This window comes from Gopherus evgoodei, chromosome 1 (assembly GCF_007399415.2).
Source record: "Gopherus evgoodei ecotype Sinaloan lineage chromosome 1, rGopEvg1_v1.p, whole genome shotgun sequence".
Classification (NCBI taxonomy): domain Eukaryota; kingdom Metazoa; phylum Chordata; order Testudines; family Testudinidae; genus Gopherus; species Gopherus evgoodei.
Window position 1 is genome coordinate 269,194,097 of NC_044322.1, and position 141,634 is coordinate 269,335,730.

At 51.6% G+C, this 141,634-nt stretch overlaps 3 protein-coding genes and 1 long non-coding RNA gene across 7 annotated transcripts; 2 read left to right on the forward strand and 2 right to left on the reverse strand.

Moving 5' to 3' along the window:
- Nucleotides 1-218: 218 nt before the first annotated feature.
- Nucleotides 219-5,979, reverse strand: SSTR3 (somatostatin receptor 3). The gene is made up of 2 exons (XM_030553630.1): nt 5,516-5,979; nt 219-2,208 (listed from the first exon to the last, which is right to left on the reverse strand). Exon 2 carries the CDS (start codon nt 2,169-2,171, stop codon nt 948-950), a length of 1,224 nt encoding a protein of 407 aa, XP_030409490.1. The 5' UTR covers nt 2,172-2,208; nt 5,516-5,979; the 3' UTR covers nt 219-947.
- A 3,527-nt stretch (nt 5,980-9,506) lies between these two features.
- On the reverse strand, nt 9,507-19,226 carry RAC2 (Rac family small GTPase 2). Of its 2 annotated transcripts, none has more exons than XM_030545745.1 (7): nt 19,018-19,226; nt 15,983-16,054; nt 14,076-14,193; nt 12,789-12,851; nt 11,833-11,992; nt 10,452-10,584; nt 9,507-10,348 (listed from the first exon to the last, which is right to left on the reverse strand). In XM_030545745.1, exons 1-6 carry the CDS (start codon nt 19,050-19,052, stop codon nt 10,454-10,456), a joined length of 579 nt encoding a protein of 192 aa, XP_030401605.1. In that variant the 5' UTR covers nt 19,053-19,226; the 3' UTR covers nt 9,507-10,348; nt 10,452-10,453. The 2 variants fall into 2 exon arrangements, with proteins under 2 accessions (XP_030401605.1, XP_030401596.1); XM_030545736.1 differs by having other exon boundaries at nt 9,507-9,756; nt 19,018-19,225.
- A 9,563-nt stretch (nt 19,227-28,789) lies between these two features.
- CYTH4 (cytohesin 4) lies at nt 28,790-54,778 on the forward strand. Of its 3 annotated transcripts, none has more exons than XM_030545760.1 (13): nt 28,790-28,932; nt 36,654-36,736; nt 40,626-40,690; nt 41,194-41,260; nt 43,403-43,521; nt 44,034-44,114; nt 45,100-45,212; nt 46,237-46,385; nt 50,868-50,979; nt 51,306-51,382; nt 51,772-51,843; nt 54,008-54,162; nt 54,706-54,778. In XM_030545760.1, the coding sequence occupies exons 1-13, from the start codon at nt 28,914-28,916 to the stop codon at nt 54,776-54,778; spliced, it is 1,185 nt and encodes a 394-aa protein (XP_030401620.1). In that variant the 5' UTR covers nt 28,790-28,913. The 3 variants fall into 3 exon arrangements, with proteins under 3 accessions (XP_030401620.1, XP_030401629.1, XP_030401633.1); XM_030545769.1 differs by lacking the exon at nt 28,790-28,932 and adding an exon at nt 29,652-29,800; XM_030545773.1 differs by lacking the exon at nt 28,790-28,932 and adding an exon at nt 36,329-36,389.
- A 23,448-nt stretch (nt 54,779-78,226) lies between these two features.
- Nucleotides 78,227-88,004, forward strand: LOC115647031. Its single transcript, XR_003999195.1, has 3 exons — nt 78,227-78,337; nt 87,680-87,683; nt 87,992-88,004. It is a non-coding gene; the product is annotated as an uncharacterized LOC115647031 (long non-coding RNA).
- The last annotated feature ends 53,630 nt before the right edge of the window (nt 88,005-141,634 follow it).

Genomic DNA, 141,634 nt, shown 5'->3' on the forward strand with positions numbered 1-141,634 from the left:
ACCCCTTTTGACCCCTTTTGACCTGACTTTCCAGTCAAAAACCAGACAACCCTAACTCCCACATAGCTGCCCCGGCCCACAGACACCCCCATTTTTCACACCTGCACCCTCATCCTCCCAGCACAATCGTACTCACACACAGACTGATCCTTTGACATTGTTCACAGAGTCCTAAATCTTTATGTTTATTCATGATAAGATGGAGGAGGGCAGTGGAAATTACAGCTTGCAGAAAGCCCTGCCCCTAGCCCATGGTGTTTTGGTCTTCTTCAGTCACCCACCAGGTACCCACCAATACCACCATGAAACCCTGGGATTTAGAGGTGAGGAAGGGTGTGTCTCATACTCTGTCCCACTGTCCTGAACCAGCCCTATGAGACCAGTCTGCAGGTGGGACATGAGAACCCTTTAAAGGATCAGGGCATTCCATGCAGTTGAGATAATATCGGGTGGCACAGGAGGTGGGGAGCTGTCCCCAAGAGACACTAGAGCAGCTGGAGGTGTGGCGAGAACAGCCCTAGGGGCAGGCTGTATGTGTTTGTTGGTGGCGGGGGGGAAATGTCCCCATGATCCTGCCCCAGAGTGTCTGGTTCCCATGGACACTGGGACAGCTTGGGCACCTGACGAGGGCACTAGAGTAATTAGCAACCACTCATAATACTGTTTGTCGGTTGTAGGGAGATTCAGTGCTGGACTCCTTTCTGCATCTCTGCACCCCCTCTGCCCTTATCCAGTTCCCCTTCCGAGCCCAACCCAGATACTGTCGCCCAGCCCTTCCCACAGGATTGCTGAAGTCACAGGAGGTGCTCTGCCCTTCCAGACACTCCTCGAACTCGCCCATCTCCAAGTGGAGCCTTGGACCTGGCTGCCTTGCAGTCCACAACCCCCCATAGATACAGACTGTAGTGTCCAGGAGATAGTGGGACAGCGCCTCCCCCTTCCATTCACTACAAATAACTGATGTGCAGTGCATTGGGTTTATCACAGCTCCCGGGATCCTCTGGGAGCGGCTTCTGCTCACTGCCTCCTGCAGCTCCACTGGTCAGGGCACACTCCTGTCGACCATTGCCATTCTGGGCAATCTTGCTGACCCCGCTGTCCTCCGCTTCCTCCTCCTCCTCTTCCTCCTCTTCAGTCTTCTCTGGGGGACGTGCCACCACATCCTGGCTCTGCACCCGGCGGGATGGCCTCAGGATGGCCCTGCGGAAGCCCTGCTTGAACCGGTAGGAGAGGAAGCCATAGATGATGGGGTTGGCGCAGCTGTTGGCATAGGGGAGCACCACGACGAGGAAGTAGACCCCAAAGAGAGATGGCTCATTGGGCAACGGGCAGACCACATTGACGATGTTGAGCACGTAGAAGGGAAGCCAGCAGAGCACGAAGACGGCCACCACAGCCACCACCATGCGCGTGACCCTGCGCTCTGACCGCTTGCGCTTGGACGAAAGGGCCCGCACCCTCCGGCCGGAAGAGCGGACCTTGACAACGATGAGCAGGTAGCAGAGGCAGATCACCAGCAGAGGCCCAAAGAAGCCCAGGGTGGCCGTGTAGATGATAAAGCCAGCTCTCCACATGGAGGCTGGCTCGGGCCACTGGATGTGGCAGGTGCTCATTCCCAGGGGGACATTAGAGAACACCACTACTGGCAGCACCACCACTGACGACAGCACCCACACCGTGGCGCTAACAGCCTTGGCCACGCGGGCCGTCCGCCACTTTGACGATTTCCCTGGGTGCACCACAGCCAGGTAGCGGTCGACGCTCATCACAGTCAGGCAGAAGATGCTGGTGAACTGGTTTATGGAATCCACGGCCATCACCAGGCGGCACATGAAGGAGCCGAAGGGCCAGTAGGAGAGTGCGTTCTGTGCAGCCAGGAAGGGCAGCCCCAGCATGAACAGCTCATCTGCCAGCGCCAGGTTGAGGATATAGACATTGGTCACCGATTCGCTCACCGAGTGGCGCAGGACCACGTAGATGACCAGGGAGTTCCCAACCAGCCCAACCACGCAGACAATGAGGTAGACCAGGGGGATGAGGACTCCACTGACATCCATGCCTGGGCTGGCAGTTGTGGATAGGTTCCCCAGGATGGAACTTGCCCAGCTGGTGGAGATGTTCCCCTCCTCCGAAGCCACAGGAGTGGGGGAGGTGAAAGCAGGAGAGTCCATGGCAAAGGAAGGATGGGGCGATCTCCCACTGGATCAGCTGGAGAGTTGGAGGCAGGAGGAGAGGAAGAAGAAAAGTATTTACACTTTAAAAGTCAGAGCCGAACAAGCCACACATAAAATAGCAGGCATAAGAACATGTGGGCACAGACAAAGGTGAGAAGGAGAGGGGGATTAGGATGCCGGAGTCGCTGGAGCACATGGGAGAATGTCAGATGTGATCAGCTGTTTAAGAACCACTATTGGGCGATTGAGACCAGCGGGAAAATGGCCTGGTATACAGCCAAGGGACTTTCCAGGGGAAAGATCCCAAGGGAGCAACCACAGGCCTCCATTTCCTATTGAAAATGGCTCCGGGGCTGGTGAAGTTAATTTCCGGGGCCCTGATTCTCATGTACGCTGAAGTCTCTATACATTGGACGGGATCCTGCTGTAAGTCACCAGGGCGTTATTGTCCACCCACCTCCCCTCGCCCACTATCGAGGCTGAGAAATCCCCTTGAAGTCCAGAGCAAATGTCAGAAGCTTGGCTTAGTGCCCTGGAAGAAGGAGAGGCAGGTTTGCACCATCCCTGCACATGAATAAAGGAGGAGCTGGAGTATTTATAACATTCTCACTGGAGGCAGATGGAGTTATACATCCAGCTACCACCCGCTCTCACTCTCTCTGACCCCAGCAGCAGCTCTGAGCCTTCTCGAATCCAGGTTGCTAATGGAAGGGGAAGTTCCTGCCTTACCACTCCACAGCACCAAAACAAACGTCAAGCCCTCTTAATCTTCTGATGCCCAATTGCCCGTCACATCAAGATTTGGCAAGGAAACGCTCAGAGTGAACCCTGTACAAACTAGCAGCTTATGTGTGTGCCAGCTCTTCACTGACAATGGCAGAGATTGAACATGGGACGGGAGGGATGGGATTCTTGTCCGTCGCCTCTTTGGGGCAGGGCTGGGGCCCTGTGGGAGCTGTAGCTCAGCACAGGGCAAGACGTGGAGACACAGCCTCTTGCCCCAAGCTATGCCGGGGGAGTCTATGGTGGCATGTCGGCAATGCTCTTGGATTATCAGAGGTCTGGAAGAGACCCTCCGAGATTTCAAATGGCAGCCCCTTGCCTTTGTCATCCCTTGGTGTATTGACCCCACTGCTTGATTAGCTCCTCAAATAGCCATATTGTAAGTGGGGAGGACTTGCATGGAAGGGGATGGATGCTTAGCCCCAGGAATAGATGGCACCTTCCCCACCCCAGTCTCACCTCAGGGTTTGGGCCAGGATACCCCTAAATGTTTCAAAGCTTATCCCAGCTTTTCCCTAGTAACGAGGGCTCGGAATCTCAAAGGACACGATTTCCAGTCCTACCCACCTCCAGCAGCTCAGAAACATGCTGAGAATTATTTTCCCTCATGGTGTTTTTCAAACCATACAAAACCAGGGCAGGCAAAGATTTGATATTAAAAACCTAAAAAAAACCCCAAATATTAATCAAACTTCTGGAAGCCTCAGGCAAAGTCTGAGGTTTGGGCTGGTTCTTATAATATCGGAATGTGTTATGAGGAGCCCTACAGAAATACTTCCTCTGGTCGCCACCGCGCCTCCCATTTCACACCTTCTACTTCTGCCCACATTCCAGTGGGCTCCCTCTGCCCTGGTTCTCTACCAAACACAGCTAGGACATCGTCACGTTATCCTTGTTATCTGTGTTGAATGAGCTATTGGTTTATGATGGGGGGGAGGGGAAATGCCCAGAGAGGGAGCTGAACTGTTTAGAGAAGTCCAAGGCGGGTGTCCTGGAATGAAGTTGAACAATAGGAAGCTCAGGCTGAATATCAGGAAAGGTTTCCTGACAGTGAAGTCCATTGGGCTGTGGAATAACCTTTGCGATGGAAGCCCCACCACTTGGGCCATTTAATACGAGGCAGGCAAAGCCCTGAGAATACATAGTAAGGGACTGCCCTGCACTGGCCAGGAAACATGGACTGAATAGAAAGCATATCCTGCATCTTGGTAGGAGGTTAGACTAGATGACCCCTGCGGTCCCTTCTAACTCTCTGGTTCTATGATTCAAAATTCTTTGAACTCTTCCAGAGCCTTCTCAGTGATGTACATAGGTGTTAATTTTTTCAGGGGAGTGGCAGGCATGGGGGTCAGGTACAGTGATAGAGGGTATGTCCCCACTGCACAGTAAAGCTCAGGTCTGTGAGACCTGGGCTTGGGGACTCAGTGTTTGCAAGCCCACACTTGAGCATCCACACTGCATTGTAAGCCTGGGTTTACAATTGCTGGCCCCAAGTCTCACAGCTGTGCTAACATGTCCATACTGCGCTTTGCAGATCTTCTGACTCAGGTCTGTGACTTGACCTGCCTCCTCACTGCAAAATGACAAGGCTTGGACCTGAGTCTCAGCTGGACTCAGGCTCTGACCCACCCAGGCCCTAAATGCTTGCTGACTCAGGCAGGCTGATTTGTGTGTGGACAGAAGGGGGCTTGGACTCAAACCTGAGTCAGAGCCCAGACATAGTGTGCCGCGTAGACATACCTAGAGAATAGGAATAGACTGGTGGCAGGAAGTAAGGAGTGGTGAAATCTAAGTCCCATAAAGAGCAGCAGGTAGAGGCAAGGGATCTCAGTGAGCACTCTGACTGCAGGCATGGGGCCTCCTAGGAATATTGATGTGGTTAGACCTCTGGGAGTGGGGTGCAGATGTGGTGGACCCAATGGGGTGGAGGAAACTATTGGGAGATGCCTGGGGTATAGGATCAAGAACCTGGTTACTTAGCTTATAAGCTCTTTGGGGCCGGGACTTTTTGTATTGGGGCACCTGATGGGGCCTCTAGGTGCTCAAGTAATGCAAATAAGCAATAACAACAGTACAAGTGTGTTTGTGCCTAGGGGCTGGGGTCCCAGCCAGGTGGGGGTTTGTGAGTTAAATGCCAATTTCTATCTTTATCCAAGAAATCCAAAGTCTTTAGGAATAAGAACCCACATTGTCAGTGGGAAACGAGGGATAAGAGGGAGAAATTGTGGTGGGGGGAGCAGAAAGGGGAATCACCGATGCATAGATTAGCTTTGTAAATGATGGGAAACCCACCTAGAATTCCCTAAAGCAAGGTACATAGCCTCTCTCTCGAATCCTGCACCTTCTCCATCCCTCCTGCCTTGACTTGCACCCATTCATTCCTATTCCAGTTCATGACTCTCTCACCTTCTGGCCATCACCAGCCATCAGTCTGTGGGGACAAAGCGAGGCAGGGGAGGCAGCAGGTTCCATTTGGGGGAACTGCAGAACCAACTTTTGCACATCAGAGCGCCTGGAGGAGAGGGTGGAAAGAGGAGGCAGATCTGCCTGGTACTTACACGTCAATGGGATTTATATGTTCCTCCACACACCAGGAGAATGTGTCATATTGTTTCTTCCCCTTTAAAAAAAATTTCCCAATGAAATCTCCATGTGGTTTCAGTCCTTAAGAGGCTGGAATTGCTTGTCACACTTCTCCAGAGGTGTCTGCTGCCCTCACCTCTTCTGCTGCTCCAGAGGTGGTGGGACTTTTCTGCCTTCCTCCAGCACTGCCACATCTGCCTGGTCAGACTCTCTCATCTGGTCTCTAGGGCTTGCCTGCTGCAGGGACCAGACCCAGCTCCCAGCACTGCTCAGTGGAGCCAGGACTCCCCTCTCCAGCTCTCCATCCGCTGAAGTGGAGGCTTGGCGGACAGAGTTAGGTAGATCAAGCGCGTCAGTTACTCCCGGGAATGATCCCACCAGCCAATCAGCATAGACTGGGGGTGGGGGGAAGAGCGAGCATGAGAGAGAGAAAGAGAGAGAGAGAATGAATGGTAGCAGAGGGAGAATGGGGAGAAGGAAAAGAGGGGAGTGCCAGAGTGATTGTGATGGAAAGAGAGAGAGGGAAGGAGAAAGGAAGGCGGGGAGTGAGAGAGAGAACGAGAATGAGGGGGTGGTTGTGACAGATGGTGACTGAAGGGCAAGCCAGAGAGGGAGAAGGAATGAGGGGGAGTGGAGGAGAGTGAAAGCAGGAAAGGGGAGATGAAGAGAGTGGCTGGGTACAGTGAGAATGCAGTGCAGGAGAGACAGGCTGGATGGAGCAGGTGGCTGAGCCCTGCTCTCCAGGGGAGTTTTTTTATAGGGCTGCAGGTGGGGTGAGGGGTTACGGATGCACAGGAGAGATGTTCTCTGCCCCAAGCAGTTTACAGTCTAGGCAGGCACAATTGGAGCCCCCAGGGCTTCATCATGATCACAACGCATTGGTATTTATAGGGGTCTGGGGGGGCATGAATTCCAGCTTCCACTGCACCCTTCTCCTCTCCTCTGTCCACAAACATCTCCAATAGGACAAGGGAGAGTGAATAGAGGAGTAAGGATTTTTCTCTCTCTACCACCTATCTATCTGAGGCCATTTCCCTGCTGGAGCTCTCCTGAGGAATGAGATCCCCCCCTCCCCCTGCTGATTGCCTCACCTCTGCAAACAGGTGATCTGATCTGGGACACAGAAAGGGATTGGCTCCAAGGGGAGAAATCCAGTCCGCTCTGCAAACACGTCCCTCTGGATAAAAACAATAACTCCACATTGCCAAGCATTGTTCCTGCTGCGGTCCTCCTACCAACTGCTTTTGTTTCCTATTCCTCTCTGACAGTGCGTTTCCCTCTCACTCAGCCTCTGAGATCCGGCTGATTGCCACTTCCCACCTTCCGTATTTGAGCTTCTAGGGCCAAATTCAGACCTAATACGAAGGGGTGCAAGTGCAGCTCCATTGGCTGAACATACACTCACAGAAATGTAGGGCTGGAGGCAGGGCCGGTTCCAGGAACCAGCGCAGCAAGCAGGTTCTTGGAGCAGCCAATGGAAAGGGGCGGCACCTCCGGCTCTTCGGCGACAGGTCCCTCAGTCCCTCTACCGCTGCCGAAAAATGAAGCGGCAGAAGTAGAGCTGAAGTGCCGCTGATCACGGCTTTTTTTTCTGTTTTCTGCTGCTTGAGGTGGCAAAACTCTGGAGCCACCCCGGGCTGGAGAGGACCTTGAGACGTCATCAACTCCAGCCCCTTGTGCTGAGGAAGGGCCAAGTAAACCCAGAGCATCCCCAAAAGGCATTTGTCCAGCCTGCTCTTAAAAACCTCCAGTGATGGGGATTCCACAACCTCCCTTGGAAGCCTGTTCCAGAGCCCAACAACCCTTGTAGTTAGCAAGTTTTTCCAGCTATCTAACCTAAATCTCCCTTGCCTAAACCTATCCTCTTTGTTGCTCTCCTCTGGACACTCTCCAATTTGTCCACATCTTTCCAAAAGTGTGGTGCCCAGAACTGGACGCAGTTCTCCAGGTGAGGCCTCACCTGTGCAGAATGGAGCAGGAAATTACCTCTCATGTTTTAACGTACAGCATTCCTGTTAATACACCCCCGAGTAATATTAGCCTTTTTTTGCAACTGCATCACACTGCTGACTCCCATTTAATTTGTGATCCGCTATAACCCCAGATCCTTTTCTGCAGTACTACCACCTAGCCCGTTAATCCCCATTTTGTAACTGTGCATTTGATTTTCCCTTCCTATGTGTAGTACTTTGCACTTGTCTTCATTGAATTTCAGCTTTTTTTCAGACCAAATCTCCAGTTTGTCAAGGGCATTTTGAATTTGAATCCTATTCTGCAAAGTGCTTGCAACCCTTCTCGCCTTGCTTGCAGCCTACAGGCTGGGATACCAGTTCTGGGCTCTGCTGGAACCTTTTTGTGTCAGCTGAGCTGCAAGAAAAGGACTGCAATGCTGGCTTAGGCCTGGTTTACACTTAAAATGTAGATCAACACAGTTATGTCACTCAGGCGGCTGAAAAAGGCATTGTTTAATTTATCGATTAGTTCCCAAACCTCTTCTGTCAACACCTCAGTCTGGGGCAGGTCCTCAGATTTTAAGCCACTCTCTTGATTTTGGGGAGCCTGACTCATGAGTTTTGAAAGCTTGAGGTTGGCGACAGATTCTGGCATTTACACCCCCCCATACATATGCGCGTGTAGGGAACCTGAGACCAGACTCCACTGTGTTGTGCCTACAGCGGTCACACGAGCTGTGAATTGGGCCCAGGCACCTCATCTCACAATGCAAGTATCTGGCAGAACCCACCACCACAGAATGTTATGAGAGGTTAATGCATGAAACATCGTGCCACAGGCTGTCTCTGAAGTGAGCCTTGCCTCTCTGAGCTACCCCTGAAATTAACCTGTGGAACTCATCACCACCAGGGTCTAACCCATGGAATTTTCTGTTACAGGCCCCAGCCGACATTAACCTGTGAAACTCTTTGAAGCAAGGTAGAACCTGTGGAGCTCAGACGCAGGCTGGCTGCAGAGTGGAAAGCTGGTTCAATCCAGTCCCCTGCCCTTTCCTGTTACTGCCTCTGGATTTTTCTTTACCATTTGCTTTGTCCTGAACCCTCCTCCAACTTGTAAGGCTCCTGATAGTGGGGGTGGGGAGAAGGGAAGCCTGGGTGAGCCTGGATCTGCAGTACTCGGGAGAAGTATGCTGTGGCATCTGCCCTAACAGCCATCACATAACGTTGCTTTCCCTATTCTTAGCAGCAGTCAAGGCTCCTGGCGCCCCTGCAGTGAATCAGTCACCCAGGTGCCAGCAGCTGCAGATTCCATGCTCTGCTGCTGGGGCAGCTCTCATCTGTTTGATTTCAGCAGATCCGTGGGCTATTTGCCTTGGTTGGTGACTCATTCCTGCTTACCTCTCTGTGTGTTTGGCTATGTAAGTAAGTGCCAATGTATGTATAGGTGTGTGTATGGGTGCAGGCATAAATGACAGTGTGTACAGGTTCCTTGGGGAAAGTATGCAAGCTCTGACAGACTATATTAGCAGGCACTCTAGAAGATCCATAAGTTCAGGTTGTCCTAAGCTCCCTTCCTGTGCCCCTCGCAACAGACTTGCTGGCCTTACCTTTCCACTGCCTTTGGGGAAGAGGCTTGTCTGGGTTCTGTCAGGCAAGGCCCTTTGGCTGGTAGGTCCCTGAGGAGAGGAGACTTTCTCCCACAGACACAGGCAGATCTGAAGGAAGGTAAGCAATAGCTAAATGCAGGCACCTACCAGCTCAGCCTGAGATAGCAGGCCGCTCGCTTTCAGCTGACACTGCCTTCAGAACCCCCCGCCACCGTCCCCAGCTTGAATCTCAGCTGCGGTGACGCCCAGTCAGTTTCATGGCTGCTGGAGGGATTCAGCTGGTTGGCTGCGGTCCCTCCGATTGGAGTGGCCAGAGATGCCACAGCCAGCATGGCGCAGCCACAGCATCAAACCCAGACAGCCAAACTTGCAGCCAAGTGCCAGAGAAGGGACACAAGGCACTGATGTCAGGAAGGTACAATTGGTTTATTGACTCTCATTCCCTATACAGAAATTGACAGGAGGAGGGAGGGAGGTTGTGCAAATGGACAAACGAGTGCTATAGATCCATACTGGTCCTTCTAGGCAGCAGAAACAAACAAGCGCTGTGACCACCAAGAGGTACCAAGGTCCAAGACGCTGAAACCTTCAACCCCTGTTGCATCGGCAGAGCCTGGTGTCGGGAGCGAGCTGAGGGCTGGGGCTGGAATCTGTGTCCTGAACAAGAGGAGAGGTTGTGAAGCCAGCTCGTATCCTTCCACCCTCCTTCCCCACCTCATCCATCCTTCTTCCCATTCCAGCCCAGCTGTGGTAAGAGGAGAGAAGAGAGCCTTTTCTCTCCCTCACCTGGCCCTGATCAGCTGTCTCCTGTCCCTGGCCAGTCTGTGCCTCTCTCCTGCCTCCCTGCGGCCTTATGCGGAAGGCCGGGGAAGAGCAGAGGGAGCAAGGTAAAGGGGGAGGAGAGGCAGCGGCTGCCTGGTAATGGGCCCTAGTAAGCAGTCCCTAGTGGCCAAGCGGAAAATGCAGGGGGAGGGGCTTTTTTGCAGTTTTCTGTATATGGTGAGTCAATTATTAAGGGGAGGGGCTTAAGCTCCACAACCCCCACAACAGGTTGCCCCTGCCTCCAAGGAAGCGCTGAGGTCCCAGGTCAGAGGCAGGTTTTGGGATCCCATTGGGGGAAGCGGGTGACAGCAGCTTCTCTTCAGGGTAGAGTCAGGAAGTCCAGGAGGAGAGTGGTGCGGCAGGAAGGGGAGTCCTGCGAGGGGTCTTTCTTCAGGGCAGAGGGCTCCCCCCAGGAAGAATCAGGGTCCTTTCAAGAGAGAGAAGGGGTGAGGGGGTTTATCAACGGAGACAAATCCCCTTAGTGCTGATAGACTGGGGTCTGGAGGGGAGGGGAGCCCTTTCTCACCTACCCCTAGAGGAGGCTGCACCCCCGTTTTTTCGGTCTGGTGGGCTGGGGGCAGAGAACCGCTCGGATTGCCTCGTCAAACACCGTTTTCAGGCCACGTTGTGTCAGCGCCGAGCACTCGAGGTATTTCACAGAATCTGCCAGGAGAAAAGACAGCACCATCACTAGGAGGAAATGGGAGTGAATTCAAGAGTCCCCATCCCAGCCCTGCAACTGTGAAGGAAGATAAGAAGAGACGCCAATGAAGAAATCTCAGGGGCCAATGTCAGCCAGAACAGATGCATCCATCTGTCTCTCTGTCTGTCTGCTCCGGCCCCCAACACTGCTCTGGCTGAGCATCTCGCAGTCAGTAACATATTGATCCTCACAACACCCCTGTGAAGTAGGCCAGTGCTATTACCCCCATTTCACAGTTGGGGAACTGAGGCTCAGAGAGACTGACTTGGCCCCAGCCCTGCCAAAATGGCTTCACAGCCATAGGAGACAGATTTGATGGATCCCCAACCCCGGTCAGGCTGTCAAGATATGTGGTCAGGCTGGTGGAGCAGAGAGCACCCTCGCTCTGAGAGGGGAGGATGTGGTTGCTCTGTGGAAATGGGAGGTAGGTTGGGGGCATGTGCTTGTGATTCATCCCTAGGGGAACAGCTGTGCTTCACTGACTAGCCCCCTCTTCTCTGAAATCCCAGCTGAAAACACCTCATTTCTCCCTACCCTGTGCCTCTGCGTCTCCCACTCTCCTCTCACCTAGCTGCGGCTTGGGTTTAGCGGCCACATGAGACAAGGAAGTGCTGTACTGTACGGCAGAGCAGGGGAAAGAGAGAGACACAGATGAACAAAAAAGGGCGGGGCAGAGCTACCATCTTCCCCTAGTCACTCGCACAAACCCCAGATCACGGGGACAGGAAGAGGAAGCAGCGGTTGGGTCTCTCTGAGACAAGTTAAAGACCTCATTGTCCCTCCTATTTCCGGACTTGGGGAGGAGGGTTCTGCCAACAGAGCAGCTGTGGCTTTCACAGCAAAGACTGACCAGCTAGAAGAGGCCAGGGAGAGATAGCTGGTGGGGGATGGGTTGGCAAAAGATCCTCGCCAGAAAAGGGGCAGAAGACAGGGCGCTGAGGGGTGGGACTCCCTCACAAAGGGTGTCACAAAAAGAAAAGGACAAGCCTGCCCTTCCTGAGCCCTCAATACCCTGTTCCTTCACACACCCCTTGGCATTTCTTCCAGGTGCCCAGTAGCAGCTCCCACTTAGCGTCATGGGATGCTGCCCATGTTCCCCATCCCCTGCCAAGGAAGCACATGCCAGACTGGTGGAGAGCACACGCACACACACCCCCGTCCTCTTCCCCTGCGGCCTCAGCATATTGCCAGTATGACCTTCTACCTACCGATCTCCTTGGCCAGCGCGAGGCCCTGCGGGTATGTGATGGGCGACAACTTCTTCTCCTTCAGCTTCTCGATCGTGTCCTTGTCGTCACGGAGATCCAGCTTGGTGCCCACGAGGATGATGGGGGTGCTGGGGCAGTGGTGTCGGACCTCAGGGAACCACTAGTGGGAGGTCGAGAAGGGGCCAGGAGGAGAGAGAGAGAAAGACACACACCCACACACCAAATAAAATCCAGCTGCCACTGTTTCCTGCACTGTCCTGTGGGTGGAGTAAAGAGGCAAAGCCCCTGACAAGGGAGCCCAAAGTGGGACTTCCCTGCCCCAGGAACTGAGACACGGAGCAGCGGAAGGGAGAGAGCTATGCAACAGCTTCAGGCTGCCCCCCTCTCCCCTTTAGGTGGGAGCTGAAAGTTGGGGGGAAATACATTGTTGGTCCCCCCTCCCCTGGCTGAATGTTGGGAGAATATATCCCCATGCCCCATAAATTACCCACGCATAAGAGCTGTGCTGAGCTGGTCTTGATTGAAAGTTGCCCTCTGAATGTGCAGGCTGCAGCAGTGAAAGCTGCTGGAGCCAGCGCAGTGAAGGGGCAGGAGTGGGAGGTGGGTGCTAAGGAAGCACCCAGGTGAGAACGGGGAACAGCGTGTTGCCCACTCTTGTGTCCTGGAGCAGCACAGTTGGTGGGCCCTAGAATCTAGCCTGGTTTGTTCGTTAATCTCTTTTGGACAACCCAGAGGCTGTGGGAGACCAATATTCTAGCTACTCCTGAGAGAGACACAAAGGAAAATAGCTCTCAGGATCCAGATAATTCATCAACTGTTACCACCCACGCTCACTGCATGAGCATTCCTTTTTCAAGGCCAGTGCCTGTTCGTGCGGCTCTCGCTGGCTTCTTGAGCTGCACGTGGCAAGTTAGTGCATACCTCTGCTCTCTGCACACCAGCCACGATGCGCTTACCTTGGCGCGAACGTTTTCATAAGAGGCCGGGCTGACCAGAGAGAAGCAGATCAGGAAGACGTCCTGTAAGAACACGACAGCATTCGGGGATTAGGCAGAGGGGGACCCCTCCCAGCACCATGCTGGAGCATTCTGTCCAGCATAGGAGAGGGGTGGGCCGGTGAAAGGTGCTGGATTGATAGCCCTGGAGACTCAAGCTCTCTTGTTATCCCCCCCCAAAAAAGGTACAGCACTGTGCATCTTCCCTCCATCCCTCCCAATCTGTGCCACTCAGTCCTGACATTTGTGAGCCACCTGGAAGGGAGAGACGTTTGTTCAGTCTCCTGGCCCAGCCAGCCCTTGGTAACAGCTGATGCCGCTACTGAGGGAATCTATCATTGCTAAGTGTGGCGGTGCAGTTTTCGTGATGTGGACTCCTGTCCTGCTCGGGAAATGGACTGACACACCCTCACTCATTTCCCACAGATCATCAACCAATCATCAGATGGGGACGGTTTTGGTTTCTGCCAAAGTGGGGCCAGATTCAAACCAGTCACAATAAATGCAGGAGTGAGACCTAGCTGGTACTTGGGTACTCAGAAAAATACTTCTCTGGTGGCCCCATCACTGCAGAATTTAAGCTTTAGCTTAAAAAAACCCAAACTCTGAGCCTATGTTTCTAGCCCTTCCAAGTTGTGAAGGAAACCCGTTAAATGTGAACTGACACAGGGTTGCCTTCCTGAATCTGCAACCAGACTGCTTGGGGGAATAGCACTGATGTGTGTTGACTCTGAATCCTACTGATGACCATATCAACACAATTAACTATTTCACTGCTGATTGTTTTAGCAGACTGTGAATGGAGCTTGAATAAAGTATCACCATTCTCTCCCCCGCTCCCCGCCCATCAGACCCTGTTTAAACTTAAGAAGCTCTGTTTCGTGGACTCAGAAACCTCCAATCTCACAATCAGGGCACAAGAAGACATGAAAGTCTCCGTACCTCATTTGCAAATCCCCAGAGTCATTCAAATCCTGTGAGAGACACCTTTAGTGCTGAATGATACCGTATGATATTTAGATGGCTCTCCAAAATATTCCCCATAATCCTTTCACCCTTTTGGACTCCCAGATGCATAGCATATACAAAAACGGCGATGGGGTCTTCGGGGGCTGGTGAGCTCTCAGAGAGGGGAAAATTAAGAGAGGAACTCTAGCGCCATCTCAGGCCAATAGTAAGTCCGACTTCTCCGGGAATGCGCCTTGGGTGCAATGAGTGGGGAGCAGGGCACAGTGAGGAATGACCCACCGTCTGCGGATAGGAGAGGGGCCTCAATCGGTCATAATCCTCCTGCCCAGCTGTATCCCACAGTCCCAGGTTTACGGGCTTGCTGTCAACCATCACGTTGGCAGAATAGTTATCGAACCTGCAACGCAAAGAGAGAGAGAGAGAGAGAGTCGGTTCCTCAAACTAGAGAGAAGAGCACGCAGGGGGCACCTCTTTCTCGCGAACCCGGGGCAGGGAAAGAGACACCCTCCTGCAGTGCTTCAGTGCTGCTGGTTCACCAAATACCTGCAACTGTCCCACCGCAACCTACCTCCCCATAGCCTAGCTGTGCCAAATTCCTTCCGGGCTCCAGCATCTCCCACTGCCTTTGGGGCTCCATCCTGACTGCGAAGCCCCAATCTGTTACTTCCCCTCAAGTTCCCCTTGCCAAGCCCTCCCCACTCCCCGCTCCAGCTCTGCGCTCTCTAAGCCTTCATCTGCACCCTTTTGTTTTAGAAGCCAGATTGCCCTCTTAAACGGTTTCACTCCATCCGCCTTCTCTGTACCACTCAGGACCGTGCTTCCTGCCAAGCGCCCCGCTGGAATTGGGTCAGGATGCCATGATTTGCACCCCTACTTGTACAAAACATGCTGTGGTATCTCTAATGCCTATAGCCAGTGAGGCTTTCCTGTCTTGGGGCAGAGCATCCCCTGGCACCGTGCTGGGACACAAGGTCACTGGCAGCTCAGAGAACAGTTGCCATCCACGCAGGTGCTCCTTTTAGGTCTCCCATCCTGAACCCATTTGTTATATTTTTCCCTATGCAGAGAGTAACCACAAGCTTTCAATCTAAAGTGAAGGAAAAGAGCAACAAGAAAGAACCAAAGTAAAGTCCCCATGAGGGAGCACACCCTGTGCATGTCTCCTCTGTTACAGGCTGCCCCAACTCAGAGAACAAAATGGCTGCCTCTCTCTGCACACAGAGCAGGGGTCCTAGATATGAATGGGCGTGGTGCATAGCAAGTAGAAGGCGTTGCACAGCTACACACACCACACCGTTTGGCACACAGTATCGCAGCACAATCTGGCCACCAAGAAGAGGCGGCTTCTTGCAGCCAAAAGCTCGGCTCAAATTGACCATGCCAAAGGATGAGGATTTCAGGTGCTTCCAGCCCTGTCTGCACAGTGATTTATATGCAGCTTCCCAGGATGCTTTGCTTTGCTACTGTGGTATAACAGCAACAAACACCTGTCTCTTCCAGGGAGCTGGAACCCTAAGGGCCAGATTCTGACACCCTTACCCCCACATACATGGAGTGACTTCAGTGGGACTTCTTGTGCAGTAAGGCGCTATTCATTGAGAACAAGGGATGTGCTCACATACATGCCAATAGTGGTGAAGGGACAGTGGAATGTCAGCTTGTACCATCCCTGATCAAGAGCTGCTAGTAGCCTGCACTTGGGACCATCCTAAATTGCATCCCTGTTTCAGTGACCCCTATAGGAGTTTGCAGTGGTGCAGATCGGTCCCGGCCTTGCACCTTGCTGCCTGGACACGCTCCTTGCATCCTTTACCCCGTCCCCCACAGCTAGGGTTCCCCCCCGAGCCAGCAGAGAGTTGGCTCTGCACCAGGTATGAAGGCTCCTCGTGCCAAGGCTTCTGTCTTCCTTGTGGTCCCTTTAGGTCAGGCTCCCTGGTGCAAAGGAGTCACAGGGCAATGATGAATTAGGGCCCTTGTCCATTTCACAGCTGGTGAACTAAAGGCTGGGACTATCCAGATACCAGACAGCCCCACAGCCTACAAATGAACAGCTTTCTGGTATCGAGAGTTGACCCAGTACTGACTTATGGGTACAGAGAGCTAGTACTCCCCATGCTCAGGACCCCCTCTGCCCTCCTGCTTGCCCTCTGCCTGGACCCCCAGCCTCCCATCTGCTAGATACTCACACAGTGGGGATGTATTCGCCTGGGAAGGCATTGGTGGTGTAGCTGATGAGGAGACAGGTTTTACCCACAGCTCTGAAAGAGACAGAAAATACACCCAGGACCTGTTACTGTGATTCCTGCTGGGGGGTATCATGCCTTCTCCGACCAGAAAGCCAAACGTAGCAGAGGGCTAGAGGAGAAGAACAGAGAATCCAGATTCCCAGCCCTAAGCACTGCACAAGCAGGGTTAGAGTGTTAGAGGGAAAGGGAAGGAGTGAGGATGTTACATTGTGCTAGTGTCTTCTCGCCTGAAAGTTGAGGCATTTCACAGACCTTACACAGGGATCACTCAGCTGAAATGCAGTCACTCTGGGGTGGAGCACAGCAGCTGATTATCAGTGCACAACAACAAAGAATTTCTGACAGGAAACGGAGGAGTATATGTATCCGTTTGATACAGCAGAGACAACGTAGAGTAACCGAATGCAATTGCCTAGATGGCACCCCCCACAGGACAGCACTCTCTAATGCCATGATGGGACATGGCGCCAGTAGCAAGGAAAGGACATCTCACGCTATATGAGCACGGCACCATATTGGCTTTCCTGAGGCTACCTATCAAGCATCATCACACGCACCTTCCAGCTGACATGGCACTCATGAGCCGGGCTACCAGCAGTGAAGCTGCTCTTGGGGCTTCTGAGCAAGCAGCCAAAGCTTCCTCCCCCCTCCTCCTCTCATAGAGTCATAAGGTTTAAAGCCAGAAGGGGTCATCAGATCATCTAGTCTGACTTCCTGTATAACACAGCAACTAGACACCTGCAGCTGGCCTGTTCCCGCCGACACAGGCTCATGGAGTAGGGCTATTTCTTTGCTGTGTAGACTTCTGGGCTCGGGCTGGAGCACAGCGGGAGGGTCCAGAGCCCAGGATCCAGCCCGAGGCCAGAGGTCTACACAGCAATGAAACAGCCCTGTGAGCCAGTGTCGGCTGGCACGGACAGCCAGCGGTTTTTCTTTGCTGTGCAGTCCTACCCTTGCAGGCCACCAGCACCACCCAGCTTTCAGTGGAGCATGGTGGAGAACTAGGTGGCCAGAGCTGAAATGCAGTCCAACCCCAGAAGAGGGCGCTAGTTGGAGAAAGCCCAGGCCAAAGGGACTTCAAAGAAATGCAGGGAGAGCAGGGACTTGAACCTATGTCCCACACAGCCTGAGTGCTCAGACCACTAGGCAATGGGATTTTTGGGGAAAACAGACTCTCTTTGTGTCCAGAAATTCCATCCTGGACCTGAGACACCATTCCAATGAATTGGCATTTTCTGTCACACAAAAAAAGGTTCCACGGAAAAATTTCAAACCATCTCTAATGAAGGGCAAGGGAGCCAACTGTGAAGGCAAATAGATTACAGAGAGGGAAAGGAATCGCAGCCAAGACAAATGGGGAGGATGGCCTAGTGGCTAATGGACTGGCCTTTCCCAGCTCTGCCTCGCTGGGTGACCTTGGGAAAGTCATATCACCTTACTGTGCCTCCAACTCCCCATCTATAAAATGGAGATAACACCACTGACCTGCTTCCCAGGTGGGTGGCAGCATCTTAAAGCAATGGAATTAGCAGAGGAGGGTTTTCGGGTTACTGTGCTGGAGGCTGGTTATGGGGATGGAGCTGTTGAGCTGAAGGAGGGATATGAGGTGGCAGAGCTATGGGAGAGGGTTATGGGATTACTGTGTTGGACGGCTGTGATGGGGTCAGTGGGGAGGGATATGGGGCTAGCAGAGTTAAAGGGTTTAAGGGGTTATCAGTTATGGAGCAGGCTCTGGGGCTGGTAGACTTAGGGGGCAGAGTACTGGTGTTGTGTTGGGGGAGGGTTGGGGGGTTAGCAAAATTCTGGGGATAGGTTGTGAGGTGGCTGGGGGTTAGTCTCAGGGTGTTTCCTGTGCAGGTGGTTTCAGGGACAGCTCTGTAGCCCTTAGTTTCTGGTCTTTACGGTACTTTCCTGGCAGGTACCACCATTTGTTTGGGATTTGCTCTATATTTCTTTGTCCCTCCCCCACCCTCTCGCCTGCCCCTGCCTCCAAGGTGGTTTCTATAATTTGATCGTTTGTTTGCAAACTTCCTCCTGGGGCCAGTTGAAAGGAGGAAGTGACTGCGAGGTGCAGGGTCTCTGCAAATGTCACTTCATCTGCTACTGATAGCTGCCCCAGATAACAGCATCACCAGCTCCTAGCCTGGAAGTGGCTTAACCCTCACAGTGCCAGATACTACTCTCACCTCACAGCTCTCTTGGGCCCTGGCTGCTTGTCTCCCAGTGCCCTGGCAGGCAGCAGCCTACTGGGGCCCACCTTGAGGAAGCTCCTGCTCTTGAAGGCCTTGGCTGGGCCATATCCACTGACAGCAGGGTGCACACTGGCCAAGTGGTGGATAAGCCAAGCAATGGTTATGCTGGGCTCAGATGCCCAGGGTTTCATTGCCTCACATACCTAAGGCAGACGGACGGCATCGCGCATCTCAGGGGCGAAGGGGAAAGGAACATCTCCTCCCTGCTGCATCCATGGGAGTCCCACTGACTGATCTCCTGGACAACTCATGGAGAGCGCGTGGGTTCTGAGATCCACAGAAGAGGACCCACAGTGCTATCCATGCACGACTGCCATGTGTCAGTCACCGCCTCCCCCCACCCCCATGGCTTGTGGCGTGACCCAGTAGAAGGGAAACCACAATCTCCCCCACTGTGTGTTAAACCTGACTCCAGTTCTACCAGCAATAGCTGCAGCGGGGGAGGCACTGTAGAGGGTCCAGTGCCTCCTTCATCTAGGGGAGCTCGGCCAACCTACAAATAGTTCGTCCTTCAGAGGGCCTTTTACACCTTCCCCGGAAAATGCACGTCCCGCATCCCGACATAACGCACAACCTCCATTGCAGACTGCCCCCTGCACACCCTGCCTGGCAGAGAAAGAGAGCGAAAGCAGTTCAGAGGAAGTCAAAAGCAAAGATGAAATGTCACCATGAAAAAACCTTTCCCCTTCTCTGCCCCTCCCTCCAAAATAGAAGGGTACGTACCCATCTCCCACCACCACACACTTGATGGCCTGCATTTCTCTGGCCTCAGGGAGGAGGGCGGCTCCTGGGGCAGGAGGAGTCAGGCACAGATAAGGCTCTCAGGTGACCAGAGGAAAGACCTGTACAAATGTAATGTCAAATCTAGCGTTGAAGGGAGCAGCAGATCGTGGGGAGGGAGGAAGTGGAAGAGAGAATGTTACTTAACCCTCCCTTTCCCGTCAGTCCCTCCCCCCTGGTAGTCCAGGCTACTGGCTGAAGGCGGGGCATGTACAAACATGCAATTTGAAAGACAGTTTCATGCGCCAGATGACTCAAGTAATTTCTTTTCTATGCTTCCTGTCCCCCAGCTTTGAGCAGCAGGGGGTGCTGTGCTGCATCCAGCCAGGCGTTAAATTAAGGAGGAGAAAGGGAGAACACCGTTCCCTCCCCTTTGCAGAGAGCAGAGGGAGGGGTTCCCCTTTTCTTCCTTGCTTCCCCAGAGCTCCCTTTCCTCTCGGGCAAGTGCAGTGAGGACTCACCAGTCAGAGTAATCTGCTGTGGGTGCTGGAGGAGAAGCCAGCTCCTGACTGAGAAGTTTCAGGGTCTCCCAGCCTTCCTGTTGTCAAGTGAGAGTGGTAAAGAATCACAGAGAAAGCTGAACAAGGAACTTTACTAGAATCAGGAAAGCAGCATTATCCCTACTGCTACTCTGCCTCTCCCTCTGCTTCACTGCTCAGCTTCTGCCTAGAACCTTCCCCGCTCGCTTCCCCTCCTGCTCCGCTTGCTACTGTGAAGAAACAGGACTCACCCCTAGGTGAAGCTGCAGTAGCAGCTCCTGATGGAGGAAGAAGAGGTGTCCCAGCCTGGACAAGTCTCCTATCCATCTCCTTTCTCCTAAAGGAAGATCTATCTGTCCCAGGTAAATTCTTATACTGTGTCTGTCACTGTAGTATCTAAGTGCCTCCTTGGCTAGCTTCATGCTATATGGAGATCCAGTCCATCTTAAACAGGAGACTTTTATTAAACAAGTCAGCTACAACTACAGCAAAACCAGGCTTCCCTGCAGCTTGAGCCCCAGCTTTGTCTCCTTTGTTTACCAGGAACCACTTCCCTGCCTGGAAAGCTATACAATCCACAGAGACATCTAGTGGCTGAACAGCATAACTGCAAGTGAACATTTCATTTCAGACCCCCTTCCAGCCACTTTGCCCTGTGCGCCTGAGCAGATGGTCTCCCTTCTATCCAATCTGCTCGCATTATTTTTAAACAAGGGACCCTCAGCTGGCTGGAAGGGATATGATTATACAACAAAAGGGGAAATTAGCTTCTGTGAAACACCGGCATGCATCCAGGAGGGCCAGACTGTGAGCCATTCAGTGAAAATACAACAAACCAAATAATGCAGGGGTTGCTATAGCTATAGGAGCATCTCAGACATCCTGCCATTGTCCCAGCCAGTATCACATGCCCTAACCTCCTGCCCAGCAGGGCAGACCCTTGGATGCTGGGTCTCAGATGGTGCTGTGTGTGTCTCTCTCAGAGGGCCCAAGGACTCCTTCCTGGTAGTCTGTACAATGCAGCATCTTGAGAACCAAGCCGCATGGGGGCAGGGACTGCAGTGTTACCAACTCTACCAGCCAGCCTTGCCACCCGTATTGGAATTTCAGCCTGGGATGGGTGGTAGAGCCCCCTCTGATTGGCTGCTTCTGGGAAAAAACAGCCAATCACAACTGCTGCAGTAAACAGGCAGAGCTTTCCCTCTACTCCAAGGGAGATTTGGGGTAGGGGAATGGTGAGAGGGATTAGCCAACACCATTCTCACAGCAGGGGAGGAGGGACTAGAAAGCATCTAGCAGCTCAGGGCAGTTCTTCACTTCCCTCCCTCCCCTCCTGTGAACAATGGGTCAGTCTGCTCTCTGATCCTCCTCCCCCGCTCCCATTCCCAGGCCTGGAAGGGGGCATAGGATGTCTGGAGCTGCAGAGGGAATAGTGGTTTACTGAGGGGTAAGGGGCAGGTCTGGGACTTGGGGGCACAGAATTAATTAATTATAATTTTGGAGCACCATCAGGCAGCCAGAGGTAGCCCTGTGGTAGGGACAAAGGCCATCTTAGTATATACATTTACTGCACCCCATGCCCCCCGCATCCACCCACCCACACTACACTGGGGCTGGGCCAGGAGAGTTCAAAAACCAGCAGACAGACCAAAACCACAATATTAGTTATAAAATAATCTCCTGATTTTAGGGCTAATCTCCTGATTTGAGGGGCATCTGTCTCACAATTTGAACTTTTGGGGTTAGCAAGACTGGGCTTGAGAGAGAACGGAGGTCCTTGGGAAGGTTGTTCTCCAGTGTCCTGCCTCCAACAGCGGCTAGTCGCTGATCTTTCCGAGGGAGGTGCAAGAATCCCAGCAGGTAGGCAGTCAGGAGATAACCTGCCTCCAGGGGAAGTTTCTCCAGTTGCTAGAGGTTGGCATTAGTGCTGAAGCATGAAGGTGTACAACCCTTCCACAACTCCTGGTTACTTATTCTAGGTGGAGCTACCAGCTGTGGCTATGTCTATACTGGAGCTGGCTGGTGTCATTCCCAGCTCAGGCAGACATACACATTGGAGATAGCAGATGTATATTCAGTGGGCTAGCCCAGCCGCTGCATTGCTATTTTTAACACACTAGCTTGAGCAAAGCTAGCTAGGGTGAACAGATGTCCCAATTTTACAGGGACAGTCCTGGTATCTGGAGGTTTTTTTTAATATGGGCTCCTATAACCCCCCACCCTCTGTCCCAATTTTTCACACTTGCTGTCTGGGGAATTGGTGCAGTAGAGATTGAACATAACAGCATTGAGGAACAAGGACGGAGAGACAGTAATTGACAGAGCAGGGATGAAGATGGTCTGCAAGAACTTCTATACAGAACTGTTCAAATCAAGAATCAGCATCCCTCTCCCAATGCTCTAAGAGTCAGAAGAACGCGTCCCCTTAATAATCATTAGCGAAGTCCGAAGCACACTACACCAGATGAAGAAGGAAAAAGCTCCGGGCAAAGATGGAATAACATCAGAAATGATTTCCACAGGAGGCAAAAAACTTTGGAAGGCTCTCGCTTTAAGATTCAGTTGATATCTCGAAGAAGGAAAAATACCATCAAGCTGGAAGAAGTCGAATACCATCTTGCTGTACAAGAAGGGGAATCGAGAAAATCTTAAGAACTATCACCCTATATGCCTGCTGTCTCATATCTATAAACTCTTTATAAAGGTGATAACGAACTGACTCTCGCGGAGTCTGGATGAACAACAGACAAGAGAGCAGGCAGGGTTTCAAAGAAATTTCAGCACGATCAATCATATATTTACCCTTAGCCAGCTCCTAGAAAGAGCTGTGGATTGCTTTCGTCGACTATGAAAAGGCCTTTGATAGCATTGAGTTCAGCGCAACATTAAAGGCGCTCGCAGAGCAGAACATTAACACGGAATACATCAGTTAGTTGAAGGAAGCGAATATTGGATGTACAACAGACATTACTCTCCTCGAAACTCCCCTCTGCACCCCAATCGAGAAAGGCATAAAGCAAGGAGATATGATTTCACCAAAACTATTTACCACCTGCCTTGACGTGGTTATGAACAAGATCAATTGGAGGAGTGGTGTTAATATAAATGAACGATGTTAATATAAAAGAACGATTATCTCATCTCAGATTCGTGGACAACATTGTATTAATTGCCGAAAGCACCAACCAACTACACAGTATGCTACAAAGACAAGAAAAGCAGTCAGGTCAGTCTGAAAATGAACCACTGCCAAACGAAATACATGCGATCAGATGTCTTACAAAAAGCCCGAATAACGGTAACAGGAGAAGAAATTGAAGAAGTGGAACAGTACATGTATTTGGACCAAGAAGTTAATATGCGCCAAGACATGAACGGAGAACTCTCGTGAAGGATTCAGGCAGGATGGTGTGCGTTTAATTCCATCAAGGACATCCTCAAAGGAAAAATCGACAAGACCACATGTACAAATATCTTCAGTTCAACATGCTGCCAGCCATGCTGTATGGCAGTGAAACGTGGGCACTGACGAAGAGAGAAGAACAGCGGCTGTCAGTAGCTGAAAGGGCAATGGAACGAGCTGTGTTGGGAATTTCCCTTCTGGATCGTATCCCAAATGAAATTATTAGAGAATGCAGTGGTGTGAAAGATATTGTTGTGGAAAGCAGATATAATAAGATACAATGAGCAGGCCACATAGCACGGTTCATGGACAATAGGTGGACAGCAATCATTACTGAGTAGTACCTGCAAGAACAGAAAAGACCAAGAAGTCTCCAAGAAGATGGGAAGATGACATTGTTAAACGTTTCGGATGAATGTGGAGAAGAAAGGCAAGAATGTGAGAAGAATGGCAGACATGTTGTGATTGGCGCAGTCTTAACGACAGCCGAAGACCAATCGATCCAGGTGATCTAGGTGAGGCTATCTGGTCACCCTAAAGCTAGCACATATGTGTAGGGTGACCAGATGTCCCGATATCATATGGACAGTCCTGATATGCGGGGATTTTTCTTATATAAATGCCTATTACTCCACTTCATCCCCATCCTGATTGTTCACATCTGCTGTCTCGTCACCCTACATATATGTCTACCTGAGCTGGAAATTGCACCTCCCAGCTGCAGCGTGCATGAACCCTGTGGCTCCAGGCACAGGAGCTGAGAGCAGGGCCACAGTGCTCCCTCTGCTGGCACCAAGGCAGGATGGAGGAGAAGAAGGAAGCTGCCTGTCTCAGGGTACGTCTTCACTACCCGCTGTATTGGCGGGTAGCAATCAATTGCTCAGGGATCGATATATCACATCTCATCTAGACATGATATATCGATCCCCAAACGCGCTTATATCGATTCCATAACTCCACCAACCCGAACGGAGTTGCGGAATCGACAGGGGGAGCTGCGGACATCGATCCCGCGCCGTGAGGACGGTGAGTAATTCGATCTTAGATACTTCGACGTTATTCACGTAGCTGAAGTTGCGTATCTAAGATAGATTTTCCCGCGTAGTGTAGACCAGCCCTCAAATACAAGGGAGCGTGGTGGGAGGTAGGAGCAGAAGTAGAGAGGGACAGATGAGGGGGATAGGAGCAAGGGGGGGGGGGCAGGAACCAAGGATGGGGGAGGGTAAAAGCATGGCAGAGGAGGACAAGAGCCATGGAAATGGGAGTATAAGAGTGGGACGGGGTGGGGAAGATGTGCAGAAGCTGGGGACAAGGACAGGAGTGGGAGGATGGGGCAAGGATAGGAGCCAGGGGATGACTGGAATGGGGGGACAGGGACAGGAGTTGGACAGAGAGAGAGCAAGCAGCCGAGGGGATAGCAACAAAGGAGAGGATGGGACAGGAATGGGGATAAGGATAAAAGGAGACAGGGAGGGGCTGGGGAAAAAATATCTGTAACCACTAAAGCACACTCCCCTACAGAACCTGAAAGTTCACAGAACCCAGGAGTCCAGAGTTTCACCATTCCTCTGCTGTCTAACAAATAGCTGTGAACCCCCCTGGCAAAGTATGTGTCTCCATCCCCCTCTACTGGCGTCCACAGAGAAGATAACAGACTTCTACTGCTACCAGTTACGCCATTACTTCCAACCTAGAGGACTGTGCTGTGAATCTAAAGATTCCAACCCTGCGGATGATTCATAGGATGGTGGGGAGGACAGTCAGTATGGTTCCATGTGATGAAATTATTGGCTTTTAAAAGTTTAAAAAACTTAGAAATGTACATTCTGAAAAATCTGTGCTAAAAGAACATTAAGGTTGCAAAGTCAAGCACTGCAGTGTTGAGACAGGCCAACATTAGACTAGGAGAATTGGTGGCATCTGCCCCCTTGAGACCTACTAGTGCAGGTGCCATGGGCTTGGAGTAGGGTGACCAGACAGCAAGTGTGAAAAATCAGGATGGGGGTGGAGGGTAATAAGAGCCTATATAAGGAAAAGGCCCAAATATTGGGACTGTCCCTATAAAATCAGGACATCTGGTCACTCTAGCTTGGAGGCCCATGGGCGGAAGAGGCTTATATCCTGGAATTACTTGGCACAGCTACATCCTCAGCATGCTGTGATTTGCCTTGTGCCCCTCTCCAGCCAGCAAGGGGTGGTCTTGGCCAGGGTTTGCTGCCCTGGCCGGAAGGGGGGGAAGGGGAGGCTGGCTTCTGACATGTCTTGTTTCTCTCACAGAGTTTGAGGAAGAAGCTAGGAGGAGGAGGAAGAGGAATTTGTCGGTGAGATGGCTATGCTCTAACAGACTCACCCAGGCCTTGCTGTATCATCTCTGCAGCTTGGTGACCCACAGGAGGTGGGATTGCTGAGGAACCCAAAGGGGAGCAGGGGTCAGGCAGTAGAGGAGATGGGGGTTCAAATATGAGGCTTTCCTAGCCTACAAATCCAAGAGAGGGGAGAAACTTGAATTACTCCATTGCTCTTCCTTTCTGTCATCCCAGATGTCACCCTGTCCCATCGCCCAACTGTTGTCCCTGTCCTTCCTTCTTACTTCAGTATACCCTGTCCTGTCATGCCAAGAACAGCATGCGTGGTGGTGAGGAAAGGCTCTTCCAGGGGGACTGTAGGAACGACTGAGAAGGGGAACTTCTAGCCCAGCACAGAGACATGGGGAAAGCAGGAAGTGGGAGAAGATGAAGAGGTCTGGACCCTAGCCCAGGGGATGGGAAAGGAAAGGGGGAATAGATGAGGAGGGGGTGTCTTGTATCCCAGCACGGAGACATGAGCGAGAGGACTCTACCAATCAAGGGGGAGGGGAGAGATTTGTACCCAGGCTCAAATGGCAATTACTTCACAAGAAGGGATGCAGCCTTCTCACATCCCACCCCACCCTGGGGGACTGGAGCATCCTTGACTGTGTGTCTGGCCAGCGCAGAAGGACAGCATGATGGGTTGCAGCCCCAGCTCTATTCCCCTTTTGCCCACCTCACTTCCTCATCGGCTCAGCTTCCCATCAATTGCCTCCTGCTTTTTGTTCTTCCTTTACTTCCTCCCCTCCTGCGGCTCTTTCCTGCTCGACCGCGCGCTTTCTGTGGTCTTTGATTAACTGATGTGTTTGTTTCACCTGGGTTAATTCAGACATAAGGTCACTAGTGAAATGAGTGCAGGGAATTCTCAGGCCACTCATTCCTGGATGTTCAGCTGCAACACCGATTCCCCAAGACTCACAGGATTCCCCAAGACTGGCTGCCTCCAATGAGGAAAGAACCTGGAACGGAAATGGCAGAGGGGATGCTGGCAGAGTTGGTGAGGGGGCCAAGAGCGAGGGAAACAGCAGGGCAGAGTCAAGGGGCAGTGGTGGAGCTGTGTCAGCAGCTAGCACTGGATGAGCAGGGATAGCTGCAGGCCAGAGATGAAGTGCCTCTGAAGAGTCGTGTGGGGATCCCAGTACCAGGATAAGAAGGGGTGCTGCAGGCCAGGATACAGAACTGTGGGAGGACTGGAGAACAGGTCTGAATGAGGCTCATTGGCAGAACTTGGCCAGGGCCTCTGGGGCTGAAGTGACGGGGTGTGCTGAAGGACTGAGTTGCATTGCCTGCACTGTGTGAGTTTCGTGCAGAGGCTCCTCCCCTGGGTTGGGGGACCTAGAAATCTCAGCTTGCATTTAATACAAGCCCCAAACAATAAGTTTCCAGCCCAGGAGTAGGCAACCTATGGCACGCGTGCCGAAGGCAGCACGCAAGCTGATTTTCAGTGGCACTCACACTGCCCGGGTCCTGGCCACTGATCCGGAGGGCTCTGCATTTTAATTTAATTTTAAATGAAGCTTCTTAAACATTTTAAAAACCTTATTTACTTTACATACAACAATAATTTAGTTATATATTATAGACTTCTAGAAAGAGACCTTCTAAAAATGTTAAAATGTATTATTGGAACGTGAAACTTTAAATTAGAGTGAATAAATGAAGACTCAGCACACCGCTTCTGAAAGGTTGCCGACCCCTGTTCTAGCCTTTTACCTCGTGAAAACGGCCTTGGACATGTAAACTGAGGGGCGAGGAGATTTGTCACTGCTTCTTCCTAAAAATCGTGGGTTATTCATGATCATCCCCCCACCCGTGGCTGCTTGGGTTTAGTCTTTGGGACGCCTGTAATCCACAGCTCTGGGGCGCTGGATTTGTGGGAGGACCCCCGGCCCCACCTGGATTGCCACAAGCTCCCTTCCCCCTCAGTGAGCCCCAATCCTCCAGTGTATTTGGAAAATTGTGCCTTGAAAACCTGTTTTACACAGTAGCAACTGTGCACAGAGTCCAGCCCAAGAGGCCAGACTGTAGCTTTGCAGCAGGAGGCCGAGGGTGACCTGAGGGTGACAGCTAGCTTTGGGGTTGCCCCATTGAACCATCTTCCAAACCCTCCCCACAACCCAATGGCCAGTCCTGTGCAGGGTGCAGTGAGCATAGCAGGCAGGGATTAGGGAAATGGCTTTGCAGTCTGCTCAAGAGAGGTAATGTTAATGCAGTAGCAGGGGGTGCTCTGGGACCAAGGGGCACGGGCATAGTTGGTGGAGGGCAGAATTGGAACAGCACAGCATGCAGCAGTGAGGTGCATAGGCAGAGCTGGGGGTGGGCTCAGGGCTGGAATAGCAGGGTGTGCTGCAGGGCTGGAGTGAGGGGCGCAGGCAATGTTGGGAGGCAGAACTGAAGAAGCATAGAGTGCTGCCGGGCAGGAGCGAGGTGCTCTGGCAGAGCTGTTGGATATGTGGAGGAGAAGCCTGCCAGACACCTGCTCTTGTTGTGCTCGGCTTCAGGACAGCTGGCATTGTCTCATCATCCTCAGCCATAAGCCTGACAGAGAAGTAAGTGAGAGGAATCCTGTGGCCAGCCACCAGATCACTTCTACAATGTGTAAGGCCCTGTGAATCCCTTGCCCTGCAAGAGGCTCTTGGAATGTTGATGCCAGCTGTCGAGCTCCCCCTGTGGGCACAATACCCTCCCCTCCTTCCCCCTCAGACCATGTCAGGACCATCATGTACAATAGATGATAGACTGGCAACCAAGTGCAATTACCTCAAGAGGAAGTGTGCAGCCTTCCGGGGCTTGGGGGAGGGGAAGAGAGAGCTTGACACTGACAGCCCTGGTGGTTAAAGTCCTATACTTTCCAGAACAGACACAGCACAGGCAGGGCCGGGGCAAGCTCCCTCCACTGCCCTGCCGAGGCAAGGCTTCCACAAGGGAGGGAGTGACTCTAGGGATGAGAGGGGAGCTCACTCTCCATGGACCAGTCAATCCTTGCTGAGGAGCCTGCCCAAAAGGGACCAGTATGGGACGGGGAGAAAGGAACCTGGGCTGGATACAAGTCCATCAGCTGTCAGCAGGGGGCAATGCAGGACCCAGCACACACGGATTTTGGAATACTCATCAACCCGCCACCTATTGCTGATATCTTTTGGGATCTTAGTGCAGGGGTGGGGGATAAACATTTCCCAGCACAAAACCATCCACTAAACAAGTTGGCTCTTTGAGTTGCCAACTTCCCTCTTCCTCCCTTCCCAGAGCATGCTGGATCAAACCAGATGACAGTGAATCTCGAGACCAACCCCCATAGCAAAGATCTGAATGGCTGCCCATGTTAAAACAGCATGGCTTTTGCTCGTGGCTTGGTCCGTTTTATTTTTAGGAAGTAACCCAGAAAGGTTTGTACGCTCTGAGAAACATGAGTTCATCACTGCCGCCGTCACTAATATGAGCAATATAGGGAGGAGGTGGGGGTGGAGCCTCGAAACAACGCAGCCATCCAGCTGAAACACTTTTAGCTACTGGGCTGAAGTAGTGCTAATTGTGGAAGGAATCACAAGAGCAGTGGGGAAAGAGAAACTGACGGCTGTTGAAAGAATTCTCTTTTCAGCAGGTCTCAGGATGGACGTTTGTCCCACCGGTAAGTCCTTCTCCTGTCTTGTTGCTGCAAGTGTTGCTAACCCACTAGGCTCCAGCAGGGCAGTGTCACCAACTGGAGTGGGGTGCTAGGGAGGAAAGGAGAGACGAGGAGTTCCCCAGATGCTTTGGGTGGGATTTAGAGCTTGCAGGTGTTGTGCTGTTTTCACCTCCCTCCATCCCTCCCAGTTATTCAGGACCTGATCCAGCTCCCTGCAGATGTCACTGGGAGACGACCCACTGACATTAATTGGACCAGGGTCAAGCCTTACTGAGCTTTGTACAGACAGGTCATCTCTGAGGAGGAAAGTTTAAATCCCTCATGTCAGTGACCCTCAGACTAGCTAGATAACAAGCAGGCATGGAGTATGCCAGGGCCAGGCCCAGCCTGGGGCACCAGAGGTGCCTGGTGCTCTGACTATAAACAACAGATTCCTTTGATGTAGCCTCGGTGTGACAGGAACAGAGGTGCAAAAGCATGACTTGCGAGTTCAAGAGCGAAATTGTGAAAGCCTTCATTTCCCTGCCCCAGCTGGGGCTAGTGCAAAGTGAGTGTGTGTAACCCCCAGCATTCTGATTGGGCAGTGCATGTCACTGATGTTAATCACTGCCTGTGAGGCACAGTAACAGTAAATCAGCCCCCTGACAGAGGAGACAGGGAATGGCCCACAGCTATTGCCCTCTCCCCAACAGCTGAAAATGGTGCGAGGGGGAGAGGGAGCCCAAAGACCAGCAGCTCAGCTCAGCAATAAAATCATAGACCTGGACATATCCCTGCGAACCACAGAAACACGACAGACTCCAACAGAAGCTAGAAAGACAGAAGTAGCCGAGAGGCGATGACCGAGATAAAAAACTTATTTCCTGGTTTGGTAAGTGGTGGGCAACAAGAGGGGGAGCCAACAGAGAAAAGGATCCTGGCTCACCTCATGCTGGCAAGGTCAATTGTCCAAGGAAAAGATGGATCTCAAAACTGGCAGTGAGCTACTTGACATTATCAATATTGTTGTGCTTTGTACTGCAGTAGTGCCTGAGGCTCCGATTGTAAACCAGGGGCCACAGTGCTAGGTGCTGTACAAACACACAAAAAGTCCTCGCCCTGTGCAGCTTTAGTGTAGTCATTGTATTTTTGTGGTTCCCATGGATATATCTAGGCCTATGATTTTATTGCTGATCTGAACTATTGGTCTTTGGGCTTAGTTTGACACTGGCAGACATCTGGGGAAAGGTCTTCATTGGCAAGAAATCTGCCTTGAGGTCTTTGGAGCAGTAAAAGATACCCACCCACAACCCCGCCCTGGCTGGGGACCCACAGCTGCCTGGCACCGGTTCAAAAGTCAGCTGTGCTGCCTGGGGAGGAGGCGCGGTCAGGGGGCCAAGAGTTTGCCCTGATTGAGTGTGTCCCTCCAGCAGCTTTCAGTGAGGAACCTTCTGCAGTTTAAGGTTGCCCAGCCCATGGCATGACCCAGTGAGGGATGGGGGTGTGAATACTCCCTTGTCCTTTGCCTGGAGTGAATCCCACTGGGGCGCAGTGACCCCTGCTGGTGCTGGGGCATGCCATTTGCACCTCTCTGGGCCAGCTCCAGAAAATCAAGCCCATTGTCTGTTTCTGTGGAGAAAATGTTCGACTTCCTCTCCTCCTTCACAGTCCACGGATAACTGACAGGGCAAGTCTGAAAGGTGGCGACTCCCACCCCTTTCCCTGGGGCGGGGGTGAGGTGAGCGACCTCATCTTATGTGTCCCTATGTGGGAGAGAGCTATGCCAGCAGGGCCATGAGCTGGGCTGTGCAATGGAGCCCGTGCTCATAGCATGGAGTATGGTGAGATGATCATGTCAGAATCAGAACAGTGGTGAGGCTGTGAGAGGGATCCATGCAAGGAGGCAGGTGAGGAGCTCCAGGGTCTGCTACTGGCTCTCATTGGCTGTAAACTCAGCCTCATACCGAGGTAGACCAAAGGCCTGTATATTGTGAATCCTGCATTTAGCCTGACTTCTAGTATTGCCAGCACAGTTTTGTACCCATTACTGATGGAGGGAGGAAATTGCAGGTGCAGTTGTTCGTGTTTGCAGCGGTATGCATTTAGATGCCTAGCTACAGTATGTGGTTTTTAGTGGGTCTGACTAGTTAAATCATTGTATTCATTATTTGGCATGTGTGCTGTGTGGTCACCAAATTTGCACCATCCACGCTGGAGATGAGGTTTGAAAATACGGGTCTGAGCCTGTCTAGGGGAGATGATAGGAACTGATGATACCTTTTGGGGTACTGACTCACTGGTGCATTGGACTTGATTTAACTAATTCCTGTTCAGTGTGGGTGAAATTTACCCCTGGGCAGAGGGCCCAGACATGGGCTATGCATCATTTATGTCCCAGTTAAGTCCTCAACATAGGGCTTACGTGGAACTTAGCTAGTGCCTAGACTCTGTGTGGGTCCTCTGAACCAGATGTGAACTTCTTCACCCTGTGATGGCAGTGCTATGCCCAGGCTCATCTTTAAGGTATTGGAGAGGGCCAGTGCGAAAATCCGCTGGGACTCTTCTTTCCCAAGTTCCCAGGCTCCATTTTCTATAAAAGCAGGGAATGAAAGAAAGGGGAACCATTGTGCTGCTGTCAACCTCCTCTGCTGTTTGGGAAAATAGAGGCCCGCTGCCTGCACTGCAGTTGATGCACATTTTTATTATTTATTATCACAGTGCCTAGGAGCACTAGGCATGCACCAGGACCCCATTATGCTAGGCGCTGTACAAACACTGAATCAAAAGACGGCCCATGCCCCAATGAGCTTATAATCTAAGTAGGATAATTGCCGTCATTTAGCCATTCAATTGATTCAATGGACAGTTCTTCAAATAAACCACTCGATTCTGGCTCATTGCAGGATTTTGTGGGCAAAAGGGTGAATTTTAGGTTATTTTCTCTCCTTTCCCCACCGATTTAACTGCAGAATCCAAAGCAGGCAACAAAGGACTCAAACTAGTCATCTCGTGTCTCCGCTACCAAAATGCAGAGGTTTGGGATGCTTGCTAGGGAAGCACAATGCAAGAGAGGTGCATATATTAAATTCACATACTTATTAAGTTACTTCCAATTGGAGTTAGGCACCTCACCTGCTTAGGTGCTTCTGAAAATCCCACTAGATGCCTCTCTGCATCTTCAGGTACCTAAATCCCTTTGTAAATCTGACCCACTGCCCCATTTCTTGCTCACTCACATCTTTATCCCCCTTGTCTCCCCTTCCATGTCTGACTCAGTCTGCCCCCATCTTTGTGTAAGTGGGGGAATGATCCTGCTATTGTGGGGAACTTTCCTGGCTTATACACTATCCCAGGGAAATGGGCTAGTGAAAGGATCTGAGTCCTCGCACCCACTTCCTTTACCCAGAGGCCTGCCTGACCTCAAGGGCTCCCCTTCCACTCTCCTGTGTGGCAGAGTCCTCATAACCCCAACAAGGCTGGGCCCAGGATTCCTGGGGGGCTCGACCCCCAACCTTGTCATGGTCACTTAGGGCAGAGGCTAGGGTGACCCCACTCCAGGGTGCTCTCCTTGCACTGGATGCTTCCCTGACCCACTGATCATTACATACAGTTCAAATCAAATACAATTAATTAAACAGCAATCAATTTTAAAAAATACGGAAAAAATGGGAAAGGTTAAAGGAAAACACGTCACCCTGCTCTGTGACATGGGGACGTCACAACGAGTGTCTCTGGAATGTCAGGGAAGTTCAGTCTGTTCCTCACAAGTCCCAGGCCTCCTTCTCAGGCCCTGGCTGTGCTGCAGGTCAGACACCTGCTCTGGCAGTGGCCACATGCTCTCAGGCTCTAGGTGGCAGGACCCTTCTTCCCAGCGTCACCCCCTCCCCATTGGGGTTATGATCTGCCTCCAAGTCTGACCTGCAAGGCCTCTTGGCTGAGGCATCTCCCTGCACTGGGGCCACTGCCCAGGGTCCCCCCTCACACTCCCCAGCTGCTCACCACACCCAGCTCTGGACTGCCCCACTCTGCCTTAGCACGGCTGCTGCTGCTGCTCTGCCTCCAGCTCCCTGGGCTGTTTCTCTGGCCCCTCTGGCTCTGGTTGCTGCAGCTCTGCTCCCAGGGCAGGTCTGCTCTCTGGGCAGTGCTCTGGCTTTGGGGCTGCAGCTCTGCTCCCAGCACAGGGCTGCTTTTCTGGCCTCTCTGGCTGGAACAGCTCTGCTCTCCAGCTCAGCTTGGGCCCCTGCTTTCTCCTTAGCTCGGCCCCACTCTGTCTGACCCAGGCAATTCCAGCTCACATAGAAGACGGGACCCACTCCCCCGGCCTCCTGACTCCCTGATTAACCTGCCCGCCCTGTCAATCAGGCTGATCTGGAGCATTGGCCTCACCCCATTGTTCCTGGGGATGGTCAGTCTCAGGAACCTGATTTCCCCTTGGCACTGGGAGCTAGCCAACCAAAACATCCCCACTCAGTTCTTTTTCTCTTCCAGTCAGGTTTTTTTTTTTTTAAGTGGAAATTATTTATAAACACTATTAACAAGGCAGGCAGGGGATTCGTGTGTTTCTTTGGCTGTTTGGCAGCATTCACAAGGAGAGGGAGCCCTGTTATTTCCAGCCTCAGCTTGGCCACGTGGGTCAGTGGATGTCCTCTGGGGGCCAGGTCCTTGGGCTCGCTACATGCTTTAAGCTGTTTTACCAAAGCAAAGCAGCCGTAGTGCCGGTTCAGTGGTCAGTGGAAGATACTCCCAAGTGATGCAGCCCATCCGTAGCAGCACATCAGCTGTTACAGCACCACAGCCTTGAAAGTATGGAGCACTGCTGGGGGCAAGGCTAGGGAATATGTGCCCCCTCACCCCCACTGCTCCCTGGCTGCCCGAACAGCCCTAGGCAAAGATCGTAGCAGCCCTGAGGCTGTTCTTGCTTGCACCAGGGGCTGGCCTGGTCTCTTGTTGATCCTGGGATAAGGGGACATAAAAGTGACATCAAACCACCTTTGCCCCTTTCCCCTTTTGAGCTGCACTCAGTACAGGATTGGGGCTGGGATTTTGAATTGGAGTTAGGCAGCCCGTTTGCCAGGCAGTAAGCCGTCATAATTCACTTGTCAAGCCTGCAGGTCTGGTTGTCACAGATTGCTAATGCAGCCCTAGGATGCATGAGGGAAGGTGTTTCCAGTAGAGATAGGCAAGTGTTAGTACCATTATACAAGGCACTGGTGAGACCGCATCTGGAATAGTGTGTGCAGTTCTGGTCTCCTATGTTTAAGAAAGATAAATTCAAACTGGTGCAGAGAAGGGCTACCGGAATGATCAGAAGAGTGGAGAACCTGCCTCCTGAGTGGAGACTTAAGGAGCTTGACTTGCTTAACTTAACAAAGTGCTTCCTATAAACACTTCACAGGGGCAAACACCAGGGAGGGAGAGGAGTTATTTAAGTGAAAGGCTCATGCTGGCACAAGAACAAATGGATATAAACTGACTATCAATAAATTTAGGCTAGAAATGAGACAAAGGTTTCTAACCATCAGAGGCGTGAAGTTCTGGAACAGCCTTTCAGGGGGAGCGGGGGGGCAAAAACCCTAACTGGTTTTAAGACTGAGCTTGATAAGTTTATGCAGGGGATGGTATGATGAGGTTGCCTACAATGTCATATGTCCCATCCATGACCGCTATTAGCAAATCTCTCCGATGGCTAATGGTGGGACACTAGATGGGGGGCAGCTCTGAGTTCTACAGAGAATTCTCTCCCAGGTGTTTGGCTGGTGGGTCTTGCCCACATGATCAGGGTCTAACTGATCGCCATATTTGTGGTCAGGAAAGAATTTTCCCTCTGGATCAGATTGGCAGAGCCTGTGGGGGTGCGATTACCTTCCTCAGCAATGTGCAGTGCGGGTCACCTGCAGGTTTGAACTAGAGTAAATGGTGGATTCTCTGTAATCTGAAGTCTTTAAATCAAGATTTGAGGGCTTCAGTAACTCAGCCAGAGGTCATGGGTCCACTACAGGAGTGGGTAGGTGAGGTTCTGTGGTATGTGGTGGGCAGGAAATCAGATTAGCTGGTCATGATGGTTAGCTTTCTGGTCTTTGCATCTACGAGTCTATGAGAGCAGGCATTTTCCCATCCTACCTGTGTTGAATGGCGACTTGGACAATGCAGCTTCCCCAGGTCTCCACCAAGGCTACCTCCAGAGTTGGGGGATATGCTCCTTCCCAGCCCTAGGTTCCAAGCTCCCATCCATGCAGCTGTCCCCAGTCTCAGTGGCCTCAACTCAGTCAAGGCAATTTGTGCGCATGTGTACATCTGTCTGCAGGAAGCTGGGTAAGGGCTACTGCTTGGAGTGACTCTGCCCCCTTAGTCTGTGTTGGGCATCCCCAGGGCATGCAAAGCGTGGAAGGAAACCAGAAGTCAGTGAGCAGCACTGGGGGGCTTGAGAACATGTGGTAAGACTCTAATGGGGCTGCCCCATCCCTCACTCTTCTGGGACGCTGCAGGAAACAAGCCCCTGTGCTCCGAGATCACTGTTCTTTCTCCCCCTTCTCTTTTCTTTCCCCGCCACAGCTGATTCCTTCCCCTTTTCCACCCTATTTTTAGACATTGTTCCGTGTGTGCAAGGCACACTAAGAGAGTTTCCAAGACAGCTGGTGAGACTTCCCCTTTCCTCCCAGACATGGGAGGCTCAGGGGATTTGGTGTGTGCACCAACGGAGCAGGATACCTGCTGGACTGACCTGACGCAGGGGCAGGGAAGGTGTTTGCCTACAGAGAAGCTCCTGGCCTGGGGCTGAATGAGAGCTCTCGACAAGGCAGTGCACGTGGGTTGATCTGTGGCTCCCCTGAACTCCATGCCTTCCCTTGCCGCTGACATGGACTCTGTTTCTGCTGCTGCAGCTTCCTATTTCTCCTCTTATTCTTGCTGAATGCTGTGCTCTGGCCGGAGTGTATTTAGCTGGTCTGCTGTGGCTCCATTTCTTCTTCTAGGTCTTTTATGAATCATTCTGTGGTCTTCTCATCTCTGTCATCACTTGTCTTCCTGTAAAGAAGAGAGGAAGCAAGAGCAGCGCTAGTTACATCTGTGTTTAGCCTGTGGTCATTGGAATATCTTCCCAGCCCCATTACTCCTCTTCCTCTGATGAACCCCCCAAATTCCCTCCCCTCAAAATGGCATCAACTTAGACTCTCTCTTAAATCATTTCTCTGTGTCCCATTTGCATTTGTTTCTTGCATCTGTTTCTGCATTTAATAGAAGAGCTTGAATTTCTGAGAGATCGAGAGAGATCAAGCCAATGACTTTTGATCGGGTTAGATTTTGTATTTAGGTCACTGCTTTATCAAGTTCATTTGTCCTGATATTGCTCGTGAAAAAAGCTCGTCTGTATGAGAAACCACAAAACAGAATGTAGCAAGATTGAACACTGCTACTTAGGAGAGTCCTGGGAGTGAAACAGAGGGATTGTTGCAAGATCAGAGCTGAGGGACACTGGCATTGAGGTATGGTGCCCAGGACTGGTGTGTGAGGGGGTGATGCAGGATCAGGAGGAACATTGGCAGAACTGGGATTGGGTCCCAGGACTGGAATAGGAGGGCAGGGTGCAGGGCAGGAGGGAGGTGCCATGGCAGACTATTACAGGCAGGAGCAGCTCAGGACTGGAATGGCAGGGGTTCCTTTGTCCTGCCTACAATGTTGTGGGGCTCCGCTTGCCCTGAGACAACTCCCGTTCTCACTGGCATTCATTTTCCCTTTTGTATTTCCAGGGACATCTGATCTGAGCGAGGCTGAAGAGTCTGAAATAAACACCATCAAGCAGCACAGGATGGCACTCCTGGAGGACATTCAGGTATGGGCCACCCCGCCCTTGCCCATCTCTGGACAGACAGGTCTTCCCAGAACCTGCTCTCTGGGGGAACTCTTTACAAACATCTCATCCCATCTAGAACAGTTCCCTGGCCTGGCAGGAGATACTTTCCCAAGCACCATCAGATCTGGAATGCTGAGGTTCAAATGGCATCAGTCCCACCAATAAGCAGCATCCAGCCTGGGGAACTCCCCGTTGCAAGAGATCATCAAAGCAAACACTATAACTGGACATTTTGAAAAGGCTGGCGAACTTTATGAGCAATATTACTAGCAGCCCAGATCCTCAGCTGGGATAAATGGAGGTAGCTTTGTTGACATGAATGGAATCTATGCCAATTTACAGCAGCTGTCTCAATATGTGGAGTTACTATTAATTAGCATGTATTACTTGTCTAGTACCACAGCTGTGCATGGCTGTGTACAAAACCAAAACAGATAGTTTCTGTTCTACTCCATGCCGATTGTCATGGAATCTGAGCCCCTGCCCTATGTTAAGCTGTCTGGAGTGGCTCATGAATGCAAGTGCCAACCAGAGCACAACCCCCAAACTGGTTGTGTGTTTCTGTCATTAGATTTAACCACCCATCTACAGTGAATTCCACAGGCACTAGAACAGCCTTAACATGGAGTCACAGACAGTCCTCTTGGGCACTTCAGTCTATCTTGCCACCCAGACAAGCCTGCCTTTGTGACAGATGGTCTCTCACACCAAAAATCACAGTATTCAGGTTACTGTCAGTCCCAAAGGACCAGTTACTTACCACAGGTCATTTGTACCTTAAACCCAACACCAACGACAATGCTTTTAGCCAATCCTATATTTAGGGCTTTACCAATTTCACTGTCGTGAAAACGTGTCATGGACCATGAAATCAGCCCTCCCCCAAGAAAACTGATCTCCCCTGCTGCTAGTCCAGCCGCACTGGGAAGGGACAGGAGTTGTCCTTCCCCTGCACAGCCGCTTTTGGTGGGGAAATCAGGCCCATCTGCAGAGGCAGCACAGAAATGAGAGTGGTACACCCTCACTTCTGCAGTGCAGCAGTCCAGAAGCTGAGCTCCAGGCTTCCATTCCCCGCCTCACCGCCACAGCTCCTGCTGCAGCACCTGGCGCCAAGCTCGGGGCTTCCTCCCGCAGGCTCCTGCCTGGCTGGGAGCTTTCGCTCACAGCAGCTGCAGCTGGAGCAACCTGGGCCCTGGGCTTCCGTCCGCCCTCCCACTGCAGCTGGAGCTTGGGGCAGTCTGGGCTCGAGGCTTCAGCCCTGCGACTGCAGTCGGGGCACTTAGACTCGGGGCTTCTTCCCCTGCAGCTCCTGCTGGGACTCGGGGTGACCTGGGAGGGGCTTCTGCCCTGGCACTTCTTCCAGGGCTGGGGCACCCATTTTTCCTGGTGGGCCCACAAATTGGCCAGGGGCCCCTGCCTTAATCTGTCCCTGGCGTGGACTAGCAGCTAAAAGCCCCCAGCTGGGGCGCTCCCAGCAGCATTGGGGGACATTCTACCCACCTCCACCTCCGGGAACCTCCTCTGACTGCAGGAAGCTGGGAGGGTGCTGCCTTTAGAGCCCAGCTCTGAAGGTAGCACAGAAGCGAAGGTGGCCATCTTGGGACCCACCTACAACTTTGCACCCCTCTCATCCCCCATGATCCCTTTTGGGTGGGGACCCCCATGGCTGCAAACTCTGAAATTTCAGATGTAAGCATCTGAAATTGTGAAATTGACCCATTTAAAATCTCTCTGGCCATGAAATTGACCAGAATAGACCGTGAATTTGGTAGGGCCCCACCTATATTAAACTGACTAAAGGTTTCTTAACTGGGAAAAAGAAATAAGGGAGGTATGACAAGGTTAAAGCAGGTAAACACACACACACACATGAGTTACAATCATAGGTTTCAAAAATAGAAGCTGCTGTAATGTTCAAGTGCTAGCTGTCCTTTAGGGTTAATCCAGCTAAGCAGTTTGGGGATCTCTTGCTTATGCTTAGAAATCCTGTCCTCTCCAAGTTCCAAGAACCCAGTGATAAAAATCCTTCTGGTCAGGGATTTTTATTCCCGTCCCCCAGAGTTCAGACTGTGATGGGATGAGGGTTTGTGCAAGTCCCTCTTCATGGGTGTGGGTGGGAACAATCAGCAAAGTCTTTTGTCCACTGATGTTCCATGGTGGTTCATCTGGTGTCTATGGGCCTTCTTCTGTTGGACAGGAGATGACACCTCTTGTGGTAAACTTGTATTTCATGCTTGGTAATGCTTCTTTCCTGACTCTGGGGGTTTCTGGTTTCATAGCAAACACTTAAATATTACCTTATAGCATGGGGTACAGATATTGCCAGTGATATTAATGCATGCGGCAACTCACAAGCATTCCATAAAGTCCAAACACATCTCTCTAAATCTAATACCCATTTTAACAATACTAATACCCAAGTGAGCCAGACTGGTTTCCAGCTATGCATTTGTCAGTGTTCAGTGAGGCCTAGGAGCCTTGACATGAGCTGGCACCTGGCCTGCCAGCATCACACCTTGAAGAGTTTATTGAGCCAGAACGATGGGGCTATGTTGATTTACATCAGCTGAGGAGCTGGCCCATGATCTGCAGGTGCCTAGATGCCCAGGTGACGAGTGCCTTGACTAGGACAGAAGATTAAGCCAAGTGCTACCAGATGATAAACCCATCTTGTGCTTTGTGGTGTGAAGTGATTGCCATAGAGTCAGGAATGCAAGCCCCCTCCCCTGTTCCAGGTACAACTTCACACAACTGTCCATGTGCATTGTTTGTTTGCCGTACCACTGCCAACATAGGAGGCAGGCAACCTGAGTAGATGGACCAGAGGGCTGACCCAGTGTGACAGGAGACAAGATCCTGGACTAGATGGGCCAATAGTCTGAGTCTATCATCTCCCCAAAACTGGTTGGTAACCAGTCACTGCCCACTGGGGCAGGAGATGCCTAGGTAACAGGGTCCCAGAATGGAGATTCATCCCCTTGGGAATATCTCCAGCAATCTTGGTGCATTATCACTGGGGTTAAACAGCCGGGAGATCTCAAATTGCCTCTTGAGCAGCTGAAGGATAGTGCTAGGAAATAGGAATAATACCAGTAAATAATTTTTATCACAGTAGCCAAGCTCAGGGATCCGTTGTGCTAGGTGCTGTACAAACATGTTCACAGGGAAGGACTTAAAATCACAATCAACTCGCCAAGCAAAGGGTGGGAGGGGAAACAGAGGCATGGAGAGAACCCGAAGAACTTGGCTCCCTTTGTAACTCAGAGACAACCAATTAGGGGCTGGGAGCTATGAAGTGTCCAAAGGAGCTGAATTCCATGTTTAAATGATAGAATATAGAGAGGAGCAGCCCCACCTGCTCATCAGTCGGTGCGGCAACTGCTGAATGACAGGGGCACAAGCAGCTCCCTCTGACACACCCAACTCCCAGGTGACTCCCCTTGCTTGGTAGCTGATTCCACTGCCTCTCTGCACACCTTTCCTGGCTGCGTGGCCGGGCTACAGCAGGGAAAGGGGCACAGCGCAGCACCCACGATACATTCCAGAGCAGACCCAGACATGGATCCCTGTTATCTTGCTCCCTGGCTCTGTCTGCACTCAACTTTTCAGACACATTTGACAGTAGGTGTCAGAACATTTGCTCCCCACTCCCGCCTTCAGCCGGTGTCCAACATGGTTGGAGAAGGCGACCTGAGATCAGTGCCCTTTTTGATAAGACACCCTGGCTGGTCCCGTTACAATGGCCAGTGAACTGGGCTGGCCCTGCCCATGCCAGCAGGGCTTGGCAGCCACCCAGAGGTGAAGTGAGACATCCGGTCTCTCTTCCATCCCCTGGCTCGCTCTCACCCCTCATCTCTTCCTCCCACAGAAGCTGAAGGAGGAGATTGCACAAGTGTTTGCAGAGATAGATTGCTTCCAAAGCACAGAAGAGAGGTGAGGATCCAGCCATGTGCCTGCAGGGAGGTGGCAATTGCATGGTTGTTCTTCTGGTGCATAGGTGGCATGGCTCTTCTTCAGGGTGGAGAAAGAACCAGGGGCCTGCTTTAATGCCCTAGCTGGAGCCTTTCCATTGACATCAATGGGGTTTGGCTCATGTCCCAGGAGAGGGGAATCTTTCTGGGCACAGGGGAAATGATGGAGACAGCTGGCTTGCGCACTCTCTCTCTTTCATAGATTTCTCTTTACTAGAGAGCAGTGAGTTCAGTAAAACACCAGCCCCTTCAGAGATTCCAGTCTCCATGGGGATTAACACCCCCTGCCTTAGGATGGACACAGGCAGGCGAGAGTGAGTGGCTTCTCTTCTCTGCCCTGGAGCAAGCCAGAGCTGAGATCCGGAAACTCCTGTTGGGAGCCCTCCTCCTGCCCCATCCTTTGAGGGAATACAGCTGGCTGCTTCTCTTTGTGCCAGGCTTCATTCTCCACCTTTGCATCTGCAGCAAAATGGTCCAGAGGGACAAAGATCTGTGCATGGGCCGGAAGAAATTCAACATGGACCCTACAAAGGTAAAGTGTACTGTTCCAACTGCCACTTATTGCCATCCCATATGGACCTCTCTTTACTACAGCTCAGATGCAAGTTACCCACTCCAAAGACATTCATTCTGCCATCGGGGCAGACACATGCTGGGTGGGCCCCAGGAACTGGCGATGGGGTGAGGGTAGGCTGGTTTCTCAGCCCGACATAGCACTATCAGGCAACGCCCCATGCCACGATATCTTCTGAGAGCTCTGAGCAATGGTGCCTTCCCATGACACATTGTGCTGACACGTGTCAATCAAAGCACCCCCAAAGCAGAAGAGAAATGGAAGGAGGAGAGACAGAGCCAGATTTAATCCAACCACTGACTCTTCTGTCTGTCCAGGGAGCACAAATCCGGAGAGCCCCCAGTCCAGGCTTTCTCACCTATAGATTTCTCTAAAACCTATTCCTGGGTTGCCTGGGTAGGGAGGGAGGTCACCCGACAGGATGTGAGGCTTTCTCGCACTCAAAGCAGGCCCGGCCAAGCCAGGCTGCCCCTGCTGCTGGCCTGGGCATGAGAGTCTGCAAAGCAAATCCAGGTTTCCCACCTGCTGGATAACTCCCCCAACCCCCCCCCCCACCCCCAGCGCAACCCGCACGCCCCACCCCACTAGCAGGAGACTCAGAGCAGGGTGAAAAGGCAGAGGTGAATGTGAATAACAAGAAGAGACCTAAAGCCCGCTTTCTCTCCCCTCCCCCGCTCTGCTGGACCACTCAGTCTGTGCTTAGCAAAGAAAACCACAAGCTACAACAGTAATATCAGCCCCCATCATTTTAACCACAGCAACCGTCTCTCTGGCTCGAGCTCAGCTTCTGCTGCTCTGACCAACTTTCCATCATGCCTCCAGCCCCTCCCACTGGGACGCAAAAGAGGACCCTCCAGCAGAGCCAGTACTAGGCAGACTAAGCAATTGCTTAGGGCCTCAATCAGCTCAAGGGGACCCCGTATTCCCTTTTTATGATGTGTTGTATGGGAGGGGGGAAGAATTCCTGCTTAGGGCCCCCAGTGGGCTAGCACTGCCTCTACACTTCAGTACCATCACAGCAATTGCTGGCAATACCCGCCAGCCCACCAAAGGAGGAGAACAGTCTGGGTGACATTCACTCCAGAACACCAGCAAGCCAGCATTAGGACTTCTCTCTGTTTACATCCCACCCAGCAATCCGGCCACTTACAGTCTTTTATGTAGAGTTAAATCAAGCCCTGTTTTGAGCCCTTCAGTGGGACTTTAGTGATGCTTGGTCTTTGTGCTGGCCCATGTGTGCCGAGGGGGCTGCACCCATAGAGTGCGGATTCCGCCCAGGGGTTGTGGGGCAGGAGGGGGGCAGTGGGTGCGACTTTGGGATTGATCTGGTTGGAAAAACTTAGAGGGGGCTATTTTCCACTGGAAAACGCAGCTCTGTTGAAATCAAAACGCGTCACAAAATCATGTCGATTTCATCGAAATTCTGTTTCAGAGAAAAAAGGCATGTTGGGGGGGAAAGGAGGGGAGTGCTGATGGTGTCAAAACACCCCATTTGGACACATTCAGAATGGAACGTTTCCATTTTTCCTTTCGAAAAGATGTTTCCTTTTGGAATGGTTTAAACTGTGCATGATGCCGTACATTATAATAGAATCTGCCTTTTTTAAAAAGTCAGAATGGAACCAAACCAATTTTGTGGGCACAAAACATTTTGATCAACCCAAAATGAATCTGGGGGGAAAGGGAGAAGTGTTATTTTCTTCTGTGGAAAATTTTGAAATGTTCGGGTTCCATTGGATTGAAACCAAGACAAACTTTGAAATCTCAAAATCCTACTTGAAACGGAATTTCCATTCTCTGCACAGCTCTGCTCAGGAACCTGGCAGCTCCCCGACAGTAGGTGTCCCGGGCCAGGCCAGGATGGGTACAACATTAGCTCCTATGTGGAACATGAGGGGAGGGATTCAGATAGCAAGTCTGGCTGTGTGCTCCCCGGCTGCGTTCCAAGGGGGAGGGGGAGTAGCTGGATTTGGGAGGAGGCCTGCAGAGCTGGGGAAACATGATGTCCTGAGATGGTCGGGCTGAACCCCCATTAAATTGCCTTCCCCTGGCCCCCCCCAGAAACCCTTCACTCACAGCCAGGGTGTACTCTTCCCCCAGGGGATCCAGTACTTGACCGAGCACAAGGTGCTGTCCTCAGACTTGCGAGAGATCGCCCGGTTCCTGTACAAGGGAGAAGGCCTGAACAAGACAGCCATCGGGGATTACCTGGGAGAGAGGTGAGCCTCCCCTACCTGATCTAACTCTCTTTGGCCTTGTCTACAGTGGGGGTTAGACCCAACTTCAGCCGCCAGTGCAGCTGTACTGGAGCAGCCCCTAGCATAGACAGGCAGAGCTGCCACTTGCACTGAGGGAGCTTGGCTCTGCTTGAAAGGGAGATAAGCCGTGTATAGCTTAGGTTCCGGCTGGTGCCCTATAGATGCAAGGGGTTAGCACTGGGGCAGCTGCACTGGTGCTGATGGCTGTACTTAGGGTGAACCCCCGGTGCAGACAAGGCATCAGTGTAACAATCTTGCCAAAGGTCCTGGTGTCTTTTTGTGGGGGGAAAGGGAGCTGAATTTGGAAAGCAGGGAAAGGAAGTGTGCAGAGATGTTCCTGGGGGAATCAGAACTCTGAGAGGTCTGAGCCCAGCTCTGCTCTAGGTCACATAAAAAGGCTGCATCATAAAGCACTGAGTCACAGTCTCCTTCTCTCCCCATACCCTCCCACTTGGCCCTGTTTCCTCTACCAGGGACCCGGCGAACCTGCAGATCCTTCAGGCCTTTGTGGAATGCCACCCGTTCGCCAACCTCAACCTGGTGCAGGCACTAAGGTGAGTGAGCACCCAGGCAGAGAGCAGCAGAGGCCTGGGAGTGGGTGCTCAGGCCTTGCTGCGAAAGCAAACGAAACCACTCCAGAGCGGGGAAGGAGCTTCCCAAGCATTCGTCTTGGAGGGAATCCCCGCCCCCATTTTCATACTTGGGTGTCCAACTGCACCAATGCAGGGGAAGCCACCTCTCGGAGTGGTGTCCCATTGCTGTGCGGTGCATTGGGGAGCATGACCCCCATTTCCCTGGGGGGCATCTTGCTGCGGTTCCCTGTGTTAGGGAAGAATCACCTATATGTCATAAGAGTGTATCTTACTCTGTCATAGGTTGCCCCCCCCTTCCTTCTGGGGTGTCCCATGGGGAGAGAGGACCAGCTGTTTCCAGAGGTGGCCACCTGGGTAGTGGCCGTGTGCTGTGGGAGAGGGACACCTTCCCTCCCCCGTTTCAAGGGCATCTTATTGAGCTCTCACATTGCCCATGCAGGCTTCTCGTCGGGCTCTTGTGCACTAGCAGCAGAGGGAGCCTGTATCCTTGGGGGAGGCATCTCGTTTGAGGTTGTGCAGTGGGGAGAGAGGTCCCCGTTTGCTAAGAGAGCATCCTGCTGGTCGCCCATGTGATGGGGAGAGAGGCCCCGGGCTCTTGAGCAGGTGTCCTGTCCTGCTCCCTTGTTTTGGGGGAGTGTCCCTGTTTCTGAGGGACGGTGTCTAGTTGTTGTCCTAGGAGCCGAGAGAAGGGTTCCCTGTTTCCCAGGCTGGGTGTCCCATTGGGTGCTGAGGGGAAAGCTGCCTGGGTCCTAGGCTGGGTGTCCCATTGCAGCCTTCTTGGGAAGAAAGGGGCCCCTGTTGCACCTAAGGATGTCCTGTTGCCTTCCCTGTGCGGAGGGAGGACACCCACATGTCCATGGGAGGAAGGAGGGTGCCCCTGTGCATTAGGGGCATGGAGCCTGCCTGGCCATTCTGTGACTAGCCCACGGGCCCGGTGTCCTTGCAGGCAGTTCCTGTGGAGCTTCCGGCTGCCCGGGGAGGCCCAGAAGATTGATCGGATGATGGAGGCCTTCGCCAACTGGTACTGCCAGTGTAACCCAGGAGTCTTCCAGTCAACAGGTAGCTGCAGAGGTGGGGAGTGGGAATGAGCTGCCAGATGTTTGCCAAAGTGGAGCCATGAAAGTAGTGTTTGAACAGTAGAGGCGGCACCTCCAGCTTTAGTTTCCCTTAGGTCAGGTGATTTGGCCCCGGTCCCATATCACTTCTGTCAGTTCCTACCTGTAGGTGTTTTTTCTAGAGACAAGGGACAATGCTGCTCTCCATTTCACTGACAGAAACCCAAGAGGCCATGTCCACAGCTGGCGTGAACCCACTCAACTGCGGGGAAGCCAGTGGAGTCTAGATGGATTGACCTCAGCTGGGGATCATTAATGATCTGGATGATGGGATGGATTTCACCCTTAGCAAGTTCGTGGATGACACTAAGCTGGGGGGAGAGGTAGATATGCTGGAGGGTAGGGAGAGGGTCCAGAGTGACCTAGACAAATTAGAGGATTGGGCCAAAAGAAATCTAATGAACTTCAACAAGGACAAGTGCAGAGTCCTGCACTTAAGATGGAAGAGTCCCATGCACTGCTACAGGCTGGGGACCAACTGACTAAGCCAGGGGTTGGCAACCTTTCAGAAGTGGTGTGCTGAGTCTTCATTTATTCACTCTAATTTAAGGTTTCAAGTGCCAGTAATGCATATTAACGTTTTTAGAAGGTCTCTTTCCATAAGTCTATAATATATAACTAAACTATTGTTGTATGTAAAGTAAACAAGGTTTTTAAAATATTTAAGAAGCTTCATTTAAAATTAAATGAGCACCCTCCCCCACTTTCCAAGGGCTCCATGGGATCCAAGTGCTCAGTACTGGAGAGCAAAGGAACAGGCAACCGAAGGGCCATTAGCAGATCTCAGGCAAAGTGAGACAGCCTCCTCCCACGGCAGAGGGAATCCTTTTAGAGTCTCAATGGGAAGGAGAAACCTCCCACCCACTTCCCCCCAGAACCCCAGGGGCACAGTTCCCCCTGCTGGGGTGTCTGGAGTGGCGATGCTGCCAGGCACCCACACCCCTCTGCACTCTCTCGCTCACCGGCAGATACGTGCTACGTGCTCTCTTTCTCCGTCATCATGCTGAACACCAGCCTGCACAACCCCAACGTGAAGGACAAGCCCCCTTTCGAGAGGTTCGTGGCCATGAATCGAGGCATCAACAATGGAGGGGACCTGCCTGAAGAGCTTCTGCGGGTAAGTTCTCCTGCCTGCTCACCTGGCCTGCTGCTGGGTGCTGAGCTGGGAGAAATACCCGACCCAGCCAAAGGAATCATTGATACCTCTCCCTGGGGCATCATGCCGATTTCTAGGTGGTCCCTTCCTGGAGCATCCATGGTTCCCATGAGTGGGAGAGTCCATGTATTCCTCCCTCCTAAGTGGCTCTGAGAGTGCAAGGAGACAAAGGCCTGCTGGGCTCAAGGTATATCACCCCACAAGGTTGTCAAGTGTCTAGTTTCTTATTGGAACCATTAAAAGTCTGGTTGGTGGCACAGACAGACTAAGGCAGACTCCTTGTCTACCGTGGTTCCGCGTGGCTCCCGGAAGCAGCTGGTATGTCCCACTCTGGCTCCTAGGCATAGGTGCAGCCAGGGGACTCTGCACGCAGTCCCCACTCCAAGCACCAGCTCCACAGCTCCCATTGGCTGGGAATCACATGGCCAATGGGATCTGCGGGGGCGGCACCTGCCGACAGGGCAGTGCACAGAGCCGCCTGGCTGCGCCTCCATATAGAAGTAGGGAGGACATGCTGCTGCTTCCAGGAGCGGCCCGAGGTAAGTGCCGCCCAGAGCCTGTCCCCCTCATCCACCCTGCATCCCTGCCCTCCTTCCCCAACTGTGATCCCCCTCCCACCCTCCAAACCCCTTGATCTCAGCCTGGAGCAGCCTCCTGCACCCCAAACCCCTCATCCCCAGCCCCACCCCAGAGTCTGCACCCCCAGCTGGAGCCCTCACCCCCCGCACCCCAACTTCCTGCCCCAGCTCAGATCCCCCTACAGCACCCTGAACCCCTCATTTCTGGCCCCACCTCAGAACCCACATCCCGAGCCCAGATTCAGTACCCTCTCCCATTCCCCAATCCCCTGCCTCAGCCCAGCGCCCCCTCCCATACTTTGAGTTCAAACCCCTTGGTTCCACCCCCTAGCACGGAGCCCCCTCCTGCACCCCAAATCCCTCATCCCCAGCCCCACCATGGAGCCCGCACCCCCCCCAGCCAGTGCCCTCATCCCCTCCCACACCCCAACCCCCTGAGCCAGCCTGTGAAAATGAGCAAGTGAGTGAGGGTGGGGAGAGTGAGTGACAGAGTGGAGGCAGCAGAGTGAGCAGGGGCAGGGCCTCAGAGGAGGGTCGGTGCAAGGGTGTTTGGTTTTGTGCGAGTAGAAAGTTGGCAACCCTAGTAACCCAGCTGCTGAGGAAGGAGGAATAAGTGGACTCTCCTATGCTGGGGGAGCAGAGTTGCTCCAGGAGGTGGGTATGGGTGTCTGGAAGATGAGAAAATGTGCTTTGGCCTGTGGACGGGGAAGGCACATTGGAGAGAGCCTGCCAATGTGGCCTTGCTGGCCAGGGTGTGCTGCAGACCAGGAGAGTGTGGGGCAGAGAGTGTGTGGTGTGTGTATGAGCAAGTGTATGTGTGTGTGTGTGTGTGTGTGTGTGTATACGACAGAGCGAGAGAACGAATCTGCGAGGGTTGCGTGCGCCTTTGCAAGTGTGGTTAGCAGTGGGTGTGTCTGTCAGGGTGTGTGGGTGGTGCGTGTGTCTGCAAGTGTATATCTCTGTGTGAGCATGCCTGCCTTTGTTGGGCTGGGTCTTTCAATGGGGGCAAGGCACCCAACGCCCAGCAACTTGCCAAGAGAGCTGGGCACCGACTCCCTTAGCCCCAGCCTTTGTCTGTAAGCTGTTCAGGGCATGGTTTGTGTACATCTGGGGTATCAAGATGATGATGATGATGATGATGATGATGATGATGATGATGATGATGTCATTGTGGGCCAAATTCTGAACACCTTACTCACAATGAGTAGCACCCAGGAACATCCCCATTGACTTCTAGGAAACAACTTGCGGAGTAAGGTGCTGACATGAATAAGGGTCTCAGAGCCTGGCTCTGCGATTGCCATGTGTCTTCACTGGGGGGCGTTTGCTCAAGGAAGGACTCTGGTGTCTCTTTTGTGCTATTTGTAGCTCAGGTTTCTCTAATCCCGAATGGCCTTGTGCCCCTGGCCTCAGCCTCGGAAAGCCTCAAGGGATTTATTTTACCTGGTGAATTCCTGTATTGCTCGGGGGCCATTCTCCCTCTCGCTGGACCTCCCTCTGCTGAGGATCCTGGTGGTCCCCCCTGCAGGTTCACCTCCTGGCTCCCTTGGCAGGATCAGTACCCAGATCAGATGGGAATCCATACTTAAGAGAGGGAGTTGTTAGGCTTGGGCAAGGAAGAGCCTTAATGGCCAGGTTTCCAAAAGAGCAGAGCAGCACCCTGTGGCCCTTGTTCAGGGACCTAAATGGAGGCAGAAAGTCTGGCCCTAAGAGACCAAATGCTGCCGCTGGCCTGCATTGGCAGCCACGAAGCAGTGTGTGAGTAGCTTGCTTCTCCCATGCAAATCCCAGAGCTGTGGAGACCAGCCACTGCATGGCTGCTCCTCAGGGAAGGCAACATGACAGCTCCGCCCTTCTCACACAATGCCTGGCAGGGGGGAGGTCAAGTGCAGCTGTTCTCAAACTGGGGGTTGGGACCCCTCAGGTGGTCACGAGGTTATTACATGGGGGGTCACGAGTGTCAGCCTCCACCCCAAACCCTGCTTTGCCTCCAGCATTTATAATGGTGTTAAATATATTAAAAAGTGTTTTTAATTTATATGGGGAGTCGCACTTAGAGGCTTGCTGTGTGAAAGGGGGCACCAGTACAAAAGTTTGAGAACCACTAGTCAAGTGTCTCCTGCTCAGGTTTAGCCTGTGGAGAGGGGCCCTGCCCAGTGCTGCAATTGTAGCTCTTTCTTGGGGTGCCCAGAACTCTAAACCACTGTGTTATCCCTCTGCCAGTCTTAACCTGGCCTTGCTGGTAACATTCAGTGAACCCGTTCCCAAGCCCCCAGGAAAGTGTTCCTCTGCAGGAACTAGCCCCAGCCCTGGATGCCCACAGAAATACCAAGTCTGCTGCTGCCTCCAAAGAGACAGAATCCACATCAGCCAGCTGGCTCACTGAGGGACACACTGTTCACCTTAATACACAGCACTGAGATGGTGTGTAGTAAAACCAAGCCCAAGTGTCTGAACACAGAACAGAGACTGAAGAGATCCTAAGCAGGAGGAAAAGAGATGGGTACAAACAACACAAAAAGCACACGTTTTCTAGTGACTCAAACTTAACCTTAGCAAACAGGGATCTGCCTCAGCAGCTTTCATTCGCACCTCCATCAAGCTATCTGCATCCCCAGCCACTCAGGCAGGAGGACCCACGGTTCACAGGCAGGGTCAGAGCGTGCTTCCCCCTTTGTCCCCTAAGTGATAGATAACAAAGAAGTCTCCTTGCTTCTTTTTATAGTCCAAAAAACCTTTGAAATGTATTATCTGAAAAGTAACCTCAGGCTCCTCTCCTCAGCTGCTTGTTCTTCGGGGTGCAGGCGATAAGCCCACTCCTCATCCTCTGGTCAATTTGCTTTCTCAGTTGGCTCGCACATTTTGGAGGCAAATGTACTTTCCTTGGACTTTGCTTGTGATCAAGTCATGCTGTTGTCCCAGAGCTTGAGCCATGCTGGCAGGTAAAGCCACATTCCTTTCTCCAAAGCAGGCTTGCTCATCTGCTGCCTCCACAACATATTGTAAGAACATATTGCCAGTGCCCATACACAACTCTTTATACACAACCCGTACACACATCACACAATGATCTTCATGACCAGCGTGGCACCAGTTTTCATATGATACCTTATAAGACAGTGTTTGGCTAAATATTCTGACAGCCGTGTGTTGGGTGTAGTGAGTTTGTCAGGCCTGCTGGGATTTATTGTTACATAACCATGCACCCTTTGCCGGTTGGCATCAGCGGGCTCATAGAGGCCACAGTGATGATTTGGCATTCAGCACCCTGTGTCGACTGTGTCCTGCTCATGACACCCACCTACCCAAGTACCAGCCTTGGCTTTGTGTAGCACCTCTCTGCCCCACTCCTCCCTCAGTGGGAAGGTCTCAGCTTTCTGGCATCATGTCACTTCCTGACGGCTGTTTGGAGGAAGTTGCAGGAACCTCTTACTCAGAACTTTGCGTAATAAATGATGTCAAATCCCAGTAGCACAGTGTCATCCCCATACAGGACGAGAAACCAGAATCCCCCTCCCACAGCTGTGCAATGTAGTGGGTTGTGCCTGGTAGCTCACACGTGGGTGTGTCTGCTTCTCATTGCTCCCCTCTGCACTTGTGCGTGTCTGTGCAAAATAGCATGCTGTCCACATGGGCATACGTGTGTGTGAGTGTGTGTGTGCGTGCGCATAGGTAACTAGGGCTGTTTCGGCACAAAGATGTTGAGCGCACACATACCGCTCCCATTTTGTCCCTGTGAGATGAGCATTAAGGGGTACTGCATAGCCAGCAACCCCTATCCATCCATATGTAGGGAACATCAGTGAGTTAAGTCAAGTCACCCTATGCCAGCTTTTTAATTTCTCTCCCTCTTTCTGTGGAGCAGAATCTGTTCGAGAGCATCAAGAACGAGCCATTTTCCATCCCGGAAGATGATGGGAATGACCTCACGCACACTTTCTTCAACCCCAGCCGTGAGGGCTGGCTCCTTAAACTAGGTACGAAATGCCTCCTTGTGCAGCTCACCACTATGAGCATCACCCCAAGAGTTTCCTATGCAACCCTGTGGAGGTCTGCAGCAGCCGCCTTTCCTTCTGCTGCCGCAGGTTGAGCCTGACCCCTGGTGTTCAAACCTACCGGCTGTTTTCTAGCCAGCCCACGCCTGCACCTCCCAAAGCCAGTCTGCTGAGAAGGATGCCTTCCCTCCCCCCAGTTCTGGGGGTGCGTTCAGCATGGGATGGAGGTTATACCCCTGGGCACTAATCTTCAGGGGGGTGAGGAGGAGCTGAGGGGACTGACATATTTTGAATCTTGCTGCCCCTAGGAGGCCGGGTGAAGACCTGGAAGCGCCGTTGGTTCATTCTGACTGACAACTGCCTGTACTACTTTGAATACACCACGGTAAGGCTGCACTCCAGTCAAGCAGTTCTCTCCCAGGGGGTCTGTATTTTCCAGGGGTAATGAGGGATGGGGATACACCCCACTCTGTCACCCCGAACTGCGGTCAGACTGAGCCCCACCATTCCCAACCCCGGCCCCAAGCTGTGACCCACAGCTGCCATTCCAGACTGATTAGAATCAACACCATGGTACGTTCTGGCAGTCAGAACTCTGGCCAGCTATAGCCATGGGCTCCAAGCGCCCCTTTGATTTGCTAGTGTGTTTGTGTTGAGGGGCCTGCTTTGCATAATGCTCTGGGGTGCATGCCAGGGCAATGGGGAGCAACACGTCATTGGTCTGGGTGCTGGGAACATGTCAGACCCTCATACCTGCTTCTCGTTGGCTTCCAGGATAAAGAACCTCTGGGGATCATCCCCCTGGAGAATCTATCAGTTCGGAAGGTGGAGGACCCCAAAAAGCCAGTAAGTCTCCACTGTTTGGTACCAGGACAAGCCTGTGTCATCAGAAACACTAGCAGGTTTAACTCCTCCTGCCCCGCTCAGCGGCATTGTGCCAGGCAGCACTCTGCTGTCTTGGAGGGCGGAATGTCTGAACTGCCCCACCCCAGGACCCAGCCTCAGGCAGATTCTCTTTCAAGCGCTGCATGACTGCAGGTGAGAAACACAGGATCAACAGCTTCAGAGACCCAGCCCTCCCTTTACCCCCAAGACAGGGACAGGCACAGCAAGGGCAGCGACAGGATAAACTTCCCACACACTTTAGTCCTGCTGATGTGCTTCAGGTCTATCTAGGAGGGGCTGCCACTATGGGTGGCAGAAGGCGTTCATTCCCCATAGCCTGCTCAGTGCTTGACCTCTCTGCTGAGGTTGTCGTCGAGGTTGCAGTTCTAGTCTTTGTTACGCTGCTGTAGACCAGGAGTAACACGTGAGTCAGTGGCCCTTTACTTGGGTTACACCAGTGGAAGATCAGTATCAAACTAAGTACGTTTGAGTTGCCATTGTCAGTCCTGTCCCTCTCTATAGCAGCTACTGGTACACTGGAGCAGGGGCTGGAACAAGACCTGATTGCTCAAGGCACAGGGGTCTTGACTTCAGGTCAGGAAGTTATGGTTCTGTTAGAGCAGGGTGGAAAAATTCCAGTGACGTTTTTCATGGGAATTTGCCAACTAGTTGAAACTGAAACATTCTGTGGCGATGGTTCGATGTGGACAGAGTTCCTCCAGAAACCAGGCAGCTTTCGAAACCTGCCTGGCATCCTGCCAGCTCACCCACCGAGCACCTCTCCAGCTCACTTGGTGGGCAGATTGTCTCGGAGTCGGGGACCCTGGGCTTTCCCTTTCATGGACACTGCTGAAATGTCTAGGTTTTGTTCTGAGTTTGAATGGAACCAGATTTTGAAATATTGAAATCCTCCACAAAACGAAACAACCCTTCTCTGCCCAGCTCTAGATTTGGTTCCATCATCAGGAGTTTGTGCCATAGTGTGCTACTTTGGAGGAAGTGTATAAACTGGCCTGCGACAAGTTTAGGCCTGAAATTAGATGAAGGTTCCTTACCATCAGAGGAGTAAAGTTCTGGAACAGCCTTTCAGGGGGAGCAGTGGGGGCAAAAAACTAACTGGCTTCAAGACTGAGCTTTAGGGAGGCAGGGGGGATGGTATGACAGGACTGCCTACAATGGCATGTAGCCGATCTGCGTCTGCTAGCAGCAAATCTCTCCAATGGCTGGTGATGGGACGCTAGATGGGGAGGGCTCTGAGCTACTACACTGGATTCTTTCACGGCTGTCTGTCTGGTGGGCCTTGCTCAGTGTCTAACTGATCTCCATATTTAGGGTCAGGAAGGAATTTTCCCCCGGGTCAAATTGGCAGAGACGTTGGATTTTTTTTGCCTTCCTCTGCAGCGTAGGGCAGGGGTTACTTGCAGGTTTAAACTAGTGTAAATGGTGGATTGTCTGTAACTTGAAGTCTTTAAGCATGATTTGGGGACTCCAGTAACTCAGCCAGAGGTTAGGGGTCCATTACAGGAGTGGGTGAGCAAGGTTCTGTGGCCTGCAATGTGCAGGAGTTGAGAATTGATTATCATGATGGTTCCTTCTGGACTTAAAGTCTATGAGTAAGAATTAGCACTGTGCTGTTAGGGAGGTTCCCCAAGAAAGATTACCTCAACCTGCCCCCCCTTTCTGTCTGTCCCTTGTGCATAGCCAGTGCTGGTGGCAGTATGATGGGTGATGCTGTCCTGTCAGAGGTACCCAAAAGCTGTTAGGCAGTGTTCCTGAATAACTGCTTCTGGTAGGCTGCGTGGGGTGCAGCACAAACCACAGGGTGTTTTCCAGAGTCTCGGCCATTGTTCTCTCTCTCTCTGTAAAACATGGTTTGGTGGCCACGGCGGTGCAGGAGTCACTGAGTGCAGAGTGTTGTGGTTTTCACTTGTGAAGTCTCTGAGCTACTGGAATCTAAATCAACAGTGCGGAGATCCCCAGAGCATGCCAGGCAAAGTCCTGGCCCCAGTTCAGGAACAGACAAGCCCACTGCCACCTCTGCAGACTCCTTTAGCATGACCTCCCACAGCTACGCCCCTGGAAGAATGGATTTACTGCCTGACTCCCTCCACGTCTCTCCCTGCAGAACTGCTTGGAGCTCTTCAATCCCAACTGCAAGGGGCAGAAGATCAAAGCCTGCAAGACAGACGGGGATGGGAAGGTGGTAGAAGGCAAGCACCAGTCCTACAAGATCTCGGCAGCCACACCAGAGGAACGCGACCTGTGGATTGAGGCAATACGGTGAGGGGACTAGCCCTGAGGGAGATGAGAGGACCCCTCCAGGCAGCGTGAAATGGGGTGGAATGAACTCAGGTCAGGGGAGACATGGCACTAGCAGAGGCCAGAGCTGCCTGCGGTGTGCTGGTGGGCAGAGAGATGAATGGCAATGCCGTGCCAACATGCAGACCTGGAGGCCTCACCTTGCCTCTCTGGGGCACTTGGGCAGCAGTGATTTCACATGCAAGGGAGCAGAGGGGCATCGCCCCCAGGGAGATAAATGTTCACACCTGTGAGCATCCCTGACCCCCTCGCCTCTCCACCCCTATTGCTCCAGTGCATTAGCCATCTAGGGCCTGGAGGCCCTTGCAGTGAACTTTCAGGCTCCTTCTCTGGCCTGCAAAGCCTGACTACACTAGCTGGAGGCTCCAGGTGCTGCTAAGGGGCCTGCAGATCCCCTGTTCTGGGGAGAGAGGCAGTCCATTGTTTGTAGGTTCAGAGAGATCCTTGTGGTTTTCCATGTCGTTTCCCAGCCCTGAATCTCTCTCTCATTCCTCCTCTATCCAGAACCAGCATCACCCAGGATCCCTTCTATGACCTGGTCTCAGCCCGTAAGAAAAAGATTGCCAGCAAAAACTGAGCCAGCTCCCAGCCCACTCATTGCTGCCGAGATGATCTTTAATCGCTGGGCCATATCCTCCCCCATTGGGCTCTATCAGCGAAGGTTGCTCAGGGACCAGCACCTTCCCCTACCTCCTGACTGGCCAGAAGGTGACTGACAGGCTGACAAGCCCCATTTGGCTCCTCTCTTTCCAATCCAGGAGTTCAAATCTGAAGGGGAGTAGGTTGATGCGGACGTGGATCTGGAGGCCGGGGCTATGGGCACAGCCTCTCCCACACTTGAACTGACAGAGGCTCTATGACAAAACATAGCCTTATGTATGCCTCACACTGGCCTCCTCACGTTGGAAAAGCTGCAGGGGTCTCCAGCCCCCAGACTTGGCCAGGACAGTCCTGCAGATGTCTGGTTTCTCAGACTCCCTCCCCAGCCATTGAGCTGGGCAGCAGGCCTATGAGCTCTTCTGGGAGAATCCCAAGAAGGTTTCCTCCCCCCAGGATTGTCCAAGCCAGCAGCAGACTTCAAGAGCCAGCTGCATCTCTTCTGTGCAAGTAAACCTGAGAAGTGAGAGGCCTGTGACCATGAAGAGGTCGTCACTGGGTGAAACCAGAGCCCAAGGGACGTGACCCCTTGCACTGGGGAGCCCTCTTTGCACCCTGTCATTCCAGGGTCCCCCACACTGTGCCCCTGAAGACAGCATTAATAGTTTGGAGTCATCAATGTATATATATGTGTACATTGACAATGGGTTGCAGGAAGCCAAGGTGGTTTGGTGGGGACAAGGAGAAATGGTGTACTTTGATACTATACCGTTGGGCCAGGGTAACGGCTTTGCTCTTCTGCCTCCCAAGTCTCATACTCAGGACCTGGCAAACAGGTCTCTGTGAGGGGCTGAGGTTCTGGAGAGAAGCCTTAGTGTGGGTCTTCAGCGTCTTCTCCCAGCCTGTAGCGCTCCCAGGGGTCACTCAGCTGCACCGTTTCAGGGGGGCAGATTTCTGCATCCCAGCTGTCCCCAACCAGAAGCGGGGAGAGCAGGGAATGCCCAGCACATACAGTGTCCTGGGGTTTTGAACTCTGGCCTCTTGTGTAAAAACCCAAACAAGCCGCAGGGTGGAATGATCATTAAAAGATAAGAATTGCACGGACGATATCAAAGGATGTCACATTGCTTTCCTTAGTAAGCTGCATGCACAGGGTGATGATTCAGTGCAGTATCGGGACACAGAAAGGCACTGAGTAGCTGGATGCAGGTGGGAGGGGGGCGGTGAGCATGGTAACAGGCCAGGGGAAAAGTGGCAGGGAGCCATGGAAGACCATGATGCCCACTGGGAGAGGTCCCCACAAGCCAGGGGATGGTAGATAGGAGGGGAATTGCAGGTTAGAATCACACACGCTCCCAACTCTGTAGTTTGCAGGACCCCTGCGTCTCTTCCTCTCTCCTACCATCCATGTTTTCTACCTCTCCCTGGCTCCTTGCTGTGCCCTGCTTCCTCCCGCTTTCCTCCTGCAGGGGGCTCTGTCCACCAGGAAATCTGCAGCAAGCCCAGAGCAGCCAGAGTAGTTATTTTGCCAATGCACCAGGGATGGGGAATTAATTTCAAGAGGCAGGGATTGTATCTCGGAGTCGAAGCACGTGCTCACTCATAAGAAGGAACATGAAGGTTTTTGTCTGGCCTCTTTTATTAATGTCTCCGGGATGGAACCTCTGAGTCTCTCATCTGTAGGGGCTCTATGCTGTGGGGAAGGCTGGATCATGGAGGGCAGGGGTGGGGTGGGGTGAGGTATGAGGGAGGGGCTTAGAATCTTGCCCTCAGGTGGCAACTTCTCCAAAAATCCTCTGTGAATTGTAAAAGATGCCACCAGCTTCCCGGCCTTGCCCAGAAGAAGAGATTCTGGGGATCGTTTTCAGTCCTTGTTTCCCAGTACCTGCCATATTCCACTCCAGGGGCCACAGGGCTCCAGTTCAGGTTCTGCCCAGGGCCGGTGCAACCATTTAGGCAAATTAGGCGGTCGCCTAGGGCACTGGGATTTAGGGGGTGCCATTTTCTTCAGCAGCAACCGCGGCAGCCGGTTCTTTGGCCGCCCCTGTCACCGACAGCATTTAGGCAGAGGGAACTGGGGCAAGGGAACGCGGAGAGGGTCGCCTGCAGCAAGTAAGGATGGGGGAGGCGGAACCAGGGGAACTCCTTGCCTCAGCTCACCCCTGCCCCACCTCCTCCCCAGCACGCTGTGGCTGCTTCACTTCTCCTGCCTCTCAGCAGGGCCGGCGCTACCATTTAGGCAGCCTAGGCAATCGCCTAGGGTGCCAGAATAATTGGTGGGTGTCATTTTGCCGGAGGCGGCAGCCGGCAGCTCTGGTGGAGCCGCCGCAGTCCTGCCTGCAGACGGTCGGCTCTTCGCATGGCTCCGGTGGACCTCCCGCAGGCATGACTGCGGCAGCTCCACCGGAGCCACGGGACCAGCGCGCGGGGCGCCGAAATTGCCGGCCGCCTAGGGTGCTCAAACCCCTAGCACTGGTCCTGCCTCCCAGGCTTGCGGTGCCTAAGCTGATTGACTCTGCAAGCTGGGGAGGCGGGAGAAGTGAAGCAGCGAGGGCGTGCTTGGGATGCTCGTGCATGGAACAGGGGTGAGCTGGGGCGGGGTGGGTGCCTCAGGGCAGATGGTGGGGGGCGGGGAGCTGCTGTGGGGGAGGGGGTGGATAGGGGGAGCTGCTGCGGGGGGGGAGCGCCTCAGGGCGGGGACGCTCAGGGGTGAGGCGCAAGATAGAAGTTTCGGCTAGGGTACGAAACATCCTTGCACCAGCCCTGGTTCTTCCCTTCCTCTCGGGGACATGGACCCAGAGTCTAGTGCAGAAATCTAGTGCAGGGCTCTTATCTCAGTCCTCCCTTGGTTAGCTCCTGCAGTTCCCCTTGGGTTGCACCCCATGCACTCCACAGCTAGTTCTCTCCAGAGCAGGATTATTTCAGGGTGTAGGGGACAAGAAGGGCAATGGGGGGGTTACACAAAAGGCGATGGGGCAGGCGGTTGTTCAACTCATCCATCCAACTCATCCAGCAAGACAGGAATGGAGGTAGTGGGTTTCCCTTCTCCAGGGGGTTGACGAGGGGAGGAGGGGGCAGAGTTTGTCATCCTTCCAAGGCTCCAGTGTAAAAATCCCATCTCCCAAGTCGTTCATGCACCACCCGCTCTATCCAGCACAGCGCCAATACACCACCCACCTAGTGCATGTCACCCACTGACAACACAAGGCGCACTACGTTCACTAGACAGGCACACTCACTCCCCACACACCCTGCCACTGAACACACGCCTACCGAGAGCCCAACCCAGCCCCATGCGCACACAGAATGGACACAAGTGTCAACATTGGCCTCCCTGGCCAGGGATGCCTCATGCTGGACAGCCAAAACTTGAGTTCCCCCAACCCCAAATCAACGTGCTGTTGGCACACACATTCACAGCACCCACAAACTCACTACATGAATGATTTGTGTGGCTCCAACAGCCAGACACTGGATATTTGCTGTGTCTCACTTGCCACAGACACCCACCCTCCTGCATCTCGCTGCTAGAAATCACAGCACACGCACACATGCCATTAGATAGTAAACTTGACAGATTGATGGCTAGCAAAAACGTTCCGCTCTCTTGTCACCGGCAGCACAGGTGACGCATACACACACACACAAACACACACGGAGGGAAGGCTGACATTTGTCCCCCTCCCATCAAGGACTCCTGCACAGAGCTGGTAATTTATTTTCATAATAAATGGCCATCGATCTTGGTAAAAGGCCAGGAGGAGAACAACACAAAGCCAGGAAATATGGTAGCTCACTGCATTGTGCCTCCTGCTCCCACCCCTCCCATGTCTGTTTATCGGCTCCTCCTTGGAAGGATAATACATTTTAAATGGCTTTCTAGAAATCATTTGCCAGCAAGGGAGGTGGCAGCTGGGAGGGAAGCCAGGGGTTCCAAGCACTTCAGCTTAGAGAAGTGTATATATAGCAAGGTACATTAAAAGCACAGCAGAGAGGAAGGTGCGGGGAAGCTTATAGGAGAGCTGGACAGAGGGTTGGGCCTTCTGCTCCGGATCCAAATGTCATTTGCACCTATGGCTATAAAAAGGACACATTGGATCCTGAAGCCCAGCCATGTCTGAGCTCGGGGGGGCTGGATTCTGAACCAAATTTAGTTCTGTAGTTTGTCACCAGGGGTGGTTTGTCCCCCAGTCTAATGAGCTGATCGGTGCATTTCTCTCTGAGGCCTGGCTATAGTGCCCCTCACTACAGTATCGCAGTGCTGCTGTCTTCCCCCTACTGGGTGGAATCAGCACTGCTCAACTATGTGTCATATGCCCCATACTGCCAGAGACAAATGAGGGTTCTCCTTTGACAGGGAAGTGGGTGCTTTTTGCTTTTGGAGTGGGAGAATCTGCGTTTTAGAGGAAGGGGTGCAGCACAGAGGGAAAAGGGATGATCTGACTGGGGCAGGGGTTGAGGGTGGTTCTCAGTTGTACTGTGAGCCACCCATCCCTCCCATTCCTGAATGTCACAGGGTCTCAGCGGCTTTCCCCACCCCCCAGAGGAGGTTGACTCCAGAGGTGGGGGAAGCGCCGTGCCGAGGCTCCCGAATGGACAGCACCATAGGTGCCCATGCTCTCACACAGTGGCGAGGTGGCGGGGATCTAAATGACTGTGACAGGGATGTGCTGCAGTCTAATCTCATCCTGCCATTTCCAATTCTTCCCCTGCCCATTGACGAAGATGAATGAGGCCTGTCTCAGCGACTCACACGTCATTTCGTTCTCACTGGGCCAGAATGTGTCCCCTGGACCTTCTCCTCCCACTGCATGCTGCCCCAGGAGACGAGACGTGATGCAGTGGAAGGGGCAGGGGGAGTGCATGGGTCGTCATTAGCCACCCAGCACCCCCATGATAGCCCGGGTGTCTGGGTTGCCTGCACAGCCAGGAATAGCAGTAAAAGGCCTTCCTGGCTATGGGTCCTTCTGCTTAGCTCCAGCAGGCTGTGCCTCCCCAGGGCTTTGGGGCACTGTACAAACCATGAGACTGGGGCACCAGCCATAGCTCCCTCCTTCCCGGGGAGAAGGCACGCAGCCCTCCTTCCAGCGTCTCTGTGCTCTCGGCCCCCCACCCCCACAACCCCTCACCTGGCTGGGCCACTCCCTGCTGCCACCAGGGGGACATTGCCATTCTGCACATGCCCACTCCCCTCGCCCAGCTGGGGGCAGCCGCAAAACCAACAAAGGCATCACAATCCAAGCACAGCAGGGAGCCAAGATCTGGCCTGTTCCTGGCAAGGTGAAGGAATGGAGCTGGAAACCTGCCTAGCTCTGCTCCTCACCCCAGCTCTGTCTGCGGGCCCAGTCGCAGCTCCCGTCTCACCTCCCAGGAGGCTGCAGCCAGGGTAGATCTCTGGCTGTAGAGACTCACCCCAGTGAGGGAATGGGGAGTCGAGATTAGTGAGAAGGCTGCTAGCGTGGGGCGGAGGGGAGTCGGAGGATATGTCTAAACTGCAAAAATGCATGGGCTTAACTCCTGAGTGGGGCATTCCACAGTGTAAATACATCCCAGCTGAGTGGAGAGAGAGATCTATAGATACAGCACCATTCCAGTCTGGCCCAGGGGATTCTTCGGAGGGGGTAGCTATTGAGACAGGCCTATTTCTGGGGTGGGGCCTGGGGGCTATTCTGGGACAAGGAGCTGTAGGGTGAGAAGATCCAAGACAGCCTTTTCCTATTAGGGATAGAGACCTCCTAATAATAAGGGCAGGAGAGACAGTTTTTGCTGCTGCCTTTTCTCCCCCTGTGGGTCACAGGCTCATTGAGCTGGGTGAAGAGGGGGTGATTTAGGTTGTAATTATGGCTAATCAATTATATGAATATTTATTTCTATTAAGCAAACTTGTCAGCTGTAGTCACAGTCCTGAGAGGTTGGCATCTCATACACATACACAGCGCCCTCCCCCCCCTTCCCCTCCTCACACTCCTCTTTGGGCAGCGTGGGGGCCTCTGGAGTGAGGGGTCCAAGAGGGGCCAGTGTGTCTGTGTCAGGGAGATTGGAGACTGTATCTGTGTCTGGGGGGCTTTGTGAGCTGGTTGATTTTTGTGATGCAATGGGAGTGTGTGAAATTGGCCTTTTTCTACATGAATTTATGTGTGTGTAAAATGGTTATTTTTTTTCTATTTTTTCTGCTATTTTAACAACTGCCCAATCCACTCTCCCCCCACCTCAAAAAAAATCTAGTTTGGGTTTGTTTTCTTGCCCCCTTCCTTCCTCCACTTCTCTCCTTTTCCCTGTCCTTTTTCAGGGGCAAATGAGAAAGGAACAGATGGGGGAGGGAGAGAGAGAAAAAAGGAAATGAAAAATATCTGCGAAAAATGTTTGGTTTCAATCATCAAACCAGATTCCACGCTTGAGGAGCGGTTTGTCATGACCACTTCAAGAAAACTATTTTTTTTCATGAAACACCACTATTGTTTCTCAACTAGCTGCTATCCCAAGAGTTTGTACCCTTGCCCCTTCTCTGCCCTTGCCCCTCCCCAGAGCCCCCTCTGGCCCCCTCAGCAGGGGTGGTGCTGCCTCTAGAGTGCTCTGAGGGCACACAAGGTTCCCCGAGCAGGCTGCCTTCAGGGAGTGAAGGCCCTTCCTTGGCAGGGCCCCGGGAAAGCCCCCGATTATCACCAGAAGGCAAGCCGCTGAACTGGAGCCAGACTCCACAGCGCCGGCTGATCACCTGCAGCTCAGCTCTGTGCTGAAAGCTTTGCCAGCAGTCTGTTATTACCTAAATGGAAAAGATACATGGCTCTTTCCAAGCAGAAGGAAGAGGAGGCAGAGATTATAGTGATTTGTCTGGAGCCAGCAGGGTTGCTCTGCCTCAGTTGCTGCCTTTTGACTGGAGAAAACACCACTCTTCCAGAAGCCAGCACTGCACAAGGCTGAGCACCTGGAAAGCCCAGGCCTGCAAGGAGAGAGGGGAACTGAGAGAGTCAGAGTGAGAAGGTCCCGAGTCTTATCTCCTGCACTGAGATAACCGCATTGACTCCTGCAGGGTCCCTCTGGATTTGCACCACTGACACTCAGCTAGGGTTGCCAGGTCCGGTTTTCGACCAAAATGCCGAGTCAAAAAGGGACCCTGGCGGCTCTGGTCAGCATTGCCGACTGGGCCATTAAAAATCCAGTTGTCAGCCCAGTGGTGGGCTGGGGCTAAGGCAGGGTCCCTGCATGCCCTAGCTCCGCGCAGCTCATGGAAGCAGCTGCCAGGTACTTGCAGCCTCTAGACACATGGGGGGCCAGGGAGGTTCTGTGCCCTGCTCCTACCCCAGGGCCGGCTCTGCAGCTCCCATTGGCCAGGAACCGCAACCAATGGGAGCTGTGGGGGAGGGGTCTGCAGGTGCGAGGGCAGCATGCAGAGCCTTCCTGGCCACCCAGGCATTTAGGGGCTGCAGGGACATGACGGCCGCTTTCTGGAATCCACGGTAAGCACCGTGGGACCCCCCACCCTGAAACTTCTCCAACACCCCAACCGCCTGCCCCAGCTCGGAGTCCACTGGACATGCACAAGTCCATGGGGCCAGATGCAATGCATCTGAGGGAATTGGCTGATGTGATTGCAGAGCCATTAGCCATTATCTTTGAAAACTTGTGGTGATCGGGGGAGGTCCCAGATGATTGGAAAAAGGCAAATATAGTGCCCATCTTTAAAAAGAGAAAGAAGGCGAATCCTCACCTCAGACCCTGGAAAAATCATGGAGCAGGTCCTCAAGGAATCCATTTTGAACCACTTGGAGGAGAGGAAAGTGATCAGGAATAGTCAACATGGATTCGCCAAGGGCAAGTCATGCCTTACCAACCTAATTGCCTTCTATGATGAGATAACTGGCTCTGTGGATTTGGGAAAGCGGTGGACGTGATATACCTTGACTTTAGCAAAGCTTTTGACGCATTCTCTCACAGTATTCTTGCCAGCCAGTTAAAGAAGTATGGATTGGATGAATGGAGTATAAGGTGAAGAGAAAGCTGGCTAGATCATCAGGCTCAACGGGTAGTGATCAATGGCTCAATATCTAGTTGGCAGCTGGTATCAAGCAGAGTGCCCCAAGGGTCTGTCCTGGAGCAGGTTTTGTTCAACATCTTCATTAATTATCTGTTTGCTGGGGGAGGGGTAGATATGCTGGTGGGTGGGGATAGGACCCAGGTGTCCTAAACAAATTGGAGGATTGGAGGTTCAACAAGGTCAAGCGCAGAGTCCTGCACTGAGGATGGAAGGATCCCATGCACTGCTACAGGCTGGGGACCGACTGACAAAGCGGTTGTCCTCCAGAAAAGGACCAGGGGACTACAGTCAATAAGAAAGGGGGAGATAGCTCAGCAGTTTGAGCATTGGCCTGCTAAACCCAGGGTTGTGAGCTCAGTCCTCGAGGGGGCCATTTAGGAATCTGGGGGAAAATCATTACTTGGGCTTGCTAGTGAAGGCAAGAGGCTGGACTTACTGACTTTTCAGGGTCCCTTCCAGTTCAAAATATTTGTTTATTTAAAGCTGGATATGAGTCAACAGTGTGCCCTTGTTGCCAAGAAGGCTAAAGGCATACTGGGCTGTATCAGTAGGAGCACTGCCATCAGATTGACAGAAGTGATTATTTCCCTTTATTCAGCATTGGTGAGGCCACATCTGGAGTATTGTGTCTTGTTTTGGGCCTCCCACTACAGAAAGGATGTGGACAAATTGGAGATAGTCCAGTGGAAGGCAATGAAAATGTGTAGGGGGCTGGAGCACATGACTTACGAGGAGAGGCTGAGGGGACTGGGGTTATTTAGTCTGCAGAAGAGAAGAGTGAGGGGGATTTGATAGCAGCCTTCAACTGCCTGAACGGGGGTTCCAAAGAGGATGGAGCTCGGCTGTTCTCACTGATGGCAGATGACAGAGCAAGGAGCAATGGTCTCAAGTTACAGTGGGGGAGGTCTAGGTTGAATATTAGGAAACACTATTTCACTAGGAGGATGGTGAAGCACTGGAATGGGTTACCTAGGGAGGTGGTGGAATCTACATCCTGAGAGGTTTTTAAGGCCCAGCTTGACAAAGCCCTGGCTGGGCTGATTTAGTTGGGGTTGGTCCTGCTTTGAGCAGGGGGTAGGACTACATGACCTCCTGAGGTCTCTTCCAACCCTGATCTTGATTCTATGATTCTAACCCACACACACCTTTGCCCATACACATCTACACCTGAAGAGATACACCCCCGGCTCCGTCACCACTAGCTGCTTACATTCCTACCCCCAGTATTCAGCAATCATGCCTCCACCCCCAAATCCTGAGATTTGTACCTTGTTGGGTCTTTATCTTTGCCTTCTGGTTTCTGAGTCTATAGCGTGCACTTGCTTTACATTTTCAGGTGTTTCTCAGTAACCATCCGGGCTAGGCACTTGCTTTTTTCTTTAAATTGACCCCATGACTCCAGGAGCTGGGGCTTTTAGAACAACATCACATACCATGGCAGTCATGATAATATTGCAAGCATTGGCAACACTGCCCACCCCTATTCCTGTGCCCTCCAAGCATAGCCACCCTTCTGCTGACACCTCTAAAGACACCCAGTTCCAACAATACTGAAATGCATACACAGCTATGCCACTAAACACACATTTCACTCTAGATAGGAATACACTCCCATGCCAACTGCCATAAATATAGCCCCTAAACACCCAGAGCCCTACATCTTCTACCCAACACAATACAAACACATACCTCTAGTAGTTTTATATTTCAGAGAGAAGTCATGGCTTAATGTTTAAAGTATGGCACCTGGGTTCTATTCACAGCACTGCCACAGACTTCCCCGGTGACCTTGGGCATGTCACTTTGCCTCTTTGTGCCTCATTTCCCCTCCAGCTGTCCAAGAGATGCCCAACATACAGGAGCTATTCTGAGTTCAGATTCGTGAGTACAAAGCACACTGGGATTCCTGGGTGGAAGGGGCTAAAACTGTTGCTGAGGGAAGTGGCGACTCAAGCCTCTCCTCTCCCCAGGCTATCCAGACAGGGAGAACTAATGTGTCCCTTCTACACCTAGTCAATGTACCTACCGAGAACACCCTGTCATACATCTACATGCATATTCACACTGATGCAACTGTACTCTCAAGCCAGACAGCAAATCTGTGGCCAAAAGAGAGGTGACAATCTGGCTGGTCCGTCTTTTCTTAATTTTTATTTTATAAGCACCCAGAGGCTGCAGACAAGAGCAGGACCTTACTGCGCTGGATGCTGTACAAACAGCAAGACACGGTCCCCACCCCAAAGACCTTGCAGGCTAGTCAAACAAAACAGGACAACTGGCCTTATGTCGCAGATAGGAATGTCTTGAGTGTCCAAGGCCAGTGCCATAAGCACAAAGCCATTTCTTCCTCTCCGGCACACCAGCGGCATTAGGCAGCTGGAGGTGTGGGACTCAGCAGGCAGCTCTCTGACCCAGGAGGAGGATGTGAAATCCAGCCTAGATGTGGGCCCATCACAAGTACCTCAGTGCAGGACCAGGCAGTGCACCTGGCAGATGTTCCCTGCGGCTCTCTGCCAGACGCTTCCAAGGGAGACAGCTGCGCCCCATGGCCCTGCCCCTCACTGCCTTGATTTCCCAGCTGCTGAGCAGGACAGTAGCTGAAGGGGAGCTGCCAGCGCTCAGCAGGCCTGCCGGTGTCTTTGCTGTGGGTGATGGGCTGCTCTCTGCTAGCCTGGGAGCTGATGCTCCCCTCCCTTCCCAGCTGAGCTGTGGCCTGCCGGCTTGGGATTGCTGAGAGATTGAAAACCTGTTGGTGTGAATTACAGAGGCGCCTAGCAGGGGCAGCTGGAGCAGCGGAGGGTTCAGTGTATTAAACTCACCGTAGTAAAACCATAATGGGATTTTGCACGCTGCCGCGACCAGAATGCCCAAACCAGCTCAGCGGCTCGCCTGGCTCACGCTGTGACAGCCGCCGCCCCCTCTGCAGCATGTTCCTCAGCCGCCACTGCTGCAGGCCCGGGGGCAAGGAGACGGGACAGCCTGGGGCCTGCTTCCCTTAGAGAACACAAAGGGGCATCTGCTTCCAGGGCAATAATGGCCTGGAATCACTGGGGGAGGGTGGAGATTAAGGGAAGGTGGAAGAAGAAAATTGTTCAAGGTGAGGAGCGATCCTTGGCAGGAGGGTGGGTTTGTGAGATAAGGAGGGGTGCTTGGGGAGAGAGATCCCAGGAGGGGGAGATTCTCTGGGAGGGTTACTCCAGGGGGAAGGGAGTCCTGTGGCGGGGAGGGGGAGATCCACTAGGGGAGGGTGCTCAGCAGAGAGGAATGTGGAGCCCTTTCCCACCCAGCCTATTGCAGGGCCCTGTTTCCCATCCACCCCAGTGCAGTGCCACAGGGAGGGAGGAAAACAAAGCTCATCAGGCCCCCTGAGGGGTGAGTCTTGCTGCTTTTAGAGCTGGGCAGAGGGTGAAGAATGCTGGCGCCAGTGCCCCACTGTGATCACAGGCTCTGCACCAGCACCCTGAAATGAATGGGCGGTGCTGCACCCACTGCCCTTTTCTCTAGCTCTGGGTGTGAGGGTGGAGAGAACTGGGTGACTTTCCATTCACGCCCCCACCCTGGGTGTCTGGCGGGGGAGCACCAGTGAATCCGCCAGGATGAAGCTCTGTGTGCTGATGCCTGCCTCAGAGCCAGACAGAGCAAGGGGCAAGGATGGAAAGAGACAGAGAAGGGGAAGGAAGAAGGGCCAAGCATGTTAGTGAGGCAGAGCCAGAGGACTTGCCTCAGAGGGGCCGGGCTGGGAGGGCTCAGTGTGGGAGACTCAAGACACTGCTCCATTCCAAGGTGCAGTCTCCAGCCTGCTTAGATTGTAAGCTTCTTGGAGCAGGGACCTTCTCTCACAATGTGTATGTACAGCACCTAGCACAGTGGGGCCCTATTGCAGCTGGGGCCTCCAGGTGCTGCTGCAATACACAGACTAACAAGGGGGAGGCGGGGCTGCAGTTTCAGGAATGGCTGGTTCTTTGTGCTATGAAAGCTCAAACAAGCAAGGTAAACCAGAGGCCCGGGGGGAGTTCAGATCTCCCCACTCTTCTCTCCTTTTCATCTACCCTCTTTCCCTCTCCTCTTCCGCTGTGCTTTTCTCACCTATCTCCAGCTTTCTGCTCGCTTGTGGCTTTCCTCACTCTCGCTTTGACTTCTCCCCTTCTTTTCTTTCTGGCTTCTACCTACCAACTCTCCTGAGGTTTGGCCTGGGAGGGACAAGGCCACGGTTCCTTGGCTGCTTCTTAACAAGCCCTGTCCATTTAAGCTGAAATGAGTTCATTACCCTTTGGAGGTGTCCTGGTAATTGAATCATTGTTATGGAAACTAACCCACCAATCTGATTCAGGGCATCCTGCCCCAAGACGCCAGAGCTGAAGACTCCTCTCAGCCCATTATCCAAGCCCACGCCATCCCGAAACAGCACCACCCACACAGAACCTGACCTGGCTTCTCCTGCTGAACCCCCCCTTCCAGAAAACCCTGTGTTACCTCCAGCACAAGGTGGAGAGACGGATGCAGGTTAAAGCGGAGTCAGGGATGGTAGGCCTTCTTGTGCAAAGGCAGGAAGTAGCCTTGCATAGACCATTGGCAAGGGGATACCAGTGTTGTGGCACTTTAGGCTATAGGGGCATTGAGGGATGGAGGAGCTTTTTCATGCATGAGTACCTCCCAGAACTGGGAATGGGGATCTTCAGCCAAGGTCAGTTGCCATCACTTGGGTCACTAACCAGAGCCCAGGAGGGAAGGCTCTTTGGCTAGCTGGAGATGGGCTGCCTGACCTGCTGTCCCTAATTGCTGTGAACATGGCAGCCAGCCATGGGGAGGAGACATGGGGTCCAGAGATAGGAAAGCCAAGGGAGGCTGGGAGCAGACCAAGGCTGCCTAGTGAAGGAGGAACATTCCTTCAGGGGCTTTACTCTGACTCCTAGGGGGTGAGGTTCGGGATTCACTCAGGCAGGGGATGGGTGCTGATGGAGCCCATTCAAGGTACCCGACTGCACACTTCTCTCTGAGGCTGAAAGGAGGGAGTGGGCAACCTGGGTGGGACCTGTCCTCCTTCAGCCTTTCCACACAGTACCCAGACTAGCCACTGGGTGTCGCCATTGCTCCACTGATAGCCCCCGCAGCAGGTGCAGTGCCATAGGCCAGAAGGGGTAGTTGGAGGAGGGAAATGGGGGCTGCTCATTGCTCCAAGAAGGGTCTTTGGGATCCCATTCGGTTCCTCCATCTCTCTCACCAGTTCAAAGATACTACAGTCATCCCCCTCTCCCCCATATGAAGAGCTCTGGACCAGTCCTGTCTGGAGCCACTCTGGACAGGGTCCCAAGCAAGGGCCGGATGCTGAAGGACAGCAGCACATTGTCACCTAGTGCTGTGCTGGAGAGCAGAGTGGGTGGTTCCTCCATCCTCCAGGGCTGGAGCACACGCAGATCAGGAAGGAGAGCTTGTCCGGGCTCCCTGGCAGAGAACATGGCCAGGAGGCATAGGTTAAACGCTACCCAACACTTCACTGCCTAACACCATGATGGGGCACAGAGAAGACAGGGCGGGCTCCAGACTGCCATTGAGTCTCAGAACCTGCCTCCTTCTTCTCCAGCTTTAGAGGGAGACCTGCATGCCCTGTGTCTACCAGCCCAACCCACTGCCCAGGCCCAGCAGGTTGGGATGGGAGCAGAGACCACAGACCTCCAGCATGGAGAGCAGCACCCTCATTCAACAAACCAGCTGATGCATCCAACTGCCTGCTGCCTCTTCCTTTCCCCTTACCCCCTGCCCAACCATTCCCTACCACCACCCCGCCCCACACACACTGGATTTGTGATGTCAAGGTGGGGACTCATGCAAGTGAGCGCCTTGGTGATGTGGGCAGTGGCTTCTGCAACTAGCATGCACAAGCTGCTGGGTCTTCTCTCTCCCCCTTCGGGCTCCATGTGCCAGGATGAGATGGATCCGGAGAGGTATCATTTTGCTAAATCTTGACGCTGACATGTTTAATATCCATTAGCGCCGCCAATCTGCCAGAGAGCATTAGCCGAGATATATGGATGTCTCTCTCCCCGCTCCCCTCCCCACCAACACAACACAGCTGCAGCATCAGCTACTGACAACTTAAGAGGCCTTGGTTATTTTTGAAACTTTCCCCCTGCCCCTCCCCTCCTCCCCAGTCTCGTTTTATCTCTTGGAGAAAGCCTGGTGCCCACCTCCTCCCAGCCTGAATGCAAGCAGGAGAGGGTAGCAGGGTGCCTCCCAGGTGGGTGGCGCTGTGTGTGGTGCTTCATCTCCCCAGGGCAGCTGTTATCAGCTCTCAAAGATGGCAGCAGAGCTAAGGAGACGCAGGGATGAGGAAGCGTGGAAGGAGCTGGTCTGCAAGGGGCCCTGGGAGCAGGTGAGATGGGGGACCAGAGGGTTCAAAGGGATGGAAGGGACCGACAAGATCCCCCGAGATCACACACTGCCACTCCTGAGCGTGTTTGGAAGCCAGAGGACAAGCAGAGAGGTTGTGCCCTAAAGACTCAGCATTCCTCCGGTCAGTCCTTATTCATTATTTGCATTGCAGGAGTGCCCACAACAAAGATATGCCTCCCACTCACCCACCCTGGTGCTGGACACAGACATAGTCAGAGATGGTCCCAGCCCTGAAGAGCTCACTAGTTAAAGCAAGCCTCGAGATTAATGTCTTCTTCTACAGATGGGAAACAAAGGCACAGAGAGGGGATGTGAGTTACCCCAGGTGGCACAGACAGTGAGTGACAAAACTGGGAATTTAATCTAGAGCTCCTAAGAGTCAATCCAGGGCACCAATCACAGCTCTGCCACTGACTCCCTGCCCAGCCTTGGGCACATCACTTAACAGCTCTTTGCCTCAATTTCCCCCTCTGCAAAACAGGGTTAGCCTCACAGGATGTCACATGAGGTTGAATGTGGGCTCTCTGGCAAAAGCTGTCAGTCACTCTCAAAAGGCCAAGTGCTGACTTGGTGACAGGCGAGAATCCGTGATGCATTCAGGGAGGTACCACTAGGTGCAAAGGGCCAGAAGCATGAAGCAAGGTGCTAGGGGAAGTGATTAAAGGTAGCAAGGAAAGGGAAGGAGTTTGAGAGGCTCCACTTTATTCAGAGAAAGGGACCAGCAGGAGGATTCTCCAGCTGGATTTTCAGCTGGCTGGCTGGCTCCAAGCACCAACACACATGCTCATGCAAGGCCAAGGAGGAGTCTAAGTCAGAAACGCTTTCCCAGAAGTCATTCCCTTCTTCTTCCTAGGCTCATCACTGAGTTCCTCCCAAGTGGAGGGTTTTATGAAGGCCCTGGGGGACCTGGAGATGCTAGAGCCAGTGCAAATAAGGCAATAACCATCTGTCACTAGCACTCAGCTGTACTGAGACACCCCGTAAGGTAGGGAATAGCTCCATTCTGGGGAAACTGAGGCACAGAGTACTGGCTTGACTTGCCCAAGATCACACAGGGAATCTGTGGCAGAGCTAGGACTAGAGCCCAAGGGTCCAGCTGTAACCACCCTAAGCAGTCATAAGATCCCAGGTGTGTGCGGGCCCGATGGACCCAATCCCATCATCACAGTATCTGAGCACTTCACTTGGCAGCAGCTGCTGGGGGTGGGGGTGGGGGGAAGTAGCAGCTTTCTCCTTCAGCTCTTGGCTCCCTGACACCCCCTGATGCATTGACATCATCCACTATGTTCCCAGCCCACCAGTTTGCGCTGAGAATCTTTAGCTGCCTGGTGTTGGCACAGCTGCTTCCCTGCCCCCCACTCCCCACCCCAGCTGGTGGCAGAGGTAATACTGCCGGGCTGGCGTTACCTGTGCCCTGTCACAGACATAAAGCCATCTGGGCACTGGTAATTTTAATGGCCTGCCTGTTGTCATTTTTCTTGGCGCTATCCTCCCACAACACCTGGGAGCCCAGCAGCAGCTGTCTCCTTGCTCAGTGTTTCCTTTGAGACAGTTATCCAGCTAAAGCCCTTTCCACACTCTGCTTCTCTCTGACTTCTGCTGCCTGCCTTGGCGGTGGGACTGGGATGGTTGTGCATGTAACATACAAGAGCATGCAGGCACGGGAGAGATTTGTCTGTGTCAGTATGTGAGACACAAGGATGTGTGGGTGTGTGAGATATGTAGGACTGTGTGCAGGCCGCTGTGTATTTGTGTGACAGTGGGGCATACATGGAGAAGGCCCTGCATAGGTCAGTTACTGACTATGATCCAGCATGAATGCGTCAGATGGTATGTGATATGGGACTACATGTAGGCATGTGGCAGCGCAGGCCTACGAAACGGGAGAGGGTGTGGGTGTGGCAGAAAGAAAGAAAGATTAGGAGAAAATGCAGCTGTGGCTACATGGATGCAGTATAAGGGTGGGCACACTGGATTGTCAGTGTCGATATGAAACAGGAATACAAGCCTAATTTTCATCCGTGCTGGGCACCCATGGTTCCCGTTGACTTCAGCTGGAGTAGCAAGAGGTCAGGACTTCTGAACACTGTAGAAGACCTCCTATGTGCGTGTATGGTACCAGAGACCACGTGTATTAGAGTTTGTATGCGTGCACCATTGTGTGTGTGTATGCACCAGTGTGTGTGCCCCAGGAGACTGCGTATGCTAGTGTGCATGATATAGGAGTATGTATGTGTGTGTGTGTAATTGGGGAAGATAAAGGACAACATGTGTGTTTGTGTTAGTGTGCGTTTAAATACTTGCATGTTGCACCCATGTGCAGAAGCCTTTCTCTCTGTGAAATATAGAAATAAGTGACTGAGTGTGGCAGAAAATATGCATGTGCTTGTCTGTCATATAGAGGAACATATGTGCATATCAGTGTCATATGTGATGCAGTGGTGCCTGTATTTGTCAGTACTGTGTAATTCTAGGGTATATGCCACTGCATGTTACTATACGCATGTGATGTAGCAGAATATGCATATGCATGTCAGTTTGCAAGGTATTATTAGGAGAGCATGCATGGGCATGCCTATGTGTGAGATAATACGTGCGTGACAGTGTGTGTATTACAGAAGTGCATGCATATTGCTATGTGTGGTATCAGACTCTAAAAATGGCACAGGAGTGCATCTATGTATTCAGTATGCTGGGATATAAAAGTACATGCATGTGTGTTTGCAACAGAGGTGCATGCGCATGTATATCAACATGTGCTTGTGTGGTCCAGAAGTCGAGTGCATGTGTGTGCATGTGTTGATACAGGAACAAGTGCCTACGTGGATGGGAGAGACTCTAGCATGGGCTCACAATTTGGCTCATGAGACCAGATGCATGATCAGATCAGGAGCTGATTGAACCCCAGGGTAAGGTCCTTAAGTATATCAGTTCCCATGTTGGCTCTGTCTCCAAAGCATCAATGAGTTATTTTCACCTTGATATCACTCCCAGACCTGATGAGATGATCACTGGGAGATAAGTGCCCATGTGTCTGGGAGACAAGCAGAGAGAATCACAGGCTGCAAACCATCCGTACAGTGTTCTTCATATCATCTCTTGGGAAAACCCTTTCAATGGCTTGGCTGCCTGGGATCTGATAGCCGGTTTAAAGTCTCTTGTGAAGTCTCAGCCTCAGCCCCAGGCGGGTTGCTCCCCTACCCCCAAACCACCAGCTCCCTGTTCTCAGCTGCTGAGGAGCCTTTGACGCAGTTTCAATCAGGCAAGCTGTCAGTCACTCCATTGCTGGCTCTAGATGTAGAATTGTGCATGTTCTTGAGTCAGTGCCCTTCTGAAAGGAACTTAATAACTTGTCAGAGAGTCAGCTTCACTGCTATTGGGAAGTCAACAGCTCCAGATTGTCTATAAGGAAGGAAATTACACCCCCACTCTGGGTGCCATCCACAAATTCATCTACATTTCAGTCTGGGGGGGAAATGTCATCTTCTTCCCACCAGCTGATTGTCATAGCCCATGCATCCTGATCAAGGCTGAAGTACCATGGCAGAGCCAGTAGCAAGGGATGCTGCAGGTCAGGATTAAGGGTCACTAGATGGCTTGTACTGGGAGCCAAGGACTAGAATAGCAGGGGGAGCTAAAGACTGGCACAGTGGTGCATTGGCAGAACTATGGCATGGCTTGGGAATGGAATAGCGGGGAGCTGCTGGGCAGAGGTAAGGGGCATTGATGGAGCGGGGTTGGGGTGTGTCTCTGGTCTGGAACAGCAGGGGATGCTGCAGAGCAGGACTGAGGAGCATGAGCAAGGGGGAGTGATGGAAGCTCCTGAAACTCTTTGCCAAGCTCTAGCTGGACTGTAGTGTTTTGTTCACCTAGCGCTATAGGTGGGCGTGGTGCTGTACGGAGATAAAAGAATGCACGGTCCCTGCCTTGGAGAGTTTCCAGTCTCAGTCAGCAGACTGGCCCTGATTCCCACCTGAAGCCTCTAGGCTGTACCGTAATACCCCATTAATACCACTAACAGACTGATACGAATAACAATAACAGACCCACGACCTCACTCTCGGTCTCTGGCATTTCAAACGTCCTTGAATTCATTCCAAATGTAACAATAACCAAGAGGGAGGCAAAATCAAGCACAAAACCTTTTGAAGCAAAGGAGGGAGGGAGAAGGGAGGAGGAAATTACCTGTGATCAACTCTGCCTTTATTTCGACAAACTACCGTGGGCAGGGGAAAAGGTCCTTGGTCTCTCCCCCCACACATACACACAAACATGCTCATTTACCGCCTGGGGTTTCCTAAGAAAGCGGAGGAAGGCCAATACCTGCAAACACACAAAGCAGCATTTGAGTCAAGCACCTGTCACAGGCACAGAAGAGGTGGACAAGTTACTCTGTCCTTCGGGGACAGCAGCTGCTGGGCTATGCTTCTCAGGCTCAGCATGGGATGAGATTAATTCCCTGTTCATTTGTCCCCTGGAGGGGACCTTTTAGCTGCAGACAGCCCCTTCCTCTCTTGCTTTCCTCAGCCCGCCTCTTGTGAGACGCAAATGGACTCCTGCAAACCTAGAGAGAGCCCAGAGCACCACTCGGCCTATTGCCCTTTTGGACTGGTGCTCCGCGCCAGACCCATTGTGCCAGGTGTGTGTCTCCCCATCATGCTGCTGAGTCGTGACACAGGCCTGTTCAGCTGTCCTAAGATGTGGGGATGGGAGGCCGCCAGCAGATTTTGGGGACAGACAAAGGAGACTGGGATGGTTTGGCGAGATTTCTCCCTTGCTCATGAAAAGCCACAGAGCTGTGGACGCTATCATAAATCTGTGCCTCAGTGATCTCTTAATGTGGTCTGATCTATTGTGTATCTCTCCATTGCGTCTGTCTGTCTAGGCTATCTAGACACATCTATTGTATGTTTGTCCATTGTGTCTGTCTGTCTAGGCTATCTAGACACATCTATTGTATGTTTGTCCATTGTGTCTGTCTGTCTAGGCTATCTACAGAAGTCTATAATATGATCTGTTCAGCCAGCCATCTGAGTGTCTCCCATCACCATGGTATCCGGGCACCAAGCAGCAGTGCTTCCGCCACTCCCCAGAAGTGACTGCATCAAGGTTTGCTGCAGCCATTCCCACTCTAGCATCCTGCCATCCTGGCCTAGGAGAGATTCCACTCCCCTCAGAGAGGCCACAATGATTTGTTATGCTCAAAAAAATTTGTTAGTCTCTACGGTGCCAAAAGTACTCTTGTTCTTTTTATGGATGCAGACCAACACGGCTGCTACTCTGAAACCTGTTACAATGATTCAGTGACTCTGTGATATGCCAGAGAGCACTTGCGTAGGTTAGGTCCATGGATGGGCAGAACACTGTGGAGCGAAATGGAAGGGACTGGTTTGAGCAATCCCAGTCCTCAGCCACCATCTCTGTAAGCATTCATGCCACTGTTCCAGCTGATCTTCTGTGTCTCATGCTGGTAGCAAGGATATTTTTAAGTGAGCCCAATTTACCCACCCTCCTTTTTCCTTTGAATGCTCTCTCCACCCACTCAGTGGGCTCTAAAGGCATGGTACACTCTGGGGGACGACTTAAAGACACCAGGGTACGATGGTGCCAGGTTTGTGGGGTGATGACCTCTGGTGGCAGTGGGGCATGGCAGGACTTCATGCCACGATGTTGTTATGAGGACAGGGTGCTGGCTGGCTCAAGGTGATATGGGAGCTGAGGGACATCCCAGAGTGCAAGGAGACAGCATCTGGGGGCAGTGTGAGTGATGGGGAGATATTAGATCCTGATGGTGCATGAAGAATATCAACTCCCAGTGTGGGGTATATGGAAGCGAGGGGTGTCAGGTTATGATGGTGGCATGAATGCAGGAGTGGCAACTTTGGGGAGGCAATAAGGGAGCTGGGGGCATCTAGTTCTGGCCATGCCGTTAACATTATGGCAACCTCAACATGAGTCAGCAATAGGATGCTGTTGCAGAAAAAGCAGATGCAATTTTAGGTTGCATCAACAGAGGCATAGCATGCAAGTCACAGGAGGTGATAGTTCTGCTCTGCTCGGCGCTGGTTAGGCCTCAGCTGGAGTACTGTGTCCAGTTTTGGTCACCAATGTATAGAAAGGATGGAGAGAAACTGGAAAGGACCCAGAGGCAAGCAACAAAGATGATCAAAGGGATGGAATGCAAGCTCTATGAGCAAAGGCTGAAGGAACTGGGTATGTTCGGATTGGAAAAGAGGAGATAAGTGGGGGAATATGATAGTGGTCTTCAGATACTTGAAAAGCTGCCATAAAAATGATGGAGAAAAGTTGTTCTCGTGCCATAGAGGGCAGGACAAGAGGCAGTGCGTTCACAGTACAGCATAGCAGAGTTACATAAATCTCAGGAAAAACTTCCTACCTGGAAGAACAGTAGGACAATGGAACAGACTCCTAGGGAGGTTGTGGAAGCTTCTTTACTGGAGGTTTTCAAAAGGCGGCTGGATCGCTGTCAGTGGTTTAGACACAACAAATCCTGCATCTTGGCAGGGGGTTATACTAGATGACCCTTGTGGTCCCTTCTAACCCTGTGATTCCACCAGACCACCAGCTGGAGTTACCACCCACTGTGACGATGACAGACTGCTCCCTTCTCCTACAAGGCCAAGTCACAGGGCAAGTGAGTGCTTAGATATTACAGTGAGGAGGCAGGAGTTGTAAAAACCAGATAGATAGACAGATAGACACTAAACAGCCCTGAAATCACATCAAGCTTAGCAATATGCTCATTTTGGCCCCTGGATTTGCAGTGACTGCAGTCGATAATGCAACCCCGAGAGGTGAGCAGTGGCCCTCCTCATGGGATCACCTCTTTACCCAGCCTCTTTCTCTTCCGGCAGCCTTCACCCTATTTGAGGGATGAATACATTCTTTTATGATCGAAACAACGCTGATAAGAGGCAGGTCTTCAAATTAAGAATCTGAGACTTGATTGCAGCTCTTATCATATTTTTCCATTCCTCCCCCGCCCCCACTTCCCACCAGAAAATAAATTGCTTCAATAAATTACATCTTTAATCTGCACAGGGGACTGGCGGGCTGGGCTCTCCTTCTAACGGGCTGTACGGTGAGATAATCATCCCCTTCCTCTTGCTGCATGGAGCAAAGTAATAGGTTTTAAACAATTCCATTATTTGACGATTTCTGCTTTTATTAATACAAATTGCCTCCACTCACTTTCAATTAGAGGGTTTTTATTTTCTAATAAATCCTAATCAGATTCTTTTAAAAGACACCTAAAAATGGGGAGGATACAACAGCTTCCAGTTAAACAAAATGCCAATGAGATGCTCGTTCCTGGCCACCCTCCATTTTTTGTCTCTGTTTTTCTCTATCGCTCCCCCCCCACACACACACACACCCTGTCTCTCCTTCAACTCCTCCTTTCTCTCTTAGGTTCCCCTTTCCCCCCGCCCCACCTCATCTTAACAGAATCCACTTTCTTCTTTCTCATTGGCTTCTTTGGAATCAAATTGTGTCTCCCTGTCTCAGATAAGGAAGTCAATAAGGTTCCCATTAACTCCACTGATTGCTGCCCTCTTCCATTATTCTCACTGAGTTCCCAGGAGCTCTGCCCACCAGACTGTGGCTTTTGCGCTGTTCTGTCGAGGTCCCCTTGGATGTCCTGATGTGAAAAAACGGAAAGCTTGGAAGCCATGTTAACTTCCAAGTGACAGGTGCCTACTGTAGTGCTGCATGCTTGGTTTCCAGCCAACGGTTCCCTTATTTCTTGGTGGCATATTAATTATTATTAATAACAATTCCAGTAGGTCCTAGAAGCTTCACGTGAAGTCGGGGCCCCACTGTGCTAGAAGCTGTACCTACAGAGTTCAAAGAGTTTATGCGGGTGGCCAAAAGGAAGTACCCCATGATTTGGGGTATGTTTACACTGGAAAAGGGAGGTGTAATTTCCAGCTTGTGTAGACATACCCGTGCAAGCGCTGAGCAAGCTAGTGTGCTAAAAATAGAAACAGAGCCACAGTGGTGCAAGGGGCTAGCCATCCTGAGTGTGATTCCATCTGAGACCCTTGATAAGCACTCAGGTGACTAGCCCCTCCTGGTGCTCATGCCGTTACACTTCTATTTTTAGCACTCTAGTTTGATCCGAGCTAGCACCGGTATGTCTCCTCCAGCTGGGCATGACGCCTCCAGCTCCAATGTAGACGTACCTACAGATGGAGAACCGAGGCACAGACAGACTAAGTGACTTGTTCAAAGTCACCCAGGGAGACACTGGCAGAGCTGGGAATTGGATGTATGTCTCCTGATTCCATAGAGTTGGATTGCTGCTTCACCTGGAGGTTTCAGGACAGTATTAGCCTGATTAGGCCTTAGTTGGAGTATTGTGTCCAGTTCTGGGGGCCACATTTTAGGAAAGAGGTGGACAAATTGGAGAAAGTCCAGAAAAGAGCAACAAAAATGATTCAAGATCTAGAAAACATGACCTATGAGGGAAGATTGAAAAAACTGGGTTTGTTTAGTCTGGAAAAGAGAAGACTGAGAGGGGACATGAAAACATTCTTCAAGTACATAAAAATGGTCTTTACAAGCAGGAGAGAGAAAAATTGTTCTTCTTAACCTCTGAGGATAGGACAAGACGCAATGGGCTTAAATTGCAGCAAGTGAGGTTTAGGTTGCACATTAGGAAAAACTTCCTAACTGTCAGGGTGATTAAGCAATGGAATAAATTGTCTAGGGAGGTTGTGGAATCACTGTCACTGGAGATTTTTAATAAAGGTTAGACAAACACCTGTCAGGGATGGTCTAGATCAGGGGTCGGCAACCTTTCACAGGTGGTATGCCGAGTCTTCATTTATTCACTCTAATTTAAGGTTCCGCGTGCCAGTAATACATTTTAACGCTTTTAGAAGGCCTCTTTCTATAAGTCTATAATATATAATTAAGCTATTGTTGTATGTAAAGTAAATAAGGGTTTTAAAATGTTTAAGAAGCTTCATTTAAAATTAAATTAAAATGTAGAGCCCCTGGCCCAGTGGCCAGGATCCAGGCAGTGTGAGTGCCACTGAAAATCAGCTCGGGTGCTGTCTTTGGCACCCATGCCCTACGTAGCCTACCCCGGTCTATATAATACTTAGTCCTGCCACGAGTGCAGGGGACTGGACTAGAAGACCTCCTGAGGTCCCTTCCAGTCCTACGATTCTACTTCTGTAAATGTCCTGTTTCCCATGAGCATGAGCCATTAAAGAGCTGCATGTTAATGTAGTGCTTGTGTTGGTGTCACATAATGACTGTGCCCCAGGACACGCAATAGTGTCCTGCAGTGAGGCATCATCACAACTAAAGATGCAAACCATGCAACACAGTATCATGGTGCTGTGGCTATCATGCCAGCAGGATACCAGTACTGGCCATTGATGCACTGTACGGAGTCTCCAGGCGATGCTCTGGAACTGCTCCCCACCAAGCCAGTCAGGACTTTGGGAAGCCTCCTCTCCCTTGGAGCAGACTTGTTCAGGGCAAGAAGCTCACGTCTTCACCTCCTGGGTCTCTCCTTGGAGCATTTAGCATCCTCTGCCCCTCCGTGCGCTTCCCACAGCGAGTCCGCCCCAGCGGGGTCCTGGGGAGGCCACAGGGTCCTGCACCCCCACTTTGCAGTCAGACATGACTCTCAGCCAGCCAGTAAAACAGAGATTTATTCGATGACAGGAACAGGGTCTAAAACAGAGCTTGTAGACACAGCGAACCGGACCCCTCGGCCAGGTCCATTCTGGGGGGCAGTGAGCCAGACCCCTCACATCTGCACTTCACTCCTCGACTCCAGCCAGCTCCTGACTAACCACCCCCTCCAGCCCCTCCTCTCTGCTCAGCTCCTTTCCCAGGCCAGGAGGTCACCTGATCTCTTTGTTTCCAACACCTTCAGCTGGCACCTTTGCAGAGGAGGGGCCCAGGCCATCAGTTGCTAGGAGACAGAGTGTCAGGCCTTCAGGTGCACTGGCCCCTTCCTCTGCAGCAATCACACACCCTTATCCCACCACCGAGATATTAAGAACTACATAGGGGACACTGAGGCACCAACACAGTATTCAGAGAAAACATTAAGAACATTCCCAGTTCGTCACATCTCTCCCCCCTTCAAGACTGAACTGAGCGAGGTCACTTCAGCCAGTGACCTGGGAAAGTTCGAACCCACCAACGTTCCCATGGATGCCCCAGCATCTCTCTCATTCCTTGGTGTGAGTTACACCAGGACAGTCCAGTCTTACGCCCTCCCTTAGGTCGGGTGTGCTTGATGGCACTTGCAGGCTGCATGTGGGAAGGTTTATGCGGCTTGAACCTCTTTTGCTACCCCAATATCCCTGGGGTTCAGGCTGGGACGGGGTCTTCTCCTAGCACTCTGGGCTGCGATTCGGGCTCTCTTGGTTAAGAGCTCCCATCTTGGCCTTGGCCAGCTCTGGGCTTGGGCAGCCGCTCCCCACCTTGTGGCCCAGATACAACACCTCTGCCGTCCCCACCTTACACTTTCCAGCTTTTACCGTCAGTCCTACCTCCTTGAGGCAGCCCAGCCCCCTCTTTACCTGGGACACCTCTTCCTCCCAGGTCTGGTTAAAGATGCATATGTTATTAGTGTCTGCCAGGGCCACGTTCTCCATCACCCTCTGCTAGGCATGGGGTAGGCATCGGACACTGTGATGGCTTTAAGCTTCTGATGGTCCCCACTAAACCAGATCATCCTGTCTCCCTTGGGGACCAGCCCCACAGGTGAGGCCCATGGGCTGTAAAATGACTGGATCCTATCTAAAGCCAGCATGTCCTTGACCTCTCTCTCCAGGTTTTGGGTTGCTTTCCCAGTGACTCTGAATGGGGAACATCTGATAGGGAGATTGGCTCCCACCTCAGGGAAGAGATCCCCCAAGGAGTCTTCCCCCTTCTCCTCCCAATCCTCCCCTTTCAGGTCCAGGGGTCCCCTCACCCTCCTCACATACAGCAGCTCGAAAGAGAAGAACCCTGTGGATTCCTGGGGCACCACCAGTTGCCTCCCGATTCCCCCCAGTTCTACTTCTCCCTGGGGAGCCCATTTCCGGTACAGGAAACCCTTCTCCTGCAGGACTCTGTCCCTGCAGCCTTCCCCAAGGGGGTTTGCAGCGCTGTGGCCAGCAAGTTCCCTCAGCTTCTCCAAGGAGGGATCCCTCTGCAGCTCGGTCTGGGATTCAGCTGCTGGGGAAGGGAGTGGGACCTGCTCCCTCTCGCTGGCTGGGCCTGGGGTCACAGCTCCCCTGAGCCGTGTCCCTGGTAGCTCCCTCCCTGCTGTGTAATCACTTCCCAGCAGCACGTCTGGACCAGGCAAACCTGGTTGGCAGCCGACCTGCCCTGCCTGGGTGTTCCCCCACTCAGCTGGGGTCTCAGCTCCCCCCCGTGCTCAGCACTGCCCTTGCTGTCCCAGTGGGGGCAGGCAGTGAGCTCTCTGCTCTGGTCCCAGCATCAGAGCAGGCGTGAGCCCCCTTTCCGGTGTGCAGGGGGGTGGGGAGCATCTCTCCCTCCCCCTCAGCCCCAGGGGGTTGTTACAGGTAGGCAGGTGTCATGGTATAATTCCCCATTCTGAACCTTAGCATCCAAAAGATGGGGTACCAGCATGAATTCCTCTAAGCTCAATTACCAGCTTAGAACCTGTAGCGCTGCCACCAACCAGGAATTCCAGTGGCTGGTACACTCTGGTCCCCCCAAAACCTTGCCTGGGGACCCCCAAGACCCAGACCCTCTGGATCTTAACACAAGGAAAGTAAACCCTTTCCCTCACCGTTGCCTCTCCCAGGCTTCCTCTCCCTGGGTTACCCTGGAAGATCACTGTGTGATTCAAACTCCTTGAATCACAAAACAGAGAGGACAATTCACCTTCCTCCCTCCTTCTCTTTCCCCCTCCCAGACTCTTCCTGAGAGAGAAAGTAATCCTGGCACAGAGAGAAATCAGCCTTTCTCTCCCCCTTCCCTCCTTTCTCCCCACCAATTCCCTGGTGGATCCAGACCCAATTCCCTGGGGTCTCAACAGAATAAAAAACAATCAGGTTCTTAAACAAGAAAAGCTTTTAATTAAAGAAAGGAAAAACAGTAAAAATTATCTTTGTAAATTTAAGATGGAACATGTTACAGGGTCTTTCAGCTATAAACACTGGGAATACCCTCCCAGCCTAAGTATACAAGTACAAATTAAAATCCTTTCAGCCAAATACACATTTGAACTTCCAACCAAATACACATTTGCAAATAAAGAAAACAACCATAAGCCTAAGGGTATGTCTACATCTACAATTTTGCAGCGCTGGTTGTTACAGCTGTATTAGTACAGCTGTACAGGGCCTGCTCTGCAGAGTGACCACACTTACAGCAACCAGCGCTGCAAGTGGTGTTAGATGTGGCCACGCTGCAGCGCTGTTGCACACCACGGGGAAGGAGACCTGCTTGGAGGGGGGGTCGGGGAACGCCAGAGCACACCGCGGGGCTGGATACCTGCTTGGAGGGGGGGTCGAGGAACGCCAGAGCACACCGCGGGGAAGGAGACCTGCTTGGAGGGGGGGTCGGAGAACGTCAGAGCACACCGCGGGGAAGGAGACCTGCTTGGAGGGGGGGTCGGAGAACGCTAGAGCACACCGCGGGGCTGGATACCTGCTTGGAGGGGGGGTCGAGGAACGCCAGAGCACACTGCGGGGAAGGAGACCTGCTTGGAGGGGGGGTCGGAGAACGTCAGAGCACACCGCGGGGAAGGAGACCTGCTTGGAGGGGGGGTCGGGGAACGCCAGAGCACACTGCGGGGAAGGAGACCTTCTTGGAGGGGGTGTTGGGGAACGCCAGAGCACACCACGGGGAAGGAGACCTGCTTGGAGGGGGGGTCGGGGAACGCCAGAGCACACCACGGGGAAGGAGACCTGCTTGGAGGGGGGGTTGGGGAACGCCAGAGCACACCGTGGAGAAGGAGACCTGCTTGGAGGGCAGTGGAGTTTGCTTAATTACCGGAGAGGCTTCCTCCGGTATGCTGGGATACCTGCTTATTCCACGGAGGTCAACAAAAACGCTGGTGAGTGTCTACACCTGATGACCAGCGCTGGTGATCCAGCGCTGGATCCTCTACACCCGAGGCACGACCGGGTGTATGGCCAGCGCTGCAAACAGGGAGTTGCAGCGCTGGTGATGCCCTGCAGGTGTGTACACATCCTAAGTTGCAGCCCTGTAACCCCCTCACCAGCGCTGCAACTTTGTAGTGTAGACAAGGCCTAAGTCGCTTTATCTACCTAGTACTCACTAATCTGAACTTATAAGATCCTGTATCGGAGAGATTGGAGAGAAACCTGGTAACACATCTGATCCCTCTGAGCCCCCAGAGTGAACAACAACCAAAACTAACAGCGCACACAAACTTCCCTCCCTCAAGATTTGAAAGTATCCTGTCTCCTGATTGGTCCTCTGGTCAGGTGACAGCCAGGCTCACTGAACTTGTTAACCCTTTATAGTCAACGAGATATAAAGTACTTCTGTGCTATTAACTTTTCTTATCTGTTTATGACAGCAGGTATCCTGAGCCCAGCAGCCCCTCCCCCCTGCCAGCCAGGTTATTTGCTTTTTCACTGACCATTTCCATTCCAGCCAATTAGTTCCCTGGATTTGAATTCAAACAATCAGCAGTTACAGGAGCAGGGCCTGGATCCTGTCCCAAAGAGACACAGTCACCCCCCAACAGGGCCTCCCAGCTGATATACTGGAGAACCCCAACTACCAGCCAGACCAACCCCTCCTGGGTCTGCACAGGGATCCAGGACATAGGCAGGGCGAGGAGCTTCACCCCGGGGACCTTCACCCAGGTCCCACAACCCCTCAGCATCTGTAGCTGCACCACCACAGTTCTCTCTGTCCCAGGGTCTTGCCCCCACAGGCATGTTTCCCCACTGACCCCTAGGCATCCCCCTATGTCTCTCTGCTCCACCATCACCAGTCCATGCTGCTGCTGCTTTTTCTGCAGCTTTTCCTCGGGCTCTTTCTCTCTCTCATGGTCCTCTTGCTCTCTTGGGCTCTGCTCCAATTCCATCCGTCTCCGATCCCCTGATGGGGAACCCGATCATGAAGACTCTCATATGGTTGGGGACCAGACTCTCAGGGATGCCTGGCTGCTGCTCCAGCTGCTCCCAGATCCTCTTGTAGCCCCATCTGAGTCAGGAATCTGCTCCTCAGAGCGGTCCTCCTCCTCCAACTGCACGATTAACTGTGCCTTGGTGAACTTCCCCATGCGTAACCCTCTCTTTTTGCACAGGATCACAATGTCCTTCTTAAGCAAACGGTGATAGACCATCACTTCACCGTTCCCAAGTGGCTCTGGACTCAGGCCTGTGTGTTCTTGACTCCCCCATGGTTTCCAGGAAGAACCCCTGGTGTGCCAGCCCTTCGCGTTATGCTTTCTAGAATACATCCGTACAGACAGAGAGACCGTTCATCCCAGCCTGAAATGCAGCTGCTTCTGGGGTGGAACTTGGCAGCCAATTTGAACCACAACGGTGTGACAGAGGCAATAAAGTGAAAAATGTCTCCTCCTGTCACAACTGCAGGGGCCAGATGGGTCAGCAGGATGCAATTACCCATGCTGGCCAGGACAGGAGGGTTAAGCAGTGAAGAAGTGGCCTCTTTAGTGATCACACGTGATCAGGACATTGGTTTTGAGCTTCCTCTGAGAGATGGCGGCACAGTGTCCCTGAGCATCATGCTGCAGCGCTGGTTCAATACTGACTTCGAGGGAAGGACTTGGCCTCCTGCATCACCAGCCCAGGAGAGAGAGCTCACCCAGTACAGCTCAGGTGGTGTTTGGCCTCTCCTCTAGGGAGGGCTGAGTCCAGAAGGGCGTGCTGGGTGGGTGTTCCAGGAAGCACGGCCCTGTTGCAGGCCTCTTCCTTCTGGGCCTGCCAGGGAGCATTGCTCAGCTGCTGCTGTTCTCCCCAGAGGTTCGGCCCAGCGAGTCGGCAGCTGCTATGGCAACCAGCCTTGGCTGGCGAGAGTAAGAGAGAATGAGAGTAGGGGTGGCAGCGGGGGGATGGGGGGGCACAGCCTGCTTTGGGGGAATTGATATGCAGAGGTCGTTCCCTGTCACCATCCTCCATCCTTAGCACACCAGCCAGCTACAGAGGATGCATGGCTGAATGTCAGAGGCAGGGGTGAGGCAATGCTGTTGGGAGCAACACACGTTGGAGGGGAACACAAGGCTCTCACCCACCGACGTGCCAATGTGCCCATGGCTCACACCGCAATGCACGCTCACCTACATCCCCCAATACACACCCCACACAAACACATATGCTCCCTGAATCACATGCGCAGACACCCCCCATCTGCACACACCCAGAGCCATGCAGTTACATCATTCTCTTATGTGCACAACACTGCACCCACATCCCTGCACACATCCATCACCTGCAGACACACAACCCTGCACCCATACATCACCTACATACACACACCCCTCCATGCACACCCATGCACTTACCTCACCCACATACACACAACCCTGCACTCATATATCACCCACATACACACACCCCTCCCACTCACAGCCATGCACTTACATCATCCACATACACACAACTCCACCTACACATGCACCCTCATAAATATACTTGCATGTACACTCAGTCCATCCACACAAAGACATGCACACATTTACACAGACCCCCCCCACCAATGATATACACTCAGACACCAACACAAACAGACTTGCATCCCCACATCCATCCTCGCTCCACCCAGCTACAGCCGCCCATGCAGACACAGACACCCCTCCCGCCTCCTAGCCCTCAGTGAGCTGGTGGAGCAGAACAGATGGCTTTAGCAATGAAAAAAACAGCCATTCACTCCCCAGGTTCCTTCCTCCACATTCTGTTTGTTTTCTGAGCGCATCCGCCGCCGGAATAAAAACCAGACAAGATGGTCTGATACAAACACCCCAGCCCTGTTCCCACCAGGTGTGAAGTCCCACCCCCTCGTGGCACCCTCTCCTTCTGGCTCCCAATAACTTCTTTCAGCATCCCCTCTCAGATCTGGGCTGCGTCTTCAGGCCTCAGCCCTGCTTCCTGGCTTGCCACGGACTTGCAAATTAACCCTTTGCTTGTTAGAGACCAGTTAGGGCCTGGGCCCTCCATCACATCCTGGTGCCTACCTCCCACCAAACGGAAACTCACTCCAGCAGATACAGACACGCACTCTATCCATTCAAAGACAGCCTCCTTCTCCTGCCCCCTTCTCTGTCTCAGCTGTCTCACTGTGGAATACGACCACACAACCCTATGTCCCGCACTGTTCTGACCATTTGCTTCTCGTGGCAGACAAATCCCAATGTGCAGTCAAGACGAAGAGAAGCCCTGACTCTGTCGCCACCGGAGGGTTTCTCCCTGAGCAGCAATGGGACCAGAAGCTGGCCCCTGCCATGGGTTTTACACTTTCTGCTGCTGAGAAGAGATGGCATTTGCTGTGCCAGTGGGTCCACATGAGAGAGGAGACACTCAGCTCCCTCCAGCTGCAAGGCTCGGTGTGATGGCCTTACTGCAGGCCTCCCGTGCCTACGTTCTTTGGATTGCTGTAGCCGGTGTGGCAGTCAGGCGGGGGTTAGTGTCCAGTCTCTGTCACTGGGGCACTCCCCCTATGTGGGGCCACCAGTGGGCAATGGGCAGACAGACCCCCTTCCGGGGCACTTTACCCCATCAGTGGACCTGCACCCAGCGAGCTGGCTCCTGGATCCCCACATTTCAGCAGCTGAGCCTCAGCCTCACACACACATATTCCTGTGACAGGTGAGCAGCGAGGGGGGCCTCCCTCCATCTCTAAGCCAGGAATCGAGCAGAGCATCGCCAGGCCCAGAATTCCCATGGGGCCTAGGAAATGCCCACTCCTCTGGGAGAGGGCAGGGCTTTGTCGCTCTCTAGTGGCTGGTCCACGAGAGAGTTATGGGTCCAACACTGCCCTGGCTCATGGACTCCATTGTTTAGCTTGAGCAGTAAAGGCTCTTGCTTTTGGCACCAACAATCAAGGGTTCACACCCCACAGGGAGCCCAAGCAGCATCAGACCCCGGCAGGCCAATTAACAAATTGTACCTCTGTTTCTGAGTCGACACTTGACGGGAGGACTCAACTCAGGGAGCCTAGGAGGTGACAAAGAGCTGGCAACAATGTGGTAGAAGCCGTCAGCTGGGGTCGCTGTCTCTATATCTTACAGGCTAAATCATCTCAACTCCCCCTCCTCCCCCCTTACAACATGAGGCTTTGACTTTGCCATGTTTCCTTATATAAAGGAGCAGCAAAGCTCCGTTTCATTGCTGAGAAAAGGGTTGATGTGCCAGAACGCAGCCAATTAAAAACTGTGCAACAGATAAACAGCCTTTGTATTTCTAGATGGGCTGGGGTCCTCTCCCCCCATGCTGCCTCTCCCCTCCCCCGCCACGTGAAAGAAACAAACCATAAAGAGAAAACCTTCTGAGAGATGAAAAAGAATTTTTTAAAAGGAAGGATGGATAAGGAGGTAATTGATAACACAGCTGGTGCAAGGCGAGGGGGGGGGGGGGGGCGACGTATGATGTGAGGGAAGAAGCGAAGGTTGGAGTCAATATTTCATAAGGAGGAAGCAGGCCAGAGCTCTGTAACCTGGTGTATTTGGCAGGTAAATAACAGCTGTCAGGGCAGGGGAGTTGAGAACACAAAGTTGGATTGCCCTGGAAAGCAAAGCCCTGCAGAGAGAGGGCATGAGGGAGAGAGGGGAGTGAGCGAAAGGGGTTGGAAGGAGGAGGAGTGGGTACATTCTGGGGAATGGGTGTTCAGAGTGCACTATCGGGGGGAGTGCAAGTTAATCCTAAAGAAAGGCCTCTGTTGCCAGAGCAACAAATATATCAAACCTATTTCCACCATATATAGACACACATACAAGGATGATACAGCCTCAGTAAAGACGTCTTTCCTACATGTCTGTGGCCCACTTATTGCCTACTAAGCAAGGTGGGTGAGGAGGGGGCATCACAGCTGGTCTGCAGAGCCATGAGGAAATCATGACAGCCAAGAGGCATCCTCTGGAGCTAGGGTTGTCAACCCTCCAGGATCGGCCTGCAGTTTCCAGGAATTAAAGATTAATCTTTAATTAAAGATTATGTAATGTGATGAAATCTCCAGGAATACAGCTAACCAAAATGGCAACCCTATTTGGAGCTGTGTGATGCTAAAAGGGGACTGGGGAGCAGTGGAGGCAGGGGGTACATCTGAGAGCAGGCAAGTGAAAGGGATCTGTAAGGTTGCTAGCTAGGTAGTATAATGGCTAATACATGTGTGTTAGTGGAGGGGCTCAGAACAGGTCACCTGTGTGCCATAGGCCTTCCATTGCTAACAGCTAACGGTGATTTTCCTTCAGATCAAGCAGCAGGCGCCTGTGCTTTTGGAGAAGAAAAATCTGAGATCTGTCCCTGCTGCCACCATGAAGCTGTGGGTCATCAGGGTTTGCGGCATAGTGACAACTGGGAAGTCCTTGGTGGCCACCACTTTGTTGGAATATGGTGTATGGGAGTCACAACAGGCAAGACAATGGGAAGGGGCAGGAAAAAGAGAGTCTAAGACCTCCCACACTTAATCCTGTTGTCATGTGAACAGGAGGCCTGGAAGAGCAAGGCCCAGCCACACACAGTGAGAATCCAGGTCCCATATGTTAGCTGGTCTAGGGAGGTTCAGGCAAATGATTCCAGATGAACCTTGTCTCTGTTGCCGGTGCAGAGTCTGACCTGCCCCTCAAGTTCTGCTTTGCTCCTCAAATGTCAGGGATGGGGGGAGTTGTGGTTTGGCTGCTAGAAATGAAATTGTCCGTCTCCCATCAATAGGGTAGTAAGAGGGGAAGAATGGCCACAAGCCTCCACTAGGCATCGCAGGGGAACCCTGAGGCCTGGGTCTGCCCGATTCACGCGTGGCCACACTTTGAGGGGATTGGGCCATGATAAAGGCCTGTGGCGAAGGCTCCCCCCATGCTGCAGGGTGGCTCTGTTCTTAATTTAATCCCCCCTGTCAAGCTATGCCTCTACCCCATGGCAAGAGGGGGAACTGTCTATTCCTTTCCCTCCCAGAATCCTCCCTACCCCATGCACAAGCATGAGCCTCCCCAGGTCTCATGCCTCTCCCAAAGTTCTGTCTGCCCCACACTAGCAGAAGGCTCTCTCTCCAACCCTCGACCTCTGGAGTCCCCATGTGGCCCACAATGGAGGTGGGGGGAAGGGCTGTCTCTCACACCTGTCATGCTCAGAATCCTCTCTTTTCTTCCTTAGCATTTATAAAGCGCCACACATTTTTCAGAGTGCTGGATAAGCCTCAACTAACTAGTCCAAGGGTATGTCTACACAGCAGCTGGGAGCTGCTTTTCTGTCTATCCACACTGGGAAACACCCTCTCAGCTGCAGTGCAGACAGACCCGTAATAGCATTCATTATTTGTACTGTAGTGCCCAGGCAGGGCCGGCTTTAGGCCTATTCCACCAATTCCCCGGAATTGGGCCCCGCACCCAGTGAGAATCGCTTCCTTGGCTAGAGGCACCTTTTTAATTTTTACTCACCCAGTGGCACTCCGGGTCTTCAGCGGCACTTTGGTGGCAGGTACTTCACTCGCTCTGGGTCTTCGGTGGCGGGTCCTTTAGTGCCTCCGAAGACCTGGAGTGAGTGAAGGACCCGCTGCTGAAGTGCTGCAGAAGACTCGGAGCACCGCCTGGTGAGTACAAACCCCACGTGTTGGTTTTTTTTTTAGTCATCCCTGCCGGGGCCCCATCAAAACTGTTCAAATTGGGCCCTGCACTTCCTAAAGCTGGCCCTGGCCCAGAAGCCCTGATCATTGTGCTAGGCACTGTACAAGTACAGTCCTGGGAGAGAGGGGAGCACTAGCCCCAGCAGACAGATACCCTCTCTGCACACAAGTGACTTGCCCAAGCTCACAGATGTAGCAGAACCAGAATTAGAACTCAGGGCTGTCTAATGCCTAGTCCCCTGTTCAGCCCACTAGACCACGGGTTCTCAATCTTTTTCTTTCTGAGCCCCCCCGCCCCATATTATATAAAAACTTCACTGCTGTCAAAGTTAGAATCAGGACTCACAATTTGTCAGACCACTCTGTTTATTAGCGCAGCGCTCCGCCAATAACATTCAGAATATGTGAGTGGCCATGCAAGGCCCAAACAGTCTTATTTATACAGATAAAAGAGCGGGAATTTAGACAAAGGGACAAAGAAATCAAAACAGTAAAATTCACCTGGGGCACAGCATGCATATCCTATTTCCTTACTAACTGTTATCGATCTAAGCCTAATGTTTCACCAATTGCCCTTAAACGGTGCAATTGTTCTATGTTAATGTCTGTATTTCTGACACCTGGTTGCAACATTCCAACAACTTTGCTTAAAGGTACAGACAACATTTCTTTAATTCTTTCTATTCTTACTATATAATTCATTCTACTTTCACAATCCCTCCTTTTGGTCAGGTGTACGCCATGACCAACCCTTACTGAGTTTTACAAATTAACCATTCCTTATTTCTTAGTTTATCAGCGATATTTAAAATTATCATATTAGCACTTTGTTTTGGGGCAGCCATCTGGGTGACACAATTCTGGATACAACAGGAGATTAACTGAAAGCATACAAAAATCACTAAGATTTCAAACAGGATAGTTAGGGCTTCCTGAAACAACCAGTTTCCTATGCCAGAGAAATTGAACAGGTTACTTAGCCACTTCCATAAAGAACTCAGCTTTTCATGAGGAAGATATGTGATTTGTTCTAAGTGGCTAGCATGATCTATTACCTCATTGGTATTGTCAGGTATAAACACACAACATTTTTTTCCAATGAGAGCACAGGTCCCTCCTTTGGCCGCCAGCACTATATCTAATGCTTGACAGTTTTGGAGGGCAACCTATCCGATCACCCCTGGTTTTTTGGCCAGGGTTTTTAAACTTTCTCCGGTTTCATTTGCCATTATTTCAACCACTGCTTATAACCTTAGGAGTCTTTTTGCGTGGTGTATTACTCCCCCAAGTGGGATAAAGGAACTGCCAATAGCCTCTTCCCAGGTGTCATTACTGTTCCATATTGTGTTAAACGGACAAGGTCCTCCAGTGAGGTCTGGGGAATTGAGTGGGATAGCCAGGACAGGAACACCAGTTTGAGAGTGGGCTGGGATGTGGCTGCAGACCCAGCATTTAGAAATAATAAGGGTCTGAGCTATCCACACTTGCTGCTGGATAAAAAAATTGTCATTGTGGACTCCCCAGACCTTAAGACACCAGCAGCCGAAGAACAGGCACCACCAGAGGCGCATGTTGGAGGCAGGGCCCTTCTGGTTCTGACAATCTTAACCGAGGGAACTGCAGTTACAGTTTTATGTTCACCAGGCAGCAGGCGCTAGGCTCACTACTGCTTCTTCTTGGGCCTTGCTTTATGTAGTCATCTGCTTCTGGCAACCCTTACGAGAGCGTAGATTGTAAGGTATTGCAGGCTGTTCCTCTATGTCTTCTTCTGGAGTTAAAAAATTGAGGTGGTGGTTGGTTCACTGAGGGTGGTGCATTTTTACACTGCGAAGCATGTATCCACTCTGAGATGCCAGACAGTTTAACAGCCGTCCCTTGACTCTGGCTATAACAATGGCCTTCACACCTTATCTTTTCCTGATGCATACATTCCTCATTTACACAAATAGATTGAGAATACAAACAGTAGTATTTTATATCGAACAAAAAAGCATTGCAAATTAAACCTTGCTAAGTTTTACAATTAATAACTAAGACAATGTACATTGAGACCCAGGCCTTCAATGTTTCTCTAATTTACTTAACATAGACACAATAGAGAATCCTTTCTCTTACTATCTAAATTTTAAAACAAATAGTTAGAGGGGGCCCAATTTGTAATGCATATGGGAAAACAGAATTTTATAGTCCCAGGGGGTTATTTATTTTTGCTATTTAAAAAAAGTGGCTAGCAGGATGAAATCAAATTATACTTTAATTCTTATGGGACATTATAAAATTTTATAAAATCCTGCTCCTAACCACAACTGGTTTTCTGGCGTTAGAGGGTAGCAAATAGGGCAATTGCCTGGGGCCCCATGCCACAACAGGCACCACAAAGCTAAGTTGCTCAGGCTTCAACTTCAGCCCCAGGTAGCAGAGCTCAGGGCCCCGGGGTTCAGCTCTGCACAGAAGGGCTTCAGCTTTCTGCCCTGGGCTCCAATGAGTCTAACACTGGCCCTGTCTGGTGGATCCCTGAAACCTGCTCATGGCCCCCCGGGGGCCCCAGATCGCTGGTTGAGAACTGCTGCACTAGACATCACTTTCCTTCATAAATCAAGATCTCACTGTCCTGTACTAGGCAAGGGATTCTTACCCATCCCCTTAGCCTGGGTCAAGGAGGGTGCTGTTTCTCTGCCTCTCCTCTCTAGGTCACCCTGGGGGAGATCACAAGGAGTAAATGAACATGGGCACAAGTTTTCCCCACTGCCTCAGAAGAGCATATGGGTGCAAGCTGGGGGTGATTGTGGAAGATACTTCCTCCCATGGAGCAGTGTCCTCCCCCCTTCTGTTAGCTCCCCATCTCCTCTCCTCTAGAGGGACTCCCTGTCGCTGGGGACCTCGCTCAGCAGGGTATTGATTTGCCATTTACACTGAGAAGTGACCATCTCTGTTTTTTCCAGCTATTCATTACCGCAATGGGTCATTACGGATAATTGTTTTCACCGTCACTCCATTTACCAGGGCAAGGAGGGGAAGGAGCCCCCATTCCAAATGACAGTAAGCTCATCTGGAGAGACGTATGAGCCTTCTTTAATGTGCAGAGATGGGGCCCATGGCAGGCTGGCCAAGGGTAAGGCCTGATGGCACCTGCAGGAATGAGAAGAAACAGGGAGGTAGGCTGGGAAAGGAGGGGTGGAGGAAAGGAAAAGCAGAGGAACAGAGGAGAAGGCAGAGAGCTGCTGCTGCTCATACAGCCCCTCTCCTAGAGTGACCAGATGTCCCGATTTTATAGGGACAGTCCCAATTTTGGGGTCTTTTTTATAGGCTCCTATTACTTCCCACTCTCTGTCCCATTTTTTCACACTTGCTGTCTGGTCACCCTACCCTCTCCTGAGCTCCTGGTCTGCCTGGTGCTGCCTAACTGTGGAGGTTCCTACTAAATTCCTAATTCTGGCAGCTTTTGTTTTGCACTGGGCTTGTGTGACCTGACAGCCCTTTTGGCGATGTTAATAAGCCCTTCAAAGCGGAGTGGTGGCAGGGCCCCTGGGGAAGCCAGCAAGGAATTTGACGCTTTCAAACATATGCAGGAGTTGCTCTTTACCCAGCTTGGATGCAGCGGCTTTCCCAGTATGTGCCTGTGTTCCTGGCCCGTGTGTGTGTGTGTCACTCTGCACACCTGTTTCTTAGGTGGCTGGAGGAAGGTGCGACAAATGTGAGAATTTTGGTAATATTTCTATGGTGTTTCTCAGTTTCTCTCTGGTTTGTACTGCTATGGACTGAGTGTAAACAGCGGGAGACATGAGATATTTTGTCATGTAGCTGTGTGGGATGATATGAGTGGGCTGCTAAGGACTGGCTGGGACCAATCCATCTCAGTGGAAGCAGGAGCGGCTCTAGGCATTTTGCCGCCCCAAGCACGGCAGGCAGGCTGCCTTCGGCGGTTTGCCTACGGGAGGTCCCCAGTCCTGCGGATTCGGCAACAGCCTGCAGGAGGTCCGCCGAAGCCGTGGGACCAGCGGACCCTCTGCAGGCATTTCGCCGAAGGTAACCTGCCTGCCGCTCTCACGGTGACCGGCAGAGCGCCCCCCGTGGCTTGCCGCCCCAGGCATGTGCTTGGCGTGCTGGTGCCTGGAGCCGCCCGAGTGGAAGACCATGAGACAATGGAAATCCCAATGACTGAACAATTGACTTGGCTGGGTGATCCTAGCAGGACAATGGGAGGAGAGGATGACAGGAGGCGTTGGTAAGAACTGGGCTCGCACAGACAGAGAGCTATCCTGGGACTAAGCCCTGGTCTACGCTATGAGTTTAGGTCGAATTTAGCAGCATTAGATCGATTTAACCCTGCACCTGTCCACACAACAAAACCATTATTTTTGACTTAAAGAGCTGTTAAAATCGATTTCAGGGATACTCCTCCCCCGATGAGGGGATTAGCACTGAAATCAGCCTTACCAGGTCGAATTTGGGGTAGTGTGGTCACAATTCAACAGTATTGGCCTCCGGGAGCTATTCCTGAGTGCTCTATTGTGACCACTCTGGACAGCGCTCACAACTCCGATGCACTGGCCAGGTAGACAAGACAAGGCCCGCAAATTTTAGAATTTCATTTCCTGTTTGGCCAGCGTGGCAATCTGCAGGTGAGTGCAGATCTCATCAGCAGAGGTGACCATGATGGAGTCCCAGAATCGCAAAAGAGCTCCAGAATGGACTGAACGGGAGGTACGGGATCTGATCACTGTATGGAGAGATGAATCTGTGCTATCAGCACTCCATTCCAAAAGACGAAATGCCCAAACATTTGAAAAAATCTCCAAGGGCATGAAGGACAGAGGCTATAACAGGGTCCCGCAGCAGCGCAGCGTGAAACTTAAGGAGCTGACGCGAGCCTACCAAAAAAACAAAGAGGCAAACGACCGCTCCAGGTCAGAGCCCAAGACATGCTACTTCTATGATGAGCTGCATGCCATTCTAGGAGGTGTAGCCACCACTACCCCAACCCTGTGCTTTGACTCCATCAATGGAGTAGCACGCAACAGGGATGCGGGTTTTGAGGATGAGGAAGATGAGGATGAGGAGGTTGAAAATAGCTCACACCAAGCAAGAGGAGAAACCGTTTTCTCCGACAGCCAGGAACTGTTTCTCACCCTGGACCTGGAGTCAGTACCCCCCGAACCCACCCAAGGCAGGCTCTCAAACCCGCCAGGTGGAGAAGGGACCTCTGGTGAGTGTACCTTTGTAAATATTATACCTGGTTTAAAAGCAAGTGTGTTTAATGATTAATTTGCCCCTGGCATTCACGGCCAGTGCAGCTACTGGAAAAGTCTGTTAATGTGTCTGGGGATGGAGCGGAAATCCTCCAGGGACATCTCCATAAAGCTTTCCTGGATGTACTCCCAAAGCCTTTGCAAAAGGTTTCTGGAGAGCGCAGCCTTATTCTGTCCTCCATGGTAGGACACTTTACCATGCCAGGCCAGTAGCGTGTAGTCGGGAATCATTGCATAACAAAGCATGGCAGCATATGGTCCCAGTGTTGCTGGCATTCACACAGTATCTGTTCTTTATCTCTCTGTGTTATCCTCAGGAGAGTGATATCATTCCTGGTCACCTGGTTGAAATAGGGTGGTTTTATTAAGCGGACATTCAGAGGTGCCTGTTCCTGCTGGGCTGTTTGCCTGTGGCTGAACAGAAATGTTCCCCGCTGTTAGCCTAGTAGTGAGGGGAGGGGTGAAGCGATCATCCCAGAGAATTGGGTGTGTGGGGGGGTTTCGTTGGGTTTGTGCTGCACGTTAACCCAAAAACTGCCGCCCCTCTTCCTTTTTAAATGGCCAACCCATTTTAAATGGCAAACCCAACGGCTGCTTGGTATGGGAAATGAGGGTGCTGCTGTTTGAAACCATTCCCACATATTATGAAGGTTAAAGAGGCCAAAAGACTGTGTCTTACCATGGCTGTCTGCAAGCTGAATTCTGTTGCCCAATCCTGCATGAAAGATCTCTCATACCAAACCGGCATACCCTCAATAAGAGGCAAAATATGACCTTGTACCGAAAGCCCATATGCTATGTAATGTTAACAGGAGTTACCGTGAAAGAATCTATCCATTGTTCTCTAAAATGTGTCTTTTTAACTATCACTCTCCCCTTTTTTTCCTCTTCCACCAGCTGCATATGTTTCTCCTTCCCAGAGGCTAGCAAAGATTAGAAGGCAAAAAAAATGCACTTACGATGAAATGTTCTCTGAGCTCATGCAGTCCTCCCACACTGAAAAAGGCCATCAGAATGCATGGAGGCAGACACTGTCAGAGTCCAGGAAACCACAATATGAACATGAGGACAGGTGGAGGGCTGAAGATAATAAGTTGCCGGCTGAAGACGATAGGTGGCGTCAGCCTGGTGACAGAAGGCAAGAGGCAATGCTGAGGCTACTGGAGGAACAAACTGATATGCTCTGGCATATGGTTGAGGAAAGGCAGGAAAGGCAGCTTGAGCACAGACCACGCTACAGCCCCTGTGTAACTAACCGCCCTCCTCCCCAAGTTCCATAGGCTCCTCACCCAGACGCCCAAGAATGCAGTGGAGGGGCATCTGGGCACCCAACCACTCCACTCCAGAGGACTGCCCAAGCAACAGAAAGCTGGCATTCATTAAGTTTTAAAGTGCAGTGTGGCCTTGTCCTTCCCTCCTCCCCCACCCCACCCGGTGCTTCCATCCTCCCCCACCCCTCCCGGGCTACCTTGGCAGTTATCCCCCTATTTGTGTGATGAATTAATAAAGAATGCATGAATGTGAAGCAACAATGACTTTATTGCCTCTGAAAATGGTGATCGAAGGAGGGAGGGGAGGGTGGTTAGCTTACAGGGAAGTAGAGTGAACCGGGGGCAGGAGGGGTGTCATCAAGGAGAAACAAACAGAACTTTCACACCGTAGCCTTGACAGTCATGAAACTGGTTTTCAAAGCTTCTCTGATGCACCCCATGCCCTCCTGTACTCTTCTAACCGCCCTGGTGTCTGGCTGCGCGTAATCAGCGGCCAGGCCATTTGCCTCAACCTCCCACCCCGCCATAAACGTCTCCCCCTTACTCTCACAGATATTGTGGAGCGCACAGCAAGCAGTAATAACAGTGGGAATATTGGTTTCGCTGAGGTCTATCTGAGTCAGTAAACTGCACCAGCTCGCTTTTAAACGTCCAAATGCACATTCTACCACCATTCTGCACTTGCTCAGCCTATAGTTGAACAGCTCCTGACTACTGTCCAGGCTGCCTGTGTATGGCTTCATGAGCCATGGCATTAAGGGGTAGGCTGGGTCCCCAAGGATAACTATAGACATTTCAACATCCCCAACGGTTATTTTCTGATCTGGGAAGAAAGTCCCTTCCTGCAGCTTTTGAAACAGACCAGAGTTCCTGAAGATGCGAGCATTATGTACCTTTCCCAGCCATCCCACGTTGATGTTGGTGAAACATCCTCTGTGATCCACCAGTTCTTGCAGCACCATTGAAAAGTACTCGCTGGCTTGATGCTCCGGTGCCAAGATAGGGATATGGGTTCCGTCTATCACCCCACCACAGTTAGGGAACCCCATTGCAGCAAAGCCATCCACTATGACCTGCACATTTCCCAGAGTCACTTCCCTTGATATCAGCAGCTCTTTGATTGCATTGGCTACTTGGCTCACAGCAGCCCCTACAGTAGATTTGCCCACTACAAATTGATGCCCGACTGACCAGTAGCTATCTGGCATTGCAAGCTTCCACAGGGCTATCGCCACTCGCTTCTCAACTGTGAGGGCTGCTCTCATCTTGGTATTCTTGCGCTTCAGGGCAGGGAAAAGCAGGTCACAAAGTTCCATGAAAGTGCCCTTACGCATGCGAAAGTTTTGCAGACACTGGGAATTGTTCCAGACATGCAACACTATGCAGTCCCACCAGTCAGTGCTTGTTTCCCGGGCCCAGAATCGGCGTTCCATGGCATAAACCTGCCCCACTAACACCATGATGTGCACACTGCCGGGGCCTGTACTTTGAGAGAAGTCTGTGTCCATGTCCTCATCATTCTCGTCACTGCGCTGCCATCACCTACTCGCTTTTGCTTTTGCGGGTTCTGGTTCTGCATACACTGCAGGATAATGTGTGTGGGGTTTACAGTGCTCATAATTGCGGCGGTGAACTGAGAAGGCTCCATGCTTCCTGTGCTATGGTGTCTGCCCTGAAAGAAAGCACGAAACGATTGTCTGCTGTTGCTCTGATGGAGGGAGAAGTGACTGATGACGTGGCTTACAAGGTTGTCACACAGAATGGCCCCCTCAAGGATTGAACTCACAACCCTGGTAGCAGGCCAATGCTCAAACCACTGAGCTATCTCTCCCCCCACTATTCATAGAGGGGAGAGCAAATGAATACAAAATAAATCTGGTCTCTTTATTGTTTTGATCCATTCCATCTCTCTTATACATCTTAGGCTGGCAGCAAATGGTGCAGTACGACTGCTAGCCATCATCATCTCCTGGCTGCTCACCAGAAGACCGTGCAATACGATTGCTAGCCATCATCCTCTCCTGGCTTCTTGCCAGAAGACGGTGCAATACGACTGCTGGCCATCGTCGTCTCCCATTATGTCCAGGTGCCCCTGACCGAGCTCACCAAAGTCAGCTAAAAGAGCACCCAGGAGACGACGACGATGGCTACCAATCGTAATACACCATCTGCTGCCAAAAGGCAGTGAGCTGCTGCAGTGTAGCAATGCAGTGCCACGTCTGCCAGTACCCAGGAGACATACAGTGATGGTGAGCTGAGCGGGCTCCATGCTTGCCATGGTATGCTGTCTGTACGGGGAACCCAGGAAAAAAGGCAAGAAACGATTTATTGCCATTGCTTTCACGGTGTTAGGTTGGGGGGAGGCTGACGACATTTATCCAGAACCACCAGCGACAATGTTTTTGCTCCATCAGTCATTAGGAGCTCAGCCCAGAATTCCAATGGGCGGCAGAGACTGCGGAAACTGTGGGATAGCTACCCACAGCGCAATGCTCCGAAAGTCAACGCTAGCCTCGGTACTGTGGAGTTAAATCTGCCGAGTTAATGGTCTTAATGGTATTAAGTGGATACACACACAATCGACTGTATAAAATTGATTTCTAAAAAATCAACCTCTATAAATTTGACCTAATTTTGTAGTGTAGACATAACCTAAGACAAGGGAACAGACATGAAGAAAGAAACTAAGATGGTTCCTAGCAGCCTGGCAAAAGGGAGCCCAGGCTTTGGCCAGTGGGAACTCTGTCTTAACCTTTGCTTCTCTGTGCTAACCTAAGAACAACCCAATACTCGTTCTGGTAGACCCATAAACCCTGTTCTGTTCTGAAAGGCTGCTTGGTATGATGTCACTGCAAATACTCGCTGAGGTGCACTGGTCCCTGGAAAAGGGGAAAGTCTCCGACCAAGAGTCTATCTCCTCAGCTGGACTCACTGGGCAGAACTCATGGGGTGAAACTGGAGTGCTGGATCCAAGAGGCTCAGTCTCAGAGGTGCTGAGGCTTCATGACCTGCCTGTAAGGAAGAGTGTGACCCCCTTGGGGGTCTTGCACTCTGAGAGACCCTCCCAAGGGATTGTTAAAAATCCAGGCCATAGCATAGATCCTTGGATCCGTGGCAGAAGGTAAAGGAAGTGTGTGGACATCTGTGCACTCTAGTGTGGGGTTATGAACCAATGGATTCTCTCCAACCCCAGTGAGTTCGGCAGACAATCACAAAGGTGACTTTTCCATCCAGCTAAGTTCCAAATTCCCCAGCAAGGGCCAGAATAAGACTTATGAGGAGAGGCTGAGGGAACTGGGGTTGTTTAGTCTGCAGAAGAGAAGAATGAGGAGGGATTTGATAGCAGCCTTCAATTACCTAAATGGGGGATTCCAAAGAGGATGGGTCTAGACTGTTCTCAGTGGTGGCAGATGACAGAGCAAGGAGCAATGGTCTCAAGTTGCAGTGGGAGAGGTTTAGGTGGGATATTAGGAAACACTATTTCACTAGGAGGGTGGTGAAGCACTGGAATGGGTTACCTATGGAAGTGGTAAAATCTCCATCCTTGGAGGTTTTTAAGGCCCAGCTTGACAACGCCCTGGCTGGGATGATTTAGTTGGTGTTGGTCCTGCTTTGAGCAGGGGGTTGGGCTAGATGACCTCCTGAGGTCTCTTCCAACCCTAATCTTCTATGATTGTATGGTAAGCTGACCACTACAGAAAAAGCAGGAGGGTGGGGGCAACAGATCCTGGCCCTGGTCAGGGGGGAGAAGGAGAGAAGTCAGAAATCATGTAGGAGTACTTAGAAAAGGACTAGATCAGTATTTAGTTCAGTATCACCTATACCCAAAGTCACTAGTCCTACTTCCCCCATTAAACCTCTCACTTCTCAGACAAGTCCAAAGTTTCTTAAGGTGGCAGGCCCCAGCCTGTGCCCAGCTCTTTCCAAACTGAGTACCTTTTCCCTCAAGGCGATTGCCTGGTTTTCCCTTATAATTCCTTCAGCCTCCCAGTCTTTCTGGGTGCTGCCTCACTATCTCCTCTCCCTCACACACCCCGTGGCTGGAATGAGCTGGCTGGCTCCCTGGTCTATGTACACTCCAGACCATGCCCACTCCCAGCAGCCTCTGAGAGGACTGGTTAATTGGAATCAGCTGCTCGTCAGGTTATTTTTTCCTCTGCCCATGTGACACCTCACACTGTTACATTGGGGTGTGCCCATCTGTGCATCCAAACACTGGGTTGTGGGTACACACATCTGATTGTGTGTGCCCACGCATTGGGGTGAGGACAGCCATCTGTGTGCCCATGCATAGGGCTGCGTGTACGTGTTGAGACGTATACTCACATCTGTGTGCCCATGCATTGGGGTGTATGGATGTGACAGAAGTGGGACGTGTCTGTAATAGTTTTATGACCTAGCTGCAGGACCCTCTACCTATCACTTTGGTATTGCTCCTCAGAACTTGCTGAAGGGTTAAAAAGCTGCTCATTAGGGACAGGAGGAGACCACCTGAGGTGTTTTGTCATGTATGTCATGATATGAATGGGCCGGGGTCACTAAGGACTGGCTGGGGCCCTACAGAGACAGTGCAAAGCCCAGTGACTGACCCAGGGCTGCCCAGAGGATTCCGGGGGCCTAGGGCCATCAGCGGCAGGTGGCTCCGGTGGACCTCCCGCAGGTGTGCCTGCAGAGGGTCCGCTGGTCCCGTGGCTCCAGTGGAGCATCCGCAGCCATGCCTGCGGGAGATCCACCGGAGCCGCGGGACCAGCAAGCGGCAGGGCGCCCCCCGTGCGACGAAATTCTAGAGCCAGCCCTGTTCAGTGGCAGGGGGCCCTTCCGTTCTGGGACCCACCGCCGAAGTACCCTGAAGACCCATGGCGGGGGCCCTCCGCCGGCGAATTACCGCCGAAGCGGGACCCACCGCCGAAGTGCAGCCCACTCTTCGGCAGTAATTCGGTGGCGGGGGACCCCTGCCGCGGGTCTTCGGGGCATTTCAGAGGCGGGTACCAGAACGGAAGGGCCCTCCACCACCGAATTACTGCCGAAGACCGGGTTGCACTTCGGCGGCAGGTCCCGCTTCGGCGGTAATTCGCTGGCGGGGGGTCCTTCCCCCTGGAGCGGAAGGTCCCCCCCGTCGGCAAAGACCGGGAGCGGAAGAGGCTCTGGGGCCCGGCCCCACAAGAGTTTTCCAGGCCCCCCAGAGCAAGTGAAGGACCCCGCTCCAGGGGCCCCGAAAAACTCTCGTGGGGGCCCCTGTGGAGCCCGGGGCCAGGGGCAAATTGCCCCTCTTGCCCCCCCCCCGGGTGGCCCTGGACTGACCAGTTGGCACTTATCAGCAGGAGGCTTCCAGCAGGATGAACATGTGAACTGAGCTTGGCTTTCCAGCAGAACAATGGGTGGCGGTGACAAGAGGCGGTGATAAGAACTGGGCTCATGGAGACACAGGTCTGTTACCTAGAGCAACAGAAAAGCCCCTTTGATCGCTGTCGGACACTTCTGCACTATGGCGCTACAGCAACATAGCTACAGTGCTGTAGCTGGGCCACTGTCGCATCCGTAGTGTGGGCCACGCTCAGAGAAAGGCAACCAAGGTGGTTCCTCATTGGAGCCATTGGTTTTAGCCACTATGGATGTGTCTTAACCTTTGCAGCACTTTGCTAACTTAAGGATTTCCTGCTGCTGTGTTCCAGCTGACTAATAAACCCTACTCTGCCTGGAATCGCTGCAGATACTACTTCAGTGGGACTCAATGGGAGATGCTCACAATGTGAAACAGGAGCATTGTAGCCTGGAGGCTTAGTCTGTGAGGCACTGAAGCTTCGTGGCCAACCCTTATATAAAAACGAGACTGCCTTGGGGATCAGCACACTGCAGGGGTCCTTCCAAGGGACTGCTTAAAGGCCAGGGTATATAGCACAGATCCTGTAAATCACACACATCTGTGTCCATGCACTAGGTGGTGTGTACACAGCTGTGTCCATGGGGGGGGTGGAGGGGGGGTGTGCACAACATCTGTGTGCCCTTGTGTTTGGGAGTGTACATATCTGTGTGTGCATGTTTTGGAGAGTATGTATGTTCTGGGCTACGGGTGTGCTCATGTGAGATGGGCATGTGCCTATTTGCAAGGGGATGTGCACATTTATGTGAGCATGTAGTAGGGGGGTGTATGTATATTGGGGCTGGTACATGTGTGCTTATATGTTGGCAGATGTCGGGTGGGGTCTCCCTCCTGTACCAGCTGAGCACCCTTGGAGCTGCAGGGTGGATGATGTCTGGACGGCAGCGCTACACTCACAGATGCTGTGAATGATACAGGCCGGCTTGGGCAGTTCTCAGCCACTCAGGATGAGACGCTTAACTCACACAGACAGCCAGCGCTGGGGGCAGCTGGCAGGGGCTGGAAGCCAATTGGTTATGACAGGACTCTGCGAGGGGTGGTTGGGGGCTTCTGCTTGTCTGGTTTCCACCACAGACTGATTACCTAGCATCAGACTAACGGGGACATCTCCGACTCAGGCAGATCCGAGGGGACAAGTGCAGAGTGAATTAAGTAGAAGCCCATCAGGAAAGCCAAAGCATTAGAGAGCCAAACGCTCCCCACTCATAACACCACTGATCCCACCTCTCCCTCTGTCACTGGACACCTTGCACACGGCCGCTCCCTGGCTTATTTCTCTGTCCTTCACTTCTCCCTCTTTCTGCCTCCTACCCCAGAGATGATGCTTCTCCCAGAGCCCCTCTACTCACCCAGCCCTGACACTGACAACATCTGAGCTGGTAGCATCAGTGGGACTTGTCCCTTCACTGCTGTTCGACGGGGTCTGTGTCTACAGTAGGCTTACCCACCACCGCCCCATACAATTCCTACTCTTGCCAGCTCCAGTTCAGCTCCCCCTACCACTAGCCACAGTGGGAGTCCTATTAACAGGTTGCCAGCTGTCCCTGCCATTTTCAACGCCCTGCCCTGCTCTGCCTGCACTCTGGTGTTATTCTAGGTGGGCGGAAGTATCCAGGGCCGGCACTTCCATTTAGGCGACCTAGGTAATTGCCTAGGGCACCAGGATTTGGGGAGGCAGCAATTCGGCAGCAGGGGGTCCTTTCGCGCTCCGAGTCTTTGGCGGCAATTCTGTGGCATGTCCTTCACTCTCTCCAAGACCCGCCGCTGAAGTGCCCCGAAGACCGGGAGCGCAGAAGGACCCCCAGCTAGGGAGCCAAAAACCCTGGCACCGCTCCTGGAAGTATCCCTGGGGAGGAAAAGCCCAAGTGTCGATGGGCCAGAGCCTGTTGAGGAGAACCCAAGAAGGGGTGAGCCTCAAAGGGTGTTCAGAGGGTATCAAGGACAGGAATGGGACTGGCCCAGATCATACAGCACTCCAGATGACCACTGGTCAGTGCAACACTGCAGGACCATTGCAGCCAGCATAATATAGAACTATTCCTATAACAGCTTTAAGTTACACCAAGGGCCATTTTGGCCCCTAGTGGCCCCAGGGTCAGGGAAGCGGAGAAGTGGCCAAAGCTCAGCCCAGCTAAGGATCTGGCTGGCTACTGTTCACATGCTTTCTGTGGGGAGGAGGGGGGCAAATGTTTTTGTCCTGTCTACACTAGCAGCCAAAGTACTGTCAACACCAGGTGAAGGAATACAAGGGGGCTTGTTGCTAACAACCCTTGTCAGTGATGGGAAGGAGGATGGAAGGAAGGGGAGAGGCAAAGGAGGGATGGAGGCAAATGGGAGAGGCGAAGGAGGGATGGAGGCGAAGGGGTAGGAGGAACGGTAGGTCAGCCATTTTTTTTAGTGTAGACATCTTCCATTCTCACCCAATATTCCCCCTCCTCAGGTCTCCATCCCTCCCACACATTCCTCTCTGCCATCTCCCTCATCCCACTCTCTCCCTCTCGGTCTTTTCTTCCCTCCATGAATGAACCCTGCGACTGCTGGTGCTTTCTCATCCCACATTTCCTAGCTTGGCAGGGCACCTGATTTCTCCTCCCCAGTGTCCCGCAGACTGAGAAAGAAAGGAAAAGCAGCGGAAAGCATGACTTGGCTGGGAGAGCAGCTTTGCCAGCCATCACCTCATAAATCTCATGCCTGTTGGAGCTTTAAGTGCTGGAGTCACTTAAAACCTCTGCATTTTATCAGGTTAAATTGATTAATGGGGCAAGGAGAGGTGGTGTCCAGAAAGCTCCGATGGGGGAGTCCACTGGTCCTTGCCAATGGCAGAGTACCTCCCTCAGTCTTATTCTGCTTCCTCTCTTTGCCATCGCTGCCTTGTCTCTTTAAATAAGGAGTAAGCGCTGTCCAGGTTAGTGCCTGGAATAGTCAGAGTCCTTCCTCTGGGAGACTCGGAAGGAGTTATGCTCATATTCAAAACTGTTCAATAAAGAGGGGGAAAAGGGAGAAACAGTGTACGAGGGCTCACTGGGAAGGGATTTCTGTGCCACCTCCCTCTCTGGGCAGCAATCAATGCCCTGTCATTGTGCCAGGGAAGTTTTACACTGAGACAGGCTTGAATATCAGTATGGACACTCTCAGCATGGAGGGGATGTGGGGTCTGTCCAGGGCAGCACTGGGACCCCTTTGTGAGAGCAGTGTGGAGCACAGCTTGGGGGGGACGGTTTTCCTGTCTCATGAAAACTTTCAAGGTGGTGACATTTTTCCCCATTTTTAATGAGGCCAAAATATCAGAATCTCAAATATTTTTGCAAACCAAAAATTTTGGGGGGAAATATTCAGTTCAGGTCCATCACCGCATTTCATTTTTATTTCAACTGCTGGTTATATGTATTCTTTTTTGCTTATAATTTGCTTACATTTAAAACAAAATGTTGCTTCAAATCGGAAAACCCCAATTTTTCCATCTGTAAAACATCAACACAAAACACAAAGTGTTTTTCAGTGAGGAATTCACCAACGTGCATACACGTGCGCGCACACACACACACACACACACACACACACACACACACTACACAAACTCTTCCTCAAAACAGGTTTCAGATTCAACAAATCAGCAATGCCTGACCAAAAAATCCCCAACACTTCATCAAAAAGTTCCCGACCAGCTGTAGCACGGAGGGCATTGGGGTTAGTTCATCGCAGCAGGGCAGAGTTGGGCTCCCATCATGGATACCAAGTATGTGGAGTTGGGGGCCATCCAGGGAACAGTTTTGACCCCACTGCAGCCAGCAGGACCAGGTGGGTAACCCTCGGTCAGAGCACATCACTGGTTCTCTGGATCCTTCTCTCTTTGATACATTTCAGGGATTTCTGCCTGATTAGATTCATTCTTTTTTTTTTTTTTTTTTCACTTCTCATAGACTCATAGACTCGTAGGTCAGAAGGGACCAATATGATCATCTAGTCTGACCTCCTGCACAAGGCAGGCCACAGAACCCTACCCGTCCACTTTTATAACAACCCCTAACCCAGGACTGAGTTATTGAAATCCTCAAAATTGGTTTGAAGACCTCAAGCTGCAGAGAATCCACCAGCAAGCGACCCATGCCCCACGCTGCAGGGGAAGGTGAAAAACCTCCAGGGCCCCTGCCAATCCGCCCTGGAGGAAAATTCCTTCCCGACCCCAAATATGGCGATCAGCTAAACCCTGAGCATGTGGGCAAGACTCACCAGCCAGCACCCAAGAAGGAATTCACCGCAGTAACTCAGTTCCCATCCCATCCAACATCTCCCCGCAGACCATTGAGCAGACTTATCTGGTGATAATCCAAGATCGATTGCCCAAATTAAACTATCCTATCATAACATCCCCTTCATATACTTATCAAGCTTAGTCTTAAAGCCAGATAAGTCTTTTGCCCCCACTACTTCCCTCGGAAGGCTGTTCCAGAACTTCACTCCCCTAATGGTTAGAGACCTTCGTCTAATTTCAAGTCTAAACTTCCTAATATCCAGTTTGTACCCATTCGTCCTCGTGCCTACATTAGTACTAAACTTAAATAATTCCTCTCCCTCCCTAACGTTAACCCCCCTGATATATTTATATAGAGCAAGCATATCCCCCCACAGCCTTCTTTTGTCCAGGCTAAACAAGCCAAGCTCTTTGAGTCTCCTTTCATAAGGCAGGTTTTCCATTCCTCGGATCATCCTAGTAGCCCATCTCTGGACCTGTTCCAGTTTGAATTCATCCTTCTTGAACATCGGACACCAGAACTACATACAATATTCCAGATGGGATCTCACCAGCACCTTATATAACGGTACTAACACCTCCTTATCCTTGCTGGAAATACCTCGCCTGATGCATCCTAAAATCGCATTTGCTTTTTTAACAGCCGTATCACATTGGCGGCTCATAGTCATCCTGCTATCAACCAGTACCCCAAGGTCCTTCTCCTCCTCTGTCGCTTCCAACTTCTAATGGCAAAACTCCAGTATCACTCTCTGATAATGTGAGATGCCGTTTTCCATTTCCTTCTGCTCTGGGATCAGACACTGCCATTTTCAGACTCTACCTGTTCCCTGGGTCTGGCCAAGGAGAAGGTTGAAATCGGCAAGCTGCAGTATCCCCTGGTATTCCAGGCCTTCTCTCCTCCTTCCCCACTGCCTCCCTCCACCACCTCCCTGCCAGTTCATCTCCCTCCCAACCAAGCAGCACCACCTTCTATCCCTGCACCCAAATTCTTGCTTTGCCAGTGCCCCTCAATCCTCACCTGAAGCAGTCTGTACCCCCCTTACTCACTTCCAGGCTTCTGTGTAGTAGTTTGTCAATGTAAGTTTCTGCACCTCTTCCCTGTTAATGTCCCCATTGCAAAATCCTCCCCGGCCCTTACATCATTGTTCTCACGGGTGCAGAGCTGATTGGTAACGAAGATCACTAGTCACATTTCCCATCTCATCTCCGCTGGGCATACGGGGGTCACAGGCCTGAGCTTCATGCGGCAGCTGCCACACACATTCCCCAGGAGACCTAGCTCCCACATCCCAAGCACAAGATGCGCTGGGCTCCCGGCACCAGACTCTCTGAGCCAGCTGAGCTGCCCCAGAACCAGAGGCCAATGGGGTGGGGTGAGGAAAGAGGCTTTAAATTAGAGGCAGGCCCAGTCCCCAAGGCTGCTCTAACTTACCCCAAGGGCTGTTCAGGCAGCAGGGGTCCGGGTTTGCCCCCTTTTGACTGGTCACACCCCACTACTTTGGGGGACTCCTCTACTGATTGGTTTAAGATTTCTGTGTGCCACCAGAGTAGCCTTAACACACTGGAGAATCCAGGCCAGGATGTTTAGTCTAGTGGCCAAGAAGTCCCACCTGGTAGCAGGTGTCTCCTGTTTAACAAAGGTTCACAAAGGCTGGTTGTGCCCCTAAGCAGGACTGGCACTAGGGGTTTGAGAGCCCTAGGCAGACGGCAATTTCGCAGCCCCGCGCGCTGGTCCTGCGGCTCCGCTGGAGCTGCCACAGTGGTGCCTGCGGAGGGTTCAGTGCTCCGTGGCTCCAGTGGAGCTGCCGCAGTGATGCCTGTGGCTCAGGTGATTCTCCACCTGTCACAGCCCACATGTGGGACACAGCGTATGCCGAAGGCCTAGCCTGAGGGACACACCATTGTCGCCCAGGCAGGAAATGTATCATATGATGAGGCCCATTCCTTTCATGTAGCGACACTCTACAGCTTCCATTCCGGGAGTGTCCATTTCTGGTGTAAATCGTCCACCGGAGCTGCGCGAGCAGCTGACAGTCCGCAGGCACAACTGCGGCAGCTCCACCAGAGCCACGGAGCACCAGACCCTCCGCAGGCACCACTGCGGCAGCTCCACCGGAGCCGCCTGCTGCCCCCTCCGGCAAAACGACGCCCACCATTATTCTGGCGCCTAGGCAATTGCCTAGGCTGCCTAAATGGTAGCGCGGCCCTGACCTTAAGGATCCCACAATGTCAACTGGCAAGGGGGAAATCGTTCTATAACAGCAACTTCTGTCAGGCCTGACAAACTCACTACACCTGGCACCCCCCTTTCCCAGCACTTATCCATAAAGAATGCTGTATGAGATCTTGAACAGAAGCCAGGATCGCGATGGTAATTAATAGCGCTCTGAAATGCAGGTACTGACATGCTGTAAGAAGTCACGTGTAGCTACGCTGGGAAATGTGTTTTCAAGTCTGAATCAAGGCAGGGCTGACCAAAATATGTCTGCCAAATAGAGGCTGTGTATTCACCTGTCAACTTCAGTTCGCATGTAAATTACGCATTGCAAGCTGACACAATGGATGTCCTGAAGTCAACATGAAGCTGGGAAATCAATATGGGGTCAGCACATCGAAAAATGAATCCCTGGAGTCATCCTGACCCTGGTCAAAGAATGAATTTTGGAGTCCCTAAGGGAAAGGCAAAAAGGCCCCCTTTTATCCTGGACTGAGGAGGCAAAAAGGACAGCATTTTTGCACTCAGGAAAGAGGGATCCCAGCCATGTTGGCTGGAGATGCTGGGAGATTGCTTTAGGTGAGATAAACTACTTTGGACAATGGTTGAGCCTCTTAAGTTTAGACTGGAAGCACATTAAGCTTTTGTTTTATATGGAACCATTCTGTTTCCATTATCCTGACTCACTGCTCTCTTGAATCTTCGAGTCTCGACTCTTTGTTACTAAACTTATTTTTCTTTTCACTACAAATATATTTCAGTGCAGTGGATTAAGTGAAATGTTGCTGCTGGATTGAAATCCATCTAGGCAGTGGGTGTGTTCTCCCTCTGGGGACAGCAGGCCTGGTAATTCTGTGAGTGTCTGGTGAAGGGGTCTGGACACTGCAGGGACCCCTCGGAGGACTCCAGGCCTGGGTTGTGCCTATCACCTGAGCCAGTGAGGTCTGCAGGGACCAGGAAGGCAGTGGAGCTATTGTAGGTGCAGACAGGACTGCCTCACACTACGGGCAGGTAGTGGTGAGGTGCCTCACAATCCTGGGGAATGTCACCCACTGCCACCCACCTCTCCTCCTGATTCTCCACCTGTCACAGCCCACATGTGGGACACAGCGTATGCCGAAGGCCTAGCCTGAGGGACACACCATTGTCGCCCAGGCAGGAAATGTATCATATGATGAGGCCCATTCCTTTCATGTTAGTGACACTCTACAGCTTCCATTCCGGGAGTGTCCATTTCTGGTGTAAATCATTTCCTACATCAATAGGGAGGGGGGAAACCAAATCTGTGCACGACCTGGGGTACTTTGTGTCTAAAACAAGCCCCGCCTTCAAAAAAAGGACGTTGGAGAGGTGTGTGAACCCAACGGCTCAAGAGTGTTGTCATAAACAGATAGCTAAGGGTTAATATCTCTTTCACCTGAAGCACCTGACCAGAGAACCAATCAGGAAACCGGATTTTTTCAACTCTGGGTGGAGGGGAGTTTGTGTCTGAGTCTTTTGTCTGTCTGCCTGCTTTCTCTGAGCTTTGAAGAAGTAGTTTCTGCTTTCTAATCTTCTGTTTCTAAGTGTAAGGACAAAGAGATCAGATAGTAAGTTATCTTTTCTTTGGTATTTGCATAAATATAAGTGCTGGAGTGCTTTAATTTGTATTCTTTTTGAATAAGGCTGTTTATTCAATATTCTTTTAAGCAATCGACCCTGTATTTTGTCACCTTAATACAGAGAGACCATTTGTATGTATTTTTTCTTCCTTTTTATATAAAGCTTTCTTTTAAGACCTGTTGGAGTTTTTCTTTACTTCAGGGAAATTGAGTCTGTACTCACCAGGGAATTGGTGGGAGGAAAAAATCAGGGGGAGATCTGTGTGTGTTGGATTTGCTAGCCTGATTTTGCATTCCCTCTGGGTGAAGAGGAAGTGCTTTTGTTTTCCAGGACTGGGAATGGAGAGGGGGAGTCACTCTGTTTGGATTCCAGAGCTTGTGTCTGTGTATCTCTCCAGGAGCACCTGGAGGGGGGGAAGGGAAAAAGGATTATTTCCCTTTGTTGTGAGACTCAAGGGATTTGGGTCTTGGGGTCCCCAGGGAAGGTTTTTCAGGGGGACCAGAGTGCCCCAAAACACTCTAATTTTTTTGGGTGGTGGCAGCAAGTACCAGGTCCAAGCTGGTAGCTAAGCTTGGAGGTTTTCATGCTAACCCCCATATTTTGGATGCTAAGGTCCAAATCTGGGACTAAAGTTATGACGTGTCTAGGAGATGCTCTGGCTGGGCTGTTCAAAGGGGCCTACAGGATTCAGGCACTCAGTTCCCACTGAAAGTCAATGCCACTGAAAAACCTTGCCCAATTTGCCAGAACCGCTCAGGGCCAGCAGACCACAATTCACTAGTGACTTGCTGCCACCCCTGGGGAAGTATGGTGGGAGAGAGAGAGAAGGGTGTGTTTCAGTATTACTCCTGACTGGCACCCATGCTCTTTGTGCCTTAGAACAAGGGGAGAAATCTGGGAATCCTGCAGGGAAAACCAGAATATCAGGGGGTGGGGGTGGGGATCAATAAATACAGGAATCAACATACCTTCTTGACTAACAGATATTTTGGAGCATGAGCTTTCGTGGGTGAATATGATGAAGTGGGTATTCACCCATGAAAGCCCATGCTCCAAAACGTCTGTTAGTCTATAAGGTGCCACAGGATTCTTTGCTGCTTCTACAGATCCAGACTAACACGGCTACCCCTCTGATACTTCATACCTTTTTGGTGCTTCAAGGGATTCTCACTGAGGTTTCTGATGGAACTGGAGGTGGTGGGCGAGGTCAGGGATATGGAGGATTCCTAGCGCCACATGTCTTTAGCTAGCTGAGATTGATCCAATATATCCAATGGATGGGCAGGCTAAACAGAGCAGATAGGTACACAAGCAGCTAGATAGGAAAGATGAGGAAGTCAGATGATCCTGGGGAGGCATGGCTAGCCATATCATCTCTCCCGCAATGGACTCCAGTGACAGGCTCCGATGGGCTGTGTGGGGCTGTGGCATTTCTAAACATTGGCAGCACTGATGAGTGGGGCCACCAGGTTGGGTTTGCTGCCTGGGGAGACAGTGCAAGGAAGGAGGAGAGGGGAAAAGCTGAGAGGGGGACTGCTGGGGGAGCTGTGGCTTCAAACAGCTGCTGCCTCCTGTTCGCTCTGCCTAGATTCTGGGTGCAGAATAGTAGGATGCACCTGAACACAGAGCCAAAACCAAGCCACTCAGGTTACGTCTACACAGGAGCTGGGAGGTATAATTGCCCACTCCAGCAGACAGCCTGGTGTGAGCTCTGATCCAGCTAGCATGCTAAAAATAGCAGTGCAGCCATGGTAGCACAAGTGGAAGGAGGGGCTAGGACCCAGTGTAGGATCCCATACAAACCTATGGGGTACATACTCGGGCGGCTAGCCCTCCCAACGCTCATGCTGTTGCAGCCACACTGCTATTTTTAGCATGCTAGCTCAATCGGAGTAACTGTGGATATGTCTCCTCGAGCTGGGATGACAGTCCCCATGTTGATGTGGCCATAACCCCATATGTGGATACTCCCTGCCAGAGAGCCAGGAAAGCAATAAAGCTCCCTTTCTGTCCCGCACATCTCTGCATACCCCTATGCCATGCTCTGGGGTCAAACAGGCTCCCAGAGGTGCCTGCAGCCACTCCCTGCTCTACTTCTGGCTGCTTAGAAAGACTCCAGGAGTCCTGGCTTTCTGGAGGTGTCTGAGAATCCAAAACTTCAGCCCTGCTCTTGAATCTTCCCCTCTCCATTGTTTTCAGGAACCTCACATTTACTCAATGGTAGGACAGGCGTTCAGTGGCCCAAGCCCTGATCTTCTTCAGCTTCTCTCTGCTGAACATTCAGCGCTCTTTAACCAACCCAGCAGAGCACTGTTTGTGGGGGTTGTTGTAGGGAACGGGGCGGGACTCGCGGGAGCACTGGCTGTGGGAAGAGGATCCTGTAGGGAATGGAGTGGGAATGTTGGCTGTGGGGGTTGCTGTAGGTAAGGGGGAGGAAGCACTGGCTGTGGGGGGGATCACTGGCGAGAATGGAGTGGGAGCACTGGCTGTGGGTGTGGATCGCTGTTGGAAACGGGGCTGGAGCACTGGCTGTGGGGGGAGTCAATGGAGGGAACAGGGTGGGAATGCTGGACGGGGAGGTCACTGCGGGGAACAGGGTAGGAGCATTGGCTTTGAGGGGAGTCCCTGTAGGGAACAGGACACAAGCACTGGCTGTAGGGGAGTCACTGGAGGGAACAGAGGGGAAGGGGCGGCTGTGGGGGGAGTCACTGGTGGGAATGAGCTGGGAGCACTGGCTGGGGAGGCTTATTGTAGGAAACGGGGCAGGCGCACCAGTTGTGGCAGCAGTCACTGGAGAGAATGGGGCAAGAGCGCTGGCTGTGGGAGGAGTTGCTGGAGGGAATGGGGTGGGAGCGCTGGCTGTGGGGGCGTCGCTGTACAGAAAAGGGCGGGAGCGCTGGCTGTGGAGGGAATCACTGGAGGGAACGGGGCAGGAACGCTGGCCGTAGGGGGAGTCACTGGAGGGAATGGAGCAGAAGTGCTGGCTGTGGGGGGTTATTGTAGACCCAAGGTTCTCAATCTGGAGTCAGGACCCCTCAGGGGGTCATGAGATTATTATGTGGGGGGTCATGAGCTGTCAGCCCCCACCCCCAACCCTGCTTTGCATCCAGCATTTATAATGTTGTTAAATATATTAAAATGGGTTTTTTATTTATAAGGGGGGTTGCATTCAGAGGTTTGCTGTGTGAAAGGGGTCACCCGTACGAAAGTTTGAGAATCACTGATGTAGACAATGGGGTGGGAGCACTGGCTGGAGGGGAAGTCATTCTAGTTCACAACATGGAAGCTCCACATATGGCCCTCACTCCCATACCTCACAGTCCCACCAGCTGTCAGAGGCCCCATCGCAATCCTGCCTTGTGCGCTGCAGCGTGCAAAATCTCCATGTCATTCCAAGTGGGTGCTCCCCTTCTCCTTCGGCCGTGTACAATCAGCACCGCACAGACAGTGTAGGCTGACTCGCTCCTCTTTATGTCATGGTTCGGGCTGCCTGGTCCATTTCCCCTAATATCATTTTGATGAAGAGAGAGCCAGAAGTACCTCCCCTCTACCCCTCCCGCAAAGCCCAACTCATTTCCCCCAGTCAATGGCAAGAACATAAGGCTTCTGTCTCTCCCTCCCCCCCCTCACCTTGTGCTATATTTTCTCTTCTAATGAGGGCAACACCTGCTTCCCAACCACATTTCAATACCCCAGAAACCTTCCCCCATGCACGTGAAACATTGCAATTAGAACAGGGCAGAAGCTACCACAGTCTGCAGGACACCACAGCATCTCAGGTCCCCCGTGCATGCGCACATCCAATGCCCCTTCTCCATTCCCCCCACTCTGCAGCCTGGTCTGGAGCAAGCCTGCAATGAACTCCAGCACGTGGAGGAAATAGGGAAAGGGAAAGAGAGAAAGGGAAGTTCTGTAATTAGCTTCCTGGGGAATGAGAGAGGTGGGGGAACTGGGGGTGGTTGGACAAAGGTGGGGCAAACAGCACCAAGACGGGACTGAAGGAATAACAATGAGCTGGCCAAATCTGTAGGGTACTTCAGACTAGGAATAAGAGGCAGTTCAGAGTGGGGGCAGTGGTGAGCCCCAAAAGGGGTCCACAAAGGAGTCTCATGGGTGGAGATGGAACCTGGGGTTAAGTTGCTACGGGACTGGATATGAAGGGCTCAACCACCTGGATGCAAAGCTCTAAGAGTCCCACTGCCCCCAGCCTCCTGTGTCCAGTATAATCATGTGCCTAGTAATATATAACCCGCCGTGCTCCCCACTCACCGTGCTATCCCACCCAGGCTGTTGTGCAGAGGGCAATGCCTCCTTATAACACACAGGGCCAGGCTTAGAACCCACTCAGTTTATGGGAGGCAGATTCAGGGTGAACATCATATCTGCACATCTTGTGCCATCCTTAGGGGAGATTCTGCATCTCCTCCACCTACCCCATCCATCTGTCCCCACTGAGGGAGCACCATGCCCCTAGTCCCAGCCCATGTTTTGATGAGGCCATACTGCAGGCCAGAGCACCTCAAGCCTCTAGAAGAGAGGGGCCAGGAGACATGATTCAGTGTACGGATCGCCTGTTGGGAGACGATGGGGTCACCGTTGCCAGAGGTGTCCCCAAAGAATCTGGGCGAAGCTAGGTTCTGAGGGCCAGCGGGGAAGCCTGAGGCACGGCATTCATGGGAGTAGCATCAAGGTGCGTCAGACCAGCAGTGAGCACCTGTCCAAAGAGAAACCTGGTTCTTTCACTCATGCAGCACTCAAGGCAGCAGCAGCTGCACAGCTGAACCTCATGAGAGCGCACCTACAGGAGCTGTGCTAATTGGGAGCACAGGGAGAGAGAGGCAGAGACAGAATAATCGTGAGGGAGAGAGAGACAGAGGGATGCAGACAGAGGGATGGAGAGACGGATGGAAGGACATGCTGAGGGATGGAGTGACAGAGAGGCAGAGAGAGATGGAGTAAGTGAGCTAAGCAGAGAATAGGGGAGAAATGAAGAAGGAAAAAGCTGGAGGGAGAAACGCAGAGAGCAGAGGCAGTGAGCGAGGGCTGATGTCATTGGCGAGGACTCTGTTAGGTTGCAATATAAATGGAAATTCTCTCCAAGCGGGATCAATGCGGCATTGGCAAATGAAACAAGGAGGCTGTAGAAACAAACAAAAACAAGACAGCCAGGGCAGCCTAGCTAATCCCTTCCCAAGACCCCTCAGATAGCTTTGCCCCATTCAATTAGTGTAGCCTCCCCGGCTGAGTCGGTGCTGTCAGAGGGTGAGACACCGCTTGCAGATCATCTCAAGGAGAGGTAGATCATTGTTTCCCTTGCTCTCCTTATGGGTAGATCAGCACATCCATCTACTGGGCTCCCTCCCCCTTTCTCCTTTCCCTCTCACCCTCTTTCTCTGGTCACTGGCAGGCCAGCTCTGGTAACTATGACAATCCTGCCAGGCTTTACCCCTCCCCACCTCAGCTGCTGCCCCTCCCCTACCTTCCACAGAGTCTGTTATGCTGTGTTGGCATTTCTAAAGGGCCTTGTCAAGGTTCCTCCCCCACTCTGAACTTTAGGGTACAGATGTGGGGACCTGCATAAACACTTCTAAGCTTAACTACCAGCTTAGATCTGGGTTCACTGCCACCATCCAGATTCCTCTGTGTCTGGAACACCCCCTTTCCCCCCAAAACCTTCCCCTCTCTGGGTAGTCTTCAGAGACTTTTTCACCAAGTTCCTGGTGAACACCAATCCAACCGCTTAGATCTTAACACAAGGAGAATTTAACCATCCCCCCTCCTTTTCCCCACCAATTCCTGGTGAGTCCAGATCCAATCCCCTTGGATCTTAAAACAAGGAAAAAATCAATCAGGTTCTTAAAAAGAAAGCTTTTAATTAAAGAAAGAATGGTAAAAATCACCTCTGTAAAATCAGGATGGAAAATACTTTACAGGGTAATCAGATTCATATAGCCCAGAGGAACCCCTCTAGCCTTAGGTTCAAAGTTCCAGCAAACAGAGTAAAATCCTCTCAGCAAAAAGGAACATTTACAAGTTGAGAAAACAAAAATAAAACTAACATGCCTTACCTGGCTGTTACTTACAAGTTTGAAACATGAGAGACTGGTTCAGAAAGATTTGGAGAGCCTGGATTGATGTCTGGTCCCTCTTAGTCCCAAGAGCGAACAACCCCCAAAACAAAGAACACAAACAAAAGACTTCTCCCACCAAGATCTGAAAGTATCTTGTCCCCTTATTGGTCCTCTGGTCAGGTGTCAGCCAGGTTTACTGAGCTTCTTAACCCTTTACAGGTAAAAGAGGCATTAACCCTTAACTATCTGTTTATGACAGGCCCCGTGGAGGCCCATCAAATACACTAATGGCCCCTGGAGCCGTAGCCACTAATTATTATCCCTCAGTAATAGAATTAGTCCTTCCCCAACAGGTCCCAGTGAAGATGGAGAAGCTGGGCTCAATCATAGCTCATGACACACAGAATATGTTGCTATCTAAAGACCAGGCAGTGCCTGGAGATGGGCTGTAATCAGTAGGACTGGTTGTGTACGTATAGTGGGGTGGATGAGGAGAAGATCCCTTATGGTCTTGATGAGTTGACCTAGCCCCTGGAAGACCTCTACATACCCCCGGGGTACAAATATCCCTGGTTGAGAACCACTGGTCTAGAGGACCATGGTCCCCAGGTGATCTGGAGCCTTGAATCCTGCAGCACATTCACCACCTGACCTTGAAACTTGATCATGACTTTTTTCTTCTTCTCTCCTCTAGCTCTCTTTCCCCCTCCATCTACTCTTGCCCAATCCCCAGCATTCCACTCTCTTCTAGCTTCACTCCCTGTTCAGCATCCTCTGGGCTTTTCATCTCCTCTGGTCCCATCCTCAAAATCACCTTTAACCCCTCCGTCTCCTCTAGGCCTTCCAGCTCTTTCCTTTCCACTCAGCCCAATTCCCACTTCCAGGGTCACCTCTAGGCCTCCCCTCATCTCCTTTAGCCTCACTTCCCCAATCCTTCATTTTCTCTAGCTCCCTACCTTCCATCTTCTCCCAGCTCCTGCCTGCAACTGATGATGCTGGAGCAGGAGTTTATTGCACGGAACAGGGTGCGATGGTCATATGCCCTTGTCTCTCACATGCCCTAGCTTCATTAGCTGCTCATTCCTATAGGTGCCATCCAAGGGGAGAGCGGCATGGCTGTAGGAAAGCAATCACTGTGGCATTAGGGAAATGGGTCTCACCATATTAGCCACTGTCACCTTTTCCCTTGGCTACAGCAAATTTGCACCTAGGCTACAGGCAGTGTCAGTCCCAGAGCTGGAATGCTGAGAGGGATGGGAGTCTCTGCTTCCCCACAGAAGAGAAAGGAGGGAGTCTAGCTCCTGGCAGGTTTTATTTCCGTAAATGAAAATGTTGCTTATCCATCATTCCACAGGGTATGGAAGAGGACATGGCTTTAGCAGAGAGACATATGCTTTATTGGCAAAAGGACCCCCTCGGCCTAGGATTGAACCTGGCTCTGATTGCTGCCATTACCACCTGGCAGAAGGTTTACATCAAAGCGAGGCCACATCAGTGAGCGTGAGGCAACCTGTGTGTCATCACAATGGCACAGCCTCCATGAGATGCCCTGTGGAGCGAGACCTGGAGGATTCTCTCCCTGTGCCACTTCAGCCCAATAGCACCAATTCCACAGCCACAAGGGAGATAACGGGGCAGTTTCCCTTGAGCACTGTTAGACAGAGTGGGCTTCCCCAGCCAGGGATGTGGATGCAGTGCCATGCTGAGGGAGCAAAGGCTGGTCAAAGAGAGAGGGGATCTGGGGGGATTCATTTTAGGTGGCTGTGCAAGTGCTATACTGCCCCAGTGTGATGTTATTGTTATAAACTGGGACCATATAGAACATGGTTTGCAACCAAGGTCCTGTAGTGGCACCAAATCTTATGTAAAGAGGGTCATATAAGGTGTCTAAGACCCGGTTATGGGTTGCTGGTTATGATTATGCTGTCTGTATTATTTTGTAGTTGAAGTTATGAGTATTGGCTGTATACTGTCTGTATTTCAAATTGGTGCTGTAGTTCTGGGAAAAATCCCAGACAAGTTGGTGTTAGCTCTGCCTAGCCTGCTTGATGGCCCATTAAGGACCATCAGCTACACAACTGACCCACTGACAGGGGGCAGATACCCCTTGTAACTCAGCAGGGTGTGCAGGAACTTGCCCATGTGACTGCAGACTCCATTTTGCTGTAATTTTCCACAGTAAGAACAAAGAAGTGTTCTTACACCTGGAAGAGCCTATATAAGGCTGATGCCTCATCTCCATCTTGTCTTCAATCCTGCTTCTTACCTCTGGAAGGACTTTGCTACAAGCTGAAGCTCTACACAAGGGGCTGATGACCCATCCCAGCTGGGGATGTACTCCAGAGACTTGATTTGAACCTGCAGTTTACTCCATCACTGCTACAAGCCTGAACTAAGAACTTTGCCATTACTGTATGTAATTGATTCCATTTAACCAATTCTAGATCTCATCTCTACCTTTCTTCCTTTATGAATAAACCTTTAGATTTCAGATTGTCAAGGACTGGCAACAGCATCATTTGTGGGTAAGATCTGATGTGTATATTGACCTGGGTCTGGGGCTTGATTCTTTGGGATCGAGAGAACCCTTTTCTTTCATTGGGGTGTTGATTTTCATAACCATTCTTCCCCAGGACAAGTGGGACTGGTGGTGATACTGAGAGACTGGAGTATCTAAAGAAATTGCTTGTGTGACTTGTGGATGGCCAGTAGGGTGAAACCAAAGTCATTTTTGTCTGGCTGGTTTGGTTTGCCTTAGAGGTGGAAAAACCCCAGCCTTAGGCTGTGACTGCCCTGTTTGAGCAATTGGTCTTGAATTGGCACTCTCAGCTGGGTCCCGCCAGAGCCGCATCGTCACACCCAGGCATTCAAGCCCCAGTCTCCCAAGTGCAGTAGGATCAGTATCCAGGTGCCTGTAAATTTAACTCCACTCTCGCTGGTGTGCAGGGATTGAACCCCTGTCTCTCCAGTGCAGTAGCATCTGTACTATAGTCCCTAGGAATCAGGCCCCACAGCCTCTTCAGTGCCATTAAATCTCTGCCCACGACCTAGAGCTCAAATCCCAGTCTCTTCAGTGAAGTAAATCAGTCAGGACCTAAATCCCAGTTTGCCCACTTTGGCAGAAGCTTTGCCCCTAGGACAAGAACTGTGGTCTGCCCCGGGTAGCAGAACCAACAGCCCAAGCAAGCCCTAGGAACTGAAGCCGGATTTATCGCCCCAGAAACACCTCCCCAGCCCTGCCGGCTGCCTCTCCGCAGCAGCTCCAAACAGATTTCAGTGACTCTGGAGCTGTTTGTTTCTCTCTTGATTTTTCACAAGTGATTATGAGAGTCAGCATTTGTCACCCACACAGTGAAAGGAAAATGAACCTTTAATCACAGAAACACTGATCAACCAGCTGAGACACAGTGAGGTGGGGGGGGAAGGAGGGAGAAAAGGAGTAGAGAGGAAAGAGCAAGGAGAAGAAGGCAAGAAAGAGAGAGAGCAAAGAGAAGAGAATGGAACAGACAGAAAAGAAATGATACAGGGACAGATGGGGAAAAGCATAAAAGATTGAAATGGAGACAAATGGAGAGCAAAGAAGAGGAATATAGTGAAAAGTGGACTAGATAAATAGAATAAAGGCTAGAGAGAAGATGGATCATAATGTTTTAAGATGAAACAGACTGAGTCAGTCATCAGGTCCTTTCCCTTCCCTCTTCTCCCACCTGGCCCAGCCCCTCTCCTGACCCAGCTCAGGGTTGGTCCCTGCAGCATATTTGTCAGCATTTGCCTCATCTGGTTTTAAATGCCCCATCCCTCCCCTGACAGTTGTTCTGCAGGCTAACTGCTCACTCTGGCAGGTGGTGCTTACTGCCCTTCAGCCTAGATGGCTTCTCTTCCCCCGCCTGACCCACGATACAGCCCCTACCCTATGCACTGCCCTAAATAATCCCCCCCCCTTGTTCTCATCCATCAGATGTGTAGATGGTTATCACACGTGTTCTTAGTCAGCACTTCGCTGAGCTAAACATATTTAGCTCTGATCTTCCCTCGCAAATCAGCCCCCCTTCCCCCGCCCCAAATTTTGTTGCTCTTCCCTGAATGTTCTCCAGTTTCTCTCCGGTTCAGTTAATAAGTTGCCCAGCCATACAGAGCCCTCTAGAGAGGGGCTGTCAGCTTCCCTGCACCGGGACCACGACACCTCTGCACAGGCAGCCCCAAAGCGGCAGCTGAATGATTGGACCACCCTTCTGCCTCACGAACTCCTGTCAATTCGGGAGATTGTAGCACATTCGCAATCTTTGTTGTTCACCTCCAAGCCCCAGCATCCAGAGTCAGATGATTAGGTGAGAGTCTCAGCTTTCAGTAAAGAATAAAAGTACCTTTGCTAGCCCTTTGATTTGCAGAGAAAAGCTTAAAAATGTAATCAATGTGTAGTGCAGAGGCTTAGAGACCAGGAAGGGAAATAAAGAACCCGAGATATATTATTACTTTTTACAATATCATGATTTTAAGCAAATCCCTTTTTTTTCCCCTTGCGGGAGGAGGGGGGAAATGACTCATGAATTTTGAGCATTTAGGGTTGGTAATACTGCCTCTGGTATCACCGTAGGCCTCTTAAGATCTGCTCGCTACACACTGCTCCATGGCATACTTCAAGCTGTTCTGCCCCCAATACAATCCCCCATTCCTGCTCCATGCACAGGGATAGAGCACAGTTGCCAACTTTCACATGGTAAAGAAGCACCTCGACTTTCACAATAAGCCAAAAAAACATAAAATAAATATCAAGCTCACCCCCTTTCAAAACAAGGCTGAAACAAGCCAGTCCCCAGGAACTCCAACGCTCTATGTCTGTGGTTTTCAACCTTTTTTCCTGGGAGCCCCACTGAAGAAAATTGTGGATGCCTGCGACCCAACAGAGCTGGGGGAATGAGGGATTTGTGAGGGGCTCAGAGCTGGGTCAGAGGGTTGAGGTGAGGGCTGTGGGGTGGTACCGGGAATAAGAAGGCTCTGGGCTGGGACAAGGTGGGGGTGCAGGAGAGGGTCAGGGCTCTGTGTTGGGGGTGCAGGCTCTGGGGTGGGCTGGGGATGAGGGGTTTGGGATGCAGGGAAGGGTTCCAGGTTTGGGACATAGACTTACCTCCAGCAGATCCCAGGAAGCAGTGTAGCAGGGGTACTAAGGCAGCTTTCCCGCCTGTCCTGGCACCACAGACCACGTTGCGCCCCAGAAGTGACCAGCAGCAGGTCCAGCTCCTAGGCAGAGGTACACAAGTGGCTTCCTGTGACTCTTGCCTGCAGTCACCGCCCCTTCTCACCCACTGGCCAGCAATTGGCCAATGGGAGTGCTGAGCTAGTGCTCGGGGCAGGGGCAGCGCGAAGAGCCACATGGGCCTCCTCCCCGCCTAGAAGCTGGACCTGCTGCTGGCCACTTCTGGTGCACAGAAAAGGCAGGCACTAACCTGCCTTAACTGGGCAGCAGCGCCAATGGGACTTTTAACGGCCTGGGTGGTGGTGCTGACCAGAGCAAGGTAACCCAGTCCCTTACATGCTGCAACCCAGTACTGGGTTACGACCCACGGTTGAAAAACACTGCTGTATGTGACTAGATCCCCCCAGTGTGCAGTCTGGGACTGTGGTGGGCCTGCTGTGCACCCCGACTCTCCCCCACCCCCTTGCCAGAAGCTGATAAAAAAAAAAAAAAGCAGCAACAAACCCAAAACTAGCCAACAAGCAGCTCACAAGCCAGGTAAGCCAAAAACAAGCCCAATTTCTGCGTTTTTTTTTCCTTCAGGTTTGGCATGTCTGGGATGGAGCAAATCAGTATCAGGGCCTGTGACAGGGAGCCAAACAGAGAAAGGGCTGGAGAGGAAAAGAGGAGAATGAGAGGCAGGAGTGGCGCCGGGGTTTTTGGTGCCCTAGGCGTGGGTCCTTCCGCCCTTCCGGTCTTCGGGGCACGTCGGCGGCGAGTCCCAGAGCGAGTGAAGGATCCGCTGCAGAATTGCCGCCGATGACCCAGAGCGCGGAAGGACCCCCCTGCCGCCAAATTGGCGCCAAGGGCAGCCCTCCCAAATCCTGGCGCCCATGGCAACCGCCTAGGTCGCCTAAATGGAAGTGCCAGCCTGGATGGAGGAGGGGAGTGGGACAGGGGGGAGGGTGATGGAGGAGATGCCTCCCCCACTCCAGGCAAGAGCGCATACAGTAGTGGAGGCTGTGCTGACTCATGTGTCGGGGTGGTGGAGGTCCCAGTCCCACTGCAAGCAGCTGAGGAGACTGGGAAAGCAGTGAAGTTGATAATGAACTGTCATGGCATGAAGGCGCTGTGCCTCCGAGACAAGAAGGGTACACATGAGCCAGCTGCTACCCCTCTCTGTCTTCTCCTCCACAGAGCCATTCTCAGTGCTCCTGCGGTGTTTCTCTCCCTTCAGAAGGGCTGCTTGGAAAGTTCATGATGAAGAGAATTGATCGTGGAGCTGAGATTCGTTTTCAGAGCAGGGAGATGATTGCTCAAGGAAAATCCCGAGAGCCAGGGCTTGCTTTTCCTCTCACCTAGCCTGGGGCCAGCCAGAGTCCAACAATCAGGTCCACTGCATTGCTCAATCACTGTGTAACCTCAACAGCTTCAATTGCATCCCAGCAGGATGCAACACACAGACACTAACACCACACTCATGGAAAAACACATACCAGAACACCAGCACACACACTCAGACCCAACCACAGAGCATGCACACAAATGCACAATACATCGCACATCTACACAACACAAACACCATGCAAAAAACACTTATCAGCATGTCATGCAGCAAACATACATACTGAAACCCGGCACAAAGATGAACACAACTAACCCTCAGTCCAGATACACACAGAGACTCAGCACAGACAGAATGCAAGTACACACAACAACACAACACTCAGAGCACACATACTCTGAAACCCAATGCAAACACCCCATGCTAACACCCAGAACAAATTCGGACAAATCCCCTGATACTCACCATGCCATCACAGAATAAAAACGTCTCACACTAAGCAAAAACAAACACAGACACACAATTAGCAAACAAACATAAAAAGTAAACAAGCTTATGCATGCGACAACCCAAACCAGGACAGCTAATTACAACACATTCTACCATAGCATAATCATACACACACTAACACTAGGCAGCAGCACTACACACACGCACTGACCCAACACACAACTACACTGGCAGGGCAAGGGTAGGCTCCATTGTGAAGAGCAGTGTGATAGTGACTGTAGAGGTATTTAATGATTGCTGTAGGGCTTCGGATTACTGGTTTGTTCATCTAAGGAGCAAAGTCCCACAAGATGTCAGCTGAAGTACTTTTCTTGGGCTCTCATTTAGACCCCAGTTATGCTTATCATATGCAGCTCTCTCCTCCCCGTATTCACCACTTCTGTCTCGTTGTCTAGCCCATCCTTTCATTTATTCCTCTCACTTAGCTAGTCTCAAGTGAGACAACATATGGACTAGCCAGACACTAGTCCCTCTCTTCTAAAGTCGTCAGCCCTCTCTCCCCTCGGTGCCATCAACCTGTGTGTGACTGGAAAGGATTAGCCACAAGTAGCCATCAGAGAATCTGAGCTGCCCACCCATCTCTCTTGCTGGGTAGAGGAGGTGGGCAAGTGCAGAGAAGGATGACAAGAAAAATCGCTCCTGACTCCCAATTGCTCCCCATTGAAGTCAAAGAGTTTTGCTGTACCTACTTCAATAGGAGCAAGAGCAGGACCCTAATTAGGAGCACAGCCTGACAATACTAGACCCTGGGCACCCGGGGGCTTGAGGAGAGAGAGCCTGCCAAAGGATCAGTTTCATTAAGGTGAAGAACAGCAAAGAGCCCTTCCTGAACTGACATCCCTCTGTTAGCAGAGTCTGCAAGCAGAGACAGAGCTGACAAGGGCCCCAAGGAAGATCTCATTAGGAAGGTTCAAAGGAGCCTCCTGGTGAGAGAGATGTGGCTTGTTTCACTTCTGCAGGGGGCCTCTTGTGCCTGTCAGTTGTTCCCTTGCCACAGTGGCTGAGCAGGATGGATGGATAATACCAACAGAAGTCTTGGGCACAGAAACGTGACCAGGAAGCAAGGGGCGTTGTGCTGGCTGGGGTGACACAAGTGGGAATCAGAAGGAGACATTCCAAGGGTGGCCCCAGACCTGGCTATGAGCAGACAGCCTGGGCAGTGGTCGAGGGCAGAAAAATGTGAGGCAGTCAACTCCCCAGTGACTGTGCAGTGAGTCTGGGCCACTGCGGGTGGACTTTGGCTGTGACAGCAGCCCCCCAGTGCTAGCCAGCCATAAGTGGCTCTTGCATGATCATGGGAATGTTCAGCCTCCACAAGGTGTGTGTTGGCTCCTGGGGGGGTTTTATAACAAGTCTCTGGTTGGTTGGATCAGTCAAAGCCCAGCATGGGGTGGATGTGGGAATAGGTTCTGTGCTTGTTCCCCCGCCCCGCTTCTGCTGGGCCAGAAATGAGGAGCTCTTGCACTTCTTCTTAGTGTATGTGCAACGTACCTCAAGTGACCAGAATTTTCTGAATTGAGCCTCCAGTGGATCATTAGCCTCTCTGGCCCAGATGAGGAACTGACAGGGAGTGCGACATGAACTCTGATCCATGCTCCCTGCTCTTCCACTCCCTGGGCAACAATGGAAACAGGGTGATATAAGCATGTGCTTCCAGGGCTGTATCTCAGTGTCACGGGTCTAGTCCTTCTGCAGCCCCCCTTGGGGTGTGATGGGAGCATGTGCTTACTCAGGTTCTCACCCATCCACATTGGGGCAACTAGCATCATGGGTCCATCGGCGGGGACTCAGACCTCCATCTGCACCCTTCTGGAGCTTACCCTTGCTGAGGCTCCAAGGAAACAAAAAGAGAGGTGCAAAAGAAACAAATCAGTCCCTGAGAAGCCACTGGCTTCTCTTCCTTCACGTGGGCTTTGAGCAAGTTGCAGCCCAGCTCAACATCCTCCAGGCAACCACTAGAGAGTGCCTCGGTAATCATAGACTAGCAGGGTTGGAAGGGACCTCAGGAGGTCATCTAGTCCAATCCCCTGCTCAAAGCAGGACCAACCCCAACTAAATCATCCCAGCCAGGGCTTTGTCAAGCCCAACCTTAAAAACCTCTTAAAGGAATGAGATTCCACCACCTCCCTAGGTGACCCATTCCAGTGCTTCACCACCCTCCTAGTGAACATTTTTTTCCTACTATCCAACCTAAACCTCCCCCACTGCTACTTGAGACCATTACTCCTTGTTCTGTCATCTGGTACCACTGAGAACATTCTAGCTCCATCCTCTTTGGAACCCCCTGTTCAGGTAGTTGAAAGCAGCTATCAAATTCCCCCCTCATTCTTCTCTTCCGCAGACTAAATAATCCCAGTTCCCTCAGCCTCTCCTTGTAAATCATGTGCCCCTTCCCCCCAAAAACATTTTTGTTGCTTTCTGCTGGACTCTTTCCAATTTTTCCCACATCCTTCTTGTAGTGTGGGACCCAAAACTGGACACACTACTCTAGATGCCACCTCACCAATGCCAAATAGAGGGGAATGATCACATCCCTCGATCTGCTGGCAATGCTCCTATTTATACAGCCCAAAATGCCATTAGTCTTCTTGTCAACAAGAGCACACTGTTGACTCATATCCAGCTTCTCGTCCACTGTAATCCCCAGGTCCTTTTCTGCAGAACTGCTGCCTAGCCACTCGATTCCTAGTCTGTAGCAGTGCATGGGATTCTTCCATCCTAAGTGCAGGACTCTGCACTTCTCCTTGTTGAACCTCAGATTTCTTTTGGACCAATCCTTTAATTTGTCTAGGTCCCTCTGTATCCTATCCCTACCCTCCAGCGTATCTACCACTCCTCCCAGTTTAGTGTCATCTGCAAGTTTGCCATCCTCCAGATCATTAATGAAGATATTGAACAAAACCAGCCCCAGGACCGACCCTTGGGGCACTACGCTTGATACTGGCTGCCAGCTAGACATGGAGCCATTGATCACTACCTGTTGAGCCTGATGACCTAGCCAGCTTTCAATCCACCTTAGAGTCCATTCATCCAGACCATACTTTAAACTTGCTGGCAAGAATACTGTGAGAGACTGTATCAAAGCTTTGCTAAAGTCAAGGAATAAACACGTTCACTGCTTTCCCCTCATCCACAGAGCCTATTATCTCCTCATAGAAGGCAATTAGGTTAGTCAGGCATGACTTGCCCTTGGCGAATCCATGCTGAGTGTTCCTGATCACTTTCCTAGTTTAGAGCCCAGCCCACCTCTCTCTCAGGGAGCTCAGACAGTATGTAGGCACAGGAGCAGGCTCTCCATTGGAGCTAGGGGACACCTCCCAGCACTGCCTCCTACTGAGCTGGGCGGCTCCCTTGCAGGTGTGGCAGAGCCGGGCTACTTGAGCCCAGAGCATCCCTTAACCCCTTCCTGTCTGGTGCAGGGTTTGTACAGCCTCATCACACTCAGGAACACCTGGCTTTTGGGACCTGATCCAAAGCCTGTCGAAGTCAATGTCTATCTTTCAGTTAACTTCAATGGACTTTGAATCTGGCCTTTGTTTGGTAAGCCCTTTAGGGCAGGAACCCTATCTTCTTCCAGATTAGGGCAGCACACCGTGAGCACCACTGGAATACAAATGGGTAATAGTAAGCTGAGAACATTAAATCCATTCTATGGCACTGGTCACTTGGTCAGGGCTTTGAGATGGATTCTCACCAAGCCACGGAAGACTGAGAAAATAAAGACTGCTCTAGTCTCACAGCCACTGTGCTGTGAAATAGGCCCCCGGAGCAGCCTGCAGTGACCCTGAATGACAGTGTCAGCGCAAGTCTAAAGATCTCCTATTAAAATTAGCAGGCAGGTGTCTAAATCCTCCACCCAGTTTTGACCATCTCATTCATCATCATGTCTGCATTCACCAATGACATCATCCCTGGGTATTTCTCTTGTGCAAGCTAGTGATTTGGATAGTTACACGGAAGGCTTGCAGGGAGGGTGTCACATTGGGTGCACTGACATTGGCCCTCTAGATCTTAGGGCACAGTGGGTTTCCATGCAAATTGAGGGTGTCATTTGGAGTCTTGTCTAGTGGCTCACATTGGTGATGTCACGGTGTTTTTTAAAGACTTGCACTGGTGGTAGCACTAGGTGCTTTTAAAGTTTGACACTGACAATGTCTTTTTCTGTCTTGGAAAACTTAGAAACTGTACTCAGAGAGTAATTATCAAGGGCCAGTACCTGGTCCTGCCTCAGCATGGGGAGGTGCACCAGGTGATTCCTCGAGGTCCCTTCCAGTCCCACATTTCTTCAAAAGCTCAATGCTGACGATGTGACTAATCCATTTACAGCGATTACCCTTCTGGTTTCTTAGGGGCCTGCACAGATAAGGTCACGGTCTATAAAGGTTTGTACGGATGACATCATCCTGCCTCTTTAAAGTCTCATGCTGATGATGTTACACGCTGGTACTTTCTCCCATTTCGATGGTGTCATTCAGATCTTTAGGCTTGCACTGACGCTGTCACTCAGGGTCACTTCAGGCTGCTCCAGGGGCCTATTTCACAGCACGGTGGCTGTGAGACTATAGCTAGAGCTGTCTGTTTTCTCAGTCTTCCGTGACTTGGTGAGAATCCATCTCGAAGCCCTGACCAAGACTAATGAGTCTTGGCACACCAGCCTTGAGTCCCTAACCTCCCACGAGCTGTCAGCACCGGTACAGGCACAGGCAGACAGATCAGCACCTGGAATGTAACCTCTGTCCATCAGCAGCTTTATCTCGGTTCTCTCTGAGGTCTCGGGAGCTTCCATCTCCAAATCAAACAAGCCGGGTGAGCACAGGGCCAGGAAAGGTGAAGCCAGCTGCCAGCACACAGCAAATGCGCTTCTCTGCCAGCTGCGGCATGCTTCTACCACCTATCTCAGTGCTCTCCCCTTAGGGCTCCTTTCCCCTGGTGCTGGCAGTGCACTCGGAGCCAGTGAGTGTATCCCAGATAGTACCCAGGAGACACCTTCATTCCCCAAGCTCTGAGTCTCGAGGGACCACACACACCTACACACACCCCACTCCCAGAATGCGTGTGAGATCTCATGCTAGCAGCTGGCCCATAGAGAAGATAAGGAACCCGCTACTACTGCTAGCGAATTCCTTCAGCTCAAGTGGTGCAGACTCCTGCTTCTGGAGCTCAAAGGCAAGGCCCGTCATCTCCAGCTCCTGCATGACAATTAGTAGCTGTGTCTGCACCTGGTGGATTACAAGTGCAACTTGACTTAGTGAGAGCGACTCTGTGCTGACAGCAGGCAGCCTCTCCTGCTCTCTGTTCCCTCTGGAGAGGCAGCGGGAGCTGGCTGTGTGATAGGTTATGGCCACGCAGGTGGGAAAGGACAAGATGTCCCTGCTTTCTAACCCTGGGCCACCATGGCTTTTTCCAAGCTGATTTTGCTAAGGGCAGGACTCATATTGACTGCACTTGGTGCCCCTGCTGGCTGGGGTAAGGCAGAACCTTTCACTTTCTCCAGTCCCCAAGGAAGTGCACAAATCACACACCCAGGCAGCTGGACAGGCAATACAAGCAGCAAAGCAGCTGCTCTCTGCAGAGGACATGCACCTTTGATTCCCTTGCCCTCTTGAGGGAGGGATGGGTACAGTCAGCCTGCCACCTCCCTCCTCCTGCCCCGGCCGTCACTGCCCGGCTTTTTCTGATGCAGCTTTGGCACCAGCACAGGGCAAGCACCAGCGCAGGGCAGCATCTATATGAAAATGAGGCTGCTGCTTTGCTCCAACAGCTGCTGACATAACTAACTGGGCTCACAAAGAGTGAGTGCCTGTCCCTTGGGCCACCAGATCCCCCGCGAACACCAATCACCCACTGCCGCCCTCAGCCCCGAGGTATCCTTGGAGGCCAGAACACGGGCAAGAATTCATGCAACAGGTTCTGCTCAACACCACGCACCTCCTTCAGTCTGTCTATTGCACACACATGCACGGACAAGGTCTCTCCCTCTCCAGGGATTGTGGGTGCTTTTGAGAGCGAGGCCATCTTTGGAAGGTGCGATGTGCATTAACTATCTCTCTACTGGTCTACGTTCAGTTTGCTTGGTTCCTTGTAAGTTTCATTGTCATGGGGTGGGATGGCGGGGTGTCTTTTCCCTTCCTCCCTTTTCCTTGGAGGCTGAAAGGGGACCACTTCAGATGGGGTCAGCACTCAGCCCCGGTTGCATGGTGTTCGGTGTATGCCTGCTGGCTCCTGCTCCGTGGAGGATGCGTTGCTGAACATAGGTGAGGTTATTGCCTGTGTTAGCCTAAAATGTGCCTCTCAAAACCAGCAAATCTAGTTCAGAAAGAGGTCTGGCTCAAAGAGCCTTTGTTCCAGGTTTCACCCCGCTGGTGAATTCATTTTTTCCCAGTGTCTCCCCTTCCCCCACAATAAGACCCTACCATCTGCTTTCTCCCGCATTGGGAAGGTGGGTTCTGCCATTCAGATGATCCCGCTGAGCTGTGAGAGCCTAGATGTGAGGCACGTCATGTCCCTCCAATGGCAGCCTTAGGCAGTAAGTAATGCCGAGCAGCCCCTGCAGCTGGTTCTGAAGCACCACATGATTGGGATGGATTATATGGTGTTTGCCATCACTCCGCACCTGAGGCAGCTCTTTTGTGGTGAGCTGGGTCGACTGAGAGGGTCTTGTCTGCTCAATGCTGGCTCTGGGTAAGAACATGGGATCCCAGGGGAGGGAGCTGGGACATCATGGAGCCAGAGCCTATGCCAGTGGGATGTGTGTTCCCCACGTCACTCGACAAGGTCTGTTGTTCAGGGGTCAGCTGCCCTGGAGGAGCCCACCATTATGATCCCATTGCCTCTGCTTGGACAGAAGTGAGTCCTGGAGTCAGAAGAACACCTCTTTTTGAGCAGAGCAGAGACAGATGCTGGAGATGCAGGAGTGTGTTGGTGATGAGGCAGATCCACCTAGGTTTGCTATTGAAAGGGTTGAGGCTTGGGAGGCCTGTGAGCCACCAGTCTCTAGGGAACAGGATTGTGTATCCCTGGCTTGCCACACCTGAAGGAGGCCCAGACCTCTTGCTCTGCACCCTGCCTGCTGCGGTGATTATGCTGAGTCCAGCCCAGGGCTACCCTGCCCCTCAATCCTGAGAGGACAGATGTGATTCGCATGCCAGCCAGGCCTGCTGGGCCAGTCCCCCTCCTGAGCAATGTGGATACTGCAGCCACAGCCCAATGTCCTTCTCTCCTTCAGATTCAAAGGAGGATGACAACCCTTTGACTGTTTGTTGGTCTCGATGTCCTGGCCAGTAAGCTGGACCTGAAGGGCGAAGGCAACATGCAGATCTGTGACTTTCTGAGATAGCACTAAGAGGAAATGGGGAGTCAAGGTGCAGGCCTATTCCCCCAGTTTGTAATCCTTTGTCCTCCTGGATTCCGCGGGATGCCTCATTTCATTACCAGAAAATGTTCCCATCTCAAGAAGCAGCTGTGCAAGGCTAGGAAGCACACATGCACTGTTCAGGGCACTCAGACTCCCCAGGCTCGCATCTCCCAGATGGCCACACTTCCCATTGTTTCTCTCTGCTCTTTGGCCTGCTCCTTCTAGCTTCCATTGCGCTGCTCATGCTGGCTCTTTAGATGTTCACGGGTGCCAGGCTAGCCCTAAAAGGCACAGCTTTTTCAATTCTCAGACAAAAATGGGCTCTCTTTTTCTTTGGAAGAGACATTCCAATCCTGCTAACCAGAGGGATTGCTTGATAGAGTGTGTCATAAACAGATAAGTAAGAGTTAATAGAACAGAAGTACTTCATCTCTCTTTTGCCTTTAAAGGGTTAACAAGATCAGTGAGCCAGGCTGTCACCTGACCAGAGGACCAATCAGGGGACAGGATACTTTCAAATCTTGAGGGAGGGAAGTTTTTGTGTGCGCTGTTAGTTTTTGGTTGTTGTTCACTCTGGGGGCTCAGAGGGACCAGATGTGCAACCAGGTTTCTCTCCAATCTCTCCGATACAGGCTCTTATAAGTTCAGAATAGTGAGTACTAGATAGATAAAGCGAGTTAGGCTTATGTTTGTTTTCTTTATTTGCAAATGTGTATTTGGCTAGAAGGAGTTCAAATTTGTATTTTGCTGAAAGGATTTTAATTTGTACTTGTATACTTAGGCTGGGAGGGTATTCCCAGTGTCTATAGCTGAAAGACCCTGTAACATGTTCCATCTTAAATTTACAAAGATAATTTATACTGTTTTTCTTTAATTAAAAGCTTTTCTTGTTTAAGAACCTGATTGTTTTTCATCTGGTGAGACCCCAGGGGACTGGGTCTGGATCCACCAGGGAACTAGTGGGGAGAAAGAGGTTAATTTCTCTCTGTGTTAGGATTACTTTCTCTCTCACGGAGAGTCTGGGAGGGGGCGAGAGAAGGAGGGGGGAAGGTGGATTTTCCTCTCTGTTTAAAGATTCAAGGAGTTTGAATCACAGTGATCTTCCAGGGTAACCCAGGGAGGGGAAGCCTGGGAGAGGCAACGATGAGGGAAAGGGTTTACTTTCTTTGTGTTAAGATCCAGAGGGTCTGGGTCTTGGGGTTCTCCGGGCAAGGTTTTGGGGGGACCAGAGTGTACCAGGCACTGAAATTCCTGGTTGGTGGCAGTGCTACAGGTTCTAAGCTGGTAATTGAGCTTAGAGGAATTCATGCTGGTACCCCATCTTTTGGACGCTAAGGTTCAGAGTGGGGAATTATGCCATTACAGAGTGGAAAGGAGAAGTGTTCTTGAGCCACAGCTCAGAATGTCAGTGCTGGGGTAGCTGATCTGTTTTCCTGGAGGAGCCGGGACACAGCTCCTCTCTATAAAGGAGATTGGAGGAGCCAGCCTTGCACAGAGAGGCACACGTTGGTGTTGTTGATTTTATTTTACACTCTCTGCCTCAACACAGATATCATATTTTTGCAGACACTTGGCCCTGCTAGACTGTGATCCTGATAGCATTATTGTCCTGAAGTGTGGAGGGAGACTTCAACTGCACCACTGTATGTTTTAGACCAGAAGTGCAAGCAGCCAGATGCTCACTCAGCCAGGGAACACATTGTCCTTGCACACCTTCAGGTTAGTGGGTTCTCACATGCTGTTAGGCAGTATTCTTGGCTGAAGGCCACTCCCAGTCACATCTCAGAGGGAAGATACTCCTGCGGGAATTCTGCGCCAAAAAAATTAAAACTTCTGCACACATTTCAAAATTCTGTGTTATATTATTTTGACAAATAAGATAATCCCACCAGTTTCCATTATTTTGGAAATTTATTTCAAAATATCTGTTAGCAAGTATGTCTAACAAAAAACAAAAAAAAGATCCAGGGATTTTTTTTTTGGACAAATAGAACTTTGAGTAATAATTTAAACTATAATACAAGACGTCAAGTTACAGAGAATTCACCATTTAAACTAGTTTAAACATGCAAGTGACCCATGCCCCGTGCTGCAGGGCAAGGCCAAAAGTGCCCAAAGTCTCAGCCAATTTGCTCCAGAGGAAAATTCCTTTCTGACCCCAAATGTGATCAGTTGGACCCTGAGCATGTGAGCAGATATCTGGGAAAGAGTTCTCTGTAGTACCCAGAGCCTTCCCCATCTAGTGTCCCATCTCTGGCCACTGCTGATTTTTGCTACTGGCAATTGCCGATGGGCCACATGTCATTGTAAGCAGTCCCATCATACCATCCCCTCCTTAAACTCATCAAGCTCAGTCATGAAACCGGTTAGGTTTTTTGCCCCCGCTGCTCCCCTTGGAAGGCTGTTCCAGAACATCACTCCTCTGAGGTTTAGAAATCTTCTAATTTTTGGCCTAAACTTGTTGATGGTCAGTTTATATCTATTTGTTCTAGTGTCCACATTGGCATTTAACTTAAATAACTTCTCTTCCTCCTGGTATTTATCCCTCTGATGTATTTATAGAGAGCAATCATATCTCCGTTCAGCTTTCATTTGGTCAGACTAAACAAGTCGAGCTCTTTGAGTCTCCTCTCATAAGACAGGTTTTCCATTCCTCTGATCACCCTAGTAGCCCTTCTCTGCATTTGTTCCAGTTTGAATTCATCTTTCTTAAACACAGGAGACCAGAACTGCACACACTATTCCAGATGAGGTCTCACCAGTGCCTTGTATAACCATACTAACACTTTCCTGTCTCTACTAGAAATACCTCACCTGATGCATCCTAGGGCTTTATTAGCCTTTTTCACAGCTGCATCATCTTGCCAGCTCAAAGTCATCCTGTGATCAACCAATACACCCAGATCTTTCTCCTCTATCGCTTCCAAATGATAAGACCCCAGCATATAGTAAAAATTCTTGTTAGTCTATCCCTAAAAACATGATCTTTCACTTTGCACTATTCAAATTCATGCCATCTCTATTACTCCAGTTTACAAGATCATCCAGATTTTCTTGCATGATATTCCAGTCCTCCTCCATATTGGCAATACCTCCAAACTTTGTGTCATCCACAAATTTTATTAGCACACTCTCACTTTTTTATGTGAAGGTCAGTAATAAAAATGTTAAATACGATTGGTTTCATAACCAATCCCTGAGGAATTCCACTAGTAACCTCCCTCCATCCTGAGAGTTCACCTTTCAGTATAACCTGTTGTAGTCTCCCCTTTAACCAGTTCCTTATCCTGCTTTCAGTTCTCATATTAATCCCCACCTTCTCCAATTTAACTAATAATTTCCCAAGTGAAACTGTATCAAATGCCTTAGTGAAATCCAGGTAGATTAGATCTACTGCATTTCCTTTGTCTAAAAGAAATCAGTTATCTTCTCAAAGAAGATCAGGTTGGTCTGGCATGATCTACCTTTTGTAAAATCATGTTGTATTTTATCCTAGTTACTGTTCACCTCTATATTCTTAAACTATATTCTCTTTCAAAATTTGTTCCAAGACCTTGCATACAATTGAGATCAAGCTAACAGGCCTGTAGTTTCCTGGATCACTTTTTCCCTTTTCTTAAAAAAATAGGAACTATATTAGCAAGTTGTCATGGAGTGTGGGGGAGTCAGGGCCCTGAACCCATCTTCTTGGGACTCACAGTGACTCTCAGCCAGCCAGCCAGTAAAGCAGAAGGTTTATTAGACAAGTAGGAATGCAGGCTACAGCAGAGCTTGTGGGCACAACCAGGACCCCTCAATCAGGTCCTTCTAGGAGTTCAGGGTGCTTGGATCCCCACTTGGAATTTTCCTGAATTCCACCACCCAGCCCCAAAACGAAACTGAACGCCCTCCCTCCAGCCAGCCCCTTCCTTCTTCCAGCTTCCCGGGCAAAGGTGCTGACACCCCTCCCCGCTGCCTGGCTCAGGTACGGTCCATCACCTAAAGTCATCCCCTGCCCTCCCATTCACTGTGCAGACAGTTCCTACTCCATCACACAAGTCTCTAGTCAGAAGGTATGGCCCCTGAGTTTACAGAGTCATTACAAATCCTTGCTCTTGGGCTTGCAATTTCATGTGCCAGTTCCTTTAATATTCTTGGATGGAGATTATCTGAGCCTCTTGATTTAGTCCCTGTCTGAAGCTGGGTTCCCCCTCGGACGTGATAACTTCTACCTCCATATCCTTGTTGCCATTAGCCACCCTATCACTACCCCTAAGGTCTTCATTAGCCTCATTAAAAGCTAAGGAAAAGTATTTGTTTTACCTCCATGCGATCCTCAGTGCTTAGCAGTCCCACTTCTTTCTTGGTTTTCTTGTTTACACGGCTATAGAACCTTGTACTATTAGTTTTAATTCCCTTCACAAGGTCCAACTCTGCTTGGCTTTTGGCAGGCCTCACTTTGTCCCTACACTTTCTGACCTCCAAGTGGTAGCTTTCCTTGCTGACACACCCCCTCGCCCCCAAAATCTTCCATTCCTTGTAGGCTTTCTGCTTTCTCTTAATCACCAGTTTGAGATGCTTGCTCATCCAGCTTGGTCTGCAACCCTTCCCTACAATTTTTTGTCCCTGGCTTGCAGTGCAGGCTTCAGACTGCTTCTGTAACTTTGACTTAAAGTAATTCCAAGCCTCCTCCACCTTCAGATCCTTGAGTTCTTCAGCCCAGTCCACCTCCCTAACTAATTCCCTTAATTGTTAGTAAGTTAACTCTTTTGAAATCAAGGACCCTTGTTAGCTCTTGATCACTCGAACCAAGGTTGTCCTCTACAACCAGCTCTTCTATGAAGTCCTCACTACTCACCAATACCAAATCTAAAATGGCCTCACCTCTTGTTGATTCAGTGACTATTTGGTGAAGAAATCTGTCAGCTATCACATCCAGGAAAATCAGGGCCTTACTATTGTAAGTGGCAATTGTCCTTCAGTCTATGGCACATGGCCACAGAGACCCCATATGGAGATCTGCCTAGTGCATCAAATTGCCTTCATCCAGGTGGCTGATGCAGGTTGCATTTGCCATGCAGGACAGGCCTGGTGCTGTAGAAAATTGTTGTATCAATCAGGCAAGGTACTAACAAACTTCAACAGGACTTTATTTTTAAAGTGGAAATCTCTTTACCAAGCTGCTGCTGCACCCTCTGTAACTCTCACTCTACCTCCTCAACTCCTCCCCATCCTTCCTGTTTCCTGTCCTTTTCAGACTCCCAACAGCCAGTGCTCCCAGTTCTAATAATCACCAGCAACATCTAACTACTACTAAAGTGCACCTGGGAAGGGTGAGAACTAGAGGGAGGGAGAGGACTCAGTCATACCCTACCCTGAATGCCACCCCTCCCCGCCCCCCCACCACACACACTCTCTCTCTCTCACTCTTCCTCATGCAAAGTCCCTGCCTCATTAGGCTCAACTGATTTAGAGCTTGAGAGGCTTTTGGGGAATTAATGATCTGGGTCATGAATATTTCCCACTGTTTTATTCTGAATGTGGGCCGGGGGGAGCCGCAGTTATACTCAGTGCCGGGGGGAGAAGGAAAGTCCCCGCCCCTTCTCTAAAGACAGGCACTGGACAGCATCTGATCAGAAGTGAAGGTGAAGGGAGGTGACCCATTGACCTACCCAAACAAAACCCACCCCGAGCCCAGAGCCACAAGGATTTACATCTCTCTCCGGGGTAGGGACGGGTGTACCAGAGTAACTACATTAATGAAGTATAACCCCAACTGGGGAAACCACCTAGGCATAATTGAGCCCAGTAACTTTACAGAGGAAAGCGCACTGGTGTGTAACACGATGCCCTGGCCAGATGTCAGCAGTGGATGTTGAACCCAGGACTTCTAAAAGTACAAGCCTCTGTTGCCTGAGCTAGAAGGGCCAGCTTTGCTAGCTTCCAGGCACCAGCTGGTGTGTGTGGCCCAACCACTAGAGGGGTACAGAGCACCACACTGCATAGGCATATGTTACTGGTGCAAGTGCCATCTTATGCCAGTGCAGTGCATCTAAACTGGGGGTTGCATTAGCATAGCATCGGTGCAAAAAGACCCCAAACATAGGCTGGAAACTTGGCATGTTCCAGAGCAGAGTGGATATTGATGGGAGGGCTCATAGAAATCTCAGGGCCTATCTATACACAGCAGTTGCACTGGCATAGCTTACATCACCGCAGTTAAACTGGTGCAACTAAACCTAGCACATGTGTTCACGCACAGTGCAAACTACATTGCCTGTGAAGCCATGTGTCTGCACAACAGCACTGCGTCAACTGAAGTGCATCTCACTGTGAGGTGGGAGCCCAGGTCACCCTTCATTGCTGCCAGCAGTTGCAGTATTCTGAGCAATTTTCACAGCTGATTGGGAAGCATGTCCTGGAGGCTGGAGTTACTGTGGGAGAAGGGGAAAATCCCATGAGTAGGATCTACCAAATTCATGGTCCATTTTGGTCAATTTCACGGTCATATGGATTTTAAAAGTTGTGAATTTCATGATTTCATCTATTTAAATCTGAAATTTCACAATGTTGTAATTGTAGGGGTCTTGACCCAAAAAGGAGTTGTGTGTGTGTGTGTGAGGGGGGGTCACGAGGTTATTGTAGGGGGGCTTGCAGTACTGCTATCCTTGCTTCTGCTGGTGGCGCTGCCTTCAGAGCTGCACGTCTGGAGAGCAGCAGCTGCTGGCTGGCTGACCAGCTCTGAAGGCAGCGCCACTGCTAGCAGCAGCACAGAAGTAAGAATGGCCTGGTGTGGTATTGACACCCTTACTTCTGCACTGCTACTGGCAGGATGCCACCTTCAGAGCTGGGCACCCAGCCGCCGCCCTCCAGCCACCACTCTCCAGCCGCCCAGCTCTGAAGGCAGCACAGAAGTAAGGGAGGCCCCTTAAAAAATAAATAAATAAAAATAAACCTTTCTGATCCTTCTGCAACGCCCTTTTGGGATTTTACAGAGGGAGACCAGATTTCACTGTCCATGACACGTTTTCCACGGCTGTGAATTAGGTAGGGCTCTACCCATGAGCCCTCCAACTGTATCCCAGAAATCACTGGATGCCCCCAGATATATCAGAAAAGACCTATGAGATCATCCAGTCTATGTCCCGGTCTCCAGTGCAGGGGAATGTGTGTGTTTCCATCCCACTAGTTTTAAACATCCCAAGTGATAATGTTTCCACCTCCACCCTCCTTTGGGGAAATCTAGTCCACAGCCTAATACATTTCCCCATTAGGAAGATTTTTCTGCTACTCAGCCTTAATAGTCCCTTTCTTCATTTTGTCCCAGTACATCTAGTTCAAACCCAGGGAGGTTTCACCAACCTAAATAGCTCCTTTGGCTCCTCAGAGCGTGTGCCCTTGACATACTTGTGGCTGTTTTCATTTCCTGCCCCTTAGTTGTTGCTGGGCTGAGCTATCCCTCCTGCATCAGTCCTTCTAGTTTCGGAGTCAGTTTAGGTGCTCTTCTCAGAGCTCCTTTCAATGTGCTGAGATCTTTCTGGGCCCAGAACTGGTGACAAAATCCCAGGAGAGACCGCTCCAGAGCATTACGGAGAGAGACTATTCGACCCCTGTTCTGAGACGTCACTGCATGAGCACCAAGAGTCTTCATTTTGCTGCCCCGATCTCCAGTCCCCTGAATGCAAACTGGATGATTTGAACAGGGTTACGTTTTCTCTACGCCTTCCCAGCTCTTTAGTAGCAGGAGTTGTTCAGAGAGAAGAAACGGAGCACGAGGAAGACAGCTAGGCCTCCATCAGTCCAGCACACAGCAGGCTAGTAGCTTCAAGCATCTCAGTCCTCACTCAGTCTTACAGACAGTCCAGCAGCAGGCTATCTGGGTCAGGGAGATCAGCCCCCACCCACTCCCAGAGCGTCTGGTTACAGACTGATGGAGGTTACGGTAGAAGTGCTAGGAACTGCAGGTGGTTGCAGTCTCTCTGTGGGGACAGGGATGGGTGTGCAGAGACAGTGTCACAGTGGTTATCATGGCAGGGTCTCTGCCGTTCACAGGCCTCGGAACCTCTCAGTGGGCACCTGAATGTTTCAGCAGTTCCCAAGGGGGCTGGTGAGTCAAGCTCTATTTCCCCTTATTCAAGCACTTCTGTGCTGCAACTCCATGCCCAGCTCAGCTCTCCATGGTGGCAGAGACTGAGCTGTCCGCAGCCTCCTCTCCAAGGTCAGAGCCATACGTCAGTGCTACGCGTGACCATGGCCAGGTGGGAGGTGGAACATCCCCTCCCCCCTTTACCTTCCTCACCCCACCCCCTTCCTCTGCCAACCTGACATTAACATTCTGCAGAGCCACTGCTACTGTCTGGCAGGTGCGTGCTGGGAGACATGGCCCCCCTCTTCAGCGAGTGTCTTTACTGCAAAGGTGGCGGAGGAAGAGCAATGCCCACCAGGGGTGCTGGAACAGGGGTCCAGGGGGCCATAGCCCTTCCACTTTTTACCATCCATAAGGGCAAGCGATGGCAGGGGAGGCACAGAGAGGAGCCATCAGGGGAAGGGACAGAGCAAGGGCAGGGGCCTTGGTTCAGATGCCAGGGCCCCCCCCCACTTTTAGGAGGCTTGTGCCACCCCCTGGTGCCCACAGTGGAGATGCATGTGATAGAGGGCTCCTAGGGGAAAGAGGATGCCCACTGCCAGGGGCATGGCTATTTGTGTCTCCAATTCCCTTTCCAAATTCCTGGGGCACGCAGTCTTTTTCTGCCTAAGCTTGTGCAGAAGGGGCCGAAGGACACCCCCCAACACACACACGAGGGGGCCCAGCTTGCTACCTCACGTGCTTTGGGGAGTGAGGTACTGTTCAGCATTCGCTAGTCACCTATCTGTCAACCTACATACTTTCTTGGGAGGATTTCAGTGACTTCCCTGTAGCAGGATAGCTACTGAGCCCCATGTCTCCCTGGCCCTGTAGCCTTCTGAAGCCCGTTGTTACAACTTCCATCAGCCAGAGATGCCCCTGCTGGGGGAACCATCCTTGGACTCCTCATTTCCATGCCTGATCCGACCTGCATGCCCAGTGCAGGTAGCATTGTGCCCAATTGCCATGCCAAGGCCTCTCTGATGGCCATGAGGTGGCCTGTCCTGTGGCTAACAGCAGTTTGCCCCATCCCCACTTCTTCCACCCCTCTGGAGAGGGAAAGAGCACCCTTTTCCCAGTTGCCACTTTGGTGCCATCAGCTTCAGTTCTTCAGTGCCCCCCTTCCTCAAGCCCCATTCCACCAGATGGTCCTGAAAGGGGGGTGGTATTATCCTTACAGAGCCTGTGTGGAAACAGAGCCCCCAGATGCCTGTAATTAGCCCTAATTATCTAAATCACAGCTTTGTTCTGGCAGCGCCTGTCACAGAGTGCTCAGCAGACGGCATCACAAATACCAGTTAGCTCCCTGGCTGCCACTCCAGAGCACGAGAGAGATGGGAGACACAGGCAGACAAACAGCAGGGACATAACGAGGAAGTAAGGCTGTGGTAAACTGAGGCAGTAACTCGCTTTTTCTCCAGGCAGCATTGGCTATGACCGATATCCCCTGCCTCCTTACTGAGGGGATGTGGTGCCCCTTCATGATCCTCCCCCCCTAGGAAAGGGCTGGAGTGGAATTAGAAGGAACCACACACAACAGGCTCTAGTCATGTTTAGCTAGACGGTGTCCAGATACTACCATGATGGGTCCTGTATAGCAGCTTGACTAGAATCCCAACAGCAGAGACACCACTTTTCTGGATGAGGCAAGGCCGCCCAGGTGGGGATGAGGCAAGTTGGGCAATTTGCCCCAGGCCCCACAAGGGCCCCCTCAAGAATATAGTATTCTAGAGTATTGAATTTTTTTTAATGGAAGGGGGCCCCAAAATTGCTTTGCCCCAGGCCCCCTGAATCCTCTGGGCAGTGCTGGGATGAGGTAATGGTTAGAACAGAGGACTCCAACTCTCTCCACTACTAACCCCACTGGCTGACCTCGGGCAAGTCACTTCACTACTCTGTGCCTCAGTTTCCCCATCTGAAATGGTGTTTCCCTACCTCAAAGGGCACTGTGGGGTTTAAGCAGTTAATGGGCCTTATTCAGACTGGTGTAAGTAGGAGCAGCTCAGAGACTTTAATGGAGCTGGACTTGCTAATGCTGGATCTGAATTTGGCCCAGTGCTTGTAGAGCACTTTGAGCTCCTTTGGTGGAAGGTGCTAGAGATGTGCAAAACTATGAACTCTCCAAGCACCTCACCAGCTTCCCGCCCGCCACCTGCTGGGAAGTACAACACAGGACACTGATGTAGCCTCTACAGCCTTCTAGTCTCCTGCATCCATCCTCTGAGTCCACCCCAATCCTTTACTGCCCTGGTGAATAGATGTCTTGGGTTCCCAGGTCTATAATAAATACTGCAGTGATCCTTACCTCCTAGGCATAACTCCATTGAGCACCCAGCCCCCTTAAACCAGCTGTGGATCTGGTTCCCCACTTGGCACCATGCAGGTTGAGATTCGTACCCTGTGACGTTCTTGACAGAATCTGTAATCTTATAGATCATTGTTGCAACCACTGCTAAGTATTTGCAGCAAATATTGCACAAAGGTTGTCGTGTGAGATGTCTATGGGAAGGATATGATTTCCTGGTTATGATTATGCTATCTGTGTATCATTTTTGAAGTTGAAGTTATGAATATTGGCTCTACACTCTGTCTGTATTTCAAACTTACGCCATGCTTCTGGGTGATACCCCAGAAAAGCTGGTGTCAGCTCTGCCTAGCGGGCTTCCTAGCCTCCTTGATGGCCCATTAAGGACCATCAGCTATACAATTGACCCATTGAGAGAAGGCAGACACACCTTGTGACTCCGCAAGGTATGCAAGGACCTGCCTATGGACAGAACTCTAAGGTTTTTGTCATGTGCTGGATAGTGTGTCCTTGGGACAAAGAAAGCAAAGACCACATAGCAAGAGACTGTAAAAGGCTGATGCCTCATCTCCATCTTGTCTTCAATCCTGCTTCATACCTCTGGAGGGATATTACTACAAACTGAAGTTCTGAACAAAGGACTGAATGATCCATCCCAGCTGGGGATGTACTCCAGAGACTTGATTTGAACCTGCAGCTTATTCCATCACTACTACAAGCCTGAACCAAGAACTTTGCCATTATTGTATGTAACTGATTCCATTTAACCAGTTCTAGCTCTCATCTAGATTTTTCCTTTTATGAATAAACCTTTAGATTCTAAAGGATTGGCAACAGCGTGATTTGTGAGTAACATCTCACTTGCATATTGACCTGGGTCAGGGACTTGGTCCTTTGGGATTGGAAGAACCTTTTTTCTTTTACTGGGGTATTGGTTTTCATAACCATTCATCCCCATAACAAGTGGTACTGGTGGTGATACTGGGAAACTGGAATGTCTAAGGGAATTGCTTGTGTGTCTTATGGTTAGCCAGTGGGGTAAAACTGAAGTCCTCTCTGTTTGGCTGGTTTGGTTTGCCTAGGTGTGCAAAGGAACCCCAGCCTTTAGCTGTACCTGCCCTGCTCTAAGTAATTTGTCCTGAATTAAGACTCTCAGAAGTGTCCCAACAAGGGCAGCATCATTACATACCCATGATTATAAGAGTCCCTTGCCCTCTCTCTCTCTCTCTTCCCTCCCCAGACATATCCAAACAGCCAGAAGCCTAGGGCAGCAAAATAGAAGGCACAGGAAAATGCTCAGTAACTCTTTGTGTGGGTGACTCCAGGCTGGTGGGGAGGATCTTTGCCAAGGGCAGCAGAGAAACCCTAGAACCAGCCCTACTCTTCTCCATAATTCCTGGTCTCCTTGAGAGAGACATCCCCAGCTCTCACTCAGAGGCGTTATCAAGACATCCTTCCCCTGCGCTCAGGGCAGCATTTCTGTCTCCTCTCACTTCGGAAGCCAGAGCGAGACGAGCGGGACAAGGCACTGGGCTGGAAAATTGGGTGCAGGAGCTGTAATGAATTCTTAATGCAGCCCTTCTGGGCTATCTATATGGAGATACGTCCTGGAATGCGTTATTTTGTTGTTGTGTTTTTTAGAGTTTTCTTTAGCTTCATTATTTAAAAAGCGAGGATGCTTTTCACTCATTTCCCAAGGCAACATTGACCAGGCTCAGTCATGCTCCCAGCCTGCCGCTGCCTGTAGGCCAGATGCCACACTAATGCTTCCACAGAGAATTCAAGAAGGATCTATTAG

Coding starts and splice junctions, on each gene's coding strand:
- SSTR3 (XM_030553630.1), bottom strand. CDS start 2,171: ATGGACTCTCCTGCTTTCACCTCCCCCACTCCTGTGGCTTCGGAGGAG.
- RAC2 (XM_030545745.1), bottom strand. CDS start 19,052: ATGCAGGCCATCAAGTGTGTGGTGGTGGGAGATGG. Junction 16,055..19,017: donor TGTGTGGTGGTGGGAGATGG/GTACGTACCCTT, acceptor TGTCTCTTTCAG/AGCTGTGGGTAAAACCTGTC. Junction 12,852..14,075: donor CCCTCTCCTATCCGCAGACG/GTGGGTCATTCC, acceptor GTGTTCTTACAG/GACGTCTTCCTGATCTGCTT.
- CYTH4 (XM_030545760.1), top strand. Junction 41,261..43,402: donor TCAACATGGACCCTACAAAG/GTAAAGTGTACT, acceptor CTCTTCCCCCAG/GGGATCCAGTACTTGACCGA. Junction 44,115..45,099: donor AACCTGGTGCAGGCACTAAG/GTGAGTGAGCAC, acceptor GTGTCCTTGCAG/GCAGTTCCTGTGGAGCTTCC.